Raw genomic sequence first — 124,025 nt, 5'->3', positions numbered from 1 at the left:
ACCAGGACTGTTACAAACACAATACATTTTTGAAAATTGCTATTTGCAAAGTGATCAGTCATATAGATTAACTTTATGAGACTGCCCCAATCTCCTTAATAATTCTGCCCTGAGCAAACAGCACATTCTGACCAAGACCACAGCTTTGGTCAGAAATGTGTGGTTTGAATGTATAGTGTAAAGCTTCTACTATTTTCTATTCATTATTTATTTTCTTGTTTCATAGCACCAAATATACTGTATGGACATGGCAGTACATTCCAACAGACAGCAGTTACTGCCTCTGCCTCCATGGTTTGCATTGTAAACGCATATGCAAAATTACCCGAGAAATACTTGAATGTATTCCAGTACTTGCTGCCAGGATGAGCATTACTCAAATTAACTGACACAGAAGAACAGCTTGGGCAAGGTGAAGTGTTAAATACTACAGTCATCAATAAGACTTAATTAATCTGAATTCTTCATCTAACAATAATTACTATATGTGCACAGTTAATGGTATTGATATAATTGTATCAATTTGTACACCCTGTGCACAGGTAAAAAGTCCAGCAACACTTGTAGGATAAAGGGTCACTATGATGACCCTGATAAAGGCCACTGATAATGATAATAAAATGATTCTTTATACAACTTGTTTTGCCTGAGTCTTTACCTCTTTTCTGTGCAGAGTGGGTGAAATTGTGCCAGAATTCTCTACTTTGCTTCCACAATTGTACAGCCTTACCAACCTGTCTTTTTCTAAGACGTTTTAATAGCAATTACTTGGAAAACTAGCATTTCAGTTCCATTAAAAACAAAGTTTGGTTTCAGAGCATCTTCTGAAATGTATGCCTTGTGCAGATTGCTGTTTATCACGTTGTAAGTGGAACCCGTTGATCTTCTTCTTTCTCCTGGGTGAGTGAACGTATGCTTTCATATGAATTCCAAACATACTGACTGGAAAGGCCGTGCCTTTCTGATGGCAATAGCTCATACTAGACAACAGGAGGCTTGTAGCTCATTAGAATGAACCATGACCTTCAGTATTTGGATCAAGGTGTACCAAACATATTATTTCAATGTGCCACATTTGAATATTTAGGTAAAGAAAATTAAGTAAAAATAAGTATTGGATTGGACTGGGTCCTTCTGTAAAACCACACCCACTGGTCATCTGTGCAAGCACCATTTTTCCAACCATAGAAGACCAAATTCAAATTAACACAGCACATTAAATGTTTATCATTATTTTCATTAAATTCACCTACCTGAGTCACAGAGGTGTCCATCTTGAAAATCCACCACACCTGTGAAAACCTACAGCAGATATGATGCCAGTGGAAACATCTGCCCTCTTATTAGTCAGTTTGAATTTGCTTTGAGATCTGATTGTCATTGTCCAGTCAGATTCAGGTCAAAGACAGGGTCAAAATGTATACTTGTGATGACACACAGTGTGGAAATGACCCACACTGTGTGACGTTTTACATATCGTGTTCTGCTTTGTATCTGTGCACAGATGTTGACAAAAGCACTTCTTTTTTCATGGTGTCCTTGTGTAACCTCAGCACTGATATAATTTGTTCAGATTTTATTCTCACAGTCTCAATTTTCTTTTACAAATAGTCCTATAAATCTTTTCTGCACATGCACCATGTTGAATTTCTCATGCAGATTTATTTCACAGGTTTACAATGGTTGATTTACAACATTTACAACCACAAACTTTGGAATTATTTGTGAACATCACTTTACAAGTTCAAGATCTCATTGACCCTGATTTGACCCACTAAGATTTTGTAGGACTTTAATTTCCTTTCCCTGAGCTTTTCAGTTCCACACTTTTTTAGCTTTGAAAATAAACATGCTTAAGCTGGGGGAGGGACAGAAAGGTGACAACAGACACAGATCAATATCTTTTCCACGGTTATTATGTTTATCCTGTAGCACCCCCATCTGTGGCTGGGGTTAGGGCTTAGTTAGACCTACTTCCATAGCGCTGTATCAGCGCTGAATAGGGCTTAGTTGAGGTTGTGATTAGACATAACTGGCTTGGTTAGGAAAAGGTTGAGATCAAGTTAAGGTGAGAGGACACACTATGTATTAACTAAAAAAAGTGCAATTTAAACATATAGATTGAACAAAAACATAGGCCAAAGATCCAATATGGACAAGGGAAACTGACACCTATGATACCAAGATCTATGTGCATAATACATACATGACTCAGTCAACGAAATGACGCAACACAGTGTAGTATGTGAGTATGGGCAGCATTAAAATCTTGTTTTATTATATATTGTTACCACATATCTGGTACATATCTGTAATAGGGGTGCTTGGTGAAGCTTTTCTCTTTCCTTGAAGTAGATTTGCATTGTTTTTTTGGGGATTTTTTTTTTTTTTTGCATACACACCAAACCTTTTAAAAACATTCTTTTGGGTGCTGTGCAAATTTTAGGATGTAGACATTGGATAGTCAGACCTGATTAGCACATTTGATGTGGGATCTGTCACAATGAGCTACTGTGCGTCTTTATTTCTCCTGGGTGAGCGAATTCATGTTTTCATGCTTCATTGCATTGCTAATTCAAAATCTACTTTAAAAGTGCTCTTCTTTTTCAGTTTGAAAATACGTTTTTTAAGAAGAAAAAACAACGTTCAGACCTGTTTTTGATCAAAGTTTTTTTTTTTTTTTTTTTTTGCCTCTAAAGAGATGCATTCTGTTGGTAAATCATCAGAATGTTATAAATGTTTTGTAAATGTTATAATTCATGCTTTGAATTTAATGTTGGTACTTCATGGCCATGAAGCAATGAAGTAGTTATAATTTTGGATGTGTCTAATGTGTCTAAAATCTACTTTAAATCTACACTACACCACCAACTGGTATTTCATTGATATATTGAGGGGATAAAGAATTTAACCTGTATAATAACCTGTTAAAATATTAAGGGCCATATTAGAGATACAACTGTTTTCAGGAAATGGATTATTATTTTTTATTTTCCATAACATTGTCTCTTTGTGTTTTAGGTTTGCTTGTCATCCCTGTGACAAGTGGTTTTCCTCCTGGTATGAATGATGTTTACTTGAGACAAAGCAAAAAAGTTGAATCTATGATTAAACAACCATAAAGTCATCATTGTTACAATTGTTTTCCTTCATGCAGGTTCTTGTGATGAATACGGCAACATAACGGAACCGTGGCGAAACCGCGCATTTGCGTCTACTTCCTTCCCTGGCTTTCCCAAAAACGACGCAGCGCTGGTTAACAAGTGGTGGCGTTTCACGGGGATTGGAGGAGATAGAATTATTAGAAACTGTATGATATACAATCGTGGTGGCACACGGCGGATTATTTATATTAGCTCTGCGCTTCCAACTACTACGTCTGTGACCGCAACATCAGTGACTGCGTATGGTCGGTATCACACCTGTAGTGACTTTAGTTTGAAAGTAAACGTGGCCCTCTGTCCCGGAGGATTCTATGTGTATCAACCAATGAGCCACGGTTACAACGACGCGGGATACGTGACCTGTGAGTAGTGACTAATTGTTTAAATGCTATTTTTTTTTTTTTTCAACTTGTCTGTCAACATGTAAAGTTTGGTTTCATTACATTTCTTTGAAATAAGAATGTTTTCAAATGCAAATACTCACAGTGGGACTAAAACAAGCTAATGTAAAAAAAATAATGTGGTGATAGTAGAAGTTTGGTGTGATGGATGTGTCCGTACAGTTCTGACAACCAAGATTTCAATTTCCAGCTCATGATAAGGAAAAGTGTGTGTTATTGATTATACTGTCACAAAAACTTGGGTACAAATGTGTGTACAGTTGAGAATCACAAAAAAAATTGTATTGTGATCAATTCATCTTCAGTGAATGCTAAAAGTTGAAGTTCTGATATGTGTTTAATAATGCAAAAGTTGCTACACTGGACACTGATTGCTACTGACCTTTATCTGTGATCCTTTCAATCATCACAATGGATATAATGACTTTCATCCCTGACTTAGACATAACAGGAGCTAAGAGTTCTTAAACTCTCTACAAATATTAATGTTGTAGGGAGGAAGTATCTTACAAATGAAAAACAAAAACATTGTAAACTCATACATTGATTCTCCGGTGAGAGATCATAAATGGAGGCCAGATGGTCAATACTAAGACTCTTTAGTACAAATGAACATAAGAACATTGATATAAAGTGGTGGTGTTTCACAGGGATTAGAGGAGATAGAGTCACTAAAGGCTGTATATGCAACACCCATATGTTACTATAGGTTACTTGATGTGTGAGTTGCAGCTTAATGTTGCAGTCCTATGTTTTCAGCATATTTAACAGCAAAAGCAATTTTGCTAGCGTGCATAGAATTGCACAGAATATGACTCAAAATGAAAAGCAAATGTTTGATGTATTGGAATTTTAATCTAATTTAGATCTTACAGGAAAAATTATAATATAATAATATAATATATGGAAGTAATTATTTATTTTTCAAAAAGGATGTCATTTTATAAAACTGCTGTTGTTCATAAAAACATGATTTTAAATATCAAACAATAATTATGTCAGACAACATATTATTTATTATTATTATATCATATTAGATCTTATTATAATCATTTTTATCTCTGTTTAGATCATCATGAGTGTAAGTCAGATTCCTGTGGACCACTGGCTCAGTGTAGCTCTGATGGGGGCTGTGTTTGTGTTTCTGGTTATGAACTCCCCCCAACCCACCTACCTGATCCAGATTCATATGGCTGTGTTGGTAAGTACATTTTATTTCATATTAACACAATAAAATGTGTAAATTGCAGTTATCAAGTAATTATAGTGCAAGTTATAATCACTAGGCCTGTTGATGTTGGAAGATATTTCTTAATGCTAATGAGACAGCTGCTTGAATTTAGACTTTCAAGCTCAGTATTTTATGATTAAAGAACACATTGACAACAAAATACAAAATGACTTGTTTAAAATTAGACATCCATAATGTCATAACTAGCTGCAATTATGGATGGTTACGCTATGATTTTCATGATGTGCATAGACAGTTTTATAGTACTATAGGTCTATAGCATCTAGACTGTACCCAATTACAGTGGGAACATTGTCAAGAAAATAACAGACATCCCCAGTGTATACAGTGATAATGACCATGTACAGTCCTTTAATATAATGTTACTCCCAAGCATAAAGTACACCACAAGGCCCCATGTGCTCTTGAACTATGCAGTTTTTTGGAGTGTAGTTTCTTTAAAATTCTGTCTGTAATGTATCTTGTCAGACATTGATGAGTGCCAGAGGACTGCAGGAATTTGTGGTTCTAATTCCAACTGTACAAACATCATGGGAGCACATATCTGTTCCTGTCTGGATGGATTCAATACAACAGATCCAACATTACCACCTGGAAAGTCCAACGAATGCTTGGGTACTATTTTGTCTCACTGTTGATCTCAAAGTAATGTATCTTTCTGCTGAGCTGCAGTGGCACATTTGGGCCATATAAGTTGAGACTCCAGTTGTTTTTTGGGTTTTTTTTTTTGCCTTTATAGACCTCTCTGTCCACTCTATCTTTGTTTAAATTACTTTACGTAAAATGCAAAATGCTAAATTGCAAAAATTGTTCAAAGTGTGATAAGAGTCTGTTGTGAATTGCATTCTATAGATATTGATGAATGTCTTGACAAAATCTGTGGAGATAATGGGGACTGCCATAACAACCCAGGAAGTTTTGTATGTGTGTGCCATGACGGCTTCCATGTTGTGCCTGATGCAACCCCTATTTGCCAAGGTCTGTGCTATACTATACTATCCTATGCTATGCTATGCTATTATATGCTGTGCTATGCTGTGCTAAACTATACTACACTTGACTATACTGAAGTGTAATATGTACTGAGCAAGGGATAATCCACAATGAACCATTTAGTTCTCAAAAAAATGATGAGCTCTTCAAGTATTGATAATTCACTTAAGACTACAAAAAAAAATAATATGATTAAAATCAATTAAAACATTTTGGAGCATCAACATGCAACACAACATAGGCAAACAAACAGCACTTAACTCTGAAGGCCAGTTATATTATGATACAAGCAACAGGCTTGGGAGGTACAGTGGACTGCATTCACAAATCGTAAATTAGTTAGTCATTTTCGTCACAGACTTCAACAACTACAGACTTTGGCAGTAAAATAAAATAATGACTTTATATCTGCAAGGGGTTGGCTTTTGGGTATTTATTTGAGATAAAGAGGGAATTTGACAGTACATAATCTAAAGGTGCCTTTCCACCAAAAGGTCCAAGAAATTAAATTTTCCTAAAACTAATGCCCATGGAAAGTCCCTGTAGTACCAACACACCTTAACAGGCAAATGTAATTTGCATGGTGTCCTTTTGAGAACATTGTCACTTAGCATAACTGTCCCCTCCACAGATATTGATGAATGTTTCAACTCAACTGTCTGTGGTCCTGATTCTCTCTGCAACAACACACCTGGCACTTATGTCTGTGAATGTCTTCTGGGTTACGAACCAACTGAACCAGCCAAAGAACCCAGCGAGACCAACGCCTGCATTGGTATTTGCACACACCACCATAACAGACCTAAGAGTTGATTCTCTGTGCATGGATAACTGTTTGTGCTTAGTGTTTAAAGATTTAAGGAATTAATGTCTAGGCAAAGGACAAAACTTTTGTTGGAGACCTTATTAAGGTGTTTCATTGTCTTTATTGGTGTGGGAAACTAGGTGTCCAGTACACCAGGAGACAGCTATACCTAACCTGTACAGTGCTGATTTATACCAAATGAACATAAAGGTTTCTACAAGTCTTTTACTGCATGGTATGGCTAAAGCCAAACAGATAAAACACTGTAATTGTAAATTTTGACTTGTATTGCCAAAACTGGGAAGTTGTGGAAAGATTAACTTAAAACTTTTATAGCCTAATAGACAATAATTTAACATGTTTAATGTACAGATGGAGGTGAAATGCAGGTGAAAAATTATAGGGAAAAATCTGAATAAGTTGAGAAACATACCAGAAGCAGATGCTTCCACACAGACACACTGCATGATACAATTAGGCAGTTGACATCCAATCATGCTCTGTGGTATATATAAAATGCTGAGCTGGCCCGGTTCATTCTGATTTTGTCTCAAAATGGCAACAGGGAAAAGGTCTAGGTGACTTTGAAAGAGGGTTCATTGTTGGGGCACAGATAACAGGAGCTTCAGTCACAAACGCTGCTCAACTGGCCACTGTTTCAATATATGTGAAGAAAAACAGAGGCGCAACTTGAGTGACTGAGATTGTCAGTGCAGGACAAGATGGTATGGTTTTGGGTCCACTTGTCTCCTTAGCAGTGGCGTGCCATCAGGTCAAGCAAGGCAAGCAGTGCTTGTCTGGTTAAAGCTAAAAAAAAAAAAAAGACATTAGAACGGTATTGAAGTTGAAGTGATATCTCTCTATACATCTGATCTCAAAACAGCTTTCTGTCACATAAAGGATCTGATGCCTGTTTGCATCCATCATGTAATTTACTGCCCAATTGTGGTGGCAGTAGGGTATTGTATCTATCATTTCTGTCATTTTCGGGGTTGTGACCATGTCCCATTGACAAAGGCAGGAGTTTGGCTAGCGGAGAGCAGGATAAAAGTGATCAGGTGGTGTGTCTATCCCTACTACCCAAGTGTGCCAGGCAAGCAGGCAAGGCATTAAGAGGCAGCATTAGCAAGAAAATTAGCAAATTACACAGATTGATCATCTCTTTTTTAGGTCTGCAGTAAGTTCGAGAAGTTTGAGTCAGAATATTGTTACAGGAGAAGAACAGCTGCTTTCAGGTATAGATCAGTACTTAGGTTGTGTGTGTAGCGAGAGAGAGAGAGAGAGAGAGAGAGAGGAGGCTGTTAGTAAATAAATGCTACGACTCCTCGAGACTGATGTTCCCATGTCTCTGTGCTTCAACTACAGACCAGACGATGAGTCAGGAAGGTTAACCTTCTCCAGAAGGAATAGTCACTGCAAATCAATACAACATCTGAACACTTTTATTCTGTGATGAAGCCTTTCTATCCTGATTAGAGAACTCCCATCTCTAGGGCACAAGGGGTCACTGAATGGTTTGATGAGCATGAAAATGATGTGAATCATATGAGCTCTCCATCACCATCATCAAAACATCACAACAATGAGAGAATATCTTTTGGAAGAATGGTGCTCCATCCCTCCAGGAGAGTTCTTGATTCTTGTAGCATCAATGCCAAGTTGTGTTGAAGCTGTCCTGGTGGTATGTGGTGGCATCACCTTATTAAGACACTTTATGTTGGTTTTTCCTTTAATTTGCCATCACTCTGAGTTTTTACTTCTGCCAAGGAGGTTATGTTATCACCCGTGTCTGTTTCTTTGTCAGCAGGATTAAACAAAAAGTACCAAAACAATTTGCACCAGACTTAGTGGCGGAATGGGCCATAGGCTGTGGAAGAACCCATTAAATATCTGGGCAGATACAGATAATTTAATAATTTACTATGAATTTAAATTTCTCTTTGGTGTCTGTTGTTTGGCCTTTGCAGAGGTATGCACTCTTTCAGTGACCTTCAAGTTTCATTTATGTTTTTTTTTTTTTTACAGATGTTGATGAGTGTGTCAAAAATGCTACCATCTGTGGACCTAATTCCAACTGCACAAATTCAATTGGATCCTACTTCTGCACCTGCTTCCCTGGTTATCGGGTGAACAACCCAGACATTATAGCGAGCGTTGCTAACCCATGCACAGGTGTGTGCTTGTGTTCGGTATCTCCGTAACATACACTGTTCTGCTATTTGGATATATATGGATCAAATGACCCAGGTTTCCGCTCTCCTTTACAGATATAGATGAGTGTAGCGAGACACCTGGTATATGTGGTAAACAAACTGTGTGCACAAATGTGCCAGGCACCTTCTATTGTTCCTGTCCAGATGGATTCTATCCTTCAACAGGAATCTTGTGGAAGATGGGCATCTCATTTTGTCAAAGTGAGAAAAGTCAAGTTTAAGTACAATTAAAGATATATAAAAATGTAAAGATGTTAATGTACAATTTTTTTTCTAAATTACTGACAGATCTTCAAGATATTCTAGGCAAAATAGTACCTCCAAAGGTAAGATTTACTGACATTTTACTTTTAAAGGTGGCTAATATCATTAACCATGTAATGCATGACATTGTTCAAATGAATATCCCAGTTCCACTCAAATACAGCTGCAATGTTTTAGGGTTTTCAGTGAAAGAAATCTAGTTCCATGAAAAAAGACATCTTGTAATTGTGCAAAGAAAACTTGGAGATTACATAAAACTAGACTGTACCTTTCTTTTAATATAAAAATGTCTGCATACAGTGTAGTACAGTAAACAAATACTCAACACACTCAACACACACATTTATTGCAGGGTCAGACAAAAGAGCGAGCTTTCCTAATCAAAATGGATGAAGAACTTAAGAACAACACAGGCGTCATCTTACCAGAAGCGGTATGTAGAAAACACGAGTGTTGGAAGCAATGGCTGCTCTCAGTATCAAGTAATAGAAACAAATAACTAAGTTTATTATTTTTTACTGTGACTGTGGTTAATTTAAACATACTTACTTTAATTTAGACTTAACATTACTAGCTAGAGGGAAATTGATAGCATGCTTTGTTTTAAATGTAGTCCCTAACTGTTAATCTAACAATGTTTTGTCATGTGATTGACTGATGACCACCTAATGCCTTTTCCCTTTTATGCTTTTGCAGACAGTGGCAAACAGCTTTGCTGCAACTATGGTATTCAAATAAAATTAAAGCTTTATATCATATCTTATGATATATTTTTATCTAGTTACTTATTCATTTCAAAAACTTCAATTCTTGCAGGAAGTGTCAGGTGTTGGACAACAGGCGAAATCAATCAAGGTGAGTAGTGAAGGAGATGGGGACACCGGCAGCGTCATCTTGGGTATCTCAGACCGCCTAGTTTCTGCAATGGTTGCACCAACTGAAAACCAAACCAAAAAAGCAGTGCAGACTTCAACAGTGGGTAAGAGAAGTTCCCCTATAATGCAGATTACATTTGAATTCTCATTGAATATTAAATTAACTCGCTTGAATTCTTATCCATTTGCAAGATTTAAGCCTACTGGCCATTGGTCCAGGGAGTCATGATAACAGGAGCGTCCCCCTCTTCTCCAAAGGACAAACCATGGAAATCAACTTGCAGGCTCTAGCCAGTGCCAACAATGGTTTGAGAGATAGTGATAACGAATACTACTGTATCATTGAACTCAAACATAGCTTCATTCATTCACGTTAGTGCATTTTTTTTGTGCTGTGGACACTCCCAGGTTCAGCAGCAGCTGCCTTCATGACACTGAATGGGATGGAGAGTCTTCTTAGTCATCAATACTTCCAAACAGAGAACAAGACAGAGATGTACTCGGATGTTTTCACTGTAATATTACCGTCAGTAAACAACACCAACCTCACTGAACCTGTCAACTTTACCATCCAACATAAGAAGGTGCAGCATCTACCAAACTAATGAGAGTACACATTTGCATCCATCCATCGGAAAATAATAATAATAATCTATATTTATAAATATATATAGATAATTTTTTTTTCCGATTATATATATATATATATATATATATATATATATATATATATATATATATATATATATATATATATATAAACTCTGTTTTTGTCTTTGTTTCTCAGAAAGTACCTGAATCTGGAATAGTGACGTGTGTGTACTGGGAAGACAAACGCAAGAACAACGAAGAACAACAAAAGGATGTTGGAGGAAAAGAGGGGGAGACTCTGCGTTGGTCAGTGGAGGGTTGTTGGGTTGCATACTCTGATGAAAACTACACAGTGTGCAGCTGCTCTCACCTGTCTACCTTTGCCCTCATCATGCAGATTGGGGAGGTATAACAGATTTCTATGTGCATGGCAAAATGGTAACCAATCCTAATCCAAATCCTAACCAATGTTGAGTTACACACACACACTGGGCTTCACGTATTTGCATATTTTGTCAGATACCATTACACTCAGACCACATGATTTGGCAAACAGGGATATGGTAGGTTATGGTCTGCAGTAATGTACATACTTAGAGTAACCTACTAGCATATACCCAGGTGACAACACAGTTGCAGACATAAGTTCAGGTTGATCAGAACCTGTGCATCTCTCTTTGTGTGTGTCCTTTTGCTTTTCAGCCTCCACCAGAGGATCCTTTCTTAGAGTGGCTCAACCGGGTGTGTGTGATTGTCGGATTATTCTTCTTTGCATTGGCCATCCTCACCTTCCTCCTGTGTAGCTGGAACCCCAAGATCAACAACACGGCCCGTCTTCACCTCTGTATCAGCCTCGCTTTGTCTCATCTACTGCTGCTGTGGAATGACAGATATGTTGAACATGAGGTACAGTGGGATTAAGATGCAGATTGCTGTTTTTGCTTTGAAAAAAAAACACTAAATGGGCCCTGACACGTGCATTAAATGTGACCAAACTAGTGCTAAGAGTTTACAATTGTATGTGAAGTTTGGAGCATAAATGCAAGAAGAAAACATATTTATTCATTTCAAGATTCCTCTGACATGTTTCCACAGCTGGCCTGCACTGTCATGGCTGGGCTTCTCCACTTCTTAGTTGTCGCAAGTTTTGTGTGGATGCTGCTGGAGGCCCTGCAGCTCCACCTGCTGGTCCGAAGACTCTCCAAGGTGCAGGTCATCCAGAGAGATGGCCTCCCTAAACCGGCTCTCTATCTGGTTGGCTATGGGGTTCCATTTGTGATTGTGGGTATTTCTGCACTGGTGTATTCTGATGGATATGGTGCTACTGAGGCAGAAGTGTGAGTAGCACGAATAATTACCCATGTACTTTTGCAAATTCTCCTATATGTCTGATGTGCATCTAGGTTGAAAGGATTGTTTTTTTGTTGGATTCTATTGCAGGTGCTGGCTCTCTAGAAAGCGCAACTTCAACTGGGCTTTAACAGGCCCTGTGATTTTTATCCTTGGAGTGAGTATATTGCATATTAGCAATTATATCACATCCATTTCAAATACAACCACCTGGTGTTTTCTAACTTTAACTTGTCTAGATTAATTTTTGGAAGACTGAAAACCCAGAAAAAAAAGAGCCAACACATGTATCTTAAGACTAAATTTTGACTAAATACTGTTGTTGGACATGTTAAAGGTGATACAAAAGGAGTGGCCCGATGGCGGAGTGGTTAGGGCGTGTACGACATGATGCTCTTAGCAGGCGAGTGCTGGTTTGACTCCCAACCGGCCCGACTCTTTCCTGCGTGTCTTTCTCTTCCCCTTTCCTGTCACTCTCTACTGTCCTGTCAATAAAGGCAAAAAATGCCCACAAAAAAAATATCTTTAAAGGTGATATAAAATATCCCCCTTGAAGTTCTCTAAATGCCCTGCTGGATTAATGATGAAGACCATCCAAATGCAGTGTAAACTAAAAATGTAGATTGTCTGTGTAAGCCGCTTATTACGACCCATAGCTATGTTTTGTTGTTAGGTGACCTCTAGCGGCCTGAGTAATTATGACAGGATCGAAAGAGTTAGTCAGGTGATATAATGGTGTAAAAAGCGGCAAAGTTCATAGTAGGAGCAGGGTTGGGGTGGATCGAATTGATAAAACCAAAAACTTTCACTCAGGACACCTTGATAGTTAGCTAAATGGTGCTTGAAACAAAGTCACAGGAATTTTTGGAGAAGTTTTAGGTTGGTTATTTCACGAAGTATTTGCTAATGTTTTTTTTCCACATCATATGCTGTATGATTTCAGCTCGGACCTCTGTGTCTTTTCTCTTAAAGTGTAACTGGATGTTGTTCTGTGCCACTCTGTGGAGTCTGAGACCGACCTTGGCCAACATGAAAAGTGATGTTTCTCAATCCAAAGACACCAGGTAAGAGTGGTCAAGACTGTGTCTGGATTAAACTGTTCGAGTAGAATTGTGTGTTTTCAGGGAGGTTGAAGGTGTACATATAACGACACACAGTATCAATGAATGTCTGAATGTACTTGATAGGACTGAAAGTGTGGTCACAGTTGGCCACATTGTTAGAAACATTTTCTCGGTGTAAACATAATGAGAATGTCAAAGATACTGTACTCAGTGCCCATCTATCTTTAGAGACTTCAACATTCTCAAGATAAAAACTTTACATTTCCATTTTTTTTCAGGTTGATTGTGTTCAAGATCCTGGCCCAGTTTGTCATACTGGGCTGTACCTGGATTCTGGGCCTGTACCAGACAAACCTTTTCTTTCAGGTCCTCTTCATTTTCCTCAACTCCCAGCAGGGCACATTCCTCTTCATCGTCCACTGTCTGCTCAATAAGGAGGTTGTCTTTAGCTACATCAATCTCAACTTTTCCTTAACTCTCACAGCATCTCATTTAATTAGGCTAATACTAATATTATAAAGAGGGTATGAATTGAATGCTAAGCTGCATTTGTTACAGTACTCATTTTATGGTGTGTCATGTAGATGATGTAGCACTACTTTTTGTGTAATGGTTTGGTTTGAAGTTTGTTTTTTCTGTATTTTTGCATATATTCTGTATAGAATTCATTTGATGATTTGTGTATTCCAGGTGCGAGAGGAGTACATTAAATGGTTGACATGCTCTTTCGGAAAAGACAGAAATGTGGTAGGTCCCTGGAAATACAGATTATCTCAAGCAGTCCTGGAAATCTTCAGTCCTATAATTTTTTAAATCTTAATTAGATATAAAACATTAATTTATTTTAAAAAGCTGTATTTTTGATAAGTGTGCAAACTTAAATTGCCTACTAAGCATCTCTAATAAATGTATTTACAGACCACAGGTGTAGACAGTGCAGACTTTGAACATTTGGTTTATGCAAAGACTGTTTATCAATTTCAGCAACATTAATACTGATGATAATAATTTGTTTCAGCAGAAAGATACAGATGCACCTTCAGTCTCTGAGGACTTGGACAAGCCCAAGGAAGAGACAGATGAAGGAAAGAAGGATGAGTTGTCCTGATGAAGTAAACAGAACAACAGTGAGAAAACTTATTATTTATGTTTTTATAAATTATGGTTTCATGAATGCAAAAGGTGGCATGTATTTCAACACAGAATGTGTCATGGTCTCTGTCTCGTAGTTCTGGTCTAAGGACTCTGAGTGCTAAAGTGCAATCCTTCTCCTATAGTTTTGTTTATGTAGCTTTTACTAGTTGCACAAAACAACAGTTCAGTTTGTGTTAAGGCCATCAGTTAATATTATTATGGTGAATACAATTGAGATGTATCTCATGTAGCTGTTTAACAGTCATACACTACATATTTGAAAGGTTTTGGACATCTGCTGGTTTTGTGATGATTTCTACACAGTGTCATTGTAACTTACAATAAATTCCCTTCAATTGACTAATGTAGCACAGACTGAATATTAATTAAGCAGGGCCTATAATATTTGAAGTCCTCACAGTGTTATATAACACTGGGAAGACTTGTTGAAATTGTCACCATCTCTCCTAATTCATTTGCTTGGGTGTGGGAGCCTTCACAAACATGCTACTGCCTGCACCTTCAGTTAGTCACAGTCTAAAAAAACACAAATATTCTGCCTAGTAAAAACATTTGTGTCTGAGTTGTTTCTTTCTCTTTCCATTTGTATTACATTTACATGAGAGCTGGGACACTTTGACGTGTGTCAGACTTTACAAGACAAATTCAAGGGGCAGACAAGGCCAAGTGTATTCTGTCATTTACATCACAGCAACATCTCACACTAATTCGGATAACATACATTGGGCACAAAAACATATTCACATACACCTCTTTATCTGTGAGGTCTCTATTAAATATATGTGCTGTATGTATTACAGAACAAAATAAAACTTTCCTTAGTGCTGTTTATCATCTTTGGAAGGCAACACTAATGTGCACTTCACTTTTGGAAGCAAGCCACTTTCCTCTATAATAGCCCTTATGTCCTTGAAATTAAAATCTGTTTATTTTAGCAGTTTATTTTTAGGGATAATGCACATTAGTCAGTATCACAGTGGCAGAATTAGCCAATTGCTGAGTTTTTCTTTGGGATTTCTATTGCTGTCATCTGAATTGCTGTATATGTTACTCTTTGCTGATTCTCCTCAAATATTCAAATAAATATATATCACTGCTTACACTACTATAAAGTAAAATTTGTGATTTGTGTAAACATTTAAGATCTACTATATACAGAGAACAAATAGCTTTGTTCATTGCAAATGTCTTCCTCAAGGCTGTAGCTTTTAATCACAACCTCTAGGTAGCAGATGTCGTCTGTCTTATCCACAAAGAGGATAATGAAGAGTGACCAGTTATCAGCAGAACCACAGTGGAGTGACTGGGTTTGCAGATTATGGAACCTGCTGAAACGGCCTGTGGAAATTTGGGAAACAGATGAAATAAAAAATGTCCTCTTTTCCTTTTACTCCCTTATCAACTCGTACCTTGGTATGCATAAACTGGGTGCACTTAACTGCACTTAGAAGACACTGGTTGTAAAAATCAATGTCTAATTATGCTTCTAGTGTTTGGGGTTTCTGTGAATATTGTAACACTGTACATCACAGAGCTATTTGATTTGTTTTTGGTAGCCTATAAATTTACTTCACTTCTCGCCATTGAGCTTTGGAATAGACTTGTGAAGATGTCTGACCAGAGACTCACTGAAAAGATACATCATTGGGACACTTTGCATGGCTATCCTTGGGCTACTGAATTGAAATCCTTATTGTATTTGAATGAATTACTTATCTGATCATTCTGATCATTCCCAATTCTTTCTGCAGCCAGAGTAGTCACAGCAAGTGTTTTTTTTTCTGTTTAATTCAATTTGTGTGAAGTTAATTAATAAATTAAAAAAACAAAACAAACAAAAAAAAAAATGATTCATGATATCATTTTTGAAAGCATCCACACTTTTAAACTACGTTTTAAACTACGTTTGCACAGTGCAATGTATATGAATGCATATTGACTTAATTGATTACAGTGTTTCATCATTATCATGTCTCATCTCTAAAGAACTGCATCGGTTATCTAACAGGGCTGAGCCTGAAATATGTACATCGACTCTGGCATGTGACACACTTGCTGATCCTGGTGCAGTTTTTTCTGACTGACACTAGATGCTACCAAAGGGCCATGTTTAACTGGTTATACCTTTAACTGAGTGGGTTTTAGTTCATCTTTGGGTTCCTCAGATTGCTCCTGGTGTGAAGTCTGAACACCTCTTTTTGGCTGTGTAAAGCAGTACTGGTTTCCTTTGCACTGTTGTTTTATTTACAGGATAAAAGCATTAAATCATAGCAATGGAAGTTGAGATATGATTAGCATTTTACTTGACATCCCTCATATAATCAGATAATATTATTTATTACAGTGGGACTGGGTGTGCCCATATGTGTAAAATCATGGACTATAAATAAGCAAGCAGACTTTTATCTGTTTTGTCTGTTGTCAGTCAAATATATGTGGGTATGTTTGTGGGATTGCATATTTGCATGCATGTACTGTATGTGACTGTTGAAGAGAAACTTTGTGTATTCACACTCTTGTTTAATGATGCGTAGTATCTGAAAGGATCAGCTGGAACTCTGTGTTCTGTCTGCTTGAGTGCTAATTGCATCCCAGTTGAGTCTAGTGATGCTGCCCTCAACTCTGTCCAGGCATGAGGCCACTAATGACACAGCCAGCATTCACACTCTGAAACCCTCTTCATAACTATTTATTCAGAGTGTTTTAAACACTGAATCAATTTAATATTAATTATGGCAGTTTTTTTCACAAGCATGCAGCACAACTGAGAAATTTACAAATCGGCTTTTTCATATTTTTCCTAGAAATACTGCAGCATTGAAAACTTCACCAATCTCAGATTCCGTTGTAAACAATCTAATTCATCACTGCAAAAGAGAGATGGACTACTTGGTTCCACAAAGTTTCCTGACAACACTACTATCATTTCATTAAGATAAAATGAAACTCAGTATCTCATCTTTCTTGATGTTCTTTTAGGACCTTCCAAAATGTGGTGTAGCAGGTTCCAGCTTCTGCTCATTCCTCCTGGATTTGGTTTAGGTTCTTTGCATAAGCAATGTCTATATTCCTTTACTGGTTGCCAAATGGTGTGAAAGCATTTCTAACAACCTACAGACCAGCAAATTTGTTATATAAATCAAGAATGTGTGCATCTTTGCTGAGCTGGAGCTGTAAAAGGCAATAATGTTAATGGATTGAGAGCAGAGTTGCATAAGCAAGTCAAATATTTAAGTCTCTAACAAATATAACAGACAATCATGCTACCATGGCTCTGACATGATATCTAAGCTACAGCTGCCTGCGAAGGAGATAACAGACAGAGAAAGCGGAGAAAAATGAGAGAATATGGTGCCCAGGGTTAGCTTCAGTGTCTCTCCCTCTCTTTGCTCCTCTTCTCAATACTATACTTGGTTACCATGGAAACACACTCACAGCGCTTGAGTCGTGAGGCCAGTCAGCTGCGATACCATGTCTGGTAAACAATCCTGCAATCTGAACTGAATACGTTGGGTTCACATCAGAGCTTGTCAAATTATGTAGATATCAGCCAAAGGTCATGAGCGCCAGAAAGGTGGGAGGACCAGGGCAGGAACTGAGAGAGCAGCTGCGACAACTTTAAACTTTCCTCTGGTGCAAGTTTTGATGTTTTATATCAGATACAGTTTGAGTCAGTTTAATCGACCAGACTGGGAACATAAGGAAGATGTTACAGGTAACTGCAGACATGGCAGTCAACATTTTCTTCCAGTCACTATACATAAAGGGGAAACAAGCCACACAGAGAATCTGTAGGTATTATTAAACACAATCATCCATATCTATAAGTAGAACTGGTAGACTTTCATGGTTTACTGTACTTACTACAGTAACTTAACAGTGTTGCCTGAGTACTTAGAGGTTTTAGAGCAGTCATTTGATGCCTTCAATTATCATTATTATCATAGGAACTTAACTAAGACTCTATTTATAAGATTAATGATCTTCATTGTATATATAGATAGTCTAATGTAATATGCAGCACACTACCCTGTATGTACCAACTCACTGGTTTACTATAACATGCAGACCAGTACTGCCCTCAATCATATCCTAATTAAGAGTAGGTGAGTGTAAGTGTAATTAGAAAAAGGTAGAAAAACTACACAATGTCTCACAATATTTTTATGCACTGTATGGAAAGAGTATTCCCTCCACTTAGGCCAGTCATTAGTCTTCAGCAGATCCTAAAGCTAAAACATAAAAATCAGAGTATACTATAAGAGGCCTCTTAAAAAATGTTTAGCCATTTAAGCACTAAAACATGGAAATAATTATTTGGTAAGTGGAACAAAGTCATGCAGACCTTGACCCACTCATGAAAAGCCTGCATGGACCAAGACAATACCATTGCAGAAGAGTAAACTTTAAGTGGAGGAAACACAGGAACAGATGGCGTTGACAAGGTGTACTGAAGCAGTTTCCATGGAAAAGTATAATAAGTAGAAAAATGTAGAGGAATGCACCATGCTGGATTTCTGGAATAGGGAAGCAACTGAAATTAGATTCATTAATGGAGCAGCCAGTGTCATAGCCCTAAAACCTAAAGCAATGGCATGATGACAACCCTGCTTGTCTTAACTGCAATAGCTGGCCTCGCAAAAACGATCCAAAATTAAAGTCCTTGGCAGTAACTTGAGAATATAAGAGCAGCTATTAATTGTTTGACTGTCAGGAAATGATTGTGCATCAAAGTGGCTTTGGACGTGAGAGTGAAGTTGGGAGAAAGTTATTTATCACCAGACAGCTGGATGAGGCTATTAAAGAATGCAAGCAGACAGGTCAGCATCTTTGGGTCCTATTAGACAATCAGCACCTGGCATTTTGTGGTCCCTTTTGAAATATGAATCATTTCTTTACTCTGATATTGACCCACTAATGACAGGACCTGACAACAGTCAATGAACCTGCAGTTCTGTCTTTCCAAGACAAGACAGATCATCCCAACAAATAATGCTAGAGAGAGATGATAAAGATATTCTCGAAGATTCCTACTGATTTTTGTAACCAAACTGATTTTCCATCTAGAAACAAAATTATCACATTATAAACACTTGACACACACATATGATAAAGCATCTCAAGAATGAATAACTTGATTTATATAAAATTTGTTGTTGGTCAACATGATCTGTCTCCCTCACCGTACAGTCTCTTCCAATTCAGTCCTCTTCTTCTATGCCCTCCCCCAGCTTAGCTCTTGCACACAGCTCAACCTGTCATCTTGAGGCCATTCAGTGAATCGGATGTGCAAAGGTAAAGATTAAACAAAAATTTCTTAGCCAGGGCTAATAAAGGGTGAACGGGAAACACAATCTCTCCCTTGTTTCTCTTGTTTCCCTTGTTGCGATTCTTGCCTTCTGTTCCTGTTTTTCTCTTCCAATCTACTAATTTCCCCAGACTGCATTCAGCCAATAAATGCAGTCTCGGGAAATTAGCAGATCAGAACTGAACAAATGTCTAGACGGGATTATTGGAGCAGGATTTTCTCAGTTAGACCTTTTGAAGGCAGGACTCCGACTTGGCGGTGTGGATGTTGGAAAAAAAAAGTGTTGCGGCTGCATCAGTACCTTTAATATGATGTAAAATAATAATGTGGTTCGGCACTAAGAAATTACCTTTGATGCAAGAAATCATTGCCATCTGTAGTTTTGCTCAGTGTGGCCTACTGTGTGTGGAAGCATGGGCGTTAACTACCTCACCACACATGACTACATATCCTCCCAGCAGCAGCAACAGATAACAGATTTTGTTAAGCATCATGCCAGGACAAGCCATTGTGCTATTGCTTAACATTACAGGCAAAGATAATGAGAAAATATTAATGAGAGTCTCAGTGTTGCAGCAGTCTCTTGGAGCTAATAGACCTCCACTAACAGAGAAAAAAAGACAGAGATGAAGAGAGAGTGAGTTAATGAGATGAAGTATACACGTGTGTTTTGCATGTGTCTGAGTGCGCTTGCTCTTGTGAGTGAGAAAGATGAAGAAAAAAGGTGAGAAATGAGGAGGGGAAGAGTGTTAATTGAGTATGATCACACCTCCAGCATATTCCTTCATGTGAAACAGGCAGAATCAAACACCCTGCCGCCCACACATCCATGCGGAACATCATCAGGGCGTTCTCGTTCCCTATAGCTCGGGGTTTGCAATGTTTTCACTCAGCTTGATTCACAAATTGCTGGAGACTTTTTCACCTCCTGTCTATCTTTCATTCTTGTCCGTGATAGGGAGGCAGCTGGTAATAGAACCAGACCTTATTCTAATACGTGTGTGGAACAACACCACAGTGAATCAATGAATTAATCTTTCATTGTACATCACCGTGACAGAGGAATATGCCTTAAAGTACTGGGGTGGCTTTCTTCATGGACGTTTTTAGTGGATAATCAACTAGTTAATTCTCAGCTCGTTTATGTGACTGAATCTGTCAAGTTGGGATTGTTCACATTACAGTGCAACTTCCTTCCTTGTTTCTCTTCCTCATCTTTTCCTCCATGTGCCAATTAAGATTTACAAAGCTTAATGGGATTGTTTATGATGGTAAAAGTTTGCCTGAGTCTTTGTGTCTTAAAAATGAGTAAGAGTCATGAGCCCATATACTGTTTGCATGACTATGCACAATGCATAATTCTAATTAATAGTTATTCAAGACTATTATCTCAACCATTCACTTTTTCAACACAACGTTAATGAAGGCAAGTGCTGCCACAAAGTGTATCTGCAGGTATTTACTTCACTGCTGTGGAGGCAGATGCCCACTGCAGTTCAACTAGGCTATATTACTCTACTCTAGTCTGTGCATCCTCCACCTCTCTCTCTCTCTCTCTCTCTCTCTCTCTCTCTCTCTCTCAGTCATCGTCTCCTGCCGTGATGCTGAGCCTGCGACGTTAGCGGTGGATGAAAAAAAAAAACAAAAAAAACCAAAACCTCCCTCTTTGCTCCAGCCAACAGACGCATAATTTGGAAGGGAAATAAGTCAAGGTACAGTATTGCAATGCACGTTTCCATCTTAAGATTTAAAAAAAAAAAAAAAAAAAATCATTGCATATGATAGATGATCTGCGAATGGATGCAAGCGACGGCAGAGCCAGCATGCACCTGCACTACAGACTCTATAACGCTCTGTTGGGTTGAGTCCTTCTTGGTGCAACAGAAGCCCATATGGTCGATCGTACGAGGGCACGAAACCATGTTTTTCCGTCTGGAGTTTGTCTTAACTGTGGCTTTTAGGAGACGTGTGATGCTGAATAGTGATGTACGTGCACGGAATAACACTTATTGCTGGGCATGAGTCTTTTATTTTTCCGCTTTTTCTTACAGTTGTTGCCTTTATGCCACAATGTGATGTTTCAGCATGTTTGAGTTTCTGTGCTAAAGAGGCGTGATTAAAATCTGTGGCCATAGATTTAAAGTGTCGCGTAAAGCCGGGCTGGTATTTTGTGCTGGGGAGAGGATGGACGGGCAGAGTACGCGCCGTGGACAGATGTGCGAGAAGGGATTTAGTATCGAGGGAGGAATCACGCAGGGGATAAAGCTGGCGATGCTTGTGTGTGTGTGTGTGTGTGTGTGTGTGTGTGTGTGTGGTCTTGCTTGTGTTTTTGAGGGTGAATGCCCAGCTCTCCAGCAGTGTTGATTACTCTGTCGCACGACAGGGGCCACACTTTACCTGCAATAAGGGCTTTTTATGTGAGGTGCCTTCAGTTTACCTAAGATCGTGCGTGCGTGTGATGTGATAGATAGCATAGATCGATAGATAGATATATAGGGTAGAGAGAGAGAGAGAGAGAGAGAGAGAGAGAGAGAGAGAGAGAGAGAGAGAGAGAGAGAGAGACATTTCCTGCCAGCAGCAGCAACAGTGTCCGACCACTGACCGATGGACCACACAGATTCCCTCGCCCACACATTTTGGACTGCCAACGATCACTACGTTGGTTACATGAATCGACAGTGTCCGCATACAGTGAAAGCCTCCCCTGATTAACATATTCGTGTCCTGAAAGGCAGAGCACGGTGGGCAGGGTGCAGTGCTTCAGCACCGTGGGTAGGGCATTGTGCTGACCAAGCACAAAACGGGCTTTGGTGGGCTGTCAGCTCCACATGTTGGGGAGATGGATAAGATGTGATATGGGTATGCTGGAACATGATCTGCATGCATCATCTAAATCTATGCAACACTTTCTTGTTCATTGTTTGGCTGGGATGCTGATTGGTGGAATATTTCTCATGTTTTTGTTTACACAGTATGTAATTTTACTTTATTTATTTAAATTCTAATAAAGATATTATGTAGCATTGAGGTAAACTAACTGTTGAGTTTTTGCACAAAAATATGTAGCCTATGAAAATGTCACTTAATAATCTACGTAAATATGTACGTAAATTACTGTAAATGTTTTACAGTAATTATTTCTATATTCTATATCTATATTATGAATATATTCATTTGAATCAATGCAGATGCCCAGGAACCTGCTCCAGTCAGTTGAAGTTGGCCTTAAACTAAAGGCATGAATGTCAGTAAGACAGCAATGTTTCTTTAGTCGGTGGCTGATCAATAGTTAATAAGTGCTCCATCAGCCTCTGCTCAAACTGACAGAGGGGTATATCAGTATGATAAGTAGGTGGATTCCTTCTTATACAGTGTAGTTCATTTGTTTTCACTACAGTCAATAAGGAAAACCTCTTGCATTGGAGTTACCAACCTTGCCTAACCCTGGCCCCATCAATCACTGGCCACGCCCACTAGAGTTAAAGGGAAACAAGTAAGGAAGACATATCAAGCTACTGTGCCCCATGTTATTTCCTTCTTTCATTACACATTTCCGCTTTCCTCACATTGGTTCATTCTTTCTCCACCTGCTGCATGCATTTATCCCGTTCTTCTTATCTCCCTAAATCCATTTGGTCCTGATGTCGATGATTCCTGATGTTTGCCTGGGAGGAATGATGAGCAGTCTCCGATCAATTGCAATCACAGATCAGTGATGTACCAGGAAAAAACGGGAAGAGGAAATCAGTACGGAAGGCAGGCCTGGGAGACCTGAATAATGACCACCCACATACCAAACCCACTGCCTTGTTTCCATGTAATCTTCAGTTCATCAGTATACTATTGAACTATGTTTGCCATAATTCAGGGAATCCATAGGGCTGTCTGTTGGGGTAGCTCTCAAGAGGTGATGGATGTTATACTTGAAGAAACCTGAAGTGCAATTTTCTTCCTACTGTCTTCTCTTGTGTGAAATCCAGGACATGCAAGCTGATACTGTGGAGGTCACTTTGAGTTAGAAATAATAAGAAAAAGACAACAACAATGCGGCAACATAAAAACAAACTTTAGCTAATGAATAAATGGAAATGAAATATAGTAACACCGAAAAATAACAATATAGATATCTATGTATAACAAGAAAAAAAAAAAAAAAACGTACACTGTAGTATATAAACCAAATATTGTATTGCATGCTGGTATACTCCAAATGTGAAAATTTAGTCTGATGAATTACTGAAATAAGATGGCATGCCAGTTGTACCTGGGATGAATAAAAATGTTTCAGCAGTCCATTTTCACAGCTTGGGAGTTAACTGGAATTTTTATTAATTGCCTGGGACCATTGGGAAGCCAGACCTTGAGTAGTTATTGAATAGTTAATAATGAAAGCCATTAGTGCCATTATATTTTCTTGACCTCATTGCACAGAGGTCAAGACGTTTACAACTCTGCTGACCTAATTAATTTACCTTGCACTTGGACGCTGGTCAAATGATGGTATTGATGTGGGGGAGTGATGTAAAACTACTAAAGCACATGCTGATCAGATGGGTGATATTTTAAAGATGTTTTCGATGAAACACCAGCGAAATAAAGGATTCAATAGTCGCGTGTAGTGTGTGTTTCTGTTAGTTTGGTGATTACTGATGGACTAATAAAGCAGGTGGCTGGGAGGGTGACTGGCTGCTTTGCTGACTAGTTGACTGACTGATGCTTCCATTCATTATCTCTCCCCCTAAGTCACTAAATCACATACTGCAGTAGCTCACTATTAACTGTTGTGGTTCCCAGCTGATGCCCCTTCAGGCAAGGATAATTTGTTGTGCTGCTACCATTTGCAACTTCACGCTATAGATAGAAATGCAAATAATCCAATTCCAAATATAAAGGGAAAATCTCAAAGCACAAGATTGAAACCTGCTGACAGGATGACAGGTTGCTTGACAAGCCATTAAACGCACAATATGTAATTTTCTGCTGTCAGGGGTCTCTCAAGCAAAACAATAACAAAAGATGGAGTTTGATGATGTTGTGAAGTAGCGTGGGATCATGGGAGTTGTTGTCTTCACCACCATTGCTATCACTACACTCAGCTTCATCCGGTTAGGATTCTTTCAGTTTTTCCAGGGAGCTGAATTATCTGCAGAATTCTCCTCCCCAAAACAAACTGACCAAACCAGTAAAAACACTTAATATAGCTGTTTCACATTAAAAATCATCCCTGAGGGGCTGTGAGCCAAGCTGCCGCTGACTATTTGCTCAGGTTGTTTCTCGAATACCTTAAGATCCAGATGTCCAATGGCTAAATCCTTTATCCAGTTAAAATATGTACTTAAAAATGACCAACATCTAAAAAGCGTATAGCAAAATGTGATTTAAAAGAAGATAAAAAGCCAATTTTTTACCGCTTCTGGCAGACAACCACTACATATGACATGCGAGAATATGAGAATTGCTTGGAACATTTAAGATAATGTAAGTACACAACTCAACAAAATATATAACACAGATTTAGTTGTCTTTTGACTTTCTAAAGGGGGAAAGTTAAATATTATACATTTAAATACACAGAGAACAAGTTACTAATGTTACTGATACTGCAAAGGTCTGTTTACACAATCAGTGTTAGAAAAACATTGATAAATGGCACCATAATTTCAATCATAAGTCGTCAAACACTAACATTTTATTTCATTACTTATGCAAATATAGATGCAATTTAATGTAAGGTCGAAAAATGTAGACTGGGCCTTTGACACACCCTTTAATTGGGTATTTTACTAACCACTTACCAAAGTCAAAAATATAAACTCGTGTAAAGTTTTTGCATTAAAAAAAATCAAAAAATGCAAAGATGTCTCCCTGCTTGCAGGTTGCTGTACTGGGTAGTTTTAGCGCATTTCTGATAATCTTAAATTTATATTCCATGGAATCAGTACTGCCAGCTCTCTGTTCCACAAATGGCAATCTCTGATCTTTAGCCCTCCCCACCAGCTCCACCTCCACTGGCCTCCTTTTCCCAGCCACGCCTCCAAATCAATTTCTGTATCCATCAGGAAGGATTATACAAAGATCCTGAGAGGGATAACCCTTGGGAGACATTCACACTCGCTCACTCCTCCACATCGCATTCTTGGCCATAGCACAGTGTGCTCTCTCTCAGCCTACCAGCTGTTGCAGTGCTCTGTGCAATCAATACGACAGTCATGTTTCACAACAACCGTCATTCCTTCGCTGCCAGGAACCTGTAGGAGGTCCCCTTGGGCAAGAGACTGAGAGACACGGCAGACAGTGATTTGCTGACAAGGTTTCAGAAATGCAACAGCAATGATGGGTTTGAGAATTTCAGATACTGTTTCCTGAGTTGTATTTTTGTGTGTTAGTGGGTGTGGTACTGTTGACAGGGGGGAACCACAGCTTTCCTTTCCATGGTAGGATGAGATTTGAAAGGAGTGTAGAAAGTGATGACAGAGAGTAGGAAACAGGAGAAATAAGTGAATAAATTAAGAGGAGGAGTCATGAAACAGATAAAGAAGGGAAACAAGAATATTGCAGTATGTAGGAAAGAAGAAAGGCAACGAATAGGGAGTAATGAAAACTTCTTCTTCAGCACCACCTCAACCTCTTAGGTGACAGAGAGCGTAGTTGGAAGGCACAGACATGTCCTATACCTGTCAACCTGACTCAAGTATAAATAGGGTGAAGGGTGATGGAAAATCTGTAGAAACAAATGTAATTCAGTGTTTTCAGCCCAATTTTGAGCATAAAGTGCCATGCAGTAGAATGGCATAAACATGAGCAACCTGAATTGGAGTCTAAATTTATGAACGATTCTCCTTTCACTTCACTTGCTTAGGCGTCCTCTTCTTCACCACCTCCATAGCACCGTGTAGATGTTGGAAAAATACAAATCAGACCGGAATCCAAATACCAGCGTTCAGGGTGCCCACAGCAGTCTTTACAGCATGTTATGGCCAGTCATCCAATGATATTCTGTTAGTTCTTTCATGTTAATATATTCACAACTCAGTGCTTTATGACTGTAATTTGGAGTGACAAAATGGTGCAATGTGATATTGACAAACTGCTTTTGATGGGGAAAAGCTGTTAAGCAGAAAGAGGCGGGTGCAGTGATGCGTGTCTGTTCGCAGAACGGTGTTGCTCCTCTTGTGGTGACATACTGAAGCAACTGTATGGGAGAGCTTTGGTGTGTTTATGGACATCCACGTCTCCCCTCAGTACAGAAAGATATGTATGTTGTTGACTGATGTGTATGAAAATCTGCAGTATGTATGTACATTTAAGATCTTTCATAATATAAAGTACAAAACTGCTTTTTTTTGGACAGATGGGTGAGTGTTGGAGTTTCCCTATTGGTTGTTTCTCTTATAAAATAATTTGGCACTAAGAAGCAGTGTTGCCTACTTAGTGCCTTTGTGGCTGGATTAACTGACTTTTCAGACACATTGAGAGACTTTTTCTTTTTCAAAAAAAGCTCCTAGTGACAAATCTAACAACTTTTTGGGCAAACCTCAGCTACTTTCTGTAGAGAAGAGTCACCAGTATTGCCCTGTGAGCCTTGAGGTCGGCTTTCCCTCTGCACGCACACCTTTCTAACCTAACCGCTCAGCAGCTGACATGAATGAGCATCTTAACTTTCTCTCTAAATGATCATTTAACAAATAGATGGTGACAAAATCACAGCACAGCCACTGTCTTTGAGTTAAGTGTATGTTAATTTTGTCAGACGATGTCGTGGTTATTAAATCTGGATTTTAGCAGTGCAGAGCAGCAGCTTGGAAACGGTGTGGAAGTGATGTTGGTTAACATGTAGTCTCAATGGGCTGTGATTCAGTTAGTCACAGAGCTTAGGAGACAAGCAAACAGATAAGGGGCTGAAACCATTTGACACTAGGCAGAATGCAAATAGCCTATGACGTGGTTCAGGCATAAACTAGGTTTTGACCTAGTCTTGTTAAAAACTTTGTTGCAACTTCACGTTTCAGTAAAACCTTAGTTGCTAATGGTTTACTGCTTCTCACTCTCTGGAGGGGGTACACGCTGCAGCAGGATTGGTTTTGATGCTCCAGGTACTGCAAACCAGGATTTGAAACAGACACTGCTCAACTCTGAGCTTCTCCCTGGGTTGGGTTTTTTTTTTTTTTTTGGCATTTCAGGTGTTAGACTTCATAAGTCCTCTAAAGTCATGTGGTCAGAGACACTTGAGGTTGTCCGAGTCCTTAAGTCTTTTCCCTGGGTGTTGGATTTGAAAATTCAGTGAGTCTGTTAGGGCAACAACAAAACATTTGACTCGACTTTGAGCAGCAACATATACAGAGACAGACACCACAACAACTCAGTTGGCTTTAGGAACTAGAGCATCCCTCCCTAAACCCAGAGTAAAGGATAACAAAATTAATAAACAAAAACCAAAAACTTGACTAACAGACCTTCATCCTCAGAACACATAAGAAAAACAGGTAGTTGGAGGGCCGCTTCGTTTGAGAGAGAGAGAGAAAGAGACCTTCCTCTCTTCCTGTCTCCGTTAAATAGGCTATGGTGGGCAGGGCCTTTCACTCAACACAGATCAGGAGCACCTGAGAGGGAGAAGAACACAAGCACATAACAGAGCCGAAGAAAGATCCAACCCACATCCTCAAAACTTCCAAGGACTCCTCCAACACCCTGAGCTAGTTGAAAAAAAGACACCTGACCAATATTCTCTGTCTCCTTGAGCCATTTGATCAGAAATGTTTGAGCAGTGTTTCTTAGAACTGTTGTGTCTGTCCTTTGGAAGTTGTACATCAAAATTCACTTGGTTACATGAGGGAGGTTATGTCATGGAAAACAATGAGTGGTCAACATTTTGCTGCAACATGGAGGTGGAGGAGTTTTGGAAGTATATATATATATATATATATATATATATATATATATAGTAATGTACATGCCTGTATTGGCCCTGCACTGTGTTGCACTACAATATAGATGGAACTTTGTGTTTACGTGAAGAAAAATTAATTCAACTACTGTGATCTTCAATGAAGTCAAGCGTTTGGACGCATTTTCAGATTTAATAATCTCCCGAGGAAGAAGAAGCTTGACATGACTCATACAATATGCAGCTGTTACTGTTAGGGGTGCTATTTTCAGACTCTTACTGCAGTGAACTATGCACTAATACTGAGAGGATTTAATAATGTTTTCCGTGTACTGTAATATGAAATTGTTTAACTCATAAATCTTCATCAATCTGAAAGAAAAAAATGACAATTAAAGCAAAGATACATATCTTGACGCCATTTTACGCCATTTTTTATACAAATAAATTAAAATAGCTGCAGCCATTCATATTATTAGCAGTTTTCAGTTATAATGAGTAGAATGTATTTCCCGAATGGTTAAACTTCAGCATACAAAAATAAAGGCAGATAAAAGTGGTTGCAGCTTATTTCATGTGTTGGATTCATGAAATGTATATGGAGAATATTACGAGCAAGGCGTGTCACTTATTTGCTCATTTTTCTCTGTACAAGGATGCATCTGTTTAGTTAGCATTTACTGTGAGTACTGTATGTGTGTTAAGTAAGGGCACCATCTGCCATCATCTTTGCTTGGCGCCAACCCCCCACCCCTATTAACCCACGCCCATGCTCACAGACACAAAATCCTCCAGTGCTCCCATCCAAGGTCTGATGAAGAAAAAAGAAATTTTGCTGAGGATGTGTGAGAGAGGAAGACAGGGAGAGAGAGAGGCAGAGCGTGCTGGAGGAAGAGCGGGTGTGATGCAGAGAGCACTGTAATTGTTAAAGGTTGATGAATAAAAAAGTAGAAAGATTGAGCGAAAAAGAAAGAAAGAAATCTGGAGTATTTCTACGTGCATTTCTGCCTCTGGCATGTTACATTCACATTAGAGGAGTTCTTACATATTTGCTTGTACATCACACACACGCACACACACACACACACACACACACACACAAATACAGAAATACAATTACACACACACACACTTGAACACACGTACAAAGTGGATTTTGGAATAATGCCTTGTTTTTTTCTGAACTGCCCTAGATTCATTTGGCATCTGTGCTGCACACTCATCTCTCTCTCTCTCTCTCTCCGTTGTTATCACTTCGCTTTTCCTCTTACGCACGCGCGCACACACACACACACACACACACACACACACACACACACACACACTGACACTCTCCATCGCCCTCTTTCTTGTAGCCTTCCTCCTGTCTTGAATCGTTCCCTCTTTCCCTCTCTTTATCCATCTTTCTCTCCGTCTCTCTCCCTCTCTTTGTACAGACTGCAAAGATCTGGGTATAAATATTTTAGCTCTGTCACCCACTTTGCATCTGCAGCTTCACAGAGATACAGTATCTCTATTCTCTCCCTGTGTGTGTGCTAGTGTGTGTATGTGTGTATGTCCAGGCACAATTTAGTTGGATGAGTATGTGGCGACATGTTCTACTGAAGCATCTGTTTGCATTCTAATTTGTGCCATGGCTTACAGAAATTGCATGTTTTAATGGCTTGGCTTGCAAAATGTGCCCAGAATCAAATTTTAAATTGTTTTGTTTTTTTTTTTTTTGTTTTTTTTTTGTCTTGTTTTTGGCTACAGAAGCAGACAGTTTTTTTAATATACAGAAAGCAAATCAATGTCCACACTACCCTAACCTTACCTTTGCCATATTGTAGTGTAAATAATCTACCTTAAAAAAAAAAAAAAAGAAAGAAAGAAAAGAAAAGAAAAAGACTCAGGAAGGCTCCATGAGTTTCATCAAATGTGAAAACACTGCACAGCAGTTTATAATGTTTACAATATACTTATACTAAATAATATTACTTGCAATAGCAGCTTTTTTGCCATCTGTCAACATGACGACCATGAGGGAGACAGTAGAAATACAACATTCCCATCACAAAGTTCTATAGTCTACCAAGGATGTGTGCAGGAAAGGCAAGTACGCCTTTCAGTCCTTTGTTTTGGTGTAACCTCTGTGAGACAGGACTCCATTCAAATGAATGTGAGGCCTGCGTTTTTTCAGGCAGGGTTGAAGTCAGTCTGAACCCAGCATTAGGCAGAAATGCAAATTCATGACAAAGTTGCAAAGTCACAGTGAAGAAAATTACAGTTTATACGCTATGATTAAAAAAATGAAAATGAGGGAAACAATCTTTGCCTGGAACAAAAAAAAAAAATTTGTTCATTTTTGCATATTCATGAGCCTTCCTATTAACTAAACTTAACGGTTTGTTATTATCTTAAAGTTTTGAGAGACTGGCATCATTGTTGATCATTGTGACTGGACAACTACAAATGAATTACTTAACTGCTATGGCAGATTATAAACAATATATTCCTCCAAAATTCTATTTCAGTGACCTCAACTTGTGTGTGACACTTACAATGTCATTACACTTTTAGATATTACTATCCCTACTATCTTATGTTATAGTTCTTAGTCTGCACAGTTTATCCTCTAAAATCCATTATTAAAATTTATAACACTGTAGATTCGCTAACTCAGAAATCTTGCCTGGCTCTGATGCAAAAAGACACATGTTTGGGAGAGTGATAGAAACAACAAGCAAAATAGAAAATCCTGGAAGCCCCTCCGAGCTCTGAAAGCTTTTTTCCTGAGCTATTGTGTCTCAAAATAGAGAGATTCTTTTCTGTCTGATTCATCCATTCGGTCTGTCCTCTCATTTTCATATGAATTCTGCTTTGGTTGCAGATCACACGTCAATTGAAATTGATAAACTGAGAGGAAAAGGAAAAGAAAGAGAGAGAAAGGTGGGGTTCAGTGTGAGTGAAATGTGGAGGACAGGAGGAAAACCAATGCATGCACACACAGTTTTACAGGCTGACTGAAAATGCAGGTCAGAAGCATTGCTGGGACGGTGGGTACACAGATAGACAGGTGTTTGGAGGGCAGAATAATTCTAGTTTATTCCAGGGGATTAGAGATTAGATACTCACCCTAACCTGGAGCCTGCAGACACACATCTGCACTCGGAAGCTGCTTTTAGTATGCCCACTGATTTCTCAGCCCTAACTGACTTCATTCCTTCAACCTTCATTCATATCTTAAAAAAAAAAAAAAAAGACTTTACGCCTATTCGGATTCCTTCAGATGTTCTATGATGCTTAGTCAGCTTCTCAGACTGAGAGTCTGGAGTCACACAGGCTAAAATGTAGAAATAATCTGTTGTCTTGAAGTAATCGATAGTCAAACAAATACTACCTCTCCCATCAGTCAATAATAATATTGATTGCTGCACATCCTCTGTTAGAACAAGCCAAGGGAACTTTATTTGTTCTTCATTTTTCATTTTCCAGTACTTTTTTAGAAACTTCTCTTACCTCAGTTATACTGGTGTGTAGTCACAGCAGCGCTCAATCACACAGACACACTATAGGCCCCAAACACAAGCAGACAACTGTCAAAATGTGCAGAAACCCAAGCCCAATGCACACCACGCTGCACACATAAACACAGTGACACACACATATGCACACACACACACACACACACACACACACACACACACACACACACACACACACACACACTCTTTGCACCTCTAGGGGTTCAAATGATTTCATAAATGCTCACACATAATCCACTAGCCAGGCGACAAAAGCTTAGACAAGAGTGCGTGAGAATGCGAGTGTGTGTATGTGGCACCATACTGTGCTTTGGTTCATATGCAAAAATGAGTACACACGTAAAAGGTCGGGATTATTTACCTACCTGTACTGTAAATTCAACTGAACATCTCACATAAAATAAAAATAGTAATTGAAATATGAAGGTTTTGCAGTTGAGGCACTCTGAGAGTCTTTTTTATTTCACATTACAGCCTTCAACGAGAGTGATTGTTAGCAGTTCTGAATGTTCTTGGTTTTTGTTCCCATGAACAATCCACTGCATGCATGAGTTGGTGGGGATAATGAGCACATGTCTGTTGCCTGAAAAGATTCCATATCCTGTCTGCTAGTCAGTGTACATATCTGAACCCTTTTCTGTAGTACTTTACACGACAACTTTAATTCAGTGGATGACCAAACCACTGATGTATCAGCAAACAGCCCACACTGATTAGACCTCTATTTGCATACTAGTTGAAAGTAAATGATTGAAGTCGCACATTAAATTAATGTTGCTGTGGGAGAAATAACTACTTGAGATTTTTAAATATAGACTGATCTTTTCAGGCACAAAGAAACTGCCCATCTTGTGCAAATGACCGAAGACATTTTAATATTATTATTTTAAAATGGTCTTTGCTTGCTTCTTTTGTTACATAACTTATTTAGCTATGACAAATACTATGTCTCTCACCTGCCCTGACCTCTTCTTTGGAGAGATGGAGAATATCATGATGCGTTTCTCTTAATGGCGTAATTATTAATGTTGCACCAAGTGCACCTCTCAGGGGCCTAGTAACTGTCAGGAGCCCATCACAACGGTTTTGAGTCATAGTCTTTTTTTATTGACCTCATTGAAATTTTCCAAATCTGCATGTTTTATGAGAAATAAATATTAATTCTACGCACCACTTATTTAATTTGTTTATTTTCTTTTCAATAGTTAGGCCTGCTGGGAAATCCTAATTTGACCAATGAGCTTGCTGCTGTCATTTGTAATAACCTGCTGAGTGGACGTCAATTTTTAGAGGTCCAAGTCCGCGGTGGGCTGGGGGACGCGTATGCAACGCGTCTCCCTGTACTAGCGGTGCTGGGAACTCTATTGTAATTGTTCCAATTGTTATTCTTCTCTATTATTTTTATTTTTCCGCTGCTAAAAGTGGTTGCACAGCCTAAACCATTCAAAGTAGATACAGGGGCGGGCATGTAACCCAGACACCAAAAAATGACACACGCCTGCATGTGGGGGGCGCTATAATCAAGGTAAACATGTTTTGGCCCGTATGTCGCAAAGGTGGTTATGATTGGTCAAAGTGGGCGAGGCTTATTGCAGGAAATAGAAAAAACTATTTAATATTTCTGAAATATTAATCTGAGGGCCATGACATTCATAGGGTACCTGTAGTATGGTACAGAGACCTTACATAACAAAAATTACATATGTGTGCCACCGGGGGTGCTGTAAATAGGCCATGCCTATTTCCTCCATTCATTTTTTTTAACAAGTTGATACATACGCAAAACTTACTTTTTCTAACTCCTCCTAGAGTTTAGGCCTGATCTGCCTGAAAATTTGCACATTACGTCTCCACAAATGCCTGATTAAAAGTTATCAAAATAATTTTTACACTCTAAAAAATCCCAAGTTATGAGCAAACACATTTTTTTATGTACCTAAAAAACACATATTGTTGCATCTCTTTGTCAAAGAAAATGCAATCAACATGAAACTTTACATACTCTTTGGGGAGGTCATTCACCGTCTCTCTTCTCAGTAGGGGGCGTTTACATGTCATAACAGTTGCTTGGATTTGCACGAAAATTGGTATGCATGATGTAGGGTGATTCCTGAGTGCAGGTATAAAGTTTGGTGATGATTGGTCGAAGTGGGCGGGACTTATTCCAACAAATCCAATTCATACAACAGTTGGTGTTTACCAGTTACAATACACTTCCCATTACAGTGAGAGCTGCAGTCCTGACACTGGTGTGCCTCCTGACACTTGCCTCTTGCGCGTCATGCTGTTAGCCCAACTTTGTCGGAGCCCGCGGGGTGTGGGGGATGACCTGTATGGGAGGCTTGGACCCCACACACCTAACTGCTTGCAGTTCTACTTTCTCAATCTTTAGCAAGAAGCTAGTTCTTCAGTAAATGGACGATTCTGTTAGCAGCATAATGTTTTACAAGCGCTGACAAACGAGCAGTGCTTCAAGTTCATCTAATATTAGCATCGTTGACATGCAGCCAGAGGCTAACGTTAGCTGCATCAGCTACACTCTCAATAAAGAATAGCAGATCAATTTGAACTTGAGCTGTGTTGTTATTGACTTTGCTGAGCGCGAGAACCAGCAGATGAACTTCAATTGGGTGAGTACAGGTTTCTCTTTATGGAATGGGATCAGGGATTTTAATCTATTGCAACATAATTGTTACCTCTCATGTGTTGGAAAATGCAAAGCTACATTATCTGTGTATGTAATGGCGTAGCCACTTTGTCATTGATAACGAATGATGAATTCTCTAAATACAAGCTCGCCGCTTGGCTCAGCGCACTGTTCAGGGGAGTCCAGGAGGACACAGCAAATAAGAGAAAAATGTTTGCACCGAGGCCAGTCACAGTTATGTTACGCTGCTGTTTTTTGCACTTGTTTCAGTAAGCTCTACCTGCATTACAAATATTTAAGTGTTCTTCTATAATGGTGTGGACACGGAGGTCTGTGCTCTGAATGCAGTAGCTGGACAGTCTGCAATGATCATGGATTCACATGACAATGTTCAAATCTTGGCATAACTTTTATGAAACATTGGGACACAAACACACACACACACACACACACACACACACACACACACAGATACTGTATATGCCAAATGATAATGAATAAATAATTAAACTTATTAAATTACATGAAGAACTGTGACAGACAAAACTGTATAATAATTAGATTAAGGCAGTAACTTATTATTAAGTAACGTATGACAGTAAAATGATTACAATTATAAGTAGTTTAAGGGATCATAGTCTGAAATTCAGTAATTACATTACAGTTACTCATCCCAGTATCACTCCTTTACTTTCATAGTTAGAGGGTCTGCTTGTGTGCTGTGTTACTGGGGGTTTGATGGAGGGTTGACACCAATTTAAGTAAGAAAGGTGTACAGTATTTGCTGAGGAATTTAGTCATTTGATTATAGGTCCGGAATTGCTTCCATGCTCACTATCAACTTAGTTTGCGTGTTGTGTTTTATTTTTTATTGGAACATCAAGACGAAAAGAAGACTGATTTAAGACTACCTTACACCAAATAATCGGGATGATGGGAGCTTTCATGATTTTATTCCCGACATGGATAATTTGTCTGTGAGGGTCAAATCACTTTAAAAGTGGTTTGATGGAAGGCCGCCATAAGTTGCCCAGCACTGAAAATCACATGCCTATGGAAAAATTAGCATGAGACCATGATGATCCCCTTCATTTGTTTAATCTATTTTTTTTCAGTTTTTCTGGGTTGAAACAACAACAACAAAAACAATGAAACATTGTCCTGACAGTACCCATTATCTTAACATTATTCTGACAGCATCCCACCCCACAAAGAGTTGTCATTCACCACTTGAGAGAGAGAGAGAGAGAGAGAGAGAGAGAGAGAGAGAGAGAGAGAGAGAAGGGGGAGGATTATCAAACTCCCCATTCTCCCTCTAATCCACAATGTTCTACCAGAGAGAGAGGCAACTCCAGCAGTCACTCCGAAACCTAAACTTGTCTGGCAAAGGTTTGGTTAAAACACGGCCTTGCACTGTGGCTGTTGACAGGCTAGAAAACCTTTGATTTACATTCACAGGCGTAGTTGACAACATGAACAGTTACAGCTCATTTACGCAGCTCGTGATACTGCTTGCGATAAAAGCTTGTGCTTGTGATAAAAGTGGAAGATTGAACTTGGTTTACCTTATAAAATGGTTTGACAGGCTGAAAAGACTAATTCGCTACATAAATGTAAACATGCCGCCAACGAAATACAAACATGCTCAGTGCTGAAATGAGACAAGGCCAAAGAGCTGACATGGATATCTCCGGAGGGGAAATGGCTCATTTATGGGGAAGGGAAAGGGATTACTTATAGCTTGTGTGTTAGTGTGTATGTATGTGTACAGTTAATATGTATTTCAGAAGTACTGTACCTCTGGCTGCTATCGGAGGTGGAACTGTGCCCTTAATATACCAATATATCCCAGCATACATTACACTTCAGCTGCCCATAATCAAACACATATGGATACATGCACATCCATACTGACGCATGTCCATTTTTTTTAACCATCATACACTGACGCACACCTTCAAAGGTTATCTCATGAATCACACCCATGATTCAGCAGACTGCCTGCAAAAACACACACGCACACACGCACAAAGCCATGGAGTCTGTGACAAGTATTCAAAAAACATCTACAGCAGTTTTTGAAGTAAAGTTTTTTTTTATCTTTTGTCACCTTACTTCTACAACTAATGCTCTTGTTTTCCTATTCTCACTCTATCTGTCTCTGTCGCTCTGTCTCTCTCACTCTCTCCATCTCACCCGCCTGAGGGTCTGCAGTTAGGAGCCTCGGTGGCAGATTTTGCCTGGCAGTACTAAGGACACATGCGCCTTGAAGGAAAGACAGAGACAGAAAGACAGATGGGTGGGCAATGGAGATAGACAGTATTTGTTAGAAGCTCAATTTCAGTCCTCCCTCCTCTCCTCCTTCTGAATCCATCCGCTCTGTGAGTGGTGGAGTCAAGTAGGAAGTAGTGGGCATACTGTCAATTTACCAGCAGCCTATTCCCACATTGTAATTAAATGGAGAAACTTCCTTTGAAGGTTAGCTAATTTTGTGATGTTGCAAGATTTCTTGGTGCACTATTCTCCTACGACAAGTTACTTTCTGTGAGGAAATTGGTTTTATTTTAATTCTACTTGACATTAAAAGGTCTCATACACTCAGGGAGTCTGTTCTCCAAAATGACTGCTCCATGCTCACTTCAGCCTCTGGCACTGCTACCTAACCAACAGTGACACATTTACCAGATGCGGGCTCCTTCTCGACAGTTAGCTCAATTGGCCCACCTGGCTCCCCTGACTTCATGATCTCACCTTGGTTCTTGACTCACACCTGCTCTCCTCAGATTATTAAACTTGTGTTGGCAGCCTCAGTTTCTTGCCTCACAGAGTGTTTATTAAAACATTTAAGGAGTGCATGTGGTGTTTGTGCTGCTAGTGATAAACATGGGCGCGTACACTTAAATGACTGACATCTGATGAAGCTTGTTGAGCCAGTGAAATGCATTTCTGACATGTGGAACCAAAGGTAGACCTTTGAGACATTTTTTCTGATCAAGAATTTCTGTCATTTAAACAAACTCTGACATGTTATGTCCGTAACTTACAATGTAAACTGATTTGATCGTCAATCATGAATTTACTAAAAGCATCATTACATATGATCATTGTGTTTTTTTTTATCTGGGCATATGGGAAATCGAATGTATGGGCATACAGTCTGTGAATTGAGACATTCATTGCATGCAATAATAAGAAGCATATACAAAATGGTTCAAATATATGACTCAGTCTGAACTGGCTTCTTAATGATCTCATAAAGATCATGCAGCATGAGACATGATAATTGGATGTTTGCATAATCAAATTACAAATGGGTCCAGATGAACACCACACAACTGACTGATTTTGTTATTTATTTAAAGGACTTTTATTCTAGCATTATTTGCTTGTTGGGTGTGGATGGTATGGTAAATTTGTATGTAGCAAAGCACTAGAAATCATTTCAAGCATAATTACATATTCTTTATTGCTCTTTCAATGAGAAATCACATGCAGTGAGATCACCAGCCTTCATATCTTTCATCATACAGGCATTGTATTAAGATCATTATGTTTTATACCAAGACATAGATGAAGAGGTCAAGACATTCTCATGCTCATGAAATAATTTGTCCTAAATTAGAAGCCTGAAAGCATAACATATACGTTCAGGCTCGTAAAAATACTTACAGGATTTAGAAGACACCCATTGCAAGGAAAAGCTGCATACATTTCATGGATGAAACTTTAAATCCATGTGAATTTACCAGCGCAGAGGCCTTTCACTGCCTAGCAATTTACAGTTTCTTCATATTCATTGTAATACTGGGGCACATGGGAGCCCTGACACAAGTAAAGCTTGTAAAAATTAGGCCTAATGACCATTGTGTAACCATTTACAGGGAATAATACTGGCAGTGTTAGCTATGCAGCAGTGGAGCGGCTGGTTATAGTGGTAACAGCAGATTCTGAAGCACACTAGTGTCCATTTTAGATTTAAACTGATCGTTTGAGTGCAGGAGACTCTTGTGTAATTAAGACTGTTAAGTCTGCAGAGTGAGTTACTTTTTACATGTTAGTTAAACTCAAGTTGAGCACTGAGCACAAATTAATACTATTACTAAATTAGATTAATATGGTTACTCCAACAAACACCCTAGACCTTGATGGTCCATTAGAACAAAAACAACACAGACAAGCAAATGTCTGCAACTGTTTCACAGCTGCTTGTCTCTTGTAGCTTTTACATTTGTTTAATATTAAACCAATTACACTAATGTCCATTTTGATACCATGGATGTGCATTTGTCTGACAAGGTGTAAATGTACATTCCATGGGCTCTACTCCACTGTATATTGTACAAAAACCCTATGCAGTCTGACCATCACTCTTTCGTATCATTTTTACTACTTTTGATCTACCTGACTCCTTCCCATCTTTCTCTTCGTTTGCTTTCTTATTCTCCTCACATCTGCTGTAGCTGCATCTTGACCCTTCCTTCTTCTTGCCTCAAAGCTTGTCTCTCCACTCCTGCTCTTGTGGTTACTTTTCACTGTTCATCCTGATGAAATAGTGTAAGTACAGTACAAGAACATAATAACATATGTGCAAACACAGCCACCCCCACACATGAGATTCTGTAACCCATTTGTGTAACCCACCCATGGACCCATGAGAGAGTGTGGACACTATGAAAATGCTGACTGTTTCTATGAGTAAGGCTTCTGTTTATGTGTACGTATATAGCTGAACAGAGGGGAAATGACTGATTCATTTCCAACCCTCTCGTTGTGTCAGCAGCTGCTTCTCTTTGATGTGATTATGAGTGGGAGAGGTAGAGAAAGACTGAGAGGGAGAGAGACAGTAAACTTCTGTAAGAAAGAGAAATAAGAAGAAACAGTATTTACACTCAGTGTGAAATGCTACACAGGTGTCGCCTCTGAAAATGTAAGCAATCGTAGCCGTCCAACTCCAGGTCCCCTGGGGGGCCACGTTGCTCATGCCAGTGTTGAACTGAAGTTGTACATGTGATGTGTTTTAGTGAGTTTCAGTACTGATGTGTCTTGTGTCTATATCAATTGGCTTTTATAAATACACAGTGAGCTGAGAGAGTATTCATATTTTCAATTTATTATGGGATCACTATTCTCTGTTTTCATGAGACGGTCTTCACCCACACAAGTTAGGTAGTCCCATGCTTGCGGCTAACCTGCAGCATGCTGTACTGTCCTTTATGTGTGAGTAACTAGATCACACGCCTCCTCTTTGTCCACTAAAACAACCCTGCACTCGCATGTGGAAGGATATTAGTGCTGCTTTTCCTATTCCCATCCAGATTACCACCAGACTATCTCACCTTAATTTTAATTTACCGCCATTTGCTACTCAACCTGGCAACACTGTCCATAGAAAGTCTTCTTGGTGTGGTGTAAATGCTTGTAATTTAATGAATGTTGAGCACTCTCCCATGAGTAAGCCCATCACTGCTGTGGTTAGAATCGTGTGAGGAAGAGAAAGACGATCACTGGGAGTTCAGATGTCTCAGGGAGAAGTGTTCATTGTAAGCTTTGTGCCAAGGAGAAAAGGATGAGCAGTGCGAAGCCAGAATGTGAATCAGAGTAGTGCCACACCAATTTCTGAAGATGTCTTGTCCAGCAGGGCATAAATAACCCAGATGTCACATGTTCTTATACAAGTATTGTTATGAGTGTCTTGCCTTTTGTCCTTCTTCACTCATACTTGTCTGGAACTGGATTTTGTTCATGCTCCTCTGAGTTATGCTTATCCCTACTTCAGAGGACAGAGATGACTCCAGCTAGACACTATTGGTCATAATAAAAGCTAAACAGTGAACCATTGTCTAACAATTTCACATCATTATGATCTGAACTCTTGGAATATGACTGAAGCTTACAGAATGGGGAAAAAACCCTTAAAGGAAGAAAAAAATCTCCTTCGCTGTTGCAAACACACACATAGGTTATTATTATTATTATCATTATTAATTGGTGCTGCTCTCATAGCTACCGTTATTATTGATAACACCATTACACCTCTGGATATTACTATTTTTATTTTCGCAATATTAATCAACAATCATCAGTATATACTGTTCCTGGTCCCCTCCACTTTCCACTCTCTTGCCCCGTTCTCTCCATTTAACCCAATCGGTTGAGGCAGATGGCCGTCTGCCCTCAGTCTGGTTCTGTTGGAGGTGTCTTCCTGTTAAAAGGGAGTTTTTCCTTGCCACTGTTGCCAAGTGCTTGTTCAGTGTGGGAACTGTTGTGTTTCACTCAATAATGTTGTAAGGTCTTACCTTACCCTCTAAAATGCCTTGAAATAATGTATTTTATGATTTGCCCATTGTGCCTAAACAGGCAGATATAAACAATGCAATTTCTCAGAATTGGATAATTACAATTGAAATATAAACAAACTATTGACAAGAAATTAAATTGAACTCAATTGACCTGAAGCTGAGCGTTGAACGTTGGATTTCCTGATACTTCAAGCAGTTGCTTCCTTGGGAGGAAATTCCACGGAGTGTGCTGTCTTTACAGCAAGGGTGTGGCTGCACCCCTATTTGTCACAGTCACAGATGCGCTCCAAGGCCTCCTGTCAGTAACGCGCTGTCAGCACCTGGATAGTAAGACGTGTTGCTCCGAGGGGAATTTAGTCACCTTCACAATGTTGGTGAGTCAAAATGGAAAAGGTCTGTACGTCTACCCGCATGAGTAGGATGCCACAGAACTTGCCGTCTAACTCTGCTCTGATCTGTCAAAATGACGGATGGCCTTCAAGTTTATCCATCATTGTTAAAAAAAAAAATGGTGACAGAAAATATTCAGTTAACGTGACCTCTGCACGAAATCAACCCTAATAGATTCAATCCTCACCTTTAGAGATGATAAAATTGCTGCCTTTGGCATATTTAACATATACATACATATATATATATATATATATATATATATATATATATATATATATATATATATATATATATATATATATATATATATATACACACACACACACACACACACACACACACACACACACACACAACACAATATTGAGTAGTCACCAAAAGAACTTTGAAAACTAAAGCTCCTTTTAAATGACCTATTTTATAGTAACATTCACTGCACCTTATTTATTCCAGATGTCTAACTAGCTCTAGATCATTTTAGGGCGTCCTTCCTTTTCATCATTTATAAACATGCACCTTTAAAAAAAAAGATCTAACAAATAACAGACTAAGCCCTTGGTTTTCCCCTGAGTTCTCTGCTCTCATCAAGGAAAGCAATGAAGCCTGGTCACCAGCCAGAATTGTACAGGGGTCAAATCTATTGGATATCATTTAGACGCCTAAGAAACAATTGTGCAGCTGCAGTTAGGGCTGCCAAGTCAACACAGTATTTGGACATAATTACAAACCTGCCAAATGGACCCTGCCAAATTCTGGAAGACAGTCAAAAAGAACAAAGCCACTACTCCTCTACTTGCTCCAAAGCTTACATTTAACTGTTACTAAGTGTCAGAACTGAACTAATGAACATTTTCTTCTGTCGACTTATTTGAGGATAGACCTTTATGACCTTTCCATCATTAATGATTGTGTGCCTAGGGCGAGACCAGATTCCCAGTTCTCCATTTAGCCTTTCCTCATTGATCTTGTTCAGGAAACAGGCCATCAATATCTTAAAGTCAGTTGGAGATAATAATTTGCCTCCTTTTCTTTTATATATACACTTTTATATATTCAACCTTTCTATCTCATGGGGGAGCCCAGTCTGTATTCCTGACAGTTACAATGGCTGTGCTGTTGGGATCCTTTCTGGGCCATGTCCTGTTCACCATTTATATCAATGAAATTGCCTCTTTCCTATATGGCTGCCAAATTCATCTTTACGCAGACGGAAGTATTTTGTGCTATATTGCTGACTCTGTTCAGTCTTTGAGAAACTACACTTTTTTTAAACCCATACCCTAATTAAAGCTGTTTGATGTGACTATACCAAACCATTATCTGGACTTTTTACATGGCAATAAGAGGCAGTGGCGCCTATTGCCTATTGTCTATGGCTGTCAAATCAAAAATAACTGAAACTGTAAGAAAAAAAAATGGACAGAATGAACAAAATAGTAATTTAATAGTAATATCACAGGAGTTTAAATATTAAAGTTTATCCTGTATCAAAGTGGAGTGTCTTTGGAGTCTCCGGAGTCTGGAGTAGACACATTTGCTCAGTGAAGGTCTTGCAGATTCAGAACAGATTTCTTGTGCACAGCTGGAAATTGCTGCCTCAACATGAAAAGGGTTCACCCAGAATATTAGAATCCATCCCCCAGGGACCATAAATATCCTCAAAAAATTTAATGGAAATTTTGGTATTAGTTTTTGACATCTTGGGTAGAAAGTTAGCAGTTTGACATGAGGGTATCCCAAGAGGAAAACTCTTCAAGTTTCCAAAATGGAAATGGTTCAAGCATGAATGTACAGTACATTTGGGCAGTGTTTCTTCTGAGATCTTCTGACAGTCCTAGTATCGTCCTTTAGGACAACATTTTCCTTACAGATCCACTTTGACTCCTGTTATGTAAACACAGAGCATGCCAACTAGACAAAAACATATTCCAAAACATAACATCATAATTCATGAGGATTATGCAGCTGTACAGCATTTTGAGGAATTAGATGAATTGTTTTTTTTTTGTTTTTTTTTAATCGTCATAGTATGAAGGCGAGGCATAAACCAAAAATTTGAACAAGATAAACAAGTAGACCTCAAGTACGCTCCTAGTTCTAGGAATACTTCATGTGAAAATTATTTTACTAAGCAAAGACACAACACTGCAACAGGCATGTCTTCAATGAGATTTGATTTTGATTTTTTTTTTCTTAGTCCTCTTTAGTTTTAACCTTGCTCAGGCAGCGAGAGCACACTTGGAAGACACGTCTGATCTGTTTGAGTAATCAGCTTGAAACCCTGTGTGTTTGTGTATGTACTGTACTGTATAAGCTTATGTGTTTGTTTTAGCCTCTGCAGGGGGCATGCAAAACATTCTCTGCGTGAACTCACGTCACTTGCAAGTATATTTTAACTGTGAGTAAAAGCTCATAGGATGTTTTCTTTCCTCTGTATGTGAGACCTGTGCTCTTGTCATCTATCACGCACGTGCCTGCTTACTTTGCCTAGTCATTATCATATGCAATTCTGTGCTCTTTCTCCATTTTACTTGCAAGAGGACGAGCAGGATCAGCCCAGTATTAATGCTGAAAATGAGATGTCATGCTCAGCTCACTTTCGGGCAGCTGGCCGGACTCTCGCTAACTGATTTAGACTGTGTGTGTGGGTATGTGTGTGCTCGTGTGTGTGCGTCAGGGTGAGGGTGAAAGTGCCAGAGGGAGAGAGGCAGAGAGAGAAAGAGGGAAAGAGACAGATAAAGACAGACAGAGAGGAAAGTGAGAAACCAATAGAGAAAGAGCGAGAGCAAAAAAGGGGGCCATGTGTGTCAGTTTCTCTGACAGTTATTTTCACAAATTATTCATAGATATGCAGTGTGTTGTGTGCTGATGGCTTGAGGTGTGTTGTGACAGGTGTCCTGCTCTGTGACTGAAACAGGAAGATAGGTAGCATCTCATTATATATAGCACCACTTACAGATGGAGCCATCTGTCACCTTGTACCCTTCTGATGCATCATCAGCCATTATTGTCATCATTATTGTTATCCTGCTTGTCTGCCCTGGTGATGTTAATTCAAGTGAACCACAGCAGCCGAACTGAAGTGAGAGGAACTGGGTAGGAGAATCAGATATGGAGAAAGGCTTATGATGGATGGATGGATGGATAGTTGGATGGATGGATGGATGGATGGATGGATGGATGGATAGATTTGTTTTCTATTTCTCAGGCTTGTCATGGGTCCACTGCGCGTTTCTTCGTGGTCTTGATGCAGAGGAAAATCATTATGCTTCTGAAAATCCTCTCCTCCTCTCATTGCTCTTCCTATCTCACCTGTTTCACTGTTTTCTCAGCTCACGTCTATTATTCCACATTGTCACTCCCCTGCCATTCCATTTTCTTTTGAAATCCTTTAGTGCTGAATGATGCATTATTTACTGTTATTTTTTCTGCTCTTCTCCATTAAACATTGATATATTTTACCAGAAGGCATTTCTTTGTAACATTAAATATGCTGTTCCTTGTCCTTAGAAATTGAAGCAGCATGTTGGATGTTATGATTAGTATGACTGCCATGGCTGTAAAAGGACATAATGAACAAATTTGCTTGTCAATGAAATAAAGTCGGTGACTGTGCTTTAAATGCGATTTATATGAGTGACTGTTGCTGTACATGAGATTCGAAACGCAGGTTGAACAATAGAGACTGTTTTGACATGAGTAGTCTTTCTTTTGATTGCAAAATACCCAGTGATGTTTAAAGTATTTTTCACTTTAACTCCTCTTTTCAGGCCAAGTTCGGTCTCCTGGAACCCTGGCAGAATCACTGAGGACCCAAACCAAGTCCAAGAGGAGGAAAAGAACCAACTCATTTTGGTGTACAACATCAACCACCTGCCAACCGCAGGAACATCTTCCCTCACCGGAAAGTCTTCATAAAGGATACGATACACTGCACTTTTTTATCTTAATAAAGACAGCTGAGGATTGAGAGGCACCAAGTACGAGAGGAAACAGGTAGGAGATTCTTTTTTGCTAAAAAGAATTTCTTTCCCTTCGTGCTGAGGTTTTAGCTTTCTCTTTTTTGAAAATGGAGTCCTTTGACTGGTAGCTTCAAACGAATGTTTCTGTAAGTCATTCACCTTGTGCGTGACTCTGCTTCTCTCTGTCCCAAGATATAACCTACCTCGCATTTTGTCTCACACACACATGCAAAAAAGAACACATAAAAAGTATTGAAAATCTTACGCAACAGCACAAAGTGAAACAGCCTCACTGTTAGAGACATATCTCTGCTTTAAAAAACGAAATTTTCTCGCCAGTGTATGTTTACATACATGTGTGTAAACATACACTGAAAACTGGGAGGCCACTATACTTGTGGAAAAAATGTGGTTAGGCATTCAGTTGTGATAGTTAAGGTTTGATTCAGGGGCAAAGGAATGCATTATGTTATTGATGAGCCCCACAAAGATAGGTGTACATGGGTGTGTTTGTGTTTGTGTGTGTGTGTGTGTGTGTGTGTGCAGTGCATGAGTGTGTGTAAGGCATTTGGCATAGTTTAACACAGGGGTGAAAGCATTAGTTAGTGTCTTCGCAAGCATTTATTATGCCATCTTCACTGCTTTTATTGCACTTACTTTACTGGCAACACTGTCATTAGTGCTGACAGTTCTTCACTTGCCACAGCTATTATATTCTGTCTGTGTGTGCGCATATGTAAGTGTGCTGTGTGTGTCAGGCAGAGATAAAGTAAAAGAAGTAATTGTTGTAATTATTTCTTCGCTTCCCGCCTGCTGTGCTTGTGTTTAGAAAAAACTCACTAGTCTAAGAAGAATGTAACTCAGTTTATCCACCTTCATACTCATGAAATTAAGTTTCAGCATCATTTTATTGTGATCGTATGTCATTATCTTAATTGTGGAATAGACTCTGTGATCCTGACAACAGCAGGTTACGCATTTAATCGTTGCAGTGGAATTGATTTTGCGAATCAAAAAATACACACCTAGAGCAATAGCAGTGCCATCAATGGTTAATATGGGCATGGAAAATAAAATCACACCAATAATACTATATACAAGAATAGTTTTGTATCATATTTTATGTTTTTTTTTTCCAGTATTGATTTACTGTCTTTAACAAGTACAGAAAAAAAGAACTTGGAAAGAACGATAGGACCAGTACAGCCTTTCAATAAGAATACAGAATAAAATATTGCAGATATTTAGAGTCTAAAATTCACTCATGAGCATCTATGTTTGTGCATTATAATATGAAAAAATACTAATTAACTGGCTGGATGTTAAAATTTTGTTGAAAAAGCCCATACAAGAAACTGAAGGGAAGTCTGGAAAAGAATGAAAAAAATAAAAACCAGAAATGATATTGCTCATCTGAAATGCCTACCTCCTGTAAACACAGATATCAGGTGCAGATAACAGGGTGAGAGGGGGTACCACAATTTACATCATGAATTACTATTACACGAAGATTAAAACCAGCTTTCTAGTGTATATTGTGCATGATATTTCTTATTGTGACTATCAACTGGAAATCATGCTACACTGCTGCTGACCTACAATTATAGTCTTGACAATAATTAACCAAAACAGCGATATGTGAAAAGAGCTGTTTTTATTGTATGTTATTTAATGTCTTGTATGCATTGTTAATTTACCCCAGCCTCCTCGGCACAATAAACATTGTAACTATATGGAAATTAGTTTTGCAATCTGGATTATAAAAAGCAATTACTGTATTCATGCAGGGCTTGGTTTGAAATGCATCTTTGTTCTGAGCCTGCACTCTCACAGACTCAGTGGTGCCACTCCGAATCAGCCTGGTGGGAAAAAAATACAGATTGGGCCTTAAAAATGTTGAGGTAACCCACAGTCAATAAGTGAGAGATAGAACACTGGTAGGTGACTGCAGCAAAAATATGATTTACAGTGTATCATATTATATAATTGAGTCATTTAGCCTCTCAAACTGTTTGTTCTGTTTTGCTGTGCAGTTGAATTTTCTAAAACATAATGATGTGTCCACACAATGATTTCTGTTCCTCAATGCCAGACATGGTTTCAAGCAAAGACAGTGTGTGGTGTTCTTTCATTTCAGCATACACTCACTGTCTCATGTGGGCATGACGACAGCGTCCTTACGTGCACCACCAGTCAGCGTGAGCTTCAGCCTCTCTGTTGCACCCAGAGTCTCAGCGTGGGGAGACCTTCGAATCATAGCAGCAGCCCATTCTTCCTTCTTTTGAAAAATCCTCAGCAGTGAATGTAGGAATAGCAGAGTTTACTAACTAAAGGGCCAATTTGCTGTTTTGTGCTCTAGTTTAACAAAATGGCCCAGTCACTAAAGGGGAAAAGGAAAACCCAAAGCCTCCACAAGCTCTAACGTTTTAATTTTAATAACTACAGTGACAGCACAGTGACATCATGAAAGCCACACCCAGAAAGACAGAAATAAAACAAGCACATAGTTCTCATGAAGGAATCAGAGGTTATTTTCTGAGTAAACATGATACTTAATGTGCAATGTCATGTGCATGCTCGTTTCTTATATAATCAGCTGTGACCTGATTAATCAGTAGCTGTAACCCTGTAAAAATTTATATGGTTGGTTGCACAGTTACATCCGTCAGCGATATAATCGTCTATATGAGTAAATCCCCTTTCCTTTTATGTTTGAAGGCTTTTTACCCCACAACTCTCAGTGGGCTCTGAGGATGGCATTGTCAGTTAGTCACTCATTTCAAATCAGTTTGGTCCACTTGGTTATAAAAGCAGAATGGCCTCTAGAGCCCCCTTACAGGGCTCTCTGAGTCTGACAGGAGAACTAATAAAACCTGGTGATGCTTTTGTGGACTTTAAGTACAATACAGCAAAACATAAAAGAGCGTCTGATGCACAAACCAACAGCAGTGGGTGGAAACTCACTTAATAGAGCTTCCTATAAGACATAAAGTACTGAATTTTTAATTAGTTTTCATTTTAGGACAAAACTGACCTCTTTTGCACACAGACAGCCTATTTACAGTGTGATTCACAGAAGGCTAAATTCTCAGTGTACTTACCATAGAAATCTGGCCAAGGTGATATGGAGGTATGAAAGAGATATGTTCTATTGCAGGGATGACTGAAGTGAGCCAGAGGCACTGACTTCATTACTGCTATGCTAAGCAGAGAATATATAGACATTAACATTGCTTCTGTTAACCGACAGAGAAACTATTAACAATTATAGGCTGTTAATAGAGGCAAGTATTAACTTATTTAATGAGACTCAGGAAAACATCAAGCCTGCTACTCTATGATCTTTGTCATTATCAGCATTGTTAATATTCTGGTAACACTTCAGGTGTTTGCATCTGGCTCCTTCCTGTCACATTTTGGCTGTGCTCCTGGGCCAATTGGCCAATTTTCCATCGACGTGACAGGAAATTCAATGTTGCAGGCTTGTCACTTGTTGAAGGTGCCATTGATGGCAGCATTTTAAGCAACAGAAATATCTGTACAGATGGAAAATACATGGCGAGGGATATATCGGCATGAAAGAAAGAAATAATATTCTGCACCATTATGTCGGGTGATGGTGCCTTCTAGCTTTACCCATGAATAATGAGCCCAGTTTGAAATCTATCTAATGATAGGTAGGAACTCAGCACATACATGACGCTGCGTCTTAAAGAGCTCTGCAAACCATTTGGGCATATTTGAAATTTGTGGTGTCAGTGACCTCTACTGTTTTCTCTAACAGAACCCCCTAGACTTTGCATGAAGGAAAGTAAAACGCTGCAACCCTTTGTACAGCAGATAACACACCATACATAAACTGATGCCGTGCACTTTTAACAAGCTCATCCATATGATAATTAATTTTGTAATCTGAAAACTGACTTAAATGAGATGCTTGCAACCAATGGTGCCACATTTAGCAAACAAGTAAAGAGCCAGTTATTCCTGTTTTGTGATTGCCATCGGTGTGAATGCCAATGATGGCAAGGTTGTTACAACAACAGCCTGAGGAAACTGCTGCACTGGGACACAGTAGAGCATACAGTACTCACACGATACACTTATTCTTATAAGAGCTGTCCAGTGTAACCACATTTGACGTTTTAGTTATCAAGAGAAGCTGCATTTAGGTTTAGTGCCTCAGTTAAGAGCCCTTTGAAACCAGTTTCACACCAAGGGGAAATCTCCTCCGACTGCAAACAAACAAATGTATGCAGGGCCATCCAAGCACGGTATATTTTTATGCTGTTTGTTCTGAGGGAGATTCACTTTCTTTTCCTGCGTGTGTTTATTTAATTTGTGTACATCCTCAAAAGCAGACATGCAAGTATGTGTGAGCGTGTGTATGCTGTGTGTCTTTGTCATGGCTGTGAACTACTGTCAGCCTAAGTAGATTTTAGTTGCAGTCAAGGGTGTAACCCTTATTCAAGCACTCTTCTTCATTGAAACTGGCCTTGTATTCACCAATACTGAGGCCCACAACTCTTCACACCATTCAGAGGGAGTGAAAGACGTGTTGATACTGTTGATGTGCAGAGGGATGGCCCGAGTGAGGGGTACGGAGAAAGAGAGAACAAGGGAGGCAAAATCTAAACAAGTGTCTTCGTGGTGCGAAAGCTTTAACGTAATGTTTTTATATGTGCCACAGACAACCCAAGTGTCTGCTCACATTCCGATCCACCCCATTTAATCATCAATCTAGCAAATCCTGCTTTAATTATGAGCCAGTCCTCCTCCTCCACCCAGACTCAATCAGAACAAATAAAAGAGCCTTTTCAGCTATAATGGGATTATCGATTGGGTGACAGCCTAGAACTGAGACTTTGTGTATGTTTGCGTCTGGCTGTGAGTGTGTGTGTGTGTGTGTGTGAGTGTGTGTGTGTGTGTGTGTGTGTGTGTGTGTGCATGTGACACAACTATGCTCTGGGTGCATAGTTGAGCAGTCCGGAAGTGATAAATGGAAAGACGTGTGTGTGTGTGTGTGTGTGTGTGTGTGTGTGTGTGTGTGTGTGTGTGTGTGTGTGTGTGTGTGTGTGTGTGTGTGTGTGTGTGTGTGTGTCAGCAGCGTCTGGAGTGTTATCTGTGTGTGTGGGTGTTTTGCCAGTGAGGGGCTGAAGGAACGGAGCATTAAATTACCTCACAGTTTGAGTCTCATCAAGTGTGCGACGTGTTTTACTGATGAGTTCTGAGCTTATTTTGACTCATATCCACCAAGAGTTTCATTACTTTGCTTCTCCACATTATTTCAGACTTCAAAGTGGCTGTAAATTGTCTTTTGTTGTTGACTTGAAAAAGCAGATGCGTAAGGCTTACTGCAGCTAGGTTTAGATTTTATTGCTACCAGTAAATTTGTAAAAACACATTTCAGCTAAACAAGAATGAAAATGGTGCCTGCTGATTAACATTTTCATGTCCAGTTTATTTTGTCTCAGTGGTGACTGCTATTTTTCCAGTTTCTTTGTTTTCCATATTATTTTGCATGTAGAGATTTATAGCACCAGTGGGTGAGACAGTTTCATATTTTTACCCCACAATTATTTATTTATAATTTTTTTATATATCTATTATCACTTTGTATGTGATAGCACTTTTCTTGAAAGACAATATAAATCCAGTTTATTGTCCTGCATTTGCCTCATACTCAGTCTGGGAGGTTTTGGGCTCAATCTATGTTTATTGCTTTGTCCATTTGTGAGCAATATATGAGTATGAATGTACACTGGTATGTATATTCATGCTCCTACAGATTTTGATGAATAGGATGCTGTTGTCTCTATTTGTAAGATTACATATTTGGATTTTAAAATAATGTTAGTAATCTTACTAGTTGTAAACCCATGTTTTGGCTGTAACCCTGTATAACTACAGTGTCGAGGCCAGGACAGAGAGGAAGTAAAAGCAGCCTGGTGATATTACAGTATCAGACCTTGGCCGACATCTGCACTTCTCGCTGCCTGTCTGTCTGTCTGTCTGTCTGTCTGTCTGTCTGTCTATGTCCTCTCGGTTCCTCTCCTCTTTCATTCACTATGATGCTGCGAAACACATGCAGGTCTCAAGATTAAAAGGCAACGAGGGAGGAGAACAAGATAAAGAGCAGGAAGGGAATGCATGTTTAAATGCATGGAAACATATAATGCCACTCACACAGTTTTACTTTCTTAACATGGCTTTTTGTCTCTGCTTTCTTGCCATTAGCCTGCATATGTTTTCACTCCCCTACATCTGATCTCACTCTGTCTTACTGTCCTGTCTCCATCTCTCGCAATGTTACTGCCTCTCCCACTTTTTTTTTGTTTGGTTTAATTGTGGCACTCATTGTGCCAGTATGCTGTGTCTAGCATTCACTAATTCTGCTAACATTAGGTTACATCACTGGCCCTTTCCTCCTTTAATACAGTATTTGCACCATAGCTTATTCTCTGTGCCTGGCCACCGTGCAGCGAGAAGGTGATATGATCCAATCTGTCGGGATGTTGTTTGACTCTTGTCTCTTTCTCAGTTTTGTCGCTCTGTCTCTGCATCTATAGATGCTTCTATAATATCTCATCTCCTCCTGCAGCACATTCATGCTTGCATGGGTGCATTCAGAAACACAGAACAGACGGTACACAGATGCATGCACACACAGATATGTCCAGTGAAACAGAGGCACACACACACATAATGGAAATTTAATGAAAGAGGTAAAGAGAGACTCTGAGATCAAATGAAGGAGTTGGGGACACAGTATACTCTTTATATGCCATGTTGTGTCATGTTATGTCATGTTATGTCATGGTTTGACCTAATTCTCTTTCTCTCGCAAGTAACTCAACTTTTTAACATTACCTCATATTTTCCTGGCTCCCTCCATCCTCCCTCATTCTTTCTTTGAAGTGTTAATCTGCTTGCCAGGTCTGTTGGCTAATGAAGCTCTAGCCTTGAAGTAATTATCAGTGCCTCGTGTGTGTAAGAGTGCCAGTGACACAAAAAGAACTCCAATTTGAGGAAAATGGCAATTATCACCGTAATTATCTTTCTGCATACTGTTTGTGTGTGTGTGTGTGTGTGTGTGTGTGTGTGTGAGTCCATGTGTGTGAGAGACAGTTAAATATGGTTCTCAAGTTATAGTATATCCTCAGTACACTGACAACATATGTACATATGTAGTCTAGCTCTTTCAGTACAACATTGGTTACTGGAGTGAACAAATATCATTCTTACACATACACTTCATGTAGACACACACACACGCACACACACACACACGTATGCATGCACGCACGCACACACACACAGATCCAGATACTGCCTGTAGCATACCCTTAATTGAGGAGCAGAGAGGAGACAGGGATGGGGATGGGGAGAAGGAAAGAACGTGGACGATCTGAGATGAGAAAAACGGAACAGAGGAGACGACATCACTGCTATGGCAGCATGGTATTGGTCATGGCATACAAATGGAGAACATTTAAGCTTGAGAAAGAACGAGACAATGTGTATTTGTTTTTGAGAAGAGTAGGAGGCTGCATGAGCCTCATTTCATCCACATTTATCTACGCTGACACTCACATTATGGCTCCTTCCTAGTCTACAGAGGTAAATAGAGAGATGGGTGGTGGTTGTGTATTACTTTGTAATTTAAAAAAATATTTTTTTGGTTCCTGGTACCATATATTTGTAGTAAATGTGTCCTATTATATTATATTATATTATATTATATTATTCTATATTGCTGGTTTGGTAAGAATGCACTTCTGCACACTGCCTGACAGACTAGAGGAACTAGAGGAGAACACAGGAGAAGCAACAGTATGGGAGAGAAAGAAACATCCCCCATTTACAGCAAACCATACATGTTGCATAAGCTGACCTATCTACTGCTGTAATCAGATCAGTATGCTTGCAAGCCCCCAATCCAGAAACGACTGCTTAATAACAGCAGTTCAGCTAAAAACATAATGACTGACAGCTGGAGGTTGAGGTAGAGAAAGAAAGAGAAATATGATCAAAGGAAGAATGAAGCATCACTCACACAATCCTCCCGTGGTGGCTGTGTACATCCACACCCAGCCTGAGGTTTTCTTTGAATGCGTTTGTTTCATGGGCAAATCGCAGCAGGGAACAGTGCCTTGTGTGTGAGTGTGTCTTTTTACTGCGTTTCTGCCATGTATATTTTATGACTCCTATGATATCGCTAGGTCCATGTAATCTCTAATGTTCACTGTTCTCTAAGAGTGAGGGAGGTTGGTGGGGGAGGGTGTGGCGTATGCTTGAAGATCAGAGTATGTCCGTATACATATATTACAACACAGAATGTGGACTGCCTTCATCACAGGATTTTGCAGGACGATTGCAGGGCTGTTCAGAGCAGCAGCGTCCATGACACTTAAAACCACTACAGGGATCAGAGCCCCACTTTCTCCAGGCAGTCTTGGGCATCATGTGTCACTGCACCAACCAAAAAGAACCAGCATCTGCATAGAAGATGAATGTGTCTAAGAGTGAAGAGAACATCAATAGAGAGAAGGAGGGCACTTTCAACTGTCCATTATTACCTGCCCTGCGGAGTGATGTTAAACCTGTTGTAAAATAATTAAATATGTGGCTATTAATAAGATATCAACTGAGAGGCTAATTTTTGTCTACTTAAACTATTACTGTAATACAAAGGGAGGTTGGAGAGAGGTCTAATGTTGCTGACTGTAAGGGAAAATGTTTTACAGTATATGGCCTTTTTTTTTGACTGCATTTGTCCATCCTCAAACAGTCCCCGTCTCAAAAAGTCCACATCAGTTTTTTTTCCCCCTTTCCCCTCTTCTACTCTCAGTGTGGTGACAGTGGTTGCGCTACGGTGTCTGTGTCTGTGTCTGTGTGTGGTACTGCAGTGAAGTGGTTCTATTCCAACCACACATTTGTTGTATTTTGTTTTTGTTCGGCCCAGTTGCACTCTGGGATTTGATTATGCATGTGTTTGAACAGAAGCCACTGTGTGCAGTCACAGAGAGTTTTTCATCCGGTTTATAAATTGAGTCACAGTGAGACAGACTTCACACTCAGATGTACAGTATTTAGTTTTTATTTGTTCATGTTATTTCATTTTGATCCCATCAGTCCATACAAATAAACAACAGCTTAGTCCATAATTCTCAATACGATTACTTTTTCAAAACCAATTGTAGCCTACGTGAGCGCAGAAAACTCCTTTGAACCACTGGATGTCTGATCACATTATTTTTGTAAAGGATTACACTTGATACTTGCAGAATGTTAAATAATACAAAACACAGGACTGCTGCACTGATGTGTTCAGTACACAAACAAGCGATTCAGCTTCGTGTACACATACCAGATTCACAGATGCTGATAAGAAAATGGTGAGCTCTGTGACGGGCTGAGTAGAGGTGCCACTTTTTGATTTTGAGTTCAGCCCCCAAGCTGCAGCATTTCATCCAGCTTTCCGCTCTGCGCTGTTTTTCGTGTCACTCTCTGCTGCAGCCTTTACTCAAATAAGCAAATGTGCTATTAAAAAGTTTGGGTATGCAGATTTTTTTAGAATAGTTACAGGAACTTACTGGGCCAAAGTGTGTATGTGTGTGTGTGTGTGTGTGTGTGTGTGTGTGTGTGTGTGTGTCTGTTTATGTGTGTGTCTCAGTTAAGATGCGCGCCCACACACACTCAAACCTTATGACCACAACACACACATACATTGCCAAGAAGATGGAACTGGAGCACTAAATGAGGAACAGTGTCGTCTGAGACTTAGCCCTGTGTTATTTTAAACCTGGGAAGCATGTCAGGGTTACACTATCTAGGTAGCCTAGAATGAGAGTGACCTGTTAGCTCATGCTGCACATTGTATGGGTTGTTAAACAGGTGTAAAGCCCTAAAGGTTGCTTCAAAGACAATCCAACTCAAAAACAGTGAAAAAAACAAAGAAAAACAAAAAAAGAAAGTTATGCAAAGCAGTCATTAATTTCGCTATGAAAACTTAATCAAAATGTAATATTTGGTGGTTCTTCTCTTTAGTTCTGAAGCCCACACTTAGAATAAAAGTATGTAATGATTACCTCAATATCATTCTCAAGTTGATTTTGCTATTACTAGTTAGTGATCAGCAGAAAACACATAACTCCCTGATGTAGTGTTAAAAATGCAGAGTCATTCTGCTGTTTCTACACCATGGTAAGTCCACTGTCTTTCAGTGACGACAGTGTAATAAATGCATTATTAACATTGCCCTAATTATGCTGTTTATTTTAGAAAGGCATGGTGGGATGACTCAGTCAGTGCATACAGCACCATCTTGGTAAACTTTCAGTTTCATGAAGACACAACCCTGGCTGACACACCTGAATGTCGCGTCTGAATTTGTCTTGTGCCTCAGGAAAAAATCACCTTCCTCCTTGTGAATGTTTATTTCAGTCTCATGAGTCAGTTTGTGTAATGGTACTTTAATACTACCTCCTCTTAGTAACAACTCAGACTTGATTGTTGTTTTTATATGTGTAATAAATGAGGGTCGGTGCGTAGTGTCTTTGTGACACATTAACATGAGTTTTCGTCCCTCAGGGTGATAATATCTTCATGTCATGTTCAATCTCACTCTTCTCATTTACATTCAGTTGTTTGAGTCTGGTAGAAAACTGGTCTGTTCCCCACTTTTTTTTAAATCAGAAGATCACATCTGATTTAAATTAAGGTAAAACACTGGTGGTGAAATGCAGCCACTCTAATTGCACGAAATGTGCTTCTTGTCATCTCTATGTGGTTTTGCTAAAACTGTGAACCACAGATCTATTTATGTGTGCGCAACCAAGACAGACTTGGCTTACAGAACCGCAAGAATGTGGCAGATATCATTAGCGTTGCAGTCAGTGGTGTAAGAAACCATTGTTATCACAACTAAAGCCATTGTTCTTCCAATCCTCTGTTTCTGTATGATCACAGGCAATATGCTGATATGCCTACATACTCGTATCAAGAAATACTGTCGCCCACAGACAGAGGTAGAGAAAGAGTGAGAAGAGGAAAACCAGACATATTGATGGTTGCATAGGATGTGGGAAAGGTGAGAGAGAGAGGTTGGGAGAGATGGAGAATAGTAGGTAAACTGATAATGATGAAGCCCAGGGGAGGATACATGTTTACTCTCCCTAATATTGTTCTTTGTCCTGTTCTGTTCTGTCCTACTCCCTGCTTCTCCCTCTCTTTATCTCTTTCTCACCTTCTCAGCTCATCTCTCTCTTTCTCCTCACACTTTTTTCTCCTAATCACAGGTTTTCCTTCTCTCCCACATTTTTTTTTTCCGTTTGCTATCTGTCCTCTTTCACTGCTTCTTTTTTCCCTCTTTCCCCGCCCACAACCCACTTCTCACCATCTGACCTCATAATCTTAGTGATGCAAGGTCTTCGACTACCTTCCATCCACTTTTGATCTATAATTCATCTCAACACCCTTCTGTAGGTGTACACACTCGAACACAGTAAAACTATTGCACTTCACTCCCTGATCCTGTCTTTCACATTTTTTTTCTGTATCTGACTGACATCTCAAAGAAAAAAGAAAGGAAATGAGAGAGAGGCACTGTTCTCTAAATGACACTTTTAACTGGCAAAGGACATTTTAAAAAGTTGAATTGAAAGTCAAATATGGCCTTAAAAGAAACGTTAAAAAGTGACATTATGCTTCTGTATAAAATAATAAACCCCTCAAAAAAAAACAAAAAAAAAAAACAAGTAACAAACTGTAGCTGAGCACATACACTACAGTGCTCTACCTCTCCAGTAACAGGAATGACTTTAACATACTTCATCACTGTCCTCAGGACTTAAAACATAGATGCTACACTGATTACTGGTCCTTATATTGTCATACATACCATTATGTAATATTGTCCCATCTGGGCTAGAGGGTGGATATACCCAATACCCAAACCCGACAGGTAGGGCCAGGTTTGGACTTATATTTAGAAATGATGTTTGGATTCAGGTTGGGTTTGATCACGTCTGCCTTTTGACCGTCATTTACTAGGTGTCCAGACATGTGTCATCAGAATAAACAGGCAAGCTGTAACCACTAACCCTAAGCCTCACAACAGGGTAATACAAATTCAGTGCTTTAGCCTATATTAAGTGCGTTGGGCTTGTGTCGGGTTTCAGACATACAAAACAGAACGTTTGAGTTTGGGTCCAGCTCAATTACTACTCTCTCAGACTCAGGTTGGATTCAGACAGAAATACTCCACTCTAACCTGGACCACTGTATTTGTTAAGGCATTTCTAGGTTGTAATGATTTCAGAACTGTAATTAACACAAATTCAGAAAAGGCGAATGTTACAACCCCGCAGATGTCTAAGGATAAGGGAAGCAACATATAGTGATGTCATCCGGCAAGCTTTTTATTGTTCAGATAACTGAAAATGAAATTAGAGAGAATAATTACAAACTCTGTGGTCAATAACTAAACAACAGAAAGAGAACTCTGTGGGTGGTGCCAAATCATAAAACAGACAAAACAAGTTTCTTGGGGTGCCTCGGTGTCTCGCCTGGTAGAGCGCATACCTTTAAGGCTTAGTCCTACCCGCAGCGGCCCTGGGTTCGAATCTGACCCGCGGCCCTTTGCTGCATGTCATCCCCTCTCTCTCCCTGACTTTCCTGTCACTCTCTCACTGACCTATCCAATAAAGGCATTAAAAAGGCCAAAAAATAACTTTGAAAAAACAGACAAAACAAAAGCTGCTTCCTTCCCCTGAACCCCCACTGACTTATCTACAACCATTAAAATAAATGGTATAAATAAATAACACTGCCTGTCTGCACTAATCTCATCTGTTTAACAAAAAAAACACAGTAGGGCCGCCACCCATAGCCTAGTGTTCTCTAAACAATAAAAACAACTGTGTTACTATGCAACAGAAGGAGTATGAAAGTAACAAAACACACTAAGCTTATTGCCTATAAATCCCCAAACTACCACTTGCCTCAATCAAGGTAACAATACTTCATATTAAAGGACCCACTGTTCCAGCACAAGTTGGCGGTCCCAGGGTGCACATGCAGAGTAGGTTGAAGCAGAATCCCGTTTGAAGAGAGGATGACATCAAACAGATCTATTGAAAAGAGAAATAACTGCACCACAACACAAAACCCCCCCCCCAAATATAATACAAAAAGGCGGCAACCCGTAACCGTGAACACAGTGGCTTGAGTGTGTAGCTTCCTAGTGCTGGTACTTTTGCATGTTCCACAGAAAAGACAAGCCAAGGATGAGAAATTGGAGGTAGATCAGGGCATCTTACAGGGTTGAGACACAGGTTTGATCCCCAAACTCATTCTGTCTACATGTCAGAGTATCCTCAGACAAGACACTGAACCCCAAATTGCTACTGATGGTCAGACCATCACCTTGCATCGTTGTCATCTGTGTGTGAGTGTGTGTAAGAATGGAGGAGAAGCATACTGTAAAGCACTGTTATAGAAAAAGCATTATGTATTATGACATTTTTTCACTTTCCTTGGTGTACTGTTGATTGGCTTGCCTGCATGCTGATATTTTTACTAATGCTTTTATCATTTATACTAATTCTTTCTTCTGATACTGTTCTTTTGCTGCGGTTTGTTCTGCACTCTTTGATTTTATCTGTGACTCTCTAAATGGATCTCCTTAAAGCTTGCTTAGAATTTAGGAAAGAAATGTTCCTTCTCCAACTTATAGGACAATATATCTTTAGCTATTTATGCATATGTACTGTATATTAGAGTGGTTACGAATGGAAGCTGAGGGGGGATGGATGAAGTGTATCAGAGAGAAGAATGGAAGAGAGAGAGAGTGGAGTGTGAAAAAAAATACTGGAGAAATATTTTGCTGTATGACCAGAGCAGTGAGCGAACAGCAGACTGGGGTGAAAAAAGGGAGGGTGAAATGGTAATAAATCTTGTGAATGTAGTCGCAGTCTTAGTATTTGCACTTCTTAACTCAACACTTGGTGCCAGGACAGCAGGGTGTATACTGGCAGAGGTTTTCACTCCCTCTTATAACTGGTTGATTCTTGTAGGTATGCCGTATTTAACATAAACTGCCATAATTCTTAAGCAGATAAAAATGGAATATGTAGGACTAAGAGCCATGTGAATAAACAGAGGAAGAATCAATACTTCTATTCTCATTGCTCATGGTGCTATGTGTATGCTTTCAATTTACACTGGGTGCCACTGGGTCAAATTTTCCAGCAGGAATGGAGAGACAAAACATAAACACAGAGTACTAAAGGGATAATCAACATGGCTGCATTTTCTTAATGCAAAAGCAGTAAGTAATTAAGTTTATGGGGAATTTGTCTTAATTAAAAGAAATGACAACATTTGCAGAAATGATAGTAGCACAATATTATTCATGCTGTTGCAAACTGATAGATTGAATTACATGTCAATTTAAAGGATGGAAGGCTAATGCAGAATGTTTAGATATACAGATCTTGAATGTTTTACTATTCAGCTGCGATGCTTTTGTTCTCTAGACTACACCCTGTTTGCAAAATATGGATTTAGTCCAGCAAGATGAGATGATGGCAAGCAGAAATCCCAAATATCAGACTTAAGTCTGTGTTTTTAGGCGCTCTGTGATTTTATTCACGATGTTGGGACCCAAAAGCAGCAGAAAAAGTTCAAACAAAGGCAATTCATTGTTTAGTTGTTAGTGGGGGAAACTTGGTGCTGGGTAGGCAGGATTGTGATTTGTTGATCTGGGGCAGACAGTAGAGCAGAGCAGGCAGTGGCTGGAACCTTCAGAAAACACTGGAGACACATGAGGATCAGGACGAAGCAGGCAAACCAGGAAGGCGGCAGGCTTTGGACCTGAAGCAGGGTTAACCAGGTTCAAAGACAACACAAGGAAATTGCCGTGAACAAGGAGAGTGGAGTGACCGCAGTACCACTGTGACACATAAAACAATCTGGCACAGAGTGGAGTGAAGGAGCAGGGTTTATACACTGCAGGCTTCAGGTGCAGTTGATAAGTGGATTGATTGGCAACAGGTGCACGGGTGAGTAGGCAGGACGAGGAAACTAGGCCGACATGCCCTGTTTTAAACAGACGCGCGTGCACACACACACACACACACACACATTCACAAAAATACAGAGATAGACAACAGGGGATGAACAAGACACACCAGGGAGGGGAAAACAGCAGATACACTAAGGATGAGGGAGGAATACTAGACTCTAACACATGTATCCTCCTCTTTAAAAAAGATGCACAGATTAGGTTTTTTTCCTTTCTAAAACCTTACAGTATGTCTTGTGCTCCCATTTTTCTCAAAATATGTATGGCAATAAAAATCAAAGCCATCAAATTAATTATGGGTTGTAGAGTCAAAAGATGATGCAATAACAATTCAATTTTAACGTAGACATAAAAAAGAAATACAGCAAATGGAAACCAACTGACTCCAGAAAGCATTTTATCAAAGTTTAAATATGCTTTGATGCACTCTTGTACTACCAGAGTCATCCACACATCCAGAGCCATATTCAACACACAAGTTATGAGAAAGCACTACAACGGGGGGCACAGTGACAGCACAAAGAGATTTACATACGTGTCTGATGTTTGTACTGTAGCAAAGGCTTACATCACTGGGGTGTGCTGCCAGACAGCCAACATTTTGTCCATGTCACACCAGGTAACATGCCTTTTCAACTTGGCTGCAGGGGGTGCACCAGGGAGACAAATTCTCAAGACATGAAGGATGAAATATTTCAGAGATTACAGTACATACAATAAGCATGTGCATCATGTTCACCTATGTACATTTTCACTGGAAAAATTGCAGTCTACTATAATTTAGGTAAGAATTTAAATGCATTTTTTGTATTTAATGAATGAGTGCTTTCACTTTTGTTTCATGTGATCTGTGGTGGTAAGACCAGCAGCAACTGTGACTTTATACCTTTTCAGGTATGCTCGTGTTCTCTTTTGATGAATCCATAAATCTGTCAGCAGGCTCATGATAGTTTCTTATTCCTTGATACTCATGTTATTGTCTTTACAGTTAACTGACACAAATAGACAAGACGGTAATTAAACAGCTAGACTAGATACTTGGTAAATGAGCTGTCACAATCAGTATGGACTTATGTATAAGGGGTAGATGTAAAACTTTAGTGAAATGAATTACAATATATCACAAACATTACTAGAAGCATAGATGGGTATGTAATCTATGCTATGGAAAGCAATTATGACAACAATTCCCTTGATCTATGTTTGCTTTCATAAATGTTAATAACTTAGTGATGTGCCAACTTGACCTGTGCTTAGTTCTTGTCACATCAGATGCCTGACCAGAAGATGATGCATATATCAAGGGAGGGATGAAATAAATCATTAACTTGTGCAAATCTGCCAACAGAATTAAATATTGTTGAAGCTCTACAAGGTGTAAGATATGGTCAGATGAAACTTTAATGAGCCCCACGGGGCAAAGTAGATTGTGACAGCAGCAAGTAGCAAGAGGATAGCAACAAGAATGGATAGAAGGAAGAAAAAAAAAAGATTCACTGGAGTTCTTGACCACTTCCAATGAGAAAGATCAAATGTCAGAGGTGAATGGCACGCAGAAGGTCATCTGAGAGCACAAAACCCACCAGACCTTTTAGTGAAGTGTGACAGTGGCTGCACTACATGTCAGGTTTAATTGCTGTCAGCGAAGAACAGGAAGAGGTAGCTACAGTGGGCTCATAATTGCTATAACTAGACAGTTTAAGAGTGAAATGTGATATGCAATCTCTGTTGTGACTAAATGTAGGGTCAGAATTTAACTCATCGATGAACAGGCAAGCACGTGGTTCTGATAGTGGTTTAGTGATCTAATCATTTTCAAATGGAAATGGAAAAATACAAACCAGAAAAACTTCAATGTTTGTTTTTTTTTTTTTCTTTTTTTTTTCATTTTACATGCCATATGAAGAAATGATTTAAGCTCCCCCAGCACAATTTGACTGAGGCTGAGATTGGGTGTGTAGAGAGTGTTGAACAGTCTTGGCTCTTGACATGAGAGAGCAAATGAAGCACTGCTTGTTGTTCCTTGGGGGGAGACAGGTGCTAAAAGAGCACTGATGCATGTAGAGTCTCAGATACATCTAATCTTGGCCTCGTTCCAGTCCATGCCTGCAATCTTCCAAGGACTGCAATTGTGGTTGACAAATCTTGTCGTTTTCAAAATGCTAATTGGGGGAAGTGGCAGTTAGTTAAAACTCCCAGTGTGCAATAATACACTTCACAGTGGGGGGTGGTGCTTCAGGGACATCAGGAAAGACAGCAGGAGGAAGAGCGAGCAGGGGCTCTGGGTTTGGGAGAGAAAGATGACGTGGGTAACTTTCAAGAGGTAGCTGTCATACAAAGTGTTTTTCACTTTTATATTGTAATTTGGATGATTCTGGTTATGTTACATGTAATGCCTTCAAGATAAATGTTGTGTCCTCCTGAAATATTGCACCAGGCACACTGAACCATTGTCATCATGATAACACATGCTGAACAAATGAACAGCAGTCTCCTGCGCCAAAGGCCTGCATTTGGTTGGCCCATTCATCTGCCCCAAACTCCTCCACCTCCAACCTCCTTTGCTGCCGTCATAATTACTATGGCCACTAAAGGTCACCTAACTGTAAAACATACTCTAACTGTGGTTCATAATAGGCTGACGGTACAGGACCGTATATTTGTGTCCTATATCTTCGAAGACAAACTGAACTTCTGAAAGAGCTATGGGGCCAGTGGTCTGACTCCTCGGATGTGGTCTGTGGGTATAAGTCTGCCATTGGGCATCTATTCCAGGTGGCATTCTCCTCCCTTTCCATTTGTTATCATTTTCACAATCCCTTTTGCTACGGGAAACAACAACAACCTCTGAGCTAGCAACCTACACACTGAAAAGGGCAAGTTTTGATGGAGCTCTGGATCACACAATCGACATGCGTCTCAGCTGTTTTTGTGGCATTTTCTTTGCGGGGAATCAGCCATTAAACCATCTAAAATGCATTAAAATGGCCCACAAAGAAAAAAACACTCAAAGAAAAAAATACTCCACCAAGAGGTTCCTCTCTGACACTACATCCTGGGCTATGCGCCCCCTAAGACGATTGTGATTGGTTTAAAGAAATGCAAACCAGCCAGAGCATTTTTCCCCCAAAAGCAAAATGGTAATGGGCTCAGTCAGACCATTCTCCAGCAGTAACACAGTGCTGCAGGCACTGGTCTGACTATGGGGCCAGCAAAATATCCAAAGTTCCCACTGATTTTCAATCATAAGAATTTCAATCATATCATAGTCAGTATTGAAGCAGTGTTTTTATACAGATGCACAGCATAACTGACCTTTTTCACTCTTTTTTTTTTTTTTTTTTTTTTGCTGTTTTTACTACCTATGTTTAAAACATGCTGAGATGACTGTTGAGTCCTGAGTCCACACAGGTCAGTGTGCCACCCATAGGTGCAGGTGAGAATATGCCTGTATGCTTGTGAAAGCCCATTAAAAGCCTCCTGCACACTGCATGAGGTGTTCGAGTCTCTGCATGTGTGTTTTTGAAACTACCTTTCTATTTGGAGGTAGATGGAAGGAAATAGGATAGTGTTGCATACGTCTCATTTCTTGCCTGTAGCTGTTTTTTCCATCCCTTTTCCAAACATAGTTGTAAATGCTTGTGTGTGGTGGTGAATCAGACTGTTAATGTGGCTTTGACATCAGCTGTCACCAGAGTCAGTCCAATGGTAATACATCTAAAAGTGCCAACACACCTCCTGCAATTAGTTACGACTATCAATGTGGCACTCTTATGTCTGCATCTCTTTCAAGATTTATTGCACTCTTGGCTTACTGGAATCTCTCTTTTTCATTTCATGCATCTCTTTTTAGTGTAAATTTGTTCTCTCCCTTTTCTCTGTCTGTCTCTTTTCACAGTCCACTTTGGTTTCTGTGTTGTTTATCTGTTAACCTCGTTTGCTCTACTTCCCTTACTAATTACATCTCTTTTGTGCTGTCCTCTCTCTCTATATATCTTTGCTCCCTCTGTCTTTATCTTCACTACCTGAGTCTCCACATCCTCCATTTCCTCTTTCTTCATCACTCTCACTCTCTGCTGCTTTTTCTCTCCTAGTTACCTCACCCTCTTTTTTTCTGTGGTGTAAGTCTTCTGAGGGAATCAAACAATGAAAGAGGCAGAGTTTAGTTGTTGCCATGAGGGAGAAGATGAGACAAAAACAAAAAACAAAGCTCTCTCTTATATCTCCTTTTTGGCATACTCTAGTCCTAGTCCTTACCTCTTCTCCGCTCACACTCTTTTCTGTCTTTCCACTCTGTCATCTTTTGCTTGTATACCTCCATTTGTCTCTTTCTGACCTTGCTTTCATTATCTCAGTCTCTGGGTTGCTGATGAGGACAGATGTTCTTGACCCAAGACCAGAAAGCTGTTTCTCACTGTCTGTCTTTCTCGCAAGTTGTCATTCTCTGTCTCTCACTCTCTCTCTTTCTTTCAGTGTTTCACAGACATACTCTGTCACTGATTTAACAGGCAAGGGGGAGTTTCATAACATGCTTGTCTTATGTATGTGGTGTCAAACCCTTTCTTCTCTCAATCAGCCCTGTTCCTCACTTTCTATGCCCCTGTTTTTTTCCCCCTGTCTCCATTTTCTCTCTTTGTTCTGTCATGTTTCTGTTGATATAAATAACATCAAATCTCTGTTGACAGTTGATACCACACAGTACTGATGGGATCAACATTTTTGCATGTGCTGTTCTTAACACACAACACCGGGTAATCAGTCTTGCACAAAGATAAGTCCTAAGAGTTGATAACTTCTTACAACAAAAGCAATGCTTTTTTAGATGTTTTTTAGCAAATGATGCAGATGCAGAATGTAGATCCATGTTCATCTACTGTTTATCATTCAGTAATAAAAATTCCAAACTGATGGAAAAAAAAAAAAACAGAAAAAAAAAAAACTGGCAGCATCCAAGAATGATATCTGAGTCATTAACACCATGCTGGGTATCACACATTGATACCTAGTGATACTCATGTTTGAGATCTGGCCCTCCATGAGTGTAACCAAAAGAAGCATACGGATAAGTGGTGGTTCCCCCTATTGTCTTCACCACAGAGCAGACAAAAAGAGCTGGGGATTGAACCAACAACAGGGCCAGTAATGCCCCCCCCCCCCCCCCCCCCCCCACCCCCCCACCCCCCACCCCCCCCCCCCCCACCCCCCTCAACAGAAGTACTTCCGGCAAAATGTAGCAGCAGGGAAAAAATCTGTTTCTAGAACAGCTCATGTGGGTTTGTGTGGGCTCTACTTTGAGTAAATAATAATAATATGAAATGTACAAATTCTCAGGAGTAAATAGTGCATGGATGGCATGGTGGTGCAGTAGTTAGCACTGTGGCATCACAGCCAGATGGTTCTGGATTTGAACCTGCTGGCCGACTGGAGCCTTTCTGTGTGGAGTTTGCATGTTCTCCTTGTTCCTGCTTGGGTTTCCTCCAGGTACTCCAGCTTCCTCCCACAACCCCAAGACATCCAGGGCAGATTAACCGGCGACTTCATATCTATGAATGTGAGTGTGAATAGTTGCTTGTCTCTAGATGTCAGCTCTGTGATAGACTGACCACCTGTACAGGGTATAACCCACCCACACCCAATGTCAGCATGGATTGGCTCCAGCTCTAGTGCCCTCTAGCCCCCCTGCTACCCTACAAAGGATAAGGTGTATGGCTAATAATCGAATTGAACTGCACTGAATTGAAATACATCCTACACACTTAAGTCTAAAGTATCAAAGAACACTAATTTCATCAGTGTCAGGGTTCTAAACAAAAAGAGCTTTAAGGTGAATCTGCATGACTAACATGAAACATTGATGGTGGATGAGGATAAAAGCCTCTTAGGCCTCTAAGCATTAAGATCATTACATTTCAGTGTCTTCGACACTGAGCTGATGGTCTTAACTCTGAGCAGCTTACAAGTACAAACAATAAAGTACCACTTATCATCCTTTTTTCAGCAGTCTATTGTAAAATATCTATCTATCTATCTAGACATGATAATACTGGCAGTCTGCAGCTCTCTTTGACATGTGAGGAGACAAGGGCAGGTACTGACCCACTACATGCTATCTTCTGTAGTTATGTAATTTCTTCATTACCTCATTTTCTCCTCTCCATCTCACTTTCTCCACCTCTCCCCCTTCTCTGTTTCTCTATTTTTTTTTTTTTTTTTTTGGCCGGCAGCTAGGCAATGCCCTAGTTTAGCAGTGCAGAAGGTTTGTTAGCATCACCCCCCAAACAAAACAATAATAATGTGGAATCAAGGGAGAACACAAATCAAAGTCCATGCATGTTCAACTACACACGCATAGACAAACACCTATGCAGCATACATGCCTCCATTTAAGTAGTGCAGGTGCAGGTGCTCAGATGTTCACATGCACTGTTTAAGTGTATCGTAGAGGCATAAGCGCATGTACAAAAACAAGCTCAACCCACCCACACACTCATATACACGCTGCTTTGCTTGCATTGCTGCGTGACTGCCAATTTAATCTCTCTGGAGCATATAATATTTTACTTTGAGGAAAGCACACCTGCTCCCTGACACAAAGGATATGGTTTGCTATAGCTCATGATCATACTTACTGTATATTTGAATTGAAGGACATTTATATGAATAATCCTATTATACCTTCACCGTCACCTGTTTGCAATATGTTATTGCCATTATTTATTTATAGATATTTATAGCCTTATTACATTAGTTTTTTTCTTAATGAGTTGTAAAAAAGAAATACTTATTTTGACAGCCATCACACTAAAGCATCTCTGTGTATTGAAATGACTTGCACTGAAGTGAATTGAACTAAATCATACAAAAGAAAAACAAAGGCAAACAGAGAGTCTGACAAAAGGAAGCATATTTAATATGTAGCCGTTGTGGATATGCTTAAAATTCAACTGGGAAATGTGTAAATAAATGCCGAACAATAAAAAGTGAGGTGGAACAATCAGGGAAAAAAGTATTGTTTTCCTCATCATCTCATCACTCAGCCCACTTCTGTCCCCTAAATTATTCTGTTCCAATCCAAAGAGATTTAAAGTGGGTACTTTAATCCAAATCAATAATAACTGTTTCTGGCTGTAACAATGAAAAGTAGGATACCAATACAGTTGAAAGGGAAGAACGGAGAGAAGAAAGAAAAATGAGAGGAGTTAAGGAAGAGATCAAGAATATGCAGGGAGTGTCTGTCATATTCGTATGTATACTTTTATACATAGAGATCGGAAGTACACAAGTCACATATGTTAGCACAAGTCACTTATTTGTCTGAACCAGTGTTGAATTTCAATTGATGTCTACACTCAGTATGGAGTGCTGGCTCACGGGCTGCTGAATCTGAGACACTCATTGCCATCTCTATTATTATTAACCATGATCCATTGCCTGGCTTCACTGTTGACTCATAGTTGATAAAATGAATTAACATGCACTGGGAATCATATCCTGTATGTCCCAGAACAATTCAGATGCGTATTGGTTGGTAATTTAAAACAGTAATATAAAGTGAAAAAATGTTTTTGTTTTGCAGTGAAATTGAGTCACTTAAATTGCAGTCAACCTTGATTCATAATGAAATCCACCAGCAATGAATTTAATGATTATCAGCATGATATTGTACCTACTGATAATGGAGACAATGAGATTAAATTGCTTGTTTCTCTATCCAAAAAAATCTACAGGGCTCTATCATTGCAACAGGCCCGGTGTGATTCTGTGTCTCAATACCTACATTAACCAAACTCTCCAAATTATGGAAAATCTTCTATATTACACATATTTATACAATAAGAATATAGTTGGTGTACCTCCCACAATGCAGCACTATCCTCCCTCTGAAAAACATATTATCAAAAATCAACCATTCAAAATTTAAAGAGCTTGCTTATAATAGTTAATAAAGCATGTTTTTTTCCATTGAAAATTTTTCTTTTTAGTAATAAAAGGTTGTTTGCTAAGGTATTTTTCTTCCTAAGATGACTGTTTTGTTAGAATGAACCAGCTATCATTTGGTAAACCCAGTCTTGCTTGCCTGAAAGGGCAAATTACTCACACGTCTTTGATGAGAGATGAAATGTCTTCAAGTACCTACAACCAAATCCAGTTGCCTTCGATGTGACCCTTCTTGGATAACCATGACTTGGATGACAGAGAATTTTCACAGGTTACTTATTGTCAACAGTAGAACAACACTGATATACAGCTCTTTTATTGCAAAACCATTATACTGCATCAAGCAATATCCAATCATGCTGATTAGATGTAATAGAAAATAAGGTAAATGTTTAGGCTTAAACATAACTCAATCCTCTGTTCTTCCAATAAGGTGCTCCCTCTTCTAAGCTTAAGGCCACTAATATCCCAACATCATCAACTAGATGATCATTCTGACAACTCAGCAAGGGGCTATGAGAGAGGGAAATCTGAGATGGAAAACATATTTGTCAATAAGCAAAGAATTCAAGGAGTCTAAAATGAATAGTAACAGAATGGGGCATTAGTTTTTTATCTTTACAAGTAGAAAAGTTTTTATGTGGTTACTAAGCCTCTCAGGCTAACGACGAGTGGAGAAAAAATGGCAAAATGCTGTTCGCCACAATGTTGAATTGAATATTTGATGTAAGAAATTGTCTTGTGTTCTCAGTAACCCCCGAGCACCCTTTAGGTCTGGTGTTGTAGTAGTTGTGTCCCGTGCAAAGAAGTACAATACAGCAATTTCACCGCACATTTTTACTTTAAGTCTAGGCCTGTATTGCTATAACTGGGATACTGTAATATTAATAATTGCAGTATTGTCTGACTATATATCTGTTTTTCCTGCAGAATGTTTACATAATTAAAGACACTGTAGCATGGTGTACATTGGGCTGCACTCAGCAACCAGTTTTTTCTTGTAAGGCATGCCTCTGCTATTTCATCTGGGACACCTCTATTGTATGTCTTTGCCTCTTCCTCTATTCTGCTGTCTTCCCCCTACTACACCATCATGAATCCTTGTCTCCTCTTCCTCTTGCCCTAGCAGGCAGTTTCTCCTTTTCATTATTTACCCGGGCAGGTTCCTCCAATTTTCAGGAATTGTAGTTGTGGTCAAGCTCCTAAAATATTCTTGACAAAATACATACTCTATATAACACCTCTCGGCTAACTTGACAGAATGTGTGATTGGGTGATGTAGGATTTGAGAAACTATTTGTTAGTGAAGTTCAAGTTTTACCTGACATGCAATTTATCAATTTAGCAGATGTTACAAAAAAAAATCCATATTACAGTAAAGATATTCATATAACCTGATTTTTACAATTGAATTGACAATTGTCATATGATGACTTACACAATGAAATAATTAATACATGTTTTGGAGAGAAGAACTACTAAACTGAGCAGTATCTCCATCTCAGAGCTATTCCATTACAGTCTGTTGATCATGCATCCCCTCTTCTCTTCATTGGCTTAGACAGTGTAAATCTCATTACAGTCACAGAGCCAATACTCATGGGGCCTCCTGGTGGCCATCTGATCCCTTTTAAAACCAGTGCAAAGATTACAGTACAGGATCTAAACAGAAAATAGGATGGGACTCGATAACTAAAACCAATAGTATTTGGGAGTAGGAACCGCAAAATCTTTCTGACATTCACATTCCTTACTGTTATGTGGCCTCCTGTCAATGCAGCCACCTCAGATGCTCTGAGCATGTATATGGTGCTGTTGCCGACCTTCAGACTAAAGACAAACATGACCACATCTATGTAAGCTTCATTATGGCCAGTTCTCTCATAGTCCCTGAACACCAGCTATCTATCTATCTGTTCCCAGCTGGCTGACCTTCTCAGTTCCGAATTCATTGTTCCACTACAGTCAGTGACCCTCTGGAAAAATTCACCAACATTTTTATCATGGCTAACATCTGACTCCTGTTGCTTCAAGTTGTTTGTTGGCACAAGAATAGCACAAGAGTCTGGCTGAGATGGAGATATGTTGACTCAAAGAATAATCCAGACGTAACAGGGGGAAAAACACTCTAAGATCTTTCCAAGTAGCACAGACAGACTCAAGGTCCTCCACTGAAAACCAACCTCTGGCCACCCAATCCATGTGAGCCTGCTGAATCAGAGCCTATTGAGGAACTCAGGTATTCCATGTTCTGTGGTGCAGTGATGTCAGATAACACAAACCTCCCTGATCTGAACAAGCACAGCTGCTGCAGGATCTGATAAAATAAACAAAGAATGTGCTTTATATGGTAGTGGATCACAACTCAAGCATAGCCAATGCAACACAAACTAAGAGAGGCATCTTCTACAAAGGTCCCAGTAAAAGCTGGGTTAGTCAATGCCCTCAAAACAAGTACATCCTTACCAAACAGTGGAAAACTACTTCCCCTGTCTCCTGAATATGACCCTCATCTTGATCTCATCAGAGTGGAAGGTTGACTTCAAAGAAGAGACCCTTGACCATGACCCTTTGAACTCCTCTCTGACTGTGGGACTAATTTCAGAGCTGGAGAGACATGGCTGTGGAATGCCCTCCAGGTCATGGCACCAGACCTTAAGCATCAATTGGCCAACACACAAGTGAATTTCCAATTCAATCTGACATCTGCCCCACATTTTTGGTGGATCCAGACCCAGTCACACCAAATATGTTGCGGACGGGGTGGCCTGACTCCAGTCCAGACAAACCTCCGTGCAACTGAACTCCTCAGCCGGAGAAGATGGCATCACAGTCAGATTTTAGCTGACTGATTTTGGCTGGGCAGCCTTTGTTCGCTATTTACTCCCGAATTTTCAAACCAAGCAAAAGTGGGAGACCCATAATACCCATAATAGAGACATCAGCTCTTTCATTTCTTAAAAAAAACCTAGTACTTTGCTGGACCACATGGCATGCTATTTGAATTCTGCCTAGTGCCAGCTGGTTTCATCCCTTTATCTTTTTGCTTCTCTCCTGCTCTTTGTGCTCACATGTACAATATTTTAATACAGCTGAATTCCCAATAGAGTTGTTCTCATTTAAATGTTTTTCTCTCTGTGTTGTCAGACAATGGAACAAGTATGACAAAGTAACTTAAATGCAACCCATTAAGACAACATTTTTTTTTTACTAGTGGTCACTTCTAAGCCATTTCCAAGCTGCTGCTCTACAGTCCTAAAATGTTAATTTTATAACCACAGCATCTGACAAAATCACCATACACATACGTTAAAGACAATGACTATGTTGTGATTTCAGCTATATTTACATGTAAAATGGTTACTTAGGAAAACAGTTAGAAGCTCTTTCACATCTGCTGCTGTGTGGTGAGCATAGAGAGGGGTGCCTTAGGAGGTAAAAGCTCAGCCTCACACTCAGCAATACAGGCAACTCGGTAGTTACAGAAAGCAGCTATGGACAATAGCTAAGGTGTGTCCAAAATGTCACTAGATTTGTCGCAAAATGTTTTTTTCTGAAAAAGCAGTAAATGTAGCGACAAAGGAGCTAAGTTGGTAACACTGTTTATGTGCACCAAATCATTGTGAAAGAGGAACAACAATGTAAACTCTACGTAACCTGACTTATCACTCAGTCACTTAGCCAGTCAGTCAGCAACACTCATGTTTATAGGATTGGCCCCAGTGTTGCATTCCAGCCAAAAACAGCATGAAGTGATGCTGCTGTGTGTCGTTTGGTGAATATACTTTAGTGACTTAGTATGTACTTCCAAAATTCCAACCCTGACAATGTTATAGATTTTTTTTAATCCACAGAGCTAAACAAGTAAACCCAATAATTCACTTCTGCAAAGTTATGCAAGAGGAAAAGTAATGTTTTTGTTTTGTAGAAACAAGGTACATCTTTTCTTTTGACACTGTATTCTTCTTTCTCACCCTCTCTTTGTCTCTTTCCTTCTCTGACTTTGGCATAGCGATTTACCTTCAGGCTTGCCGAGGGAATTCCTCAACATAGTGGGATGCTGTTAAACATCTAGAATATTCATGACTCACACATAAATAGTCAGCACTGCACATCCCTCTCCCAAGTGGGTTTGTAGGTCTGCCTTCATGGAAATGCACACACATACACAAAGAAATGAAAGCACAAGTCTTGTAGTTCAACATCCCAAAAGAGAATGAGTGCAAGTGATTTTCTCAACCCTTAGGCAGAATAGTTCCATTCCTTCTTTGATTTGTGGAGGCAAAACTATTAAATATCCATCTGTCAATCTATCCATCCATTTTCTAATCCTGTCCACAAAACTCTGAATGAGAAGCGGGGTACATTATGGGCAGGTCACCAGATTAATTCAGGGAAGGCAAAACAAATCAAAATCTAATATCAAAAGTTATTGAACACATTATCTCTGGCACCGTATTCTCACAACTCTTCGCAGTGCTGCTCCACTCCATCCATACCAAGTCTGCCACAGAGTGTTGGCCAAATGAGAACTAAATCAATCTCAAGGTTGTGACAGTCATCACAAAAAGAGATATGAATATGATGGTGATGCTGCTATTTTGTGAGCACAGCAGTTCACTGTAGCACAGTATGTAGGTTACTGCTGATTCATCATTTCCACTACCATCATTCTTTATTCTTTCTCTTGTCATAACATCTGCATCGCCCTCTCTTCATCCTATGTCTCCCTTCTTATTATCCATTTTCCTTCCACATATTAATCTCTGCTGTGGTACTTTTGGTCCCCACACAATCCAACTTAACTCGTATCTCAATCTAGCCTCTATAACACCCCCTTTGCCTCTTGATGATGTTGTATGCATCATTGAGTCCCATCCCTCTCTGTGGTTAAGAAGGGATTGCGTTTTTGTGCCTCCAGCATTGATAGGTTGTTGCTATGACAGCACTGGTGCAAGTGGGTAAGCCAGAGGATAACAGATGCACTGATAGTGGCAGATGTATTGTGTTTGATCAAGAGTGTGGCTTAACTTGTGGTCTTGTATTTCAGAAACTGTAGACGTTAAACCCACAGCTGTTCCCACAATATACAGTGGGTATGTGTGTTTATGTGTGTGGAGGGAGATTTTGATTTTAAGTGTGTTTGCCACAGTTCATGATAGCAAATATGAATCTATGAAGTTTTGGTAAATGAAAAACCTTCATGACATTCTTGCCAGAGGAAAATCGATAGATAATATAAGCTGCAAAATAATCTATAGGTATATGATGAATTCTCTGAAGGAAACCTAAGGCACCATATTGGATAAAACATGTTAAAAACAGTAGTTAGAAATAAGCACATTTTGTGATTAGTTCACAAATTTTAAACAGCATGTCATGAATGAAAAGGCAAGCAGATGCACTACTCTTATTGTGGAGTGTTTTTTTTTCTTTTGAAGGAGGGAAATTACTTCATGCCTTGCAAAATGTTCAGCAGCTTATAAAGCTGAGGTTTTGTAATTGTGGAGACTGCAGCTAGGCTAAAAAGAGAGGTGATGGAGTTCCTGGAGATGATGAGTGAAATATGTCTGATAGAGGTCAGATCCGTTTTTGTTTTTTTTTCATTTTTTATTATGTACATATTTTTGAACATACCCCTGAATGTGTAAAAAAAACAAGCACATAGTAGACTTTTTAGTGAGTGTAATTGTCAAGAATATTCACATTTTAATTGATAAAATGCAGAAAAAAGTTTTAACTGCAAACACCAATAACTGAAACTTCAAATCCCATCCTCCCACACATCACAAATTGGCAAATTCACAAAACTGCTACACTGAAAATTGAATTCAACAAACCTAGTGGGTAATAAAATGTTTGACAGGTTGTAGGAAACCAAATTCATTGAAGATTGATATTTGTAAACAATACTGGGCGCCAGGAGGAGAAAATTACACACGAGGTGTGCTTCTGTGGGATAAAAATTACTGATCTGGACATGCAATATTGAAATCACCCATGCTCCCCTGGAGAAATAAATCCTGTCTGACTGGGGCTTTGCTTTATCCAGTGCACTGCATAGTCATTTTCATTAGCTGCAACCAGACTTGTAATTTAAGCCACACCCACTGCCTCAGCTGTTGTTTAATTTGCTGATCCAGAAATGTTATTCATTGTCCTACTGATTCCATCCTATTGAAGCTTCTATATCTATCAATCCCATGTGTAGCCAACTTCAGCTTTCTTGAATTGTTATTCAATTGTTATCTGTTTATTGAAAATACACTGAGATATGTGTTACCTCACTGGACTGAAGACATTTCTGTCACTTCAGCAAATTGGCACTCAATGACTTGATTGTACTTGAATATCTGTATGTATTTCAGTTATTCTGAAATGAATAATGACTTGTTTGATATCTTGGAGGTTTTGGGTGGGTCCCCTGACTATTTCTGTTCAGAGAACTCGCGTCTGAACATTTCAGACTTATTGAGCCTTTCATCTCCAGAAAACAGACTCCAAACAGAGTAGCTGATGGCAGATTCTATTAGAAGGGAACAGCTGGGGCAGTACAAGACAATTATATCACTAGGTGTGGGTCTCAATAGTACATTTCCAGTGGTGGGCTTCCTGTTGGCCTTTGATGTATGGTGATGTTGTAGGTTTAATCTTCAACTAGGTTTTAGTTTTCAGTCACTTTTCTAGTCACTAGTCACTTTTCTAACCATGTTTTTTGTGGTTTGAACCTGTTGATATGAAGATATGGATTCATAACAGTCAAGTGTATTTCTGTCCCTAACATTGAACAGGCTGCCATTCTTAGAAGCCACCACAAAAGATATTTAACTACCATAATCCACATATGTTAACGCATGTAGTTATACATGTTTCTACTGTAGGGAGCATTTTTATCATTTTCTACCTATTTTTTAAATCTATTTTCCTACTCTCCATGGCATTTTTGCCCAGGCTGAATCTGACATTTCCCTGACCTCAATCACTGAGTTATACTCACTGGCCTTTGTACTTCACATCATCCAATTTCTGTTTTTCTTCGTCCACTGCGTGGCTGGGGTCCAAGCCACATGTCCTGCTTCTGTATGCCGTTATCCCCCAAGCCCTGTCCTCACTTCTAGCAATCTGCTTCTTTCCACATGGTTGCCATTACTTCTCTTGAGTTTCAACCCCCAACTCTCTCTGGCTTTAACCCCAGATCTGAGTGGTATTTACCCTGGTTCTCTGCTACAAACTCTCCAACTGCCCCATCATCTCACAGGCTCAAGCATCACCATGGAACCACATGGCCTGGCCTTGCGCCCAATCATATGGGGTGGAAAAGAAACAATGGTAGTAGTAGCGATACAGTGGTCAGTTGGGAGGCTTAGGTGCTCCGCTCCATTTAGCCGCAGACCCACAGGCCCTTTTCCGTCATGCTCCATTGCATCACTTCTTCTTCCTGTGAGGCATTGAGGAAATGGATACGATGTCATGCATGAGCAGCCACAGATGACAGTGGTCTAAACGTCAGACACTGGCAAATAGATATAGACACAAACACAGAGAGAGAAGGTCAGGAAGGACAGCGAAGAAGTGAGACAGGCGTAAAAAAAAAAAAAGTAAAAAAAAAAGAGAGAAAGTTGAAAAGATCTTCTCAAGGCTGAGATGATACGTGATGATAAGATATGAATTATAGATCAAACCTGAGAGATCAAACCTTTCATTCCTTTTGGCCCTCTGTCTCACTCTCTCTGCTTGCACTGCTGCCTCACTCTCCAAAGTTGGGTGTTTTGCAGCCTGGATCATCCTCATAATAATACAGTGCATCCAATGCGATTTGTGTTTTCAGCGTGTGTGACTTTGTCTCTGTTCTTTGCGGCTGTGAAAAAGAAGATTGTGGAGGAATTGAAGATCAAACGCAGCGCCTCATTCAGTTCCGTCTCAGCTGTCTTTTCCACTGCCCTCTCTCTCTCCTCCCTCTCTCTTCTCTTTCTGCCTTCCCCTTCACATCTTGCTCATTCGTTTTTATCTTCCTACATTTTTCTATCCCACTTGGGCAATGAATCTGCTGAAGACACTGGAATAAAGGCAAACATGAAATTATGTCGCTTCATATGTGTAGACAAAGATTGTAAAATGTACTGTATATACAGTATAAACATACTGCAGATGAAAGTGCACACTTGAAATACAAATAAGTATCCTTAAATGCTACCAAGGGTGAACAAGCAACATTTTGTTCAGCATTGCTTAACAAAGTAGTACTGCTGCTTTTAGCAGGTTCCTCTTATGGCCACTGAGAAATGATCTGTTCCACTCACACATACGCAGGGTGAAGCTCGCAGAGGAGCTTCATCTGTCTGTAGTTGTGTTTGTCTCATCTCTAAGCCCTGTGTGAAGTGGAGAGGAAACAGTGTAACACTCACAGCCCCACACTACACTGACTGTACTTCAGGGAACCGGCCTGGACAAGGGGGAAGAAAAACAACAGTGCAGACTGATGGAAAAAGAGTGATACAGGGAGAGGTGAAAACTGAAGGAACTTAAGAGGAACAAGGAAAAATATAAAGGCTTGTGGGGGGATTAAGAGTCGTTGAGAGGCAAAAACAGGTAGAGGGAAGGAGTAGAGATCTTGAAGGAGGAAGATCAGGAACGAAAAAAACAAGCGTAGAGAGAACAAGGAGTTTCTGGAGATTCTTGTCAGGGGTTTGTTTGTGATGAACAGTTTATTAGTCAAATCCCAGTGGGGCAAACTGGTCACTGTAGTCACAGCAAACACACACATACACACACACACACTTGCAGCTACAGTACATGCTATAAGCTTTTTACAGTGCGACAAAAGATTTTTTGGGGGGTAATCCAAGCCCTTCACTTTACTCCTGTAGCTGCTGTTGCTTTCTCCCTCCTCCTTTTCAGGTTCAGAAAGGCATCCACTGCTAGGGGCTAATGTCACTGTGTGTTTCTATGTGTGTTTCTGTGTGTGTGTGTATTACCACATATTTATAGCTTACATCATTCTACGAGAAAAAGACCTAAAAAGGGAGTTCTGGTTAGTTTTGGTGGACAGCAGGGGTTGGATAGAGTGAATTTGTGTGGATGGGTGACTGACAGCTACAGCGTACTGTATTCTTCTTCTGTTATGAAAATCACTGAACCATCAGCTAAACACCCCATCATGCCACACAGTTACCATAGTGACCTGAGACTGCCCCAAATTCACTGTAGTGAATAAAAATAGGATTCATTCGAGGTCATGACATCAGCATGAGGATACTTAGATGGGTTGTCGGTTCAAATCCTCTTTTAACTTCAGCTGATTAAAAAAACAAGCAAAAGGTTTAGCCTCAAAATGGAAACACACTAAGAATATATTTGTTTCAAAAACTGTATGCCCATGGAGACCTTTCCTATGCTAGGTGCACCCTCTTTTAACCAGTCTTTTAAGTCTGTCTAAAGCCTTCTTAAAAGTATTCTCTCTGAAAAATATTTTTACTTTGTGGGAATGGTTATTTTGATCAGGTGCAGTGGCGTCAAAAGAGAGTAATGAGTGTCGACAGTGAGAGTTCTCAGCACCTGCCAAAATAATGTTGTTAAGGTTTGGAGAACTGGCATTGACCAGCAGTCATTCAGACCAACAGATTTTATTGCCATTTTGTTCAATGAGACTGTCAAACCTTATCTGACGCCCTTTGAAGTGCCTGGCAGGAAACCTAGGTTTTTTTTTTATTCATTACTAGTATTCTGACTGTGTTTATTCTTTCATATTTTGTTATTTTTAAATCAAACACCAGCAAGAGCGAAACACTCGAGTGTTGAGGCTGCTAGTGCCTGGGGAAATGTCATTGTGCTGTGTGCAGAGTGTGAACACTCACAAATAAAACATGAATTCACATTCTCCAAATAACATATAGAAACATGCCGTCAGGCAATTTGTAAAACATGTTTTAAAAATTATATTTGTCATAACGTTATATTAGAACTCAAAATAAAATAGTTGACATTAACCCTAAGCATAAACATCCTAACACTTCTAAAAAAAAACAACTGCATGACACTCCCACTACATTAGAGTTACAACTCTCTTTATAAATTATTATTATTATTTAACCAACAATGCTGTAAATGTTGTCATTATTTTCTGTACTTGCTGATCCCATATAAATCTTTAATGCTCTTCTTCGCTCTCTGAATGCACCTAAAAGGCAGAAGTTTGTTGTCCAATTGCATAATGACCTACTGCCTGACTGAGTCGTACACTAATTACGAACAGATTGTGAGTGCAAATTGAATGAAAGGTGCAGCACAAATTTGCAATGCGCTTTCATGTGCATGAATCTGCCTCTCTTTGTTTTGACATGTCAGTTCAGTGGGTACATATAATTTGCAGGTGACACAATTCAAAATGACAGCATCATATGCAGCTGGCAGCACAAAGGGGTCCCAGTAAATAAATTTACATTTGGACTGACAGTGGCCCAGCTCCAAGAGTCATGTTGGTAATAGAAGAGATTGGACCCTCTCCAGTTCCAGCACCTGTCACAGTCAATGTTCATTGGATGCTATTGGAATTCAGGAAGGAGAGTTTCATCATTGTGGCTAATGAAGTGAAAAGACACGCTGATTTGATGTGAATGCCAACAAGATCCTATTCTGTTAGTATTAAGCTTAATTGGTGCTGTCAATCAAGCGTGTTTCCGTGGCAACAGTGAGGATCAATATGAGCCTGTATATTGAGTAACCCAGATCTGTATTACATGAGTGGATGGATCTGATGAAGCGTGATATAGTAGGTGTGTGTGTTTGTGTTTGTATGTGTGTGCACATACATTATAGAAGTGCAAGCAATTACACAGCAGCCATTCAAAATCTTGTCCTTGTATTTTTCTTCAAAACCATTGTTGGGCGGCCAAATGGAAAAAGCACCTCTTTCTCAATCTTGTAATTCTTCAATGGAGTATACAGATGTGTTGTAAAGATAGTGATTTAAGTTCCAGAGCAGATAGCATGAATTTGCTCGGTTTGGGTCCAGGGCTGCTTTAGTTTACAAACTGCTTACAGTCGGTGGCTAATGTGTGCCAGTGAATGATGTTCAATTAGTAACTCTGTTTGTATCCTCTTTGTGATGCATGGTAATAATTCAGTTACAAGATGAGGCTTTTAAACAGGAGGATTTGTGTATTTCTAGAAAAGGTGTAAATAGGACAGGCAGACACCTGCAGCTACTCTTGTACCACCTGTTCACCTGTTACTTTCTGCGATTTGAACTGTTTCTGCTGCTGTGACCTGCTGAGACTGTAGTTGCTTCACAAGAGCATCTGCAACTGCAAAATGTGAACGGTGTATTTCCTCACTTCTGCTTCATTTGAACATGATTTATATACAAAATGCATTACAAAGATGCTGGTAATTGTTTTATATGGTGAGTCTTTTTTAATTAAAATGCTTGTAACAAGATCAATATCATTCCTGTCTTTTATGGAAGTGAATCTAACAACGCACAGCAGCAGTCTGCAGCACTGCAGCAAAAAGTTTTATCATATGTCCTACATTTTCATACTTACAAGTGGATCAGTGTTATGAGTCATGCTCTTTCCCTTTGAGACAGGTGTTCTGCATGTCCCATATTCCTAATTATGTAATCATATCCCTACACACGCACACATGCAGACCCACTGTGCCTCCCGCCTCCCTCATGCAAACCCTCTGGGTTTCACTATGTGGAGCACCAAATGAGATCACGTCTCATGTGGAGGGGATAAACCTCAGACAATAGAGAGAGACAGCAAGACAATCAATTGGAAGGGGGTGTCACAATACATGCAGGTGAAGTAGTAATCTGAATAGAGATTACTACAGGAGCAGTGTAACAAATCAAAAGAAGAATATACTGTATATAATGTGTGGAGATGGTACATGCAGGTACTGGACTGAATATTTCCAAATACATCAGTCACAAGTGTATAAGCAAAGCTTTTTTTGATTATTGCGAACAAAAATGGAAGTGGTTTGGAGATTTTTTTTCTTGGTCTAATAATTTTGGCTCAGTTGCATTTTAACTGGAAAGCCATTCATTTCATTGACCTACTTTGAACATATATTTATACCGTGAATCAATCAATGACCTTCAGACCCATCTGGTATTAAGAGATTGCACATCCAGTCAGATTGTGTCGGGATCCAGTTTTGATTGATTACTGTTTACACACGTCTTCAATGAGCACCATGAACACACTTTGCTCAAATGTTCAGGTTAATGTTATCTCTACCGTGCCTGTTCTTAACAGGTAAAAAAAAGAGGAGATTTGATACCTAAGGCACACACCTGAAAACTTTGCCCAATTCTTTAGTCTAGAAAAATCAACCACAATTGGGGTTTATGTTGTGCTATAGCTTATTACAAAGTTGACTAAGTGGTCAATTTGAGTTCATATCAAATCAAACAGATCACTGACCACTCTTGAGGGGCACTTGAGTGATTGAAACAGTTCTAATTTGTGGGTGCCTTCACATCTATTTTCTAGCTGTCTACTTGTCACCAGATTATACACATTTTGATGCAGTTTTGTCTTTATATCCATCTGTTATATGAATCTGCCAAACACTGGCATTGGAGACCACCTTGGCAACCACATTTGTTGTTTATTCTTTTGCTCTGTTTATGCCTAACAAGAGTAGATAGGTAACCCAGCAGGTGCCTAAGGTCATTATGTCTGCATGATAATGTACCATTTTACGCATTCTTTAGGTATTACCAGTTTCTGCAGCGGTAAATAGACTGAAAAATAGGATGGACCTGATTCTCTGCTGGCACCTCTGGGGAGCTTGGACCGGAATAGACTGGAATGAGTTCAATTCTCTGTCGGAATTAGAAAGTAGTCTGCATTTGGAGCACAAGGCAGAAAGAGAGTGAGATTTTCCTTGTTGTTTTCATGGAATGGTGATTGAGATTATGTGAATGTAAAACAGAAATGTGGGGTGAAAGTCACACATAGATAAGGTATCATGTAAAATCATAAACAGCATACCATTAGTGTGTTGTTCAGAATCCATCTTGATAGCTTTGGCTGTCTTGTGCACATGCATCCTCCTATGTGAAGGTGTGTGTGCTTGAGTGGGAATGTCTACACATGCACCCGTTTGTCTGAGGGCATGTGTCCATTTTAGTGTCCATGTTTGTGTAACGTGTGTGTGATTGTAAGTATGTTTTCCCCTGCTGCCGAGGCGGCAAGAGGACAATGCCTGTCATGATGCAACAGGCAGCTAATCCTCTCCTTATGTAAACGCTTGACTGCTATTCAAATGACATGCAGATGGGATAGAGAGCTTAGGTTTTGGCAGCATAGTGTCATAACAAGGAGTGTCTGTGGAGACAATGTGCTGTCAGCATTTGGGTGATTAATGCTGCACTTTGTGTTAAAAAAAAAATCCCTTTGAGGACTGCGGAGAGATTAGCATGTGTACATAGCTATCAGCCAAGGCTTGATGACCTCTTAGCCTTATGAGGTGGGGAGGGCAAGAGAGAAGAGCTAAGTGCAGATACAGTAGGCTCAAAGGGGACCTGTTGTGGCAGTGCAACATGCATATTTTACTATGATGAGATGGAACACCAACTCTAGAACAAGACATTGAAATATTACAGGAATTTGGTGGAATCTGAATATATTTACCCTTTACCATGCATTTAAATTCATGAATCAAGATAGTTTATTGCCATTCTGCAGTACATTTGTGCAAAAGGTGCAGGCAACATGGGCAAAATGAAGGCAATGTGATATCTATCAATAACACTTAAAAAATAATGTAAAGGAAGCAACAAAAATTGGTCTTTGTATCATGTATGATATCTATCACATTATATTGCCTTTGCTTTTTTCTCATATTTCTTTTCTTATCTCCTTTACAGATTCTTCATTATTCCAAGGTTCCATACATCTCAGTCCCTCACAGCTGACGTCTTAGGAAAGAGTATGAGGACAAGCTGTGTTACCCCACATTGCAGCCCAACAAGATATGACATAACATGGGTCCCCTGCTAATCACCATGATGACCAGAAAGCTGTGACTGGCATTGTGAAGCCTTCGCCCCTCTTCAACACCCAACCAAGAGTCTTCTCCTCTTTAGAAATCCTTCCTAGCAACCTTTGTTGCTTCCCTTATCCAACAAACACAACCTCCTCTCCTGCCTGCCCCTAAGTTTCTCTCCTTAATAATTAAAATTCCCCTCTTTCTCATTTGTTTTCTTCGGCATCATGCAGGGTACTTCTACAACCTCCAGTCTCCTTCTTCTTATTCTTCCCTCCCTCTTTTTCCTTTCCAACTTTCCCAACATGGTCAACGGGGACTGCTGGCTCATTGAGGGGGACAAAGGCTACGTGTGGCTGGCTATCTGCAGTCAGAACCAGCCACCATACGAGACTATCCCCCAGCACATCAACAACACGGTCCATGACTTAAGATTGAATGAGAACAAGCTGAAAGCTGTGCTCTTTAGCTCCATGTACCGCTTCACCAACCTGACTGACCTCAACCTCACCAAGAATGAAATCAGCTATATTGAGGATGGAGCCTTTGCAGGACAAGCCAACCTACAGGTGATGGATGATAAAAGCTTTGAGCTTAACTCAAGAATAAAGCTCACCATGCATTAAACCTTAATTTGAGATTAGATCAATCATATTATGAGTGATGGTAACTGTATGTCATTATCATTTCTATTTTCAGTGAACTCAGCCACAGGCATAGCATCACAGACTCACACAACTAAGACATGGAGGTGGCTGTACTGACATTCTCCTAGTCTCCCAGTCAAAGTGATAGTTCGGGTTATATGACATGGGGGTTGTGTTGAGTACTTATCTATGGTCAGTGTATTACCTGCAGTAAATTTGGATCAGCACACAACCATTTTAAAGAGGCAGCAGGAGCACTGGCACTGAAGCTGAGTGATGTGCTGGTGTGGAGGGGGTAATTTGCAAAAACATGTTTTAGCCACTTTAAAAAATACCCACAGAAAAAAAATATCAATTGAAGTTGAAGCTATATTTTGAACAACCACAATTAGGTAACACACTGTATTACTCCACAGATCAGCTGTTTGAGTAAGACATAGCTAAATGTAGTTGCAATGTAAAATGTAAAATTCCATAGATTTTTATTGGAAACCAGTCTAGTAAAATTAACATCTAAATGTGTATTTTGGACGATTTTTTACACTAGACTGAAAGAAGACATGATATGCAAGAAAAATAACCCAACATTGACCACTGCCAGCTGTGTTTCACCTTAACCGTAGGTGTATATGACAATGTGGGTTTGATATGATAATATTTTACAACAATGTAATGACAAAAATAACAAGTAACAGGAGACAATAACACATATTGTTAACGAAACCCCAATTTTACAATATTGTGTGGTCTGTTATAGTTGCATTAAAAAAGGGCAACGTGCACAACTAGCCTACTGAATTCTGTTCTAGAAAATGCTGCAGCATAACCAAAGTTATCTTAAGGTAAAATGAACTAAAACTGCCCTAATCCTTCTTCTTTTGTGTTTTCTCCAGGTTTTACAGCTGGGCTACAACAAGTTGACAAACTTAACTGAGGGTATGATGAGAGGGCTTGGCCGCATGCAATGCCTCTTCCTCCAGCACAACCTCATTGAGGTTATTGCCAGCAATGCATTCTGGGAGTGCCCCAGCCTCAGTAGCATTGACCTGTCATCCAACAAACTTGCCCGCATTGATCCATCCACATTCACAGTTCTCATTCGGCTGATGGTGTGTGAATTGGCAGCAAATCCATTCCACTGTGGCTGTGATCTTTACAGCTTCCTAACCTGGTTGGAGTCCTTCAACAATGTCACACACACCTATGACCGCCTCCAGTGTGAGACACCTCGGGAGATGTTTGGCTACCCCTTATTGAGTCCCATTGCTGCTGGACATGCTGGCCGGAATGCCAAAAACATTTTGTACCATCACTGCCGAGATGGAGTGATGATTCCTGGGATGACCTCTCTCCCACCAGATCTGGATGGTCCCTCTGGGATCGGACCAGAGATGTTTGGCGGTGTGGGGCCGTACCACCAGCCCACCACATCGTCATCATCTACTGAACTTGTATTTCCCAGCATCAAGCTCCATCATGTCTCTTTGTCATCAGCCTCTCTACTTGTGCAGATTCCAAGGCCCTACAGCAAAATGTATATTCTAACACAATACAACCACACATTTGTGTCGGATGTCATGAATTTGAAGAACAAGAAGGAGATGATCACCCTCAACAAGCTCAAGCCAAACAACAATTATACTTTCTGTGTAGGATCCATCCGCAACTCTCAACGTTACAACCACACCTGCCTCCAGTTTTCCACTCGGGCTCAAAATCAAGATGACATGCTCCCCACACCTTCCACCACTACTCACTATATAATGACCATTGTGGGCTGCCTTTTTGGCATGCTCATTGTTTTAGGCTTCGTCTACTATTGTCTACGAAAGAAACGGAGGCATGATGAGAAGAAGAAATCCATCTGCGTCAAGAAAACAATACTGGAAATGCGCTATGGACCAGAGGTGGCAGCAGCAGTGGCAAATGATCCATCGGCAATCCACAAGCTTCAGGAGCAGTCCAGAGAACATCACCAGTATCAGCACCACCATGGAGGCAAACTTCCCATGTCCACATCCTCTAGCTCGGGAATGCTCCACTCAGCCAACACCAGTTCTTCCAGACTTTCCTCAATCCCACAAGTGGAAAAGATGGCCACTGCTTTTTCAGAGGCCATGGCTACAAGTAAAGGAAACTATATGGATGTCAGAACTGGAGGGGCAGGTATGGAGAGAGTAGGAGATGGTGGACATGGAGTGATGAGGGGGGAAGACTTCAGGGACGATGATGGAACTGATATTGGAGATGACTCAGATGATGATGGACATGGCTCTGCCTCAGAAATTTCAACAATTGCCATGGAGGTAGACAAGGTTAACCAGATCATTAACAACTGCATTGATGCCCTGAAATTAGATGCAGCAGCAGTTGCTGCTTCTGGGGCCTCTACTAACCCTACAGCCTCCTCCAATCCCACCTCCCCTCCCCCCACCAGTGCATCTTCCCTTACTCGTGGCCTAATCCCGCTCTCCCAAGGAATGACAGAGACTTGCCAGGTCATTGCTCCCAACAAAATACCCCCTCCACCTCCACTCCCTGCCTTGAATGCCCCTCTTTCTGAGCGCCCAGGGATCAGTGGTGGGGGCTTTGTTGTCACTCCCCCCTACAGGCCCCCTCCACCAGCCACTGCTGTACGTCCCATTCAGCGGCAAATGAGTGCAGATGCAGCTGTAGTTATTGTAAATGCTGTCAAGAAACAGTGCAGCACCACCTCTTGTGGCTCCATGGGTCGGGACAGGGAACGTGGAGGAGCTAGGGTGTACAGCCTGGATGTTCCTGAGCCAAGGAGCCCAGATGCCTGTAATCAACAACAGCAGCAGTACCCAGACAGGGCCAGTCCCGTGGGTTGTGGGGAGCCCCTAGAGAGACTGCCTTTAGTGGGGAGTGGGAGCTGTGGTGGAGGGGGTGGTGGTGGTTGCGACAGTGGTGGTGTTGGTGCCCAACATCAGGACAGCCAGAAGCCACACCATTACCATCAACAGCAACAAATGCAACAGCAGCAGCAGCTGGAGGTGCAGCAGGACTACCACTGCTCGGAGCACCGCCACTCTGTCCCAGCTCTCTACTATGAAAGCTCCCACCAGGGCTCCCCAGCCCAGAGGGTTTCCTTCCTAAAGCCTCTGACGCGCTCACGCAGGGATGCAGCATCTTACTCCCAGCTCTCACCTGCCCGCCACCATTCCAGTTACTCTGGCTACTCCTCCAGCCCAGAGTACACCTCAGAGAGCTCACTGCGGATCTGGGAGCGCTTTCGTCCCTACCGGAAAGGTCAGCGTGATGAGGCCTGTTATGTGACGGCTGGAAATGCCCTTCGAAAAAAGGTGCAGTTCGCCAAAGGCGAGGACCTGCATGACATCCTTGATTATTGGAAGGGTGTGTCAGCACAGCAGAAGCTGTGACTGTGTGACCAGAGTTAAGCATTGTGGGAAAAAGAGTTTGGATACTTCTTTTACTAATAGGCCTGTGGGCCAAAGAAACCATCTGAAGTTTATGGGGAGAAAAATGTACAACAAAATTTTGCCTTTGGGTTTTTTGGCATGCTGTGTAGAGTATTGTGCTAAGAGCAAGGACTGTGAAACTGTGCCTGGGATATGAGAGTAATTATGGTGTTTTATTTTACACTTCATTGTAGCCCCATTTCTGGATCATTCTCATTTAGTGTTGTGGGTTTTATTTATAGTACAGGGAGCAAATGCCAACTGTGTAATTTAGTACTCTTTGAGTGGTCACATTTTGTGATCAGACGGACCGTCTTTATCAGTGCCATGTTGTCATCTATGGGTAATCACAGATGATAAATGTTGATACCCTTCACTTCAAGTTTGTGTGAACCAAGATGTTGGTCCCTATTTTGTATTGAGTGCTGTATCAATTTGCAGTGTGTATTTGGATATGTTTAGGCTTTTAAGTGAGGGTATTCTGTGACAGGCGGGGAATTGAGCTCTGTTATAAGTGACAACACATTGATCAGAGAACAGATTTCTCAAATGTAGGCCCTACCTCTCCTCCATTAGATATGTCATGCAGCTGATTGCATTTCAATAGTATCCTTCACACAGAAAGAAAGGAGAAATTGGAAAAAAAGGAAAAATGAAAAGACAGTCAAGTGGGCTCAAAAGTCCTGCAGCATAAAGAAATTATGAGGGAGAGATTAAAGTGGAACCTTAGCCTAAAATAGTGCTGTGATTGCACCCTGAGGTGTTTAGCACATCATGGTTCATTGAGTGATGTAAAGAATCTTGTCCCCCAAACTGTCCGAAACAGCATTTGTCCAAAAAATAATCAAAACTGTGAGTTCAATTTGCAAGACTAAAGAGGGCAAAATAAGGTTCCCCTTATGAAGGTAATTATATGCTACCTGCCAGTGCACAATAGGGACATTTTAACGAAATGAGCTCATGCAATCCCCTTACAAAAAGACATGAGAGATTCAACCCATATGTGACTAAGACTAAGAGAAATTGAAAGCAAGAGGGGTTATGAAAGAAAAAAAAGATAAGACAAGCACTGATATAAAGAATTTTCAGAATCCACTGTGAATGTAAGTAGATTACAAGCAGGTTATGGGGAAATCTCTTTGCATCATTAGATGTGAACACCGCCATACATTCCAAATCCTTTCTCTAACATTAAAAGTGAATGAGGCACAGAGGGAAAGGACACTTCTAATTACTGCCAACGTGTCCGTTCTGGAGATTAATATTCTTGTTGTCTATTGATAACTTAATTAGCCAACTTTTGACAGGCATGTTTGCTTGCACTTTACGCCTCATGATTGTGTGTGGCTGTGTGGTACACAGTAGTCAGTGTAAGTGGGTTTTGGCATGCCTTGTCAGATTATATTGTATATGCCCAAACTGACTTAAATTAATAGTTGTCAATATCTTGCCCAGTTGCTGGTTGTCTGAGTCTAAACAATACAATACTAGATTATTAATGGCATGGACAGATGTACAAATATCAGTGATGTTCAATGTATTTTCCCAGACACATCACATGAACGTGATGCTCAGATATACCACAGTAGCGTAGTGCCTCTTGCAAACAGCCATGATCTAATCTCCATTCATGTATAATAATATCAAGTGTCATAGCCTGGTATTCTGACAAAGGGCATCCTGCTTCCCCAAAGTGCTGTGTAGCTGTTAAAATTACACATCATCAGCTAACATACACAATCTGAGACATCCTACCCTAAAAATGTGAAAACTGAATCCGTTCTCCTTGCTCCACATTTTTGTTCATGGCTATATTTAAGAGAAAGGCAGTTATAGTAACTAGTTTAATTTCAGGAACATTTTTAATCCTCACTTGTTTACTGTATTGATGTTCATTTGGCCCGCCCTCCCTGTTCCCACAGGCCCAATGGGATATAGATTTGGCATGAGCAGGGTCCTAAAATGTTAGAAACTCCCCTTCTTGCAGGTTGGACCTGGGTCTGTATTTAAAACATTTTTTTTTTTTTTTTTTTGAAGGGTTGATTTTTAGCATGTGGTCAAACAATAAATACAGTTTGAACAGGGATGAGTATGCCAATCTCAAAGGGTGGTGTGTAATGGTATCTCCACATTGATCTGTGTGATTCTTCCTCTCTGTTTCTTTTCATGAAACAACTATCTCTGTCTCTGTCTCTTTCCCCCTGTTTTATTAAGACGTGCGCATACAGTCAAGGTCAGAGGTCATATCCCTTGGAGTCAGTGTTTTGCTGTGAGTGTTTGCAATTGACTGGACCACATAAGATCAAGGGCCTCACTGTCATCTTTTAGTAATAACATGTCTGGGATGCATCACCTCATCAGCCTTCTTTATACGATAAAGCACCATATGATGAACATACAGTCTTGGAAATTTATTATCTGAGATAACAAAGTTTCTTAAGGAACTTGTTGCTATGATCAACTCAGACTTTCACCAAATCGGAGGAAAGGATTTCTTTCTGGTACACTGTCAGAGTACCAAATCCCACAGAAAGAACTCGCTGTGTTTAACTCCCTAGATCCTCAACTGCCATAACGAGTTTACAGAAATGGACACTGAGGATAACAGCAAATTCAGAAATGTTCAGTAATATCAGGATCATTCACCATTTCAGTTGCAGTTTGTGTTCATCTACCTGACAAAATATAATGTGAAAGAAAATCATGGATGACTTTTAATTTCATACATTTCCAATTTTAATTAACACATTTAACACTATTGTATTTGTCAGGAAATTGATTTTAAGGGGACAGATGCATTTCAAGTGCTCTTCTGCTCAAACTCTCTATGATGATGCAGCATTTCTGGCCCAACATTTTCAGTACTGGTGTGAGAAGTGCCAAGCTTTCTAATGATTTATAATATGTGTTTTTACTCTAGCTCAAATGAACGTTATTTCCGAAGTTGAAGACGATATTGTGTTTCTCATCATCGATAATTACTTGAAGGCCTGCTGCCAAAAATAACCACAAGAGAGTTGTGTAAAATAGAAATAAAGACAAGTGTACACAAAATTCAAATTTGACAAGCAAGACTGTCAGTCTTGAAGCAATTTTCAAATAGCAGTAAAAGTTAGTATAAATGTAAACAAAAGATGCTAAAGTTTTGTTTTTTCAAAGTCAGCTAGGTCACCACTGCACTCCCAAATCAACCTCTGCTCTTTATTATTGCAATAATTGGTGATTTAGACCAAACATTTGTGTTATTTGCCCTTGGACCCTAAGGGGTAATTAATAACACTTTATTTCTTTTATTGTGGTATCTGCTGATGTCAGAAGATTGAGGCATTCAGTTAAACAGAGTACACTCTTGGGTTAAAGCATGCTCAAATAATTTACCAGCTGAATTATAAAAATATTAAAAATTCAAGCAGGACTGTAGATATATCTCAAAACATTAGTAATTATTTTTTGTTTTGTTTTTTGGTTTTTTTAATTAATTTATTTATTTTTTTGTCCCACAAAGCCAGCATAAAAACCTCTTATTTCTGAGTTTATATCCTCACTGAACCCCTGGAGGGTGGCTTGCTCAGAGATCGATAGTCCTTTTTGTAGCACCATCCTTGTTGTTGGTCTCAGAGCCACAGGAAGGCCAGGCGTGAGAAAGCCATCTAATGTGCTATTAATGTTTAATCCTTTTGTAGGAGGCTGGCTCGGGTTGCTATCCCTATCTCTGTATAACCCTGGAAAATCACAGACGCTTTAAGTTTCTAACATGTTAATCCTTTGATGTTGTCTCATATTAAAAGCCTGGTCCAATTAAACTAAACTCTAGTTTCTTAAATAATGAATCAGAGTTCAAAATGGGGTGTGGATTTATGTCTAATCAGTTTCAAAATTACTAAAGGAGTTAAATGCTTCCATTAGTAAAGACCACAGTTCAACGTTTCCGTCTTCCCATGACACAGTGAACTTTTTACCCATTTGATCTATCCTTGAAGCACTCTCAGTCAAAGTGAGACATTGCTTTAATGAGTGATCATCATCATTTAATGGAAATCTGAGGATGCAATATTAATACTAATTAGTAATCCAGAAAAATCTGTATAATTCTCAAGTCATTCTTTCGCTTGACCGTTCACCATCTCATAATGAAGAGGAAAAATGTTTACAAATCTGTAGATTTACAAATGACAGGCATTCACTGTATATTATGCTATAATATCTATGTAATATGACTGATGACACAGGACCAGTTTTATCATAAAGTACATATATAAATTAAGAGCAAGGTGGACTGGTAGATCCAGACCCAGGCAACAACAGAGGAATATAGGCAAGAAGAGGGACTGGTAAAGAATTGAATAGCACATGTCAACTCATAGCTACTTATGCTTCACACAAGTTATTCTTTTTCTGGTGATTATGCATCATATTAGTGATCTTTTCTCCCTCTACTCCCCTCCCCAAGTCATACACACAACAAGAGTAGAGAGTAAAAATGGAACAGAAAACCGTGAGTCAGAATGAGTCACAGCCTGACTAAACTAAAATGACTCTTTTCCTGAGAGCCAGGTAATGGACAAAGTCTCCTCAGAGAAGAGAGCAATTAGAGAGGGTTTTTGGCTGAATGCAGGCAGGCAGGCACCTGATATAAAAGATGTGGTGGCATGGTGAAACTAAAACTTACCATGCATGGAATCAGTGAGCTGCCTCACAAAAACACACACGTGCGTGCATAACAGCAGCGTCATGTGGGAACAGTTCATCATAAAATGTTCTGAAACTTCAGCATTTCTCATAACTAGAAGAAGCCCTCCTTTTAAGCCTAAAGGAGGGCAGCTTCATTTCTGCTCAGTTTTAAGGAAGGTGACAGGCAGGTATTAGCACTGACAGTTGGTTGCAAATCCTTTCATTTGGTATCAGTAGACCTTTTGTCTAATAGTCTGTTAAGTCCATTAGCTTACTGTGTGGGAGATTAGCCTGTGTGGATAATGTGCCAAATTAGATAAATGCAAAACTATACTGTGTGTCTCCTCGTGATAGCCACAGGAGGGCTTATGTGATGAAAATGAAATGCATGCCATTTCTTATTTTGCTCTAATGTAAATTTGTGTTTATCCAAAGAATGAAAAAGGACTTCAGTCAAGACAAATGAAATATCACCCTGGTGTGACTGATTTCTTCGTTACTGTTCACACTTTGAGGCAGCTGTGACGGGCCGAGCACTGCCAACCCTTCCTTTCTGACTGCCAAGTACTCTGTAAAAGAGTAAAAAAAAACATGAACAAAAAACAAAAAAAAAATCTCAAAAATGAACAGCCTTGTTTGTTTATGTTTGTTAATGTTGTTTATGTTGTTCACTGGCAACTAAAACTCATCAGAATGCCGCAGACTACACATGTCTATCTCTAATATGTTTTTACATCTCATTGGACAACTTTGCTGCTAAATTAAATGATAAATATCTCAAAAACATGCATGTAGTCTGCGCTGGGGATGATTCTGAATTTGTCAGCTTTTTTTTGAGCTGGAAAAGAACAGAAGGTTGAGAAACCTTTCTTAATTCTAAATAATACGTTTTCTGAGCAGAAGAGCATTTGAAAAACTGAAGTAACCAGAGTCAAAATGGGCTAACAAATGTAACTTGATTGAATTTTGTTTTTCATGACAACACTGTTTTTTCCACAAAAATATATATACAGTATATGTTTATTTACACTTACACAATATGCATTAACTCTGCAATTTTTAGTTTCCAAAGACAGATAAAGGACTATAAGAAATATCTGTGAAATATCTGTGAATTTTGTACACTAGATAAAAGAAAAAATGCTAAGGTTAAAAAATGCTTCTATGGATGTTTTATACGCAGCCTGATCTCTTGATATGTCTGTGTGTTAATCTATTTTCAGTTGGCTGTTTGTCTTTGTTTATTTTGTTATGGGGTTTCTTTGGGCAGGGTGGTGGAGGGGAGAGGGAGGGGGTGGGGTAGGGAGGTTACTGGGAATCAAGGGACTGACTTTCAGTACAATGATATATGTTATAAAGGTTTAAGAAGAGAGAAAGCTTAACATAGTGTACTACATAAAAGAAAAGTTGTTATATTTGCATGATTCCCTGTATTTTTTGAGAGACAAAAATATATTGTTGTGTACAATGAGTGGACGTACATTGAAAACAAAAACTGTAGGGGCTGAAATACAGCATTGTCTTTGATTTGAACATTTAGGATTTAGCCGTTTTTTAATTCTCTGTGACGTTTTATATTTACATTCTTATCTATTGGTTTTCTTTTGGTTGATTGTATTATATACAGGCACTGCAGTTAGCATTGCTGCTCTTACAGCCACAGGCTGGTGGAGTGTGCAGTGCAGAGAGGGGGTAGCTGGTGACTATTCCATCCATTTATGATGACAAACCGAACTGCACTCTATTGTTTCCCATTACAAAAATTATTCTCCATGGCAGACATGCAAAGCTGTCTTCTTTGGCTTGGGGTGTGGCCCTATCGCAGTTTGTGGTTGTATTTTCTCCCCTTTATGGACAAATTTTCCTATTTGTTTTTCCAGGTAAAAACACAATGTATGACAATATACTGTACATTCGAAGAAGAGTGTGGTAGAGTGATGTAGGCACACACACACTGTGGTCTAATGGTCTTAATCTAATCCCAAACCATCACTTAGAAGTTACTACTCCATCAGCCTTGGCCCACTGGCTGTTAGGTAAACCAGTGATTTTCATTCCTCATCCTCTGCTCTCAGAGCCTGCTGGTTTTTCTCTCCAAGTTAGTTAATTGAATTCACCTTAAGTCCACACAGCTGTTAATCAGTCTTTTACCATCAGCCTTTTATTGGACACCAGTTTATTATACACTGTCTTCTGCTGAATAGCTCTTTATGTGCACAGAATAGACTGCATCTTGACTTGATTCAGTGAAACTAGCTGTGCTCCTGTAGAAGCTAAAATTATATGTTATCTCTAAAATTAAACTCATTATGATTATGAAAATAGTGAAAAGATAAACATTTATATTCCACAGCACTTAACAACATAAGAAGCGCATTTCTTTTTAGAGAAATTAAATTCAAATGAGTGAGTATGACCACAGGGAGAAATGACAAAGCTTGATGACTTTAATTTTGGGTGTAACTATGTTAATGACAATGAAGTTAAATATAGGTGGTTCTGATGGACAGAATAAAGCCTTTAAAGGAGTCAGAATCTTAAGTACATACATTGAGCCAGAGTAGGTTTGACCAATAATTTGTTAATAACACCTACTGCAGCTCTGCTGATACATTAGTTGTTGCATTAGTGTCCATGCAATGACAGCAATCCATAAGTTACAGCCATGTTTACATTCTGCAGTGATAATACAAGACTTCCAAACTGTGATATATAGCCTATTTTGTGGTGCAGCCTTTGCCAAAACCTCCCCTTGTCAGTAACAAAGAGAAAATGAAATGCATTAACCTCTGGGCTAAGCCTGGTCCTCAGCTTGTCAACATGGCTGTGCTAAATTAGGCAGCCAGTTTGTAGAGTTATGTTTTAATTGGGTAAAACTGCAGAGTAATCAGATAAGGCTGTTACTCTTTATTGGCACTAGAGGCTAATCTGTCACTCAGAGCTCCCATTTCTCCAACCTCAAATCAAGAGTGGTGAAACTTCCTATGCAGATGCCGTCCATTGTCATAGGCCCATCATTCTGATCAACGACGATGCTGTCTGCACTCACAGATAGTAGAGGCCAGTCATCCATTACTATTCTGAACACACAATCCAGTCCTGTGTTACTCCCAAAGGTAGAATGATTGGCCTTGTCAGTGGCAGAGATTGAAAACAGCAGCTTCCAAAAATGGCTGCCAGTTCACAGAGAGAACTCGGTGAGGAAATTAAATGTCTGTGAATTGATCTGTTTGAAAACGAATGGTGTTGTGGCCTTGCAGCAACAAAAGCATTCAGCGTATATGTTTGCCCGCAAGTACACATGCTGCAGAGACATGTATTATTAAACAGACACAGAACTGTGAGCCTAAATCAAACTATTCTTCAGAAAGGATTAGGGATATTAAAACTGCTCAGTCAGTAATCAGTGATTTGAATTCTGACTTCTTCTGACTTCAGCATGTTTCAGAGGTTGAACCATTGAATTTTATTTGCTTAATGACATAATATTTTCACTTTGATTACATATTCTTTGCCCCTGCAAAAACTTCCTATAAACTCTTTTTTTCTAACAATGTTAAATAATTGAGAGTAGAGGCAATTCACTGTCTTACACGCTATACCAGCTGAAAATAGGTATAAATAGTACAAATACCCCCTTAAAAAAATGTTTTGCCTGGTGTAACACAACCATCCTAATGAACAGTATAATTACCAACTTGCAGAAGTATAACCACCATCTGTGTGTTCCCTAAGGCCAAGGGCCAAAGCAAATTCTCACATTAACATCAAATGATGTTAATTCCTATTTGGACATGAATGTAACATTTGTGTCAGAAGATGGCCCAACTGTATCAGGAGATCTTTTGGTCTCAAAAAGTGAAATGGACCATCGTTGCATCAAATTAAAGGCTCCATGCTGTATTCTATTCAAATCTAATGTGGCTCTCCCCTCTGGTTTCAGCTCTACACTTGTTCATGATTAGAGACCAAAAGGGAAAGAACAAACAAAGGTTTGGATGATGGGAACAAATCTTGGCTTTTTGCTTGCTTTCTTTAATTATTTGTTGCTGATATTGACATGTTTTCCCTTTGCGATTTCTGTACAAAAGATCTATTTCTATATTTGCAATAAATTTGTAATTAAAAATTAAAAAAAAAAACATGTGCAAGGTCTCTTTGATAAACTTGGACATAGTACTGCACAAACATTCAAAATGCATGTGCTAGTGTCTGGTGTATATACAGTATTGACTATATAGAGGATGTGCTATTTTTTGGCCAGGTCCTGTAATTCAGTTATTTGTGCACCAAGAGCTGTGCTGTAAATCACCTGGACTGTCTATTATAAGAGACTGTGGGATTTCCCTTACCACCACTCACACACACACACACACTACAGGCCACTTGTGCTCTCCATTAAAACCTCTCAGTGTTCTGAGGGCTGTGGTAAACAGGCACAGATGGGTACTCAAAGGGGGGGGGGGGGGGGGGGGGGGGGGGATAACAAGTTGATGACTCATGAAAATGACAAACATGTCCACCTCAGTCACGGTTCCATAGAGAGTCAGATGTTTTAAGTCTAGCATGAGCAAATGCTTTGCTGAACATACAAATTTTATGAGTATGATGACAAAGAACAACCCGGGAGTTTTCAGACCTGAAGGCAAAGAGGACTGGGCATCTGGGCTTTGCTGGTAGCAGTAAAAGAGCTGGTTGGACATGTGGGACATAGAACAGAGGAACTGTTGGTATTATATGGCTGCTAAATATAATATACAAATGCTGGAAAGAAGGGTAGTGAAAAAAGACACTCTAAAGCCGACAGAAAATGAAACTATACACTGCCACTACAGTTGAAAAAGAAACCCATAATGTTCGTCCATACATTAAAGGTAGTGTAAGCAATTCTAATCTAATACCCTTTTTGTTAAATTTCAGTGACTAGCTCATCATGGTCTGCTAGCTGTCCGTTTTCTGTGTGCTGCAAAAAATCTGGTGTTCCTACACAGCCCTGTTTGTTTAAATGGGGAATAAGGAAGTGCCTCGGATCAGGACACAGCACTATTCCAGCCAATCAACAACAGGGGGTGTCCGTGCTCATGCACAGAACCAGGATAATAAGAAGAGAAGCTGTGAGATGGTAAAGGAGAGACAGCAAATCAGGCACATGCAATCAGATAATGCCAATTTAAGGATTGCCAGGGGAAGGAGAAGGAGCAGTCTACCTTTCTATAACCACCAGACCATGTGGAGTTTTGAATGGGATCGATTGGGACTGCAGACGAGAGACCATGGAGAGATGGGTGGTGAAGTCAAGCACTTGGAATCAATGTTTACCGATGGTGGGGTGACGGTAGCATACACTCTATAACGTAATGGCAGCGTTAAGAAGGAGAGATGGCGGAGGAACAGCCAAAAAAGGTCAGAAATAAAAAGTTGAGGCCAGTCTGTTTATGTTTGGGCATGAAGACACATGCACAGGCTTATGTGTTTCTGCTTGACACGTAGGTAACATTGCTGTGTTTCACAGGGCCAGTTGGTTGTTTTGTCCAGTTCACTATGTTTTTGTGATAGCTAACCCTCACTGGTTAGTTTGCTAGCAGGTCCTGGTGTCACTGTAATATTAAATTATTTGTCTATGAAGGTCCGGCTTACATTTTAGTTGTTGGTGTGATGTTAGCTATAGTAGCATAGCAAGAAAGTTGTGGGTATCACTGTCTGCAGCTGGTGTGCTGGCTATGGGAAACCGTCTCACCCTCTCTGCGTGTTAGCTTTGCAGTAGCAACTGTAGCGACAGTCTACTATCTCGTTGTTTGCTATGGCATTTGTTAGTGAAAAATAAAGCATTTTTGGAGTCTCAACAAGGACTGTCAGAGCAGAGACTGCCTGCCCCACTTTTATAACCTGACGGAGGTGAAATTATTAAAAAATTAATGTACCATCACAACAGCTTCTATCAGCGAGCTTTCTATGAAAGTTTTCCATCCATTTACTTGAAATATTAAGTGTGTTACTAAAAAGATAAGTGGTGATGAAGATAATAAATCTGTTCCAAAAAATCACAGCAAATCTTTGACACTGATTTTAGGCAGCGATGTGTTTGTAAATACAAATGGAGATATATTTATGATGTAAATGTGGAAAGGTTAGCCCAATGAAATACTGCCTGTTATCATCACTCTGATATCTGAGAGCTAAAGGCTGTAAAATATGGCTACCAGTCTTGCTCTGTTTTTGACTGCATGACATCATTCATCACCTTTCTTCATCTTACTCCTGTCTTATGTCTCTCTCTCCCGTTGTTTTTCACTTCCCCTTCCTCTCTCAGACCCTGATCTTCCCCTCACTAACCTCCTCCTCTTTTTCATTGTTGCCTCAACCTCCTGCTGAGAGTTGTGTAAGCCAAACTTGGCGACTATAGAAAAATCCTACATTTCTAAATATCCGTAACTCCGAACCATCCATGTTAAGCTCTTTATCGCCTGAGGATTAGGGAGTTGGATTAACCCTCGACTACCGTTCTGCAATTTAAACTAACAGTTAATCCTGCCTGCTATCTGTGTGTGCCCTTTCACGCCCATATCTCTCATTGTGTTACTGCATTGTGAGTGTTTGTTTGTGTGCAAGTGAAGAAAGGAGACAGACACAAAGGAATAAAAGATGTCAAAGAGCAGATGATCAAAGCACCATTCAGGAAAAAAAGGGGATAGAGATAACCTCAGAAATTTTGTGGGAACTCCACAGCTTTTATTGAGCAATCTGAGATTTACTGTAATCTCCCTTTGACCTCGCATGCCTTTGTCTTTCTCAGTCGGACACACACACACACACACACACACACACACACACACACACACACACACACACACACAATTAAGGGGAAAAAAAGCGACAGCAGCACCCTTGATCTTGATGAAGGGCACAGTCAGCAAGATTAAGAACATCAAGAACACTGAATGTAATGAATCAAAAGTGATCAAAGTTACAAAGATAATCAAAACTGTGTGTGTTAATCTATGCATGAATGTGTGGGAGTTTTTTTTTTTGTCTTCTAAAATGTCTCTTCAAACTTTAAAGTATCTTGAGGCTTTTTTAAAACTGTTTAAACTTTTTTCATATTCTGCTTTAATTTGGCTATTTAAACCTGCAGAGTTTAAAAGAGCTAAAAGTTTTGCAACTGCTACATAGCCAATGTTACCACAGCTGTTGACTTACCAGTCTAGAAGAAAAGATAAAAGTTCAATATCAAACTTCATTCCTTTACTCGCCAAGCGCTCTCTCCAGTGGTGTCTCCAACTGTTTACAATAAAAAGCAGGTGTAGCCACAGGTGTTTTTTTCTTTTTTTTAGCCATACCACTCTTCATAACAGTTTATGTACACAATTAGACAGAGAGCTACATTATAGGCCATGCATTCCCAGAGTATGAGGGGTTCCTGAATAGTGCACATATAAAAGTTAAAACTGAGACTAAATTAAACTAAAATCTTTAGCATTTGCTTCATTTTTTCCCATAAAAACTGCAGCCTACTCAACTCCTTGCTCAGTTCACGCCTCCCTTATAATATTCAGCCTGAGATTCAGAAATTCTTTCCATTTTTTCATATGACAAAAAAAAAAGTTATAAATGCAAAGCCAGTCCTGGCACATTTACATACTTTTGTGCATGTGTAAATATAATTTTCATGTCAAATACATATCCTATCTCCGTTTTTACTTGACCTATTGACATAACACAAAAACTAGCATTTTGTTTCGCACTAGCACTTTAGGGCTGAGGTTATCCATCCTACACACCCAGATCGTACACTTTTCAAGAAAGTGAGTGAAACAAATGACTAAATTAATTGAGCTGCCAGAACGATGCATCTCTTACCACAGATAATACACGACAGTTTTCAGAACTTTGAAACAATATATACAGTATATTTCCTAAAATATGGAGATGGGATAGGGTTACTACATTGCTGACTTGTGCTCATACTGTTCTCTTTCAACTGTTGAGATATTCAGAGCTGTTGAAAGTCAGATCTCACAATTCACCTTGTGAGTCTGTGTGCCATCATGGCAAAATGTGGTCCTGAAAACACTTACTGTAACAGGAACTACCACAGAGATGATGTTGAGTACTTTTGCAGGTGTTTGCAGGACAAAATGTGTCCAGACACCTTTGGCAGTGGTTTTTGCAGAAGGTTTATATTGGACGTGGGGGTGGGACATTTAGCTGTTTAAAGCACCCACCAGCAGAAACATAAATTGGGGGCTATGATGACTACTCATGCATCAGAACATCAATATGTTGACAGGGTGTGATCCCATTGGTCTCTATTAAATCCTTGTGAGAAGGCATGGTTTTTAAAAACATAGCATAAAATAGGAAAATGACAGCCCAAACTATGGCTATGCTAAGAGTCAAAACCTGCTCTCCCAGCTTAAAACTGCTGCAACTGCAAATACCATTCAGCCTCTTAAAGTTTTATGTATTGCACATGTAGACAAGACATGTGGTGTACGGTATGCAGAAAAATCTGCCAAAAAAAACCCAGGAAAAAAACATCTTTAAAAAAACAGACTTATTAAAAATGTATTGTTTCCTTTGCTCTTTCTCTGGAAACTCTTCTGTATTTGAGTCTTAAATGGTTGCTTCCAATGTTTGGGGAGGTGATGGTTTGGAAAGCAAATTGCAACTTTGCAACTTTCAAATTTATTTTGCTCTCAGTGGTTGCTACAAAGTGAGAGGTGACCCTTTAAATACAGAGCCATAACAGCTATATCCTTTTCTTTTTCTTTTTCACAGAACGCCAAAGTTAAATTGGTTGTGAGAACAAGAACATTGCTTTGTCTTTTCAGGTGCTGTTGCATTTGTAAAATGCTGACGTCAGTGCAATGCCTCAAACCCTACCCAACAGGAAATGTTGTGCATGGAAAGTGATTATTGAGTGCATGACACAACAATACTGCCCTGGAGCTTATGGTGGTGGTGTATCCTAAAAATTACACACAGTACATAAATACTTTAGATTAGTGGCTTATGTTTGGCATTTGGTTGTTGTCTTCCTGTTTAAGAGAAGTTACTGAGGTAAAATGTGTGGTGAAAAATCTTCCAATTGTGTGGAAAATTTTCACTGCCTTGAACTTCCACTTTGAAAAGCAGGAGGTACCTGGGAGAAGAACATGCACAGGGTCCTTGCTGGCAAGCTTACTGCCTATGTCAGCAACCTTGGAACAATTAGGGGGGCTCTCACAGCTACCTGAACTCTGTCAAACTATCACTTTTTCTTTTGCTCACACATCCATCAAATGTCAGAGGTACTGTATAAGCAAATAGAGAGGGAGAACTGAGTTACTTGTCACTAGCAGCCACTGAGAATAAGGACATCAAGATTAACTCCTATTACGGCTGTAACCCAGATGTGGCTGTAAATAGCATCTTCTGAGCAGGATGACATAGAATCAACCAATAGGATCATGTACACAAAATATTTCCCTGATGAATATGACTATGAGTATTATTTGGTTAGAATTGAATGCCTTTCATTACTTATAACCAAGAGACTGACAATAATGTTTTCAAAGAATTCAAAAATAAAGATAAGAAAGTTGTTCCAACCCTTTGATGATCTAGGATCAGTAGCTGTATTCACTGATCAAGTCATCTTTTTTCTAGCAGAATAGACTTCATTATGCATCTCAGTCACAGTGAGTCCCTACTGACAGTTAACACCACAACTTATGACACTGTGGTTATTTGCTTGTTTCACATACTGTACTGTATATTGACCTAAAAGGGAAACACACAGCCTCATGGTAAAAGTACTGAATTACTCTGTTTACTTGGCACACACATATGTAGTCTGTTGCTGTAACCCAAATTGCCAATAGTCCTGGTTATGGAGTGACACTTGATTTAGAGTGCTCATAGAGCATTGAGGTGTACACCAGGAGTAGAAGGGTCAGGGAGGGAGACAATACAAACACTGCACATGAGGCACACTCAATCTGTGTTTTCCTGTGGAAACGGTCATTGCCATCAATCAGCCGTTGGAGCATTTTGCAGGACTTCTGTTTCCTAGATACTATCCTCCCCTAAAAACGACCCCATACATTCTCTGTGCAAGTAGCATATTATGACCCAAACTCATATTTTATTGTTGGCTGACCATAGTAATTAAATGGAACCAAAAGAGGAAGTTAGATGACAGTATTATAGGGAAACAAAGTCTGCAGTGGGAGGAGGTTGGAAGGATGGGTTGATACAACACAGGAGTTTGACATGGGAGACTGCTGTCTCATGTTTCAAACAGTGTCTCTTTTATCCATTACCATTCCACAACCTGAATTGCATATTGTTGTCATGGTGAGTATTGTAAACATGACAATGACAGTCCACTAACTTAAACTAAGTACTGATTTTAACCCAAACTATGAACTTTCCTTAAACTTTATCAAACAATGAGTGTTCCACAACCTTATCTGTGTATTCATTACTGCAACCATGATGATGAAATTCCACTATGCCTGCCGCTGGTAGGGGCACTGTTATATGAATCACTGCCATGGGTCATTTCACAGGGTAAGGAGAATGATCTTATGTTGGTAAAGATTACACAAAAACATCATACCATTCTTTGAATAAATAAAGGAATAAAAGGAAATCTGAACCTCTGCTGAGAAGTGAATATCAGGGTATATAAAAGATCTCTGTTAATGCTGACCTTCAACAGTTTTAAAATAATACAACCACACACAAACAGTCTTTTAAAAATGTTACTACTGCTGCTTTGCTGTACAGTGAGATGAGCAGTATCTGGCTGTGATGTTCTTTCTGTCTAACACACAAGTACAGCACAGTCAGTTACTGCTGGTAAGGATTTAAAAGCCTTCCATGGCACCATGTAATTACTCTGAATATTATGTGCCATCTTAGCTCCCGCATTAAAAGCATGTCAGGAATCACCCTGTGCAGTTATAAAACTATTAACACTCATTTGAATGTCTCTGCTTTCCACCCCCTTTCACTTTTTCAAACCACCCCCAACTGTTAATCCTTTCTTTTCTCTCTTTAGTTCATCACCCCTCACATGGTATCCTCCCGTACGGTTGGCTGAGGATGCTGTCACTCAGTTTTTCTGTTTTCATTATTTTAAAGTACATAACAGTTTCAGGAACCCCACTACTCTTGAGTAGACTCTGGAAATGTTCTGGACTTCTTTCAGCTGTCAACTTTTTGTATGCAGTGCTATCTTGGGATTTCTTGAGTTTTCTCCCCTGCTGTGGATGGTGGCAAGAAATAAGTGTGGCATGGCTTTAGGGATGGTAATGGCGGTCTGCCAGTCAGATGGTTTACCATTCTCCTCCAGACTGAAACATCTCAAAACTATTAAATAGATTGCCATTAAAGTATGTACAAATATTAATGATCCCCAGTCAGAGGATGAATCCTCATGAGTTTTGTGATCCATCATCACATCAATGAGTTTGGAGATCCCTTGACATTTCCATGATCATGTTGTTTCTTAAGCAGCGATGATGTGATGATGATGAAGAAAACTCCGCTGACACCGTCTTACTTGTATATAAAGAGGTTTATTACAAAGAAGTCCAGCATCAAATCAAGCACCCTGGGTTGCCTGAGAGAGGAGTCGAAACCAATGTGACTCTCCTCTGAATAACTGCTCTAACTCCCCATCTATATGAGTTGGTTGTCTTCCTGAACCTAAGACAACGTATGTAATCCATACCATAAAAGGCCTCATTCAGAAGGACAGTCATCTTCCAAAACCCCTAGACCTAGGACCAAAAAAGGCCACATTCTCCTAAACAGAGAAGCACCCATCTCGTAGTGCATCCTCTGACTTGGGGCCCCTATCTAAACATACCAAACCCATAAAGTTGCATATCCTATAGAGCTTCAGATACTACAATCATCAGGTCAACATTTCAATGTGAGTAAAGGTGTGAATGTCTTGTACATAACTTTTCTCTAGTAATGGCAGATCTGTTAACTCATTAGGATGTGCAAAGACTGAAACAGCTGTATTATTTTATTCACTCTAATTACAATAAGCAAGAATAGTGGCTTTGATTATATAGTTCTACACCACCTTAAAGGTATTAAAATGTATTTTTATTATAATTACATCTGGTAACCAAAGTAGAGTTCTACTGTTATTGACAGCAGTGCAACAAATATATTAACTGTGCAGTGGTGTTATGCTTGATTACAAATATGTCATGAAATAGAGCTGAGGTGTTCTAACAGCATGGTGCAAATGAACAACACTAACTCACATGGCTCCTCCAACCAGCCAGGCTCATTAAAAACCTGTTGGAAGGGTCCTCTGCATTTTTAATGTAGAGTGAGCATTCAGGATTCTGCCAGATGTTTTATTCATTGTGCTTAAATATAAATGGCATGTGATGAATGTTGAATGTGTTTTAGACGTATTTGCTCATTTGCCCCGTTGATTATGCAAGAGTAGTGTGTGTTTGTGTGTGTGTGTGTGTGTGTGTGTGTGTGTGTGTGTGTGTGTGTTCTTTGCAACATTTGATTCAGTTCGGTTTCAATGCATGTGTGTTCAGGACTGTGCAAGAAAGTTTAAAGATAAGGTGGTATAGACTGAATATAGTAAGGCAATTATAAATGAATATACAATATATAGTATGTGTGTCTGCATGTGTTTCTGTGTCAGATTCCCACCAGAGTTGGCTGCCTTTCAAACTGTGAACTACTGCTCTGGTACTGGGACTGGTAATCTTAATTTATTTGGGTTAAAATTTGTTACCATTTCTTTTGATATTACTCCAAGTCTCTCTCTCTCAGTCATCAGTTCTGTTAATCACTGTCAATGTTACATAATTATTTATCATTTATTATTGTATATAGCCTGCAAATTTCCAAATAATTTGACAGGTGAAAACTATCAAAAGAAGTCAACTAATTGCTTTTCAACACTGCAGCTTTAATTGTGATTTTGACTGCTATCCACATTTATGTCGGCAATCAAGCACAGATTGACAGTCCAGAGTAGATGGGTAAGTCAACTGTGGACCAGTGGTGGGTTTATCCAGCCCAGTATCCTGGTAATTCTGATCATACTGGACCCACCTCATAAACTGCATCCAATACCTCTGTTCAATGTCAATGCATGACGTAGCCTTCTATGTAGTGATTGAGAAGGTAAGGTTTTGGGGGTCTGGGTGGTAAATGGACATAATGTATAGCATGTCTGTGTTTCATGCAGGAGATCAAAGTTTGCTCTTTTTTTTTTCTTAATCACAAACCTGATCAAATTTTGTACCCTGAATCAAGTATCTTAGTTGCCTTTAACCATAAAGAAACCTCAACCATTCTTTGCCTGCATTAACCACAGTCTATCTTGATCCTAACCATTCCATAGTTGCACAGCACTGGTATGAAAACAGAAAGGGGAAACCGTAGAACAGTAGTCGAGGATGGGTCTGTGACTCCTGTGATTTTTAAATGCACAGAGGATACTGTTTCTCCAGGCATCATTATAGCATGTCTATGCATTTGAAATTTTTGCAGTTGGCCCTAATGAGAAAAAATATTTAATCAGGTACTATTGCTAATATGACAACCACCACTATTAAAACTTGCAGTTATGTTTTGAGGGAACACAAACATCGACCCCTTTGACCTCCACAGCAGCCTACTTTTCAGAAATAATATTTGGTGAACTCCCTGGAGGATGTGTGTATGTATGTGTCTGTTTCTGTATGTGAGAGAGGATGACGATCAGGAGTATGATGCAGCAAGCTTTGTGTGGGTGTCTGTGTGCAAGTGGTTAGAGACCTGCTCACCCCTGGTTTTAGTGACATTATTGTCCTCCAGTGATCCATCAGATTCTGAGGCCGAATAACTGCAGTCGCACTCTGTCAATGCCAACACACTCGCCCACAGAACATCAGCAAGCACATAAAAACACACATACACAAACATATATCAGGACCTCAGAGCTGTTAACTCAAGCATAGCGATGTCAAACCCCCAGCTCAGCTTCTAAACAACCCAAGCTTATGAACACCAGGCCCTAAGTGATCACCAACAGGCATTCACATACCCAGGAGCTTTACTTGAAACCTCGTGTATGTTAGCCAGTAGCAGCTGTTTTTGTCACAGCTATACACACAAAGGCGATCACCAAAGGCAAGCGCATAATTGTACCTGTGAGACCCCTTAATATACAATGGAATCTCAGTATTGGCTCTCAGACCCAAGAAAACACTGGATACTTACACCACTCCTGTTCATCTGTTCTATCTGTTCATTTGAGAGCGTTTCATGTCAAACCCTTGGGCAAATTGTCATGCCATAATAATATCATACACACTAAAAGTAATTTCAACCATGAGCAGGAAGTGAGAATTTGAGCATTAGCCTTTTTGTCATCGGGGAGCTAGAAGCAGTTATATAGTGTGTGAAATGTTACCTTAGCTCAGAAATAGAGGCACTTCAGTGTAACGTAAAGGTTTTATTTACAATGGCTTTTGCATTACAATTCAATATCTTTTGCATATGTTAATTTCTGTTATATAGCATATATTGATCTAAATTGTCATATTTGCTATACTGTTTGTGATCTAATGATACACACACACAAATATAAATACACAAACATGCCTGCTTCGGTGCAACAGAAATGTATGCCCATCATTATTAAACCTCAGCCATGAGATGATTCATATAGGTCACATCAAAAATAAAAGCAAATCTTATTGTATGCTACATTATTGTGAGCCCACATAGTGCTATTTATTTTTGGTAAAGAGAGTGGCTTATTTCTGACTCAGGCATAACTGAAGCAAAAGTATTAAATTTATAGCAGATACATGGCACGTACAAACTGGGGCTAGTGTTAACATACATCCAAGTTTACTCTGATAACAATATCAAAATGTACATGTACAGTATTACACAAAGGACATCGCAAATACATTTAATTAGATTGTCTTTCTATAAGCCAAAACTGTTTGCACGGGTTGAGATTTTTTTTTACCAACCACAACAGTGTGTCTGTGTGGTGTGATTTCACTTAGTGGGCCTGAGCACACGTGTATCATCATGGCTCCCATTGGTGTGTTTGTGTGGTCCCACCCAAGTGTCACGGCTGGTGTGATTCCATTGCAAGATGGTGTCTAGTTTTTTGCTTTTCGTGTTTCCTCACGATACGATACCTCGCCATCATTGCACCTTCACTGAAACACACTTCACCTCTGACCCTGCAGTAATTCACTGTCAGAACACAACAATAATAATCCTACTAACACCAATAAAATCTCAAATTGGGTGCAAATAAACCAAACACTAAAGCAATTTAGATGACACTTCATCATATAGCTTGGAATTGACTGTGCAATTTAGTAACATGAATCAGATACAAATAAAATACTTGATAGTTCCAACTGGTATTTAAATGTAGGTAGAATGGAAAACAACAAGACAGTGGAGAACAAGAGAGTAACAACTGGACATTTTAGAGGACAGGAGAAATAAATTCTACTCCAAGTACTTTTGAAAATACTGTGTACCTACGGGTTACAGTACAAGTAGGAAAACTGTGTTAACAACCTTGTTCTTACTGTGCAATTGAGTAAACAGGGGAAACAAGTACACATTATATTACAGTCTGTATCCCTGGTTCTCACTGTGTAAAAAAACAACTTGAAGTTTCATTTATTGACAAACATTATTGCAGTACCTGGCAGAAAACACAATATAAAGGAGGGGTGTTCAAATTTTTCTGATTGCTGCAAGACAGCTACAACCACACCACATTTATTTATTAATGTATCTTCTACATCACTGTAAGATTTAACATTGTGAGGACATATATAATAATGGCAAGTCAAGAAATTGATCCATGCTTCTAGCAGGCATATTTGCCCAGCACTGAAGCACCTCATAATGGCCATGCTGGAGTACAAAACAAACCTCCTTTCTCAAATGCTAAGTTGTGGGGAGATTCGATTGTCACCTGAGGAGGAAAAACTATAATATTACAAAGTCATATAATGATAAAAAGTATAGATGTAGGTAGATCAAACCTAACTGACCTTTAATTTCTAATGAAAAACAAATCCATAAATGAGAAAATTCAACTGTAAATGTAAACTCAGAACAGGAACACTGAGAATGAAAGAATTGAAACATGAAAGAAAGAAGGATCCGAGTCAAAAAGTAGGATTGTGTTACATAATTAAAGCCAGACAACCAATTTCAATTGTCTTGTTCCTCATTTAGATTTTATTCTTCATTTACAGTTATTTAGTTTGCTTTTTCTTACTTCTACTGTGAAGTTATAAATGGATGTCTACGGGTATTGACTCATTTTTGGAGCCAGCCTCAAGTGGTCATTCAAAGAAATGCAGTTCTTGGCACTTTCCTGTTGGCTTTGTTTTTCAGCCTCAGAGGTTGCCACTTGAGTATGACAAATTATTTTGTGGTTAGCATTGTGTCTTGTTACCTCATGATTTTTGTTTAAATTGATACTGGTTTAATCTAAGCATCTATGCATAATCACCATGGACTCCAAAAGTTAAGAACGGGGGTGGCATCCAAACACTCCCCTCTTTTATGTTCTCTTTTTTAATAAGTATTTTTATAATACTTATAATAAGTATTCGGAGCAATTATAGAGTTTGTTTAGAAAATTATAACGTTACATTACTTTTTTTTATTTCATCTAAAGATTAGATTTGTGATGGCCAAAGGCTGCAGCAAATGTTATATATATATATTCAAACTAGATAGAATAATTAATTAATTGTAGAAGCTAAAGTTACTGACATTCTTTCACAGTGTATTTACTTTATCATGGCATTTGTATATCTTTATATATATATATATATATATATATATATATATATGAAATATTTTAAAATTAATTTTATTATTATAATGTTATAATTATTATTTTATATCTAAAGATCACATTTGTGGTGGCCAATGTTTGCTGCTTATGTTATTAAAATTTTAAATTTTACCTAGATACGGCCAATTTAACAGCTAAGTATATTGGTATTTTATCAACGTTAACGTTAGCATACACTGTAGAATCATTATGTTTGTTTGTTTTTTTTCTTTTCCCTTACTTCTAACATTTTAGTAGGCAATGCTGGCAGGTAAAGTAACTGTCATAAATTTCACATTTCATATCAATATTAAAATTGTGGGGGCGCCTCGGTGGCGCACCTGGTAGAGCCTATACCATTAAGGCAGCGGCCCTAGGTTCGAATCCAACCCGCGGCCCTCTGCTGCATGTCATCCCCTCTCTCTCTCTCCCTGACTTTCCTGTCACTCTCTCACTGACCTATCCAATAAAGTCATTAAAAGGCCAAAAAAATAATAATAATTTGTGATGGCCAGAATTAGCAGCTAATGTTAGGCTAACTTTTTTATATTCCCCTGGCACCAGATTTGTGTAGGCAAACAAAGCAGGTTAAGTTATTGAACTGTTTTAATTTAAATATGAAACTCAAATTTTTCATGGCCAAATTTGCCTGAAACAACCCAGAATTATAGACCAGCATAATCAACCCAACAAAGCATTTACAGAAACAACCCAGCACTTTCTTTGAGTGTACTGCAACTGCTTTCAAATCTCTCTCTTTACATACTCCTTTTGAGCTCCTCTACTCGTGGTTGTTCAGCAAGCTTTCATGAAAATGGCCAACCATTCAAAGAGAGAAAAAAGGTGTTTTCCTCTCTTGACAATGTTCGATATTTCAGCGTGTCAACTGGAAATGATGATTTGCATTAAGATCCTTTCCCAAACATTTTCAGAATGTTTTTCCTTCTTTTTATACACTGTACTAACTGTTTCTTTACCCTTTATTGGATTTTCTTTTCATTTTTTTTCTATCCTATCTTTCATGACAACTACTACAACATGATCCAACCTCATTTGGTGCTGTGTCGTCTATCTGATACCATTGATCCCACATATGTTATCGTCCTGTGGAAGCTGAGGTAAGGGCTTCAGTTGATCAATTACATTGTGTGTGTTTAGGTTTGTGTGTGCCTCTCTGTGTGTGTGCTTGTTTGGATCCAGGCATTGTTTCATGCATATGGATCAGTGGAATATCCGTGTTTATTTTATGTAGCCACAGGATACAAATTGGGATCCAGATCCTGCCAGAATCATGCAAAAATTGCCTGTGGATGGTTGATTTCACCGCTAAGCCACTTGAGTAATTTTATCCTGCTGCTGCTGCTGTGGAATACAAATGCAGATAACAGACCGAGGATCTGTATAACTGCAATATCTGGGATGGCTGTGCTGAAAGTTGAATTTTATGACATGCTAAGAATTGGTTTAATGTCAATGTAGCAAGTGTGGGTATTGTGTACATGGATGGATTTAGTTCAGCCAACTTCTTTGTGTGTGTGCATGTGTCACAATCACAATCACTTGCCTGCTTGGCTGAGTCTGGCTGCTATAACAGTCTATGTCCACACTGACACAGATACATCTGAAAACAATAACCTGTCTCACTGTCACACTCTATCACACTACATAGAACATACATTGTAGCACATTTTACAAAACCCAAGATTAAGTTCAGTGACCCAAAAACACTCATACAGACAAGAGAGAGAGAGAAGAGGCCATAGCAGCATTATTTAAAACCTGGAAAAAATCCTCTTGCAGCAATTGGAAATGAAGTTGGTGAGAAGTCAATATGATCATTCGTCAGCTATGAACCCCTTGCTCACTACAATAAATCAGCATACCAGACACCTAGCTATGATCTACATCACACATGGATCTGACTACTAAATAGTTGTATGTTAGGATGATCAAAATCTTTGTTGAGTATTCGGTCTCTGGCTTGTGTCATTAATTAATGAATTGGTAATAATAATAAATATGTATGTAATAAAAAGTAATGATGTGTTATGGGCTGTAGCAGCTGTATATCAAGTCAATATCAAAAATCATGCTTGGCGTTATGCAGGATTGCGGGTATCTGTAATTGCGAAGTTTCAACTACTGAAATTTGTTAAATTTCATGACATGTTTTTTAATTCTCGCTCTATATTCACATCACATGAGCTGCTTAACTGCTCTGTCCTAATCCTACTGCTCCCATGTTGCATCGTGACTAACCTTTACCTCTCTCCCCCTGCCTGGAGAACTGACCTTCCCAGAAGGCTGTGCACCATCAGCCCACCGCCAGGCCTGTCATGCTCCACTTGGAGCTCATCACGCTATGGACCCCAGCTGACAAGCTGTCGTGGCCCTAGACCTCGCTGTCCTCTTGGCGGGTCATAAAGGTGTTCACTAAATGGACATGTCTTCTGCCCTGCTCTTTCAGGGTCACAAAAAATAAATACCCCAAAAAATAACCCAAACTACTGTTATTCTTGTGTCAGTTCTCTCTGGCTTAGTTCCTTTTTTTCTTTTTATGTTGTTTTGCATTTCATTCTTAAAATACAGTTTCACTATGAACAGAAAAGTCTAATCAGAAAAGCGCCAACCAAAGTAGAGATGAATTACAAATGTTATTGAATGGGAGATATTCATTAAGTTTTGATATGAAAGGCATTTATTTCTCATTTGTTCAGATTTTTCCTTATTAACGTATAAAGTTTTGCTAATATTTCATTTCATGTTCAACGCAAATAATCAAACACAGCAGGGAATATATGTTTCATAAATGACTTCCTGAGGTTTCAAAAATATTAAAATTTCTCTAATTCCTCAAGATAAACAAATTCCTTCCATTTAAATATTTTGTTTTAAGACATTACAAATACAAAGTTAATGTTAGTTTAGTTAATTGCTTCAAATATTATTCCTATCTTTATTGTTATTGGTTCAAATTACCAATTGAATTTGATATTTGATAACTTCATACTTAGACAATTTGGCTTTGAGACGGTAAGTGGCAGTGTTATACATTATTGTTTCAATATTGGTCACTACTAACAGTGGTTATGGTGACATTTAGGACGCCAGGTGGCAGATTAGATGACAAAATGTCTCATATTCATAAAGCACCTTTCACCTAGTTCTGGCCTGAGGCTGTACGTATATATGTTCTCAAGGTTCTACCAGGGAGGAGACATTAAAATTTCAGGGAGGAATAACCTCTCAGAGTGCCCACATAAATATTTAATGTGCTCTATTTCTCCATGTGAGGCCTCCAGTGTGTGTGTGTGTGTGTGTTTGTGTGTGTGTGTGTGTACAGACTGTAATTACCTCTCTGCTGCAAAAACACTAATAGAGGAAGAGAAGGAAAGGGAGTGAGCAAGAGGATGAAAGAGAGGGCAGAATGGAGGGGAGGAATAAGTCAGACTGCTCAGGAAAACATGATTATGATAATTTACACTGTTGAAGGTGCATTGTAAAGGTTTCAGCTCCCTTGCACTGTAATTAGACAGAAGCGTGGGTGCACATTCACACGCATCCACACACAAATATTTGGCTCTTTCATTCTCTTGCTCAAAGACTGTGGCAAGTAAGTTTGAAGTGTTGCTCATATGTCATTTTGGTTCAATAACACACAAAATGTACCCACACATGCATGCACATAGTCACCACCTGAGATGACTTACAGTGATCACGCTCAAATCAAATCAATATTTTTGCCATTACTGATTTTGCTCTGTCGTCATCAACTATATGGCAAAATACAATATAGAGCAAAGCAATCAAATACATGACATGCACACCAATATCCCAGTTGGTAATCAGCCTAAGGCGATACTTTTGCATTTGCATAGTTTAAAATAAGATGATTGTTACAATCACTCAATCATGCTTATGTTTTAACCTGTCATTTCATGTGATAACAAAATTATGTTCTTAATATCGTAACTTTAATACTTCACAGGCTGTAATTTCTGTCTGAGGAATATGTGGACCCACTGTTATCTGAAAGTAAGAAATATAATATACTAGAGGATTGAATATGCTTTAGACTACTATATATATATTCACAGCTGGAACAAACAAAAGCCCTTTAGCCCTTTAAACAATATTTTCTCAACAACATTTCTATGTGATATGCACCTCATTAAATGCCCACTTAATGTCAAGGCAGGATAGTAATTAGGTCCACAAGTCAAAGACGAGGAATTCACACATTAAAATCACTGTGGATTTAATTTGCACAGGGTTTTTATAACCTGAAGTCATTTTTACCATGCATTCACATGGGGGTGAAAGATGACACCAATCCTCACTGGCACAGGAACATGCAGTTCACAAATAGTGCTGTCATGGACAATTTGGTTTAAAATCAGTGAGATGCTCTGGTAATAACTGCATGACCCAACCTTCCCCTGTAAAATCAGGTCTAAATACAGATTTACTTACAAAGATTTGTAAAAATAATAATAACCAATAATGACCAAAGACAGTCTACCATACAATGTAGCAATAAAAGACTGCATATTGTTTGTCCTTTCCTTTTTCCACCTATAGTACTGGCCCTACGAGTGTATCTGCTTGGATCAATGGGCTGGTTTAAGGCGAGGGCAAGAGCATCAAGATAAAGAATAGGAAACGTAAACTAGGATTTGAGGAGATGGATGAAACATTAAAGGGACATAGCAGTTGTCTGACTGTTGAAAGTGAACTGTGTAATTCCTTCCTCCCGCTTATCTCTCCCACCTCTACACTTCCTTCACTTATCTTCAGATAAGCATTTCTTCAGAGACAATTTACCACTTAAATGGTTTCTCTACAGGCATAAGAAGAGGGCAGAGTTTGGAGAGCATGGAAGGATTACATAGTCATGAATATAAGGCTTGACAAGTGAAACCCCCATCATCTGAATATATTAAAACAAGGTTATTACATTGAATGGTGCAGTTTATGATACTACTTAGGTGAGAATCCCACCACAGATTTTAATGGGGAAAAAGATATACCGCTCACTTAATTGTCACCGCATACCTCTTCTCTTGGTGTATTTGACAACACAGGGTAATTTTATATAGACGTACTTTGCTTTGACAGTTATTACACAGATTGCTTGATTTATTCAGCGCAAATGTCACAGATTAGCTAAAACAGCAATTTAATCACAGCATTGCCAACTTACTGGTGCAAACTTCTTCTTTTCACACCTGGGAGTCATCCACTGGGTTCTAAAGTTAAAAATGGCCTGGGTATTGCATGGAGTTGGCTGGAGAGCAAAAAGTCAGGAAGTGGCATGGTTTTCACCACCAGCAACATCAGGTTTGATTCTCAAATTTTTATATTGCAGTGTTCCTGACTGCTTGACCAGATCAGATGCTTGTTGCTGTTGTTATATTACATATGACAGGAGGAGCTGACAACAGGCTCCTGGAACCAAAACTGTAACCAAGATGACAGGTACAAGCCCGAAGAGAATGAACATAAGGATGTTAGACTGGCATATGAATCCCATTTTTACCAACTAAGGGGGAAAAAAAGTCATTGTATGCAATGTTGCAGTAAATGACGGTAATCGTGAAAGCAACATTCAAGGATGAGACAGACTCATCTAAAATCATGCAGTGCACATCACCCCGTTCATCCAAGTGTCACGAATGAGCCAGCCACATAAAAGACTGCAGGAGCAAAATGAGCTAAGTCACAGACATGAACAATGCAAAGAATCACAGAGATGAACAATGACGTTCAAAGCCTCTACTTTCAAGGAAGAACAACGCTGACTTAAAACAACATCACGTGAAGCTCAGCCATGCATCATAACACATACTGAAGTATAAATCTATCAGCTGCATCATCCACACACCAACAATCTTTTTCTGTCATGCACAATTAATTAACTCCAGTCAGGGAGCGACGTGTTCACTCAGAGGCACACTGAAAGCATTTTTCAAAATCAGTCTATATCAGCGTACCAAGTATTTCATTAAGTGGAAGAATGCAGACAACTGATCCAAGTACTTATTCAATTAATCAATACATGGTGTATAAGAGTAGCAGAAGAGACTGCCCTGACAAACCAGAGTTATAAATGAATATTTGACAAAAATCTATTTTTCCCATGTAAAGAGGGAAATCAGGCTTCAACTATTAATTTTTTTTTCAATGTAAAATAAATTAAGACCAACTGACAGAGTATGAAAAACATGTACATTGTATGAGCATGGGTATGATTTTGAGATACTGGCTGTTGTATCAGTGCAAATACACAGGTTATATGAGTATCACTGTATTACTACAACACATGGGGAGTTACTGCTGTGTGAGATCTACTAGTAAGATCTTTTTGTGAAACGAGTCATTGGACAGAAGTCAGCCAGCACCGTATGAAGGAGAAAAATGAGGAGGTAAAGTAAATTAAAGTTGCCATGGATGGGGAGGCACAGGGGGCTGCTCTGGTAGAGGGCTGAAAAATGCTGGGAGATATATGAAGTCTCATGGTGTGAGGAGTGTGTGGTGAGCACAGACCCATTGTGTCTTCAGATATCATATATCATGTCGTATGGATATCACACAACCAAAGTGGTGTGTCCAGAATTACACACATCCTTGTTTTTGTATATTGGTGGGGACACTGTAATCTATACATTACAGTTACCAAACTAACTTCAATCAGTCTGTGGTGCTCATTACTTTCCAGATACAGTATATATTTAAACTGTTGAGGTTCTGTTGATTGAAGTTTATGGTTATATTGATAGACTAATAATATAATGAATCATTTGGTTGATTTGACAATTTCTGCATTATGGCTGGTGTGTCCCTGGACCCAAACACAGACAGAGACAACAAGGTGGTCAGGGAAAGAAAGTGGGTTTATAGTAGGATAGAGGGGAATACTGGAAACTGGCAAGCGAGGAAATACGAGGAAACTGGCAAGCTGAGGTAGAGTGGGTGGATGAGGAGATGCAATAGAGAAGAGAGCACAGGGAGTCCTGAACACTGAACACAGGAGAACACATTCAGTACAGGCACAGTGAAATACAAGAAATGATTCAAGTATACTAGACACAAGAGCAGCCAAGAGAGTGACCATCGTGGAGGTTGGAGGAACAATGAGGTGATGAGTGGGTGAAAACCCGGGGTTCCCAGGTGTGGAAGTGAAGCAGGAGTCATGTGAGAGAGAGAGACACACCCACACCATACGCCACAACAATACCAGCCACACTGTTGCAGTGGTAAAAACAGACAAAAGAAGAAAAAAAAAAATTGGATTGGCAGAAAGATGATCTAATTAAGTGTGTTTACAATGCTCAGGGATAAATGTCCAAATCATGTGTCCTCTGATTAATACTGTACATGGATGTTTTATTATTGTTATCAGAGTAAGGTTGGATGTAAGTGGACAGTAGCCCCAGTGTGTGTTGTGTATCATCTGTCTTGTATACACACACTTGCAGACAGGGGAAAAAGGGAGGGAACGTAAGGCACAACTGGAGTCACATATGTCATATCAAGCACACTATAGGAATCTCTTAAAATTCTTCCACTACTGTACTGTTGTGTGTCTGCATATGAGCAGATACACAGTATACGCCACACACACACACACAAAACACAGCAATCCTACAAACACCAGCATGGACACTGGTTATTATCCCACATGCAACAAAGAGCACTTAATTGTAGTAGTAGTAGTTAATGTGTATAGACTGATGGTGGGCATTTAATATACTGTATTACAGCTCAGAAAACTACAATCAAAAGCAAACCATCACATTCATGCTGTTTATCCAAAGACACACATTACGTACATTTTGCACTTAGGATGTTGTTTTCCATGTACCAACCGGGTCAACATATTTGACATCAACAAGGAGCTCTAAAGTCTGTTTTCTAGTTTGTAGTTTTACATGCCAAGGGAACACTCTCACCCACCCCAAGACACAAAGTCTGATACACACACACACACACACACACACACAATACATGCACTGCAGGGCAAAGGGATCAGTCATGGACTCCCCAGAGCATGTCTGTGTTGTAGCGAATGCATTGCGACAGGGAACCTGACTCACCACAGCACCCGAGGGAGCTCCGAATCAGCGGCGAGCGGATCCAGCCAAGTGCTCGCAGCACCAAACCTCCTTTCGGAAGGGAGACAGCACCCAACACACAGTCATCCTACGACTGCCAGCGTCAATTACGGTGACTTTTTCAGATCATCTTCATGCTTCAATTCATCTTGCTGAAGTAGAGCTGAATTGTCATCATCAGTTATGGTCTCAGGGGTTTGATTGAAAGTGTTCCACAATCAGACATAATATCAGCTTCAGTGTTTTCTTTGATGACACTGAATAAAAGTCAAAATATTGAGTAAATTGTGGTTTATATTAGTAATACACATCTTGATGCACACCCGTCTATGGCCAAATACCAGGTAAACAATTAAGTGTTTGTCAGTTGAATGTGTCACGCATCAAGTGTAATAGGATCAGTGCTGCATGTTAAAGCGTAGATGTTCTGTAGGCTTTACTTCTGTATCCTGTGGGATGCAGCAAATCCCAAGAGAAGTTCTTTCAAGGGCATGCCAGTTTCAAAGGCATGCTATTTTGCAAATCTCTATGTTACATTGCTACAGAGACCATTCCCCACTTCCACACTGAGATTATACGTCTTGACTTAAGGTTGAAACCAGCTGGTATAAAAGTTTTAAAGGTCCATATATTTTACACTTTTCCAGGGCTTTATTTCAGGTGCTGATATCCATAAGAAGATATACAAACCATCTCAGTGTAGTTTTACATCTCCTCCTCTCCTCTCCTCCCCTCTCCTCTCAGGCTTCTCTCTGGAGCTCTTCTCTCTGAGCCTCTCTTCTGATTGGCTGACTGTTTTCTGAGTGATTGAATGAAACAATAGCAGATTCAGGTAAACACTCAGAGAAACTAAATCCTGCAAGGTTGGATGGGGGGTCTGGATGCGCTGGGCTTGGGGCAAAGCTGAGATTGGTGACTGCTTTGTTGTGACATCACAAAGTAACAAAAGTCCTGATGGATAATTTTAAGGCTCAGTTTCTGAATTTGGGCTGTGTGCATTTCTCTGTGGAATGAGTGCCTTGATACTTTCACAGTACTAACATAGCACTTTATTTACTTTATAATCAAAAGCAGATGTGGAAATCTCATTTAATACAACATGAGACCTTTAAACAGGCCCAAGTTTCTGCATGACAAGCTAGATACAGATGATCTCTGCAAGCCACCACTTTATGTTCTTGTTTGTGCACTTGTACAACAGGGACATTGACAGGCTTCGCTTCAATGTGATCAGTTTTAACAAAGTGTTGTTAAAGTGAAAAGTCAAGCAGGTGAATATTTAAGTGTTTTTTTGGGTTTTTTCTTTTTAAACAGCTGAGTCAATCATAACCAAGACTTGTGCATATTGGAACACTGACAAATTTTGACCAAACCTAATTTTCAAAAATATGTCACAGTTTGCTTAAATGAATGAAGTGTTACTAAGCCTATAATTAAATAATTCAGCCCTTTTTCCTCAACCTGTGTTATATCCTGTAGAGAAAATAGATCAAAATCATCCTCTTAATCCCTGCGGATCGATAAAAGCAACTTGTTCCTCAACCGCAAAAGTACAAAGCCTCTGCTTTATCACCACCACATGAAAGACTTACTAATCAAAAAATTATAAAGAGTCAAATATTCATCAGAACCAATATCAACCAATGAACACATTAGCAACGGCTGACGGCTGGTCTTCTCAAACGCTGACACAAATGTTTTAAAACCTTCTTCCTCTCAGACTTTCCCTTCCCTATAGCAACATACTTGTCATCATCTTGGTGCTGATACTCTGCAGAGCCAGTTTATAGATTACAGATGGAAAGAGTCACACAGTGATGAAAGTGAAACAGAATGTCTCACCTGTCACAGAGCCTCATAACAGCCTGGTGCCAATGGTGGAAAAACACCCGTCACTCTTCCCCCTCTTTGACTGTCTCTCTCTCACTCTTTCAACCAGGGCTGTCCTTGACCACGAAGAATACTGCTCAACTAAAAGTCAAGCTTCTCTGTAATAAATCAGTTTGTCAATGATGTGTCATCTCTCCAGCCATGGTCGTCAACCCGTGGATTCCAGAGTGGGAGGAGGAATTTCTTTTTTTTACCTCGGTGAAAGACAAGTGTGTATGTATGCTGTGCCACCAAACACAAGCACTGCCTAAATAATGAAATGTGGAGCAGCACCACAACACCAGCTACCAGAAATACACTCCAAAGAGCACAATATCTGCGAGGAAAGTTGACAAACTGAAATCGAAGTTGAAGGCTCAGCGATCGCTTTTCACAAAACCTGCTGCTCAAAATAAGGCTGCTGCTGAAGCATCATTTCATGTAAGTTAACTTCTGGCTAAACACAAGACTTTATAGATGCCGATTTATTCAAGGAAGCAATGGCCATTTCCACAGAGACGGTCTCAAATGACTGCAAAAATGAAGGAGACATCAAAACCACAATCCATGGTGTACCGCTTGGCCACGAAACAGTGACAAGGATTTACTGTCTAAGAATGTGGATTGACAAGTGGGGAAATCAGATCCAGAGACAATGACTTTTGGGGACTTGTCAGCAGAGGAAAGTTTCCCCTCCTCACTGCATGTGTACTGAGAGCGAGTTCCTAGTTCGGATCCACCTACCTCTGTGAAATGATGTTTTCGAAGATGAAAATAAAATGAAAAGATGAAAAGTACAGGACCCGCTTTACTGACAGACACCTCAGACTGCCTGAGACTGGCTGTCTGTAGCTATGAGCCAAACTACAAAGCACTCACAGACAGTATGCAGTCATAGCCATCACACTGACCTAAGTGAGTAACATGGACTGCAGCAGTTTTCCCTCCTGATGGCACTGTGAAAAGGGGCATTAAAGATGAATGTAGTAATTTGCATGATGCTTCAGTAAATCACAGATCACGGGATCATAAGAAATGTCCCAGTGCTCACTGCAGGCTGTCCACCACTGGAGCTTGGACTCAAAAATCTTGGTGACCCTTGCTATACAGTGTGGTTGACCTCTCAAGGTAGAGCTACACTTTCAGAGTAAATGTATTTTTCATAAATCAGAAACACAAAGTAAAAACATTGTTCCCCTTAGTTATGCCCATATTTTTCAAATACATTCTCATATTACTCATTCTCATTTTCTTGACATTCTACTGTCCTCACTCGTTCTTTTGTATACTCACTTTTTTCTTTGTTTACCTTTTTTTTGCTTTGCCTCTCACTAAAGGACTCCTTCCATTGCGTTCTCTCTCATCTCATTGCTTCCTTTCTTATATATCTCTCCCTTCATCTTGCCTCTGTCCTCACGGTCAGTGGTGTACAGGAAACAGAGTTTTAATTACACCCCAGAGGAGCCTCCCCCTCTTCTCGCCTCATCCTCCTATCACTGAATCCTTCATTCTCTTTGCTTTGCTCTCTCCCTCCTCTGCTTGCATACTTACATACATTTTCTTGCCTCTCTTTTAGTCTCCATCTCTTGACCTGTTACTAAACCCTGCATTCTCATAGCTTACACTTTCTGCTTGTAGTCATGATTATCCTATTCTGCCCACTCACCCTTCTGCCTTATCTCTAACCTTGCATTTACTAAGGAAGACATTCATCCCATAACATAGAAAGTTGATATGCTCTTAGACCTTCATGTCACATACAAACATGACAAGACTAAGTCTACAGCCTCTCTAACAGATCTGTAAGGCTGTACGTAGGCACAGAGGTGCTTTGACAGGTGCTAACATCAGACTGCTTACCATGTTTACGGCAAGGTAATATGCTACAGAATTTCATAAAAACATATATTCCAGTAGCTGTTGAGATATTTCAGTCTGGATCAATTTGGTGTCACTGCCAAACCTGGAGTCCTGCCAGTAGCATTACTAAAAATGTAAGACAGCCCCCTCTTTTCCTGTGTTTGATGTGCTGATCTGTTTTAGCCTTTTCTATATTGTCATTGTTGTTGTTGTTGCTTATTTGTTTGTTTATTCCCCAGTGACACTGGTTTGATTCCTGTAGGGACATTTTCTTAATGCTCCATAAGGTCAAAGAGTCAGAGTCAGTTCAATATCACTTAAGCAGAGTGGATGTTTGCTGCCATGCGGCCATGACAAAGGCATCTACTGATTATGATTGACTCTTCTGCATCTATAGCCAGAGTGGTCTGGTAGTTGTTGAGCGGATACTTTTTAAAAACTGTATGGCCACTGAAACAACCCCAAGCGAGCTCAGCAGCTCAAACTGTGATTGGTCGACACTGATACAAACATAACTGTATTTTTTATTACAGCAATACAGCAGAATATAAGATGCAAACCCAAACTTGGTGACCTAATGCCCCAACAAGTGTGAAACTGTTTACATGCAGTGATAAATAATATTGGGCTGTTAAACTGAATTACTTAATAAGGTCTCATTGGTCAAATGTAATTTTCAGATGACATTGCCTCCTCACTTTTCATCACTGTGATCACTTTTGAAGGAACAGAATGATTAATCACAAATTAATATGTTTTTGATTAGTCTGCTGCAGTCCCTTTGACAAACTTTTTTTTTTTCTACAAGTCAAATCTTCATGTTTCCTTATCACTTATATTATTTCTCTGGCATGCTCCAAATCCTATTGTTTTCTTTGGGTATCTGCAATAAATAATGAGAGTCTAATCTAAAACTCCAAAGTAAGTTTGAAACTACTTTATCCTATCTAAATTATTGAAAGTACCATTTGCAGAGATCCAGACAATGCATTTCTTTGAGGAGCATTACTTTTCAGACAGGTGAGACTGTCATGGAAGGAAACACTGCCAACTAATATTCAGCCTTTGCACCCGCTGGCCAACAATCTGTTTTTGTGGCAGCAGGACTCACTTTGTCCTGTGCAGAGTGTAAGCATCCTGGAAGTGGCACCACCTGCAGAGAATTATATTTTTGCGAGTATTCATTGTTTTCTTTCATGCTGTTTATGTTTAGCTTTGGAAGGAATTGTACAATGCACTACAAAAAGCTGCCAGAAACCTGCAGTGTTTTTCTTATTTTGGGAATTACTATACCTCCGGCATCTCACATCTTTTGCTTTTTACAGTGTATTTTTTTTTTAAATGATATTTCAGTCTGCCACTGTTCAGATGTTTGTCAGAGTGATTAGTTGTCCATCTGGCTTTTTCTCCACACACACAATATATAAAGAAAACTTTTCTACAATTGCAGTAATCCAGAATATCAACGAGGATTAAACAGACAGACTTTAGATACTTCCTCTTGCTTCTACCTCATGTCGAAACATCCTAAATTCCTCTTGCATCATTATAAAATATATATTTCCTCACAACTTTATCAGAGTACCACAAGGGCAACAAAGCAGACTTGATCTAGGCGAAACATTTCACAGGGACCTCGAGCTGGCAAGCCAGAAAAATTACTGTTCTGTTTATGAATTATGGCATTATTCATATCCATGTCTTGCTGCTTCAGCACTCCTATTGAAAGTGAAGCTAGCTAGTGACAGACAGCCTTAAATTTCATTTCATAGCCAGTGCTAGCCTGTTACCAGGTTGATGACTCATGGTGAAAATGGATAAATCAAATATTTTCCAGTCGCGTGTGTGTGCTTGTGTGCGTGTCTGTGTGTGTGTGTGTGTGTGTGCCCCCTGTTTCTCTCTGTACACCATTCACATTCTATGTGTGCAGCAGGGAGGAGAGCCAGTGAAGCGTAGCATTGCACTACCCTGCTTGTTATCAGGTGGAGACGACGAGGACAGAAAGTGGGCTGACAGGCTGGTGAGTGGAGGGAAAGAGGTGAATAGACGGATGAGCACAGATTGAGAAAAATATGGGAGAAGGCCACGGATGAATGGAAAGACAGAAAGAAAAAGGATGGAGGGCAGCAAGCACGGACAAATGAGAGAGAGAAAAAAAAGGCAGAGACAGAGTGACACTTGAATCTGTGGTGAGAGCAGACAAGAGACCAACAAGTCCTCCAACTCAACCTAAATGACCACATCCACCTCGTTTACACCTGGTATTAATATGCAATCTGTATCTGGAAACTTAACACTCCGTGTTAATGCAAGATGTAAATGTGTTGTGATCAGAATGTGATCAGGTCTGCCTGACCACTTCTGGAGCTAGTCTAGCTCTTATTGTGTTCAGATCTTAGGCCACGTCCAAACTACTACATTTTCATTTTAAAACTGATCTGTTTTGTTACATTTACTCCTTCTGTCCACACCACCACAGTTTTCGAGGGCTTAAAATGGAGACTTTTGGAAACACTGCTGGCCCCATTATACTTTGAAAACTCAGCCTGATTGGGTCTTATCAGCCTCAACTGCCAGTGCTGAAAGCAAGCTGTTTTAAAATGAAAATGTAGTAATGTGGAAGTAGCCCTAGGTAAGTGTAAACACAATTGCTGATTTCCCTTCACTTCCGATCATGGAGGATCTGATCTCAATGATGATAATGAGAACACATTAAAAACAATAGCTGGAAATGCAAAGGCAAGATTGGATTGTTTTGTTGTTAATCTGGCTCCAGATCACATTTTAATACTAGGTGTAAACGAAGTGATAGCTGATAACTGCTGTAGGAGTCATGGCTACATGGTCATGGTTAAAAGAATCAATGTTGATGGTCCATATACCTAGGGTAGGAAAAAAACATTTGATGAGTTACAGGATCTTAGAGTCAGAAAGAACTGTGAAGCTATGTTATTAGCTTCCTGCAAAGTTACACACACTGGCAAATACACAAAACATGTCAGCACAGATATAAAATCCATCCACATGTCCATGTAAATACAAATACTCATGAAGTCACTAATTTGCATAGAATACAAAAATAGCAAATGCATAGAATATACCAAAAAGCAGAATTTAGTAATGCATTGAAAATTAGTAATATGGAAAATCTACACATACTCTGTAAACATGTGTTGTACATTCAAAAGGATACATTTGAGGGAAAAAAATACACAAAAATATTGAGGACAAATGTCACAAATGCCTCATAAAAAGTCCAGTTAACAGTAACTGTAAACAATAGTACAGATTTTTAGGAAGGTTCATTTAGAGGGCAATTTATTCAAACATCCAACAGCCCCGCGCTGGCAGAAGGCAAAAGGCTGAACTGCCCACAAGCAAAATAGTTTAAATGACTGCAGCTATCGTGTCACTGTATATACTTTACTGTGAAACTCATTATTTGTCCCATCCCCACTGTCCACCATCAGCTGCTGTCATGGCACATGTGCTTCTGATGTACACTGGTGCCCAGAGTGCATGTGTCATCCCAGTGCTGACACTGCATCTCTATGGAACATGTACAATATTTTCTCTATCTATTACTCCCGCACACATACAGTGCACATGAACACATACACATGTCAGCACATATCAAATGGAAGAAGAAGAGTATTTGAGTCCCCCTGATGTTCTAATCCCTGTGGGCTCCCTGCATGTAAAGTGCTTAGGGGGAAAGGGGATAACAAGGCAACATGCAGAGCCACAAATGTAATCTGGGCCATGGAGCACTTGAGGCTGACCTCTTCTTGAACATATTCTCCATGGTCAACAAATTGTCCAAACGATATTATACTGTATCGACTGAAAAACTGTGTTTCAAACTGTGTTTTTATTTCCTTTATCTGGTGTGTGAGTGTGTTTACTTTTGTATTGTGGATACATATCTGTGTATTCCAATGTAAATATGTAGTTTTGCATGCATAGCTGCACATGTTCACACAAACATCTCTGTGTGTAACTGTATGTGTGTAGGACGCTAAAGCTTAAGGGATGACTGAGGTGAAAGGAGTATTTTAAATATCTGATCAAACCCAGGTAACCCATACTGCCATGCATTACTGACAAAGTCAAAATGTCAAAGGCCTTATTTTGACATTAGACCAATGCTCCATAGCCAGCATTAGCATTAACAGCTGTTTACTCACCAGTCTTGGCAAAGGCTTCAGACATCAATGAGTTTACATAACAAGAGGTTATAATATGCCCTCTGAGCAGCGCTACTTCTTCAGAGCAGACTGGACGCCACAGTGACTCAAGACAGTCTGACCAGGCTGGGGCTAGCTGGTTAGCATTTAAGTAGAAAAAAAGAAGTGATAGAAATACAATAAAAACAAGAAGGTTGCTTTATACTGC

The 124,025-nt window shown here is 39.5% G+C and overlaps 2 protein-coding genes across 3 annotated transcripts; both read left to right on the top strand.

The window, feature by feature from the left end:
* The first annotated feature begins 2,901 nt into the window (after nucleotides 1–2,901).
* LOC139618210 (adhesion G protein-coupled receptor E1-like) lies at nucleotides 2,902–15,232 on the top strand. 2 transcript variants are annotated; one of them, XM_071473951.1, is made up of 22 exons: nucleotides 2,902–3,060; nucleotides 3,158–3,526; nucleotides 4,635–4,766; nucleotides 5,286–5,432; nucleotides 5,670–5,795; nucleotides 6,442–6,585; nucleotides 8,641–8,787; nucleotides 8,883–9,029; nucleotides 9,117–9,154; nucleotides 9,445–9,525; nucleotides 9,789–9,818; nucleotides 9,909–10,071; nucleotides 10,160–10,273; nucleotides 10,376–10,551; nucleotides 10,755–10,964; nucleotides 11,261–11,464; nucleotides 11,654–11,895; nucleotides 11,999–12,065; nucleotides 12,881–12,972; nucleotides 13,251–13,410; nucleotides 13,663–13,719; nucleotides 13,994–15,232. In XM_071473951.1, the coding sequence occupies exons 1-22, from the start codon at nucleotides 2,973–2,975 to the stop codon at nucleotides 14,078–14,080; spliced, it is 3,021 nt and encodes a 1,006-aa protein (XP_071330052.1). In that variant the 5' UTR covers nucleotides 2,902–2,972; the 3' UTR covers nucleotides 14,081–15,232. The 2 variants fall into 2 exon arrangements, with proteins under 2 accessions (XP_071330052.1, XP_071330051.1); XM_071473950.1 differs by having other exon boundaries at nucleotides 2,903–3,060; nucleotides 13,991–15,232.
* A 5,693-nt stretch (nucleotides 15,233–20,925) lies between these two features.
* Nucleotides 20,926–92,182, top strand: LOC139618208 (protein phosphatase 1 regulatory subunit 29). The gene is made up of 4 exons (XM_071473949.1): nucleotides 20,926–21,147; nucleotides 44,953–45,178; nucleotides 82,056–82,743; nucleotides 83,715–92,182. The coding sequence occupies exons 3-4, from the start codon at nucleotides 82,402–82,404 to the stop codon at nucleotides 86,220–86,222; spliced, it is 2,850 nt and encodes a 949-aa protein (XP_071330050.1). The 5' UTR covers nucleotides 20,926–21,147; nucleotides 44,953–45,178; nucleotides 82,056–82,401; the 3' UTR covers nucleotides 86,223–92,182.
* The last annotated feature ends 31,843 nt before the right edge of the window (nucleotides 92,183–124,025 follow it).

Source organism: Trachinotus anak, unplaced genomic scaffold (assembly GCF_046630095.1).
Source record: "Trachinotus anak isolate AG129_WGS33_773 ecotype Australia unplaced genomic scaffold, CSIRO_AGI_Tana_v1 ptg000003l, whole genome shotgun sequence".
In the NCBI taxonomy this organism is placed as follows: domain Eukaryota; kingdom Metazoa; phylum Chordata; class Actinopteri; order Carangiformes; family Carangidae; genus Trachinotus; species Trachinotus anak.
The sequence above is the reverse complement of the archived record's forward strand: the minus strand, read 5'-3'. Positions and strand labels throughout refer to the sequence as shown.

Coding starts and splice junctions, on each gene's coding strand:
- LOC139618208 (XM_071473949.1), top strand. CDS start 82,402: ATGCAGGGTACTTCTACAACCTCCAGTCTCCTTCTTCTTATTCTTCCC. Junction 82,744..83,714: donor CAGGACAAGCCAACCTACAG/GTGATGGATGAT, acceptor TGTTTTCTCCAG/GTTTTACAGCTGGGCTACAA.
- LOC139618210 (XM_071473950.1), top strand. CDS start 2,973: ATGGATTATTATTTTTTATTTTCCATAACATTGTCTCTTTGTGTTTTA. Junction 10,274..10,375: donor TCTAGCCAGTGCCAACAATG/GTTTGAGAGATA, acceptor GGACACTCCCAG/GTTCAGCAGCAGCTGCCTTC. Junction 13,411..13,662: donor ACTGTCTGCTCAATAAGGAG/GTTGTCTTTAGC, acceptor TGTGTATTCCAG/GTGCGAGAGGAGTACATTAA.